General features: G+C 57.4%; 8 protein-coding genes and 2 pseudogenes across 9 annotated transcripts in view; 7 read left to right on the top strand and 3 right to left on the bottom strand.

The window, feature by feature from the left end:
* EPHB4 (EPH receptor B4) overlaps positions 1 to 4137 on the bottom strand; it is a 10747-nt gene extending 6610 nt beyond the window's left edge. The window contains exons 1-3 of the mRNA XM_065417365.1: positions 4086 to 4137; positions 1423 to 1493; positions 1 to 522 (exon numbers count right to left, since the gene is read on the bottom strand). The exon at positions 1 to 522 is cut by the window's left edge and continues 163 nt beyond it. Coding sequence (XP_065273437.1) covers positions 1 to 522; positions 1423 to 1493; positions 4086 to 4137 — 645 coding nt within the window. The remainder of the gene's footprint in view (positions 523 to 1422; positions 1494 to 4085) is intronic.
* A 7798-nt stretch (positions 4138 to 11935) lies between these two features.
* On the top strand, positions 11936 to 13412 carry LOC135889314 (stress-associated endoplasmic reticulum protein 1-like). Its single transcript, XM_065417171.1, has 3 exons — positions 11936 to 12082; positions 12299 to 12374; positions 13012 to 13412. Exons 1-3 carry the CDS (start codon positions 11999 to 12001, stop codon positions 13050 to 13052), a joined length of 201 nt encoding a protein of 66 aa, XP_065273243.1. The 5' UTR covers positions 11936 to 11998; the 3' UTR covers positions 13053 to 13412.
* A 2145-nt stretch (positions 13413 to 15557) lies between these two features.
* SRRT (serrate, RNA effector molecule) lies at positions 15558 to 46935 on the top strand. Of its 2 annotated transcripts, none has more exons than XM_065417080.1 (19): positions 15558 to 15676; positions 24291 to 24419; positions 36270 to 36419; positions 36513 to 36701; positions 39629 to 39798; positions 40125 to 40294; positions 40517 to 40618; positions 40790 to 40898; positions 41625 to 41797; positions 41894 to 41955; positions 42052 to 42130; positions 43448 to 43639; positions 44039 to 44209; positions 44737 to 44890; positions 45295 to 45488; positions 45575 to 45731; positions 46104 to 46211; positions 46421 to 46556; positions 46665 to 46935. In XM_065417080.1, exons 1-19 carry the CDS (start codon positions 15558 to 15560, stop codon positions 46738 to 46740), a joined length of 2640 nt encoding a protein of 879 aa, XP_065273152.1. In that variant the 3' UTR covers positions 46741 to 46935. The 2 variants fall into 2 exon arrangements, with proteins under 2 accessions (XP_065273152.1, XP_065273151.1); XM_065417079.1 differs by having other exon boundaries at positions 46122 to 46211.
* A 1795-nt stretch (positions 46936 to 48730) lies between these two features.
* On the top strand, positions 48731 to 51224 carry LOC135889498 (UDP-GlcNAc:betaGal beta-1,3-N-acetylglucosaminyltransferase 9-like; annotated as a pseudogene).
* Positions 51225 to 60789: 9565 nt separating this feature from the next.
* On the top strand, positions 60790 to 62344 carry LOC135889118 (acetylgalactosaminyl-O-glycosyl-glycoprotein beta-1,3-N-acetylglucosaminyltransferase-like). The gene is made up of 2 exons (XM_065416923.1): positions 60790 to 61336; positions 61881 to 62344. Exons 1-2 carry the CDS (start codon positions 60790 to 60792, stop codon positions 62342 to 62344), a joined length of 1011 nt encoding a protein of 336 aa, XP_065272995.1.
* Positions 62345 to 67830: 5486 nt separating this feature from the next.
* On the top strand, positions 67831 to 69021 carry LOC135889117 (acetylgalactosaminyl-O-glycosyl-glycoprotein beta-1,3-N-acetylglucosaminyltransferase-like; annotated as a pseudogene).
* An 8152-nt stretch (positions 69022 to 77173) lies between these two features.
* Positions 77174 to 78529, top strand: LOC135889500 (acetylgalactosaminyl-O-glycosyl-glycoprotein beta-1,3-N-acetylglucosaminyltransferase-like). The gene is made up of 2 exons (XM_065417366.1): positions 77174 to 77768; positions 78066 to 78529. The coding sequence occupies exons 1-2, from the start codon at positions 77174 to 77176 to the stop codon at positions 78527 to 78529; spliced, it is 1059 nt and encodes a 352-aa protein (XP_065273438.1).
* Positions 78530 to 91351: 12822 nt separating this feature from the next.
* On the top strand, positions 91352 to 95768 carry LOC135889112 (acetylgalactosaminyl-O-glycosyl-glycoprotein beta-1,3-N-acetylglucosaminyltransferase-like). Its single transcript, XM_065416918.1, has 3 exons — positions 91352 to 91952; positions 92120 to 92327; positions 95504 to 95768. The coding sequence occupies exons 1-3, from the start codon at positions 91352 to 91354 to the stop codon at positions 95766 to 95768; spliced, it is 1074 nt and encodes a 357-aa protein (XP_065272990.1).
* An 11476-nt stretch (positions 95769 to 107244) lies between these two features.
* On the bottom strand, positions 107245 to 108885 carry UFSP1 (UFM1 specific peptidase 1 (inactive)). The gene is made up of 2 exons (XM_065416941.1): positions 108872 to 108885; positions 107245 to 107938 (listed from the first exon to the last, which is right to left on the bottom strand). Exons 1-2 carry the CDS (start codon positions 108883 to 108885, stop codon positions 107245 to 107247), a joined length of 708 nt encoding a protein of 235 aa, XP_065273013.1.
* A 1724-nt stretch (positions 108886 to 110609) lies between these two features.
* Positions 110610 to 120143, bottom strand: SLC12A9 (solute carrier family 12 member 9). The gene is made up of 13 exons (XM_065416932.1): positions 119915 to 120143; positions 119390 to 119524; positions 118774 to 118905; positions 118208 to 118498; positions 117416 to 117523; positions 117100 to 117211; positions 116268 to 116425; positions 116072 to 116154; positions 115703 to 115827; positions 113224 to 113416; positions 112220 to 112394; positions 111744 to 111890; positions 110610 to 111433 (listed from the first exon to the last, which is right to left on the bottom strand). Exons 1-13 carry the CDS (start codon positions 120141 to 120143, stop codon positions 110610 to 110612), a joined length of 2712 nt encoding a protein of 903 aa, XP_065273004.1.
* Positions 120144 to 136784: the final 16641 nt, after the last annotated feature.

Raw genomic sequence — 136784 nt, forward strand, 5'->3', positions numbered from 1 at the left:
CAGCTCCCGGGGCACCGTCTCCGGGAAGGCGGCCAGGCGGGCCACGGCCCCCGGGCACTTCTGGAAGTAGAGCCGGACGCCCAGCAGGGCCATGCAGGCGCCCTGGTCCTGGAAGGCCACGTAGAAGCCGGCTTTGGTGAGCGGCCCCAGCCGCAGGGTCTTGACGTTCACCTTCCCCGTGGCCTCGGCCCCCGGGCGCTTGCGGGTCAGGTGCTCGGCCGCCACCGTGTCCACTTTGACCCAGGGGTTCTCCAGCCAGGGCGGGTCGGTGGCCGTGGCCAGGTCCCGCTCGGCCTCGTAGAAGAAGACGTTGAAGGTCTCCTTGCAGGCCCGGGCCGGGCGCGGGAGGGAGAAACACTCCACCACCGTGTAGCGCAGCTCGGCGTAGACGTGGGCCGCCCCCCGGCGCGGCACAAAGCCACTGCGCAGCCAGGCCTCCCGGCCCGGTCCCTCCACCGCGCACACCTCGAACGTGCGCACCGAGTGCTGGCGCTCCTCGTCCAGCCCGCTCAGCTCCTCCCACTGCCGGGGGGCATGGGGAAGGGGGGGGGAGATGGGGAGATGGGGGATGGGGTGCAGGGGAGGAGACAGGGGCAGAGAGCAGGTGATTTGGAGATTGGGTGCAGGGGGAGATAGGGGATGGGGTGCAGGAGGAGGAGACGCGGGCAGAGAGGGGACAGGGGATGGGGGGGCAGGGAAAGGGGGGGTGCAGAGGCATTACAAGGGAGGGAGAAAGGGAGGGGAAAGATGGGGTGCAGGGGGAGATGGGGTGTAGGGGGCAGAGAACAGGGAATTTGGCGATGGGGGATACGGGGAAATGGGGGATGGGGTGCAGGGGGAGGAGACAGGGGCAGAGAGCAGGCGATTCAGAGATGGGGTGCAGGAGGAGACGGGGATGGGGTGCAGGGGGAGATGGGGTGCAGGGGGGAGGGAGAGACGGGGGATGGGGTGCAGGAGGAGGAGACGGGGCAGAGAGGGGCCAGGGGATGGGGGGCCAGGGAAAGAGGGGGTGCAGGAAAAGGGGAGTGCAGAGGCATTACGAGGGTGGGAGAAAGGGAGGGGAAAGACAGGGGGCAGGGGGCAGAGAACAGGGAATTCAGAGATGGGGCAGGGGGTGGGAGAGATGGGGGATGGGGGGCAGAGGGAGGAGACGGGGCAGAGAACAGGGGAGGGAACAGAGTTGAGTCAGTGGGGGGGCCAGACACCCAGCACCCCCTATTCCTCCACAGCCCCCCCAAAAAAATTGCCCCCACACTCCCCCCCACCTCCCCAGAACCCACTGTGCTCCCCCATACCTGGGATCCCCCCATCTCACAGAGCCTGCGACCCGCCCGGCGCCCTCCCACACAATATCTGACCCCTCTCCCCAGCCCCCCTCCCCCCGGCCCCCACCTGCCACCTGCTTCCTGCCAGCCCTCTCACCTGGCCGTCTGTCTGGGGGTACGTCGTCCACTTCAGATCCGACGTCTCCAGCCGGGTGTTCAGCAAGGTCTCTGGGAGACAGAGAAAGAGGGGGGGGAAAGGGTTAGGGTCTGGAGTGAGGGGCGGAGAACCCAGGCGTCCTGGCTCCCAGCCCCCACTCCCCTCCCAGAGCCGGGGAGAGAACCCAGGAGTCCTGGCTCCCAGCCCCCACTGCTCTAACCCACCAGCCCCCACTCCCCTCCAGAGCCAGGGAGAGAACCCAGGAGTCCTGGCTCCCAGCCCCCACTGCTCTAACCCTCCAGCCCCCACTCCCCTCCCAGAGCCAGGGAGCGAACCCCTGAATCCTTTCCCATGCAGACAGAATTCTTTCCCCCCCCCCTCGACCTGTGCACACAGGTGCTGTGGGGTGGTGGGTGATGGGTCATTACAGGGTGAATCTGAGTCTGTTCGGGCCGAGGGTCCAACCCAGGGGAGCCGCATACCCCTGAGGTACACAGAGGCCTTCCCAGGAGCACACGGAGATGCCTGTCTCGCTTTCCTGCAGGCCGCGGCCTCCTTCGCACGGCTCTGGTGCTGCATGCTTACACGGCCGTGCGAGGCTTCTCTTCCACTCGGGGGCCACACGGGGAAACCAGCAACTGTCCGGACTCCAGGGCAGGGACTGGCTGGCTCAGGGGGGGCAGGGGCCTGTTCCCTCTAGGGGGCGCTGGCTCCCCTCCGGCCCCAGCTCCAGCCCCCCCATCCCCAGCTGGGCCTCCCGGCTCCAGCTGCCAGACCGTGACCCCTCCCCCCCAAATCTGTGTTCTCCTCCGTACTGGGCTAAATCCATGCCAGATGTGAACGAACTCCCGGCCGCTGCGCCCGCCCGGCTTCCCAGAACAGGGTGGGTTGTTCCAAGCCGGGGGGGGGCTGGGAGCCAGGACGCCTGGGTTCTCTCCTGATTGGCAGCCTGCTCTGCGCCAGGGCTCCGGGCTGCAAGTTCGAATCCCGCCAGCCCCACAAAGAATTGGGGGCGGGAGAAAGGGGTTAAATTCGTGGGCAAGGACGGGAGAGAACCCAGGAGTCCTGGCTCCCTGCTATAACCCACCAGCCCCTCCTCCCCTTCCAGAGCCAGGGAGAGAACCCAGGAGTCCTGGCTCCCAGCCCCCCCTGCTCTAACCCACCAGTCCCCACTCCCCTCCCAGAGCTGGGGAGAGAACCCAGGAGTCCTGGCTCCCAGCCCCCCCTGCTCTAACCCACCAGTCCCCACTCCCCTCCCAGAGCTGGGGAGAGAACCCAGGAGTCCTGGCTCCCAGCGCCCCTGCTCTAACCCACCAGCCCCCCATCCCCTTTCAGAGCCAGGGAGAGAACCCAGGAGTCCTGGCTCCCAGCCCCCCTGCTCTAACCCACCAGCCCCCACTCCCCTCCCAGAGCCGGGGAGGGAACCCAGGAGCCCTGGGCTGAAAGGATGGGGGAGAAAGAGACGGAGCGAAAGACAGAGGCAAAATCCAGGAGTAAGATACATCTGCACAGGCCTTATGGGGGGCAGGGGAAGAGGGAGCGAGACGCAGCGCTAATGAAGGAGAAAAGTCTTCCGCAGGAGCTGGGCAGCAGGGACACAAAGTTTTCAAAGGCAAAAAAATGTTTGCTTGGCGGAACAAACCCCGAGGAAGAAAGAGCAGGAGGCAGAGAAAGAAAGAATGAAAGACAAGAGTGAAAGAGGGTGGGGGGTGGGTTGTTGTTTTCTTTCTTTTTTCTTGTTTTCCTTCACTTTTCTTTCCAGGCCTGTTTTCTCTTTCAACAAGCCGGCTTTCACGCTCTGCTTCTTGTCTGCAGCTGATCTTGCGCGAAAGCAAGAAAGTACTTTGCCAAACCCACGTTTTGTTAGTGTAAAAAACAGTCAATCAAAACTCAGGCAAGAGCTGGGCAGACGTGGGACGAGAACCCAGGAGTCCTGGCTCCCAGCCCCCCCTGCTCTAACCCACCAGCCCCCACTTCCCTCCCAGAGCCAGGGAGAGAACCCAGGCGTCCTGGCTCCCAGCCCCCCCTGCTCTAACCCACCAGCCCCCACTTCCCTCCCAGAGCCGGGGAGAGAACCCAGGCGTCCTGGCTCCCAGCCCCCCCTGCTGTAACCCACCAGCCCCCACTCCCCTCCCAGCGCTGGGGAGAGAACCCAGGAGTCCTGGCTCCCGCCCCCCCTGCTCTAACCCACCAGCCCCCACTCCCCTCCCAGAGCCGAGAGAGAACCCAGGAGTCCTGGCTCCCAGCCCCCCCTGCTCTAACCCACCAGCCCCCACTCCCCTCCCAGCGCTGGGGAGAGAACCCAGGAGTCCTGGCTCCCGGCCCCCCCTGCTCTGACCCACCAGCCCCCACTCCCCTCCCAGAGCCGGGGAGAGAACCCAGGAGTCCTGGCTCCCGCCCCCCCTGCTCTAACCACCAGCCCCCACTCCCCTCCCAGCGCTGGGGAGAGAACCCAGGAGTCCTGGCTCCCAGCCCCCCTGCTCTAACCTACCAGCCCCCACTCTCCTCCCAAAGCCGGGGAGAGAACCCAGGAGTCCTGGCTCCCAGCCCCCCCTGCTCTAACCCACCAGCCCCCACTCCCCTCCCAGAGCCGAGGAGAGAACCCAGGAGTCCTGGCTCCCAAAGACACAGAAACCTACTAAATCCCCCCAATTTTCACTCACCTTCCACCGCCTGAGTGAGGGGAATCCAGAGACAAAGCAGCCAGACCTCCATGGTTGGGGTCAGTCCCGAATTCCTTGGCAGAGGGAAAGCTGCTGTCGCGAAATCCTGATCAACCAAGGGGGGTGGGGGGTGGGAGAGAGTAAATTCCCAATCGGGGAAACTTTACTCCAGAAAAATAATCTTTTGCCCGGAAAAATGGCACCCCAAACCGCCTTGATCTGGGACAACTGAATCCCCCGGATTTTCCTCTCTCTGGAAGGACTCCGCTACCCCCAGATAGCCTGAAAATTCGACCCACCAGAATATTTACATGCTAATAAATGACCAAGTCTGGAAAAGATTAACATCGGAATAAATTTCTGGCGTGGAAAAATCAACTCCCTCCCTCCACAATTTTTTTCTAATCTAGAGGAAATTCTCCCAAGGCTAACAAGCAAATTAACCCCCCAATATGTCCCTAATCTGGAAAAACCAAGCCCCCAAGTGCCTTTCGTCGAGCACAAAATGGACACCCCATTTTCTCCTAATGTAGAGGGAAACAATCACTTTTTTCCCCAGTCTACAAAAATGGAAACCCCAAAATGTCTCCTAAACTCCAAAACTTTTAATGCTCCATTTTTGCCTGGTCTAGAAAGTTTTAACTCCTCACATTTGTCTGACTCCCCGATTCCCCCAACTCTCGAAAAAGGAAACCCTGCTTTTCCCCGCCCCAATCTAAAAAAAAATTAAATTCAGATTTCACCCCTATCCAGAAAAATAAACCCAGATTTCTCCCCAATCTAGAAACAATTAAATCCTGATTTCATCCCAATCCAGAAAAAAAACAAACCCAGATTTTGCCCCCGACCCAGAAAAAATAAACCCAGAAATCACCCTGATCCAGAAAAATTCAACCTAGATTTCTTCCCAATCTAGAAAAAACATCCAGATTTCTCTACAATCTAGAAAAAATTAAACCCTGATTCCATCCAAATCCAGAAAAAAAACAAACCCAGATTTTGCCCTGATCCAGAAAAAAAATTAAACCCAGAAATCACCCTGATCCAGAAAAATTAAACCCAGATTTCTTCCCAATCTAGAAAAAAAAATTAAACCCAGATTTCGCCCTGATCCAGAAAAATTAAACACGGATTTCTTCCTGATCCAGAAAAAAATAAACTTAGATTTCTCTGCAATCTAGAAAAAATTAAACCCAGATTTCATCCCAATCTAGAAAAAAAATAAAACCAGATTTTGCCCTGACCCAAGAAAATTAAACCCGGATTTCTTCCTGATCCAGAAAAATTAAACTGAGATTTCTTCTCATCTAGAAATATTAAACCCAGTTCTCACCCCAAGGTATAAAAATAACCCAGATTTCTCCCCAGTCAAGGGGGGTGGGAACAAACCCAGATTTGCCTCCCAATCTAGAAAAAATAATCTCAAAAATGAGTTTCTTGTCTGGGGGGGAACCAAGTTTCCCTACAAACGTGGACTCTAGCAAATCAATGGAGCCAAACTCCGTCCGGCTAGAAAAACTGGATTCTCCAAAACTTTCCGGCCCTGGCAAAAAGTTGGTTCTGGAGAAATTCCTGAGCCGGGATCCCCTAAAAAAGTCCGGCGTCTCGGCGCTCCCGAAAAGTCCTGGGTCTGGAGCAGTGGGTCCGGAAACCTCTTGAGTCGGGGATCCCCGGCAAAGGGCCTGTCTCTGGAATAGCTGGTCCCGAAACAATCCCGAAACAATGGGCGAGTCCAGAAAACCGAAGCCGCCCGGCCGGACTAGATGCGCTCCCACGAGCCGGTCCTGAGTGCGGTGAAGGGGCCCGGCCCCGTGGACAAAGGAAGCCCAGGAACTGCAGACATTGGGGGGGAGGGGGACCCCAAGATTTTTGGAGGCAGCTGGAAAAAGAGGGAAAGAAAAAAAAACAACTAGCATCCAGGCAGGGGAAAGGCATCTGTGCTTGGCTCAGGAGCCTGCCCCCCCTTCCAGCTCTTTGCAAGAAGCACCCCCTATTTCCTCCCTGGTCCCCCCAAATCTGCAGCCCCCCCCAAACGTTTGCTCAGGGCCCCGTGCAGCTCAAGCGGGACCCCAATATTTGGGGCCCCCAAAATATATAGGGACCCCCCAAAATGGGCTAGCACTGCCTCTGGCCGGTGAGCCCCCGTTCCCTCACACCTGGCCCACGTGAGGCTTTTGAAGATGTGCCCCCCAAAAGCTTTGCCCAGTCCCCCAAAGTGGCTCCCTCAAAGGGGCCCCCCCAATCTTGCTGAGAAACCCCCCGAAACTCTTGGCCGAGCTGTAGTCCCCCCTCCCCCGGAAATCCCGCCCACCAACGCTGCACCCCTAAGCCTCGGCAAAGATCCCCCAAACTTTGCAGCCCCCCAAAGCCTCCAGGGGGACCCCTGGATCTTTGCGAGAAGCCGCCCCCCCAAAACCACTTTCCGCAAACTCTTTGCAATAAGTTTCACACACCACCCCCAGGACTGCGCACAACTCAGCCCCACCCCCCCAAAATCTTAGGGGCCCCCCAGAATGAGTCTTCGCCCTGCCCGACAGCACCCCGACATCCTGGCTGGGGGGGACCCCAAAGCTTTGCAAACCCGCCCACCAGCCGCGAGTCGCTGCCCCGGGACCCTGCCCTGAGCTCCCGGGTGCAGAGCGGTGGGATGAAAATCCCCCCCAGGCCCCCCACTTTCACTCCCGCCCTGGGGATCCCCCCGCGCAGCCCCTGTGTTCCCCCGCTCACCCCGGGCTGCGGCTCGCAACTTTCTGAGCCCGCTGCGGGAGGGAGGGGAGGGGTCTGCGGGAGGGGCGGGGTGTGGGGGGTGTTTACACAATGGGGGGGAACAAGGGGGGGCGTAGGGCTCGTGTGTGTGTGTGTGTGTGTGTGTGTGTGTGTGTAGAGAGTTGTTGCAGGATGCGCTGTGTGTAGCGGGGCAGCGCGATGTGTTGTGTTGTGTGTGTGTGTGTGTGTGTGTAGAGGGGTTGTTGCAGGCTGTGCTGTGTGTACAAGGGGCAGTGTGAGGTGTTGTGTTGTGATATGTTATGTGTGTCTGTGTGTGTATGTACAGGGGTTGTAGCAGGCTCTGTGTGTGTGTGTGTGTGTGTGTGTGTGTGTGTGTGTGTGTGTAGAGGGATTGTTGCAGGCTGTGCTGTGTGTACAAGGGGCAGCACGAGGTGTTGTGTTGTCTTATCTGTGTCTGTGTGTATGTACTGGGGTTGTTGCAGGCTCTATGTGTGTGTGTGTGTGTGTGTATGTGTGTGTAGAGGGGTTGTTGCAGGCTGCGCTGTGTGGGTGTTGGTCCTGCTTTGAGCAGGGGGTTGGACTAGACACCCCCCGAGGTCCCTTCCACACCGATAGTCTATGGTTCGATGTGCCAGGGAGCAGCACAGCGTGTTATGTTGTGCTCTGGGTGTGCATTAGGGAGGGAGGTGCAGTGAAGTGGGCGTGTCCCCCCTGCTGGCTGCCATGGGAACTGCCCCCTGTGTGTCAAAACCCCTGTACTGCTGACACCCGGGGGTGATGTGGCTGCATCTCAGCGCTGGGCGAGGGGTCCCCGTGTAACCAGCTGCCCCGCCCCAGAGGTGGGCGCATCTCAGCCCTGGGCGAGGGGTCCCACGTCCCCTCGCTACTCAGCACCCAGAACCCACCCTCCCCCCTCACATCTGCCCCCCAACACTTCCCTTCTAGCAACCCAGGGCTGGGCTAGCAGGGGCTGTGGGGGGGGGGGGGGGCTGGGCTGGCAGGGGCTGCGGGTCGGGAGTGAGGGGCACCGGCAGAGCTGGGGGGGGGGGGGGCTGGGCTGGCAGGGGCTGCGGGTCGGGAGTGAGGGGCACCGGCAGAGCTGGGGGGGGGGCAGGGCCGGGCTAGCGGGGGCTGTGGGTCGGGAGTGAGGGACACTGGCAGAGCTGGGGGGGGCAGGGCTGGGCTAGCAGGGGCTGCGGGTCGGGAGTGAGGGACACTGGCAGAGCTGGGGGGCCCAGAGTTGGGGGGGGGCAACTCTTCACATGATTCCCTAGTCAGAGGTGCACGATGAAATGTGGAGGGGGATTGGGAGCCAGGACTCCTGGGTTCTCTCCCCCGTTCTGGGAGGGGAGTGGGGGCTGGTGGGTCAGAGCAGGGGGGGTTGGGAGCCAGGACTCCCGGGTTCTCTCCCCGGCTCTTGGAGGGGAGTGGGGTCTAGTGGTTAGAGCGGGGAGGGGGTTGGGAGCCAATGTGGCCAGATGAGGAACATCTGTCCAGATGTGTCCGACAAATGAAGGAACATCCCTGCCCGCCTACTCCCCCCCCAGCTCTGCTGGTGCCCCTCACTCCCGACCCGCAGCCCTGCCCCCCCCGCTTTAATTGGAAGCAGCCCCGATTTATAGGGCGATTGAAGCAGCCGGGCCCCCCCCCAACCCCCAGCATAGTCTGGAACTAATCTATCTCGGCAGCCTCTGCCCCTCCTTGGGGTGAAGGGGTTGAGCTCCAGCCCCCGCCCCCAAGGGGTCTGTTTCCTGACCCCTCTGGCCTGGCAGGGCCGGCCGGGGAGATAAGGCCGTGGGAGCCGTGGGGGGGGGGGGGGCAGGGTCTATCTGGTGCCTCCCAGGGACCCCGGGGGAGGGGGGAGATTCCATGGGGCTGGGGGCAGGATCCGGGGTAACGAGCTTCTGGGAAATGAGCGTTCATTGGGCTGGCTCCCGGGACCAACAGGTCTCTGTTGGGGGGGGGCAGTGAGGACACGGCCCCCATAACCCGCCCCACAGCCCCCTCCGCGCACGGCCCCTCCCGACCCTCCCCGGCTAGTCACACGGCAATCACGGCCCTCCCAGAGCTCAGTCTGTGCTGAGATGGGTATAAAATCTCCATCCTCTTCCCCCCCACACCCTCCACCTCCATCCCCTCCCCACCCCCGCACTGTGGGGCCCAGGGCCAGCGCCACCCTCACAGCTCCCTGCCCGGTGACCCCAGCTGTTATAACCACCCCTGATCTCAGCCGGGGAGCCCGGCACTGGGAGGGGAGTGGGGGCTGGGAGCCAGGACTTCTGGGTTATCTGCCCAGCTCTGAGAGAGGAGAGGGGCTGGCTCTCCTAGAGGTTAGAGCAAGGAGGGCTGGGAGCCCGGACTCCTGGGTTCTCTCCCCAGCTCTGTGGGTAACATCTGCCTACAGCTGGGGTGCAGAGACCGGATTCCCTCCTAGCTTCTCTGTGGTCTGCCCCCCTTGCCCTGCCACCTCCAGGGCCTGTTTTTCTTGGGCTGGCTGGAGCCAAGCAGGAAACCTGCTCAGAGAAGAGAGAACCACAGCCCCCCCCGCAACCCCCACCCCAGGCCAGTGCCTGGGGGGAAGCCAAGGGGCCTGGACACTCTCTCTCAGCCCCTGGGCACCTCCCAGCTCCGGGGGGGATGGGGGGGAGCTCCTGCTCAGCATGGGCAGTCATGGCAAGGCCCAGAACCCAGGCGTCCGGGCTCCCAGCCCCCCTGCTCAACCCATTGGTCCCTGCTCCTGGTTTCTATTCTCTGGGCAGTCAGGAAACTCGCTTTGTTCTGTCGTTTCCGTGGGAGGGGAGCGGGGTCAGGGCAGGATGTGACACCTCATTTCCCCAGCTCCTCCGGCTCCGCCAGGCCCGTGGCCCCTGCCCTGCCCACGGCTACAGCTACTCCAGCCCTGGCCTCTTCCAGAACAGAGCAGCTGCGCCCCGCCCCAGACGTGGCCGCATCTCAGCGCCGGGCGAGGGGTCCCCGGATAACCAGCCGCCCCGCCCCAGAAGTGGCCGCATCTCAGCGCCGGGCGAGGGGTCCCTGGATAACCAGCCGCCTCACCCCAGAGATGGGCGCATCTCTGCGCCGGGCGAGGAATCACACCTCCCCTCGCTCCTCCAGCCCTGCAGGAACCTAACAATTATCTGGGCAGATGAATGTCTGGCACCAGAGGAGGAATTTCCTGGACAGAGGAAAAAATAAAACATAATAGATTCTGCTGACTGTCAGATTACACCGGGGAAGGGAGGGGCTGGCAGATCTTGGGGGGGGGGGTCTGGAGAGGCGGGGGGCATGTGATCTTCTTGTGGCCCCCGTGAATTTAGGGACAAATAGCCCCAAACAGCCCAAATCTATCTAGAGCAGGGGGGGCAGGGAGCCCGGACTCCTGGGTTCTGTCCCGGGCTCTAGGAGGGGAGTGGGGGCTGGGGGGTTAGAGCAGTTGGGGCTGGGAGCCCGGACTCCTGGGTTCTCTCTCCGGCTCTGGGAGGGGAGTGGGGGCTGGTGGGTTAGAGCGGGGGGGGGGGGGGGCTGGGAGCCAGGACTCCTGGGTTCTCTCCCCGGCGCTGGGAGGGGAGTGAGGGCTGGTGGGTCAGAGCAGGGGGGGCTGGGAGCCAGGACTCCTGGGTTCTCTCCCCGGCTCTGGGAGGGGAGTGGGGGCTGGGGGGTTAGAGCAGGGGGGGCTGGGAGCCAGGACTCCTGGGTTCTCTCCCGGGCTCTGGGAGGGGAGTGGGGGCTGGGGGGTTAGAGCAGGTGGGGCTGGGAGCCCGGACTCCTGGGTTCTCTCCCCAGCTCTGGGAGGGGAGTGGGGGCTGGTGTGTCAGAGCAGGGGAGGCTGGGAGTCAGGACTCCTGGGTTCTCTCTCCGGCTCTGGGAGGGGAGTGGGGGCTCGTGGGTTAGAGCGGGGGGGGGGGGGCGGGGCTGGGAGCCAGGACTCCTGGGTTTTCTCCCCAGCTCTGGGAGGGGAGTGGGGGCTGGTGGGTTAGAGCAGGGGGGGCTGGGAGCCGGGACTCCTGGGTTCTCTCCCCGGCTCTGGGAGGGGAGTGGGGGCTGGGGGGTTAGAGCAGGGGAGTCTGGGAGCCCGGACTCCTGGGTTCTCTCCCGGGCTCTGGGAGGGGAGTGGGGGCTGGGGGGTTAGAGCAGGTGGGGCTGGGAGCCCGGACTCCTGGGTTCTCTCCCCAGCTCTGGGAGGGGAGTGGGGGCTGGTGGGTTAGAGCAGGGGGGGCTGGGAGCCAGGACTCCTGGGTTCTCTCCCCAGCTCTGGGAGGGGAGTGGGGGCTGGTGGGTTAGAGCAGGGGGGGCTGGGAGCCCGGACTCCTGGGTTCTCTCCCCAGCTCTGGGAGGGGAGTGGGGGCTGGTGGGTCAGAGCAGGGGAGGCTGGGAGTCCGGACTCCTGGGTTCTCTCCCCAGCTCTGGGAGGGGAGTGGGGGCTGGTGGGTTAGAGCAGGGGGGGGCTGGGAGCCCGGACTCCTGGGTTCTCTCCCCAGCTCTGGGAGGGGAGTGGGGGCTGGTGGGTCAGAGCAGGGGAGGCTGGGAGTCCGGACTCCTGGGTTCTCTCCCTGGCTCGGGGAGGGGGAGCTGGTGGAGAAGGGAGAACTCCTCGATTCCCACCACCTTATTTTCACAAGGGGCGGGGCTCTTTATTTCCCTTTATCACATGACAACTGGGAGACAATATGGCCTCCCTCAGGTTGGCATCAGTCCCTGAACACGTGACCCATGGAAGCCCCAAAGGCCAAAGAAACAAAGATGGCCGCGCCCATGGGGGCTACAGTGCGAAATGTCTTCGCCTGTCGCCTGTCACGTGATGCCGCAGAACTCGTGTGTGGGGGGACCAATAACTGCGTTCTGCTTGGCGCCAAGCCTGTGCGCGTGCGCATTAGAGGAGATGTTCCAAAATGGCGTCTCCCCTGTCACCTGATCAGTGACGTCATCTGGGATCTGCCGCTACCCGTGCCGCACATGCGCAGTAGTGACGCCCGGCGGATGAGCGAGGGCTAAAGACGTCACGTGTGCGACCAAAGTTCGCCACGTCAGGCACGCGCAAGGGCCGCCCCGTCGCTTCCGCCTCTTGTGGGTGCGGCGCATGCGCCCTGGGGCGCCGCGCGACTTTTTTCGCCCCCCGTCCCCGGCGCATGCGCGGTTAGTGACGCAGAGTCTAGGCCAGTCCGGGGCGGGGGGGGCCCGGCGGGACCATGTCCGGGGTGCAGCGCATGAGGGTGGCGAACGAGAGACACAGCAAGAGCATCACCCAGCGAGGGGGCCTGCACCGCGCCCCGGTACGCGGGGCTGTGTGTCGGGAGTGAGGGGCACCGGCAGAGCTGGGTGGGGGGCAGGGCTGGTCTGGCAGGGGCTGCGGGTCGGGAGTGAGGGGCACCGGCAGAGCTGGGGGGGGGCAGGGCTGGCAGGGGCTGTGGGTCGGGTGTGAGGGGCACTGGCAGAGCTGGGGGGGGGGTGTGAGTTCCCATCTCTAATGCTCTCTCCGTCCCACACAGAAAGCCCCCCCAGAAGAGAAAGCCGCTGTGGGGCCGTGGCTGCTGGCCCTCTTCGTGTTCGTGGTCTGTGGCTCAGGTGAGTCAGGCGGGATGGTCTGTTCACTCTGGATCCTAACGATGGGGCCTAGGGACAGAGATCTGCCTATTAGGGCCTGTTCTTGGGAAGGATTTAGAGTGTTAACCCTGAAGCCTAATGGTAGCAGAGCTGCAGGGGGGTGTTTATGCTGTTTCCTCGTTATGGCATCCTGGTCCGTTGGACCGCGTTTACCCTGAGACCTAACAGTGGGAATCCAAGAGGGTGAGGTTTACCCCGGAACCCAATGATTGGGACTAGAGGCAGGAGCGCCCCCCAGCCGAGAACCTAAGAATGAGGGCAATGGTGGTGTTAACTCTTGAACCTAGTAATGGGGAGCCTGATGCACCACAGGTGTTGTGTTAGTCCCGAAATTTCCTGTTGGGACCTAGAGACAGGCAGATGCTCCATGCCAGTGTGTTGACTCTGAAACCTACTAATGGGATGAGCCCCGAATTAAGGCTTTGGCTCCTTGAGGTTCCTCTGGATCTTGGCCTGCCCCTCACTGCAGTAGGTGCGCAACCCAACTGGCCTTGGGAGGGGGCGGAGCCTGAGAATAAGCCCCTCCCATTACCCCAAGCTGTGCCCCTGAGAGCCCCCCCACACACACACCAGCCTCACTCTGCCCCCTTCTCCCCAGCTATCTTCCAGATAATCCAGAGCATCCGCCTCGGAGGATGATGGGAAACGCCGCTCTCCCTCCCACGCCTCTTCTCAGGGAATTCTGGGATACCTCCTGGACCTCCAGTGACCCTCTGTGATGTGCTGCCGCGCCCCCTCCCCCGCCTGCCAACGCTGTCCCCCTTCTTTTTGCCTCTTTGTATGTTTCCAGCCCTGGGGGGAAGAGGGCGGCTCCCCTTTCGTCTCTTCCCCCCCCATAAGGTGGGGGTGTCCCCCAGAGGTCCTGTGAAGGCAGCCTGGGGTTTGGTCACGGTGTGTGGGGGAAGGATTTTCCCTTAAAATCTGTGATTTCCACCCCCAGGTTTCGCAATGTCTGACTGTTTACTGGAAATACATTAAATGTTGGGATTTTTAATAAAACAGCCGCCTGGGTGCTTTGTCCTCCCCCCCCCCCGGGGCCAGGAAGACGGGGGTGTGGGAGGCCACTGAGCACAAGGAGAGAACCCAGGAGTCCTGGCTCCCAGCCCCCCCTGCTCTAACCCATCAGCCCCCACTCCCCTCCCAGAGCTGGGGAGAGAACCCAGGAGTCCTGGCTCCCGGCCCCCCCTGCTCTGACCCACCAGCCCCCACTCCCCTCCCAGAGCCGGGGAGAGAACCCAGGAGTCCTGACTCCCAGCCCCCCCTGCTCTAACCCATCAGCCCCCACTCCCCTCCCAGAGCCGGGGAGAGAACCCAGGAGTCCTGTCTCCCAGCCCCCCCTGCTCTAACCCATCAGCCCCCACTCCCCTCCCAGAGCCGGGGAGAGAACCCAGGAGTCCTGTCTCCCAGCCCCCCCTGCTCTAACCCATCAGCCCCCACTCCCCTCCCAGAGCCAGGGAGAGAACCCAGGAGTCCTGTCTCCCAGCCCCCCCTGCTCTAACCCCCCAGCCCCCACTCCCCTCCCAGAGCCGGGAGAGAACCCAGGAGTCCTGGCTCCCAGCCCCCCCTGCTCTAACCCATCAGCCCCCACTCCCCTCCCAGAGCTGGGGAGAGAACCCAGGAGTCCTGGCTCCCGGCCCCCCCTGCTCTGACCCACCAGCCCCCACTCCCCTCCCAGAGCCGGGGAGAGAACCCAGGAGTCCTGTCTCCCAGCCCCCCCTGCTCTAACCCACCAGCCCCCACTCCCCTCCCAGAGCCGGGAGAGAACTCAGGAGTATAATAATAATAATTAATGGAGAAACCCTGTCTCCTAGAACTGGAAGGGACCTTGAAAGGTCATCGAGTCCAGCCTCTGCCTTCATTAGCAGAACCAAGTACTGATTTCACCCCAGATCCCTAAGTGGCCTCCTCAAGGATTGAACTCACAACCCTGGGTTTAGCTAATGCTCGAACCACTGAGCGATCCCTCCTCCTCCAGTCGGGGGGGGGGGGGGGGGGCAGGGACATCATAGAGTTTTCCCTCCCTAGAGCGTCCCCTTATGTACCATGGAGTTGGGCTGTGGTTTCGAGCGGCGCTCCTGCCCACACCATAGAGGTCTCCCGACCTAGACTGTCCTTTTCCCGCACCAGCGACACCTCTTCCTAGAACGCCTCTCCCTCCAACGCGGACCCTAGCGTGCAGGCCACGTGCCCGACGGGCTGGGGGCGGGTTAGTCCGGAGCGGTGAGAAGCAGCCGAGGGGCGCGTGGCCCCCGTGGGACTCGCCGGAGCAGTGGGAGCATCAGCTTTCCTGGGAGAGAACCTCGCTGCTTCAGCGGCTGCCACGGGCCCCTCGGCTGCTTCTCCCGCGCCTGCACCCGCACCCCAGAGCGTCTCTCGAGCCGCCTCATTCACCATAGAGTCGCGAATTCCTAGAGCGTCTCTCGAGCCGCCTCATTCACCATAGAGTCCCGAATTCCTAGAGCGTCCCCCTACACCCGCACCCCAGAGCGTCTCTCGAGCCGCCTCATTCACCATAGAGTCGCGAATTCCTAGAGCGTCCCCCTACACCCGCACCCTACAGCGTCTCTCGAGCCGCCTCATTCACCATAGAGTCGCGAATTCCTAGAGCGTCTCTCGAGCCGCCTCATTCACCATAGAGTCCCGAATTCCTAGAGCGTCCCCCTACACCCGCACCCCAGAGCGTCTCTCGAGCCGCCTCATTCACCATAGAGTCCCGAATTCCTAGAGCGTCTCTCGAGCCGCCTCATTCACCATAGAGTCGCGAATTCCTAGAGCGTCTCTCGAGCCGCCTCATTCACCATAGAGTCGCGAATTCCTAGAGCGTCCCCCTACACCCGCACCATAGAGTTCCTTGTGCCCGCCGCGCAGAGTCCTCCCGCCCCTGCCCCACTCAGGCGCCATAGAGGGCGGTTCCGCTCCAGAGCGCCGCGGCGGCGGCCGGGCGGCGGCCGGGCGGCCACTTCCGCTTCCGGCTCCTGCATCCGGGGACCCGGCGGGCGGCAGGAAGCCAGCGGGGCGCGCGCGTGGGGCCGGAGCCGGCAGCGGCAGCAGCAGCGCGGGGCCGAGAGCGAGAACCGCGGCGCCGGGCCCCGTCTCCAGGGACACCGGCCCCGCCCCCTCCCCCCGCGCGGGGCCGCCCCCGCCATGGGCGACAGCGACGACGAGTACGACCGGCGGCGCCGCGACAAGTTCCGGCGCGAGAGGAGCGACTACGACCGGTCCCGGGAGCGCGACGACCGGCGGCGAGACGACTGGAACGACAGGTGGGGGCGGGGCGAGTGCGGCCTCAGTGCGCGGCGGCCCGGCCCCGAGCCGGCGGGCACGTGTCCATCGGGGGGGGGGTGCAGCTGTCCCCGGGCGGAGGGATATATCGGGGGGAGGGGGTGCAGCTGTCCCCGGGCGGAGGGATGTATCGGGGGGGAGGGGGTGCAGCTGTCCCCTGGCGGAGGGATGTATCGGGGGGGAGGGGGTGCAGCTGTCCCCTGGCGGAGGGATATATCGGGGGGGAGGGGGTGCAGCTGTCCCCGGGCGGAGGGATATATCTGGGGGGAGGGGGTGCAGCTGTCCCCTGGCGGAGGGATATATCGGGGGGGAGGGGGTGCAGCTGTCCCCTGGCGGAGGGATATATCGGGGGGGAGGGGGTGCGCTTGTCCCCGGGCGGAGGGATATATCGGGGGGGAGGGGGTGCAGCTGTCCCCGGGCGGAGGGATATATCGGGGGGGAGGGGGTGCAGCTGTCCCCGGGCGGAGGGATATATCGGGGGGGAGGGGGTGCAGCTGTCCCCTGGCGGAGGGATATATCGGGGGGGAGGGGGTGCGCTTGTCCCCTGGCGGAGGGATATATCGGGGGGGAGGGGGTGCAGCTGTCCCCTGGCGGAGGGATATATCGGGGGGAGGGGGTGCAGCTGTCCCCTGGCGGAGGGATATATCGGGGGGAGGGGGTGCAGCTGTCCCCTGGCGGAGGGATGTATCGGGGGGAGGGGGTGCAGCTGTCCCCTGGCGGAGGGATGTATCGGGGGGAGGGGGTGTAGCTTGTCCCCTGGCGGAGGGATGTATCGGGGGGGAGGGGGTGCAGCTGTCCCCTGGCGGAGGGATATATCGGGGGGGGGGGTGCAGCTGTCCCCGGGCGGAGGGATATATCGGGGGGGAGGGGGTGCAGCTGTCCCCGGGCGGAGGGATATATCGGGGGGGAGGGGGTGCAGCTGTCCCCTGGCGGAGGGATATATCGGGGGGGAGGGGGTGTAGCTTGTCCCCTGGCGGAGGGATGTATCGGGGGGAGGGGGTGTAGCTTGTCCCCTGGCGGAGGGATGTATCGGGGGGAGGGGGTGCAGCTGTCCCCTGGCGGTGGGATATATCGGGGGGGAGGGGGTGTAGCTTGTCCCCTGGCGGAGGGATGTATCGGGGGGAGGGGGTGTAGCTTGTCCCCTGGCGGAGGGATGTATCGGCGGGGAGGGGGTGCAGCTGTCCCCGGGCGGAGGGATATATCGGGGGGGAGGGGGTGCAGCTGTCCCCGGGCGGAGGGATATATCGGGGGGGAGGGGGTGCAGCTGTCCCCTGGCGGAGGGATATATCGGGGGGGAGGGGGTGCAGCTGTCCCCTGGCGGAGTGATGTATCGGGGGGGAGGGGGTGCAGCTTGTCCCCTGGCGGAGGGATATATCGGGGGGAGGGGGTGCAGCTGTCCCCTGGCGGAGGGATATATCGGGGGGGGGGGTGCAGCTGTCCCCTGGCGGAGGGATGTATCGGGGGGAGGGGGTGTAGCTTGTCCCCTGGCGGAGGGATGTATCGGGGGGGAGGGGGTGCAGCTGTCCCCTGGCGGAGGGATATATCGGGGGGAGGGGGTGCAGCTGTCCCCTGGCGGAGGGATGTATCGGGGGGAGGGGGTGTAGCTTGTCCCCTGGCGGAGGGATGTATCGGGGGGGAGGGGGTGCAGCTGTCCCCTGGCGGAGGGATATATCGGGGGGGGGGTGCAGCTGTCCCCGGGCGGAGGGATATATCGGGGGGGAGGGGGTGCAGCTGTCCCCGGGCGGAGGGATATATCGGGGGGGAGGGGGTGCAGCTGTCCCCGGGCGGAGGGATATATCGGGGGGGGAGGGGGTGCAGCTGTCCCCGGGCGGAGGGATATATCGGGGGGGAGGGGGTGCAGCTGTCCCCTGGCGGAGGGATATATCGGGGGGGAGGGGGGTGCAGCTGTCCCCTGGCGGAGTGATGTATCGGGGGGGAGGGGGTGCAGCTTGTCCCCTGGCGGAGGGATGTATCGGGGGGGAGGGGGTGCAGCTGTCCCCTGGCGGAGTGATGTATCGGGGGGAGGGGGTGCAGCTTGTCCCCTGGCGGAGGGATGTATCGGGGGGGAGGGGGTGCAGCTGTCCCCTGGCGGAGGGATATATCGGGGGGGAGGGGGTGCAGCTGTCTCCTGGCGGAGGGATATATCGGGAGGAGGGGGTGTCGTCCCCTGGCGGAGTGATGTATCGGGGGGAGGGGGTGTAGCTTGTCCCCTGGCGGAGGGATATATCGGGGGGGAGGGGGTGCAGCTGTCCCTTGGCGGAGGGATGTATCGGGGGGGAGGGGGTGCAGCTGTCCCCTGGCGGAGGGATGTATCGGGGGGAGGGGGTGCGCTTGTCCCCTGGCGGAGGGATGTATCGGGGGGAGGGGGTGTCGTCCCCTGGCGGTGGGATGTATCGGGGGGGAGGGGGTGCAGCTGTCCCCTGGCGGAGGGATATATCGGGGGGAGGGAGTGCAGCTGTCCCCTGGCGGAGGGATATATCGGGGGGGGGTGCAGCTGTCCCCTGGCGGAGGGATATATCGGGGGGGAGGGGGTGCAGCTGTCCCCTGGCGGAGGGATATATCGGCGGGGAGGGGGTGCAGCTGTCCCCTGGCGGAGGGATGTATCGGGGGGAGGGGGTGTCGTTGTCCCCTGGCGGAGGGATGTATCGGGGGGGAGGGGGTGCAGCTGTCCCCTGGCGGAGGGATGTATCGGGGGGAGGGGGTGTCGTTGTCCCCTGGCGGAGGGATGTATCGGGGGGGGAGGGGGTGCAGCTGTCTCCTGGCGGAGGGATGTATCGGGGGGGGAGGGGGTGCAGCTGTCCCCTGGCGGAGGGATATATCGGGGGGAGGGGGTGCAGCTGTCCCCTGGCGGAGGGATATATCGGGGGGGAGGGGGTGCAGCTGTCCCCTGGCGGAGGGATGTATCGGGGGGGAGGGGGTGCAGCTGTCCCCTGGCGGAGGGATGTATCGGGGGGAGGGGGGTGCGCTTGTCCCCTGGCGGAGGGATGTATCGGGGGGAGGGGGTGTCGTTGTCCCCTGGCGGTGGGATGTATCGGGGGGGGAGGGGGTGCAGCTGTCCCCTGGCGGAGGGATATATCGGGGGGAGGGGGTGCAGCTGTCCCCTGGCGGAGGGATGTATCGGGGGGAGGGGGTGCAGCTTGTCCCCTGGCGGAGTGATGTATCGGGGGGGAGGGGGTGCAGCTGTCCCCTGGCGGAGGGATATATCGGGGGGGGAGGGGGTGCAGCTGTCTCCTGGCGGAGGGATATATCGGGAGGAGGGGGTGTCGTCCCCTGGCGGAGTGATGTATCGGGGGGAGGGGGTGTAGCTTGTCCCCTGGCGGAGGGATATATCGGGGGGGAGGGGGTGCAGCTGTCCCTTGGCGGAGGGATGTATCGGGGGGGAGGGGGTGCAGCTGTCCCTTGGCGGAGGGATGTATCGGGGGGGAGGGGGTGCAGCTGTCCCCTGGCGGAGGGATGTATCGGGGGGAGGGGGTGCGCTTGTCCCCTGGCGGAGGGATGTATCGGGGGGAGGGGGGTGTCGTCCCCTGGCGGTGGGATGTATCGGGGGGGAGGGGGGTGCAGCTGTCCCCTGGCGGAGGGATATATCGGGGGGAGGGAGTGCAGCTGTCCCCTGGCGGAGGGATATATCGGGGGGGGGTGCAGCTGTCCCCTGGCGGAGGGATATATCGGGGGGGAGGGGGTGCAGCTGTCCCCTGGCGGAGGGATATATCGGCGGGGAGGGGGTGCAGCTGTCCCCTGGCGGAGGGATGTATCGGGGGGAGGGGGTGTCGTTGTCCCCTGGCGGAGGGATGTATCGGGGGGGAGGGGGTGCAGCTGTCCCCTGGCGGAGGGATGTATCGGGGGGAGGGGGTGTCGTTGTCCCCTGGCGGAGGGATGTATCGGGGGGGAGGGGGTGCAGCTGTCTCCTGGCGGAGGGATGTATCGGGGGGGAGGGGGTGCAGCTGTCCCCTGGCGGAGGGATATATCGGGGGGAGGGGGTGCAGCTGTCCCCTGGCGGAGGGATATATCGGGGGGGAGGGGGTGCAGCTGTCCCCTGGCGGAGGGATGTATCGGGGGGGAGGGGGTGCAGCTGTCCCCTGGCGGAGGGATGTATCGGGGGGAGGGGGTGCGCTTGTCCCCTGGCGGAGGGATGTATCGGGGGGAGGGGGTGTCGTTGTCCCCTGGCGGTGGGATGTATCGGGGGGGAGGGGGTGCAGCTGTCCCCTGGCGGAGGGATATATCGGGGGGAGGGGGTGCAGCTGTCCCCTGGCGGAGTGATGTATCGGGGGGAGGGGGTGCAGCTTGTCCCCTGGCGGAGTGATGTATCGGGGGGGAGGGGGTGCAGCTGTCCCCTGGCGGAGGGATATATCGGGGGGGAGGGGGTGCAGCTGTCTCCTGGCGGAGGGATATATCGGGAGGAGGGGGTGTCGTCCCCTGGCGGAGTGATGTATCGGGGGGAGGGGGTGTAGCTTGTCCCCTGGCGGAGGGATATATCGGGGGGGAGGGGGTGCAGCTGTCCCTTGGCGGAGGGATGTATCGGGGGGGAGGGGGTGCAGCTGTCCCCTGGCGGAGGGATGTATCGGGGGGAGGGGGTGCGCTTGTCCCCTGGCGGAGGGATGTATCGGGGGGAGGGGGTGTCGTTGTCCCCTGGCGGTGGGATGTATCGGGGGGGAGGGGGTGCAGCTGTCCCCCTGGCGGAGGGATATATCGGGGGGGAGGGGAGTGCAGCTGTCCCCTGGCGGAGGGATATATCGGGGGGAGGGAGTGCAGCTGTCCCCTGGCGGAGGGATATATCGGGGGGGAGGGGGTGCAGCTGTCCCCTGGCGGAGGGATGTATCGGCGGGGAGGGGGTGCAGCTGTCCCCTGGCGGAGGCATGTATCGGGGGGAGGGGGTGCGCTTGTCCCCTGGCGGAGGGATGTATCGGGGGGAGGGGGTGTCGTTGTCCCCTGGCGGAGGGATGTATCGGGGGGGAGGGGGTGCAGCTGTCCCCTGGCGGAGGGATATATCGGGGGGGAGGGGGGTGCAGCTGTCCCCTGGCGGAGGGATATATCGGGGGGAGGGGGTGCAGCTGTCCCCTGGCGGAGGGATATATCGGGTGGGAGGGGGTGCACCTGTCCCCTGGCGGAGGGATATATCGGGGGGGAGGGGGTGCAGCTGTCCCCTGGCGGAGGGATATATCGGGGGGGAGGGGGTGCGCTTGTCCCCTGGCGGAGGGATGTATCGGGGGGAGGGGGTGCCGCTGTCCCCTGGCGGAGGGATATATCGGGGGGAGGGGGTGCAGCTGTCCCCTGGCGCAGGGATATATCGGGGGGAGGGGGTGCAGCTGTCCCCTGGCGGAGGGATGTATCGGGGGGAGGGGGTGCAGCTGTCCCCGGGCGGAGGGATGTATCGGGGGGGAGGGGGTGCAGCTTGTCCCCTGGCGGAGGGATATATCGGGGGGGAGGGGGTGCAGCTGTCCCCTGGCGGAGGGATATATCGGGGGGGAGGGGGTGCAGCTGTCCCCGGGCGGAGGGATATATCGGGGGGGAGGGGGTGCAGCTGTCCCCGGGCGGAGGGATATATCGGGGGGGAGGGGGTGCAGCTGTCCCCTGGCGGAGGGATATATCGGGGGGGAGGGGGTGCAGCTGTCCCCTGGCGGAGTGATGTATCGGGGGGGAGGGGGTGCAGCTTGTCCCCTGGCGGAGGGATGTATCGGGGGGGAGGGGGTGCAGATGTCCCCTGGCGGAGGGATGTATCGGGGGGGAGGGGGTGCAGCTGTCCCCTGGCGGAGGGATATATCGGGGGGAGGGGGTGCGCTTGTCTCCTGGCGGAGGGATGTATCGGGGGGAGGGGGTGCAGCTGTCCCCTGGCGGAGGGATGTATCGGGGGGAGGGGGTGCAGCTGTCCCCTGGCGGAGGGATATATCGGGGGGGAGGGGGTGTAGCTTGTCCCCTGGCGGAGGGATATATCGGGGGGGAGGGGGTGCAGCTGTCCCCTGGCGGAGGGATGTATCGGGGGGGAGGGGGTGCAGCTGTCCCCTGGCGGAGGGATGTATCGGGGGGAGGGGGTGCGCTTGTCCCCTGGCGGAGGGATGTATCGGGGGGAGGGGGTGCAGCTGTCCCCTGGCGGAGGGATGTATCGGGGGGAGGGAGTGCAGCTGTCCCCTGGCGGAGGGATGTATCGGGGGGAGGGAGTGCAGCTGTCCCCTGGCGGAGGGATATATCGGGGGGAGGGAGTGCAGCTGTCCCCTGGCGGAGGGATATATCGGGGGGAGGGAGTGCAGCTGTCCCCTGGCGGAGGGATATATCGGGGGGGAGGGGGTGCAGCTGTCCCCTGGCGGAGGGATGTATCGGCGGGGAGGGGGTGCAGCTGTCCCCTGGCGGAGGGATGTATCGGGGGGAGGGGGTGCGCTTGTCCCCTGGCGGAGGGATGTATCGGGGGGAGGGGGTGCAGCTGTCCCCTGGCGGAGGGATGTATCGGGGGGGGAGGGGGTGCAGCTGTCCCCTGGCGGAGGGATATATCGGGGGGGAGGGGGTGCAGCTGTCCCCGGGCGGAGGGATATATCGGGGGGGAGGGGGTGCAGCTGTCCCCGGGCGGAGGGATATATCGGGGGGGAGGGGGTGCAGCTGTCCCCTGGCGGAGGGATATATCGGGGGGGAGGGGGTGTAGCTTGTCCCCTGGCGGAGGGATGTATCGGGGGGAGGGGGTGTAGCTTGTCCCCTGGCGGAGGGATGTATCGGGGGGGAGGGGGTGCAGCTGTCCCCGGGCGGAGGGATATATCGGGGGGGAGGGGGTGCAGCTGTCCCCGGGCGGAGGGATATATCGGGGGGGGAGGGGGTGCAGCTGTCCCCGGGCGGAGGGATATATCGGGGGGGAGGGGGTGCAGCTGTCCCCGGGCGGAGGGATATATCGGGGGGAGGGGGTGCAGCTGTCCCCTGGCGGAGGGATGTATCGGGGGGAGGGGGTGCAGCTGTCCCCTGGCGGAGGGATATATCGGGGGGAGGGGGTGCAGCTGTCCCCTGGCGGAGGGATATATCGGGGGGGAGGGGGTGTAGCTTGTCCCCTGGCGGAGGGATATATCGGGGGGGAGGGGGTGCAGCTGTCCCCTGGCGGAGGGATATATCGGGGGGAGGGGGTGCAGCTGTCCCCTGGCGGGGGGATATATCGGGGGGAGGGGGGTGCGCTTGTCTCCTGGCGGAGTGATGTATCGGGGGGAGGGGGTGCAGCTGTCCCCTGGCGGAGGGATGTATCGGGGGGGAGGGGGTGTAGCTTGTCCCCTGGCGGAGGGATATATCGGGGGGGAGGGGGTGCAGCTGTCCCCTGGCGGAGGGATGTATCGGGGGGAGGGGGTGCAGCTGTCCCCTGGCGGAGGGATATATCGGGGGGAGGGGGTGCAGCTGTCCCCTGGCGGAGGGATATATCGGGGGGGAGGGGGTGTAGCTTGTCCCCTGGCGGAGGGATATATCGGGGGGGAGGGGGTGCAGCTGTCCCCTGGCGGAGGGATATATCGGGGGGAGGGGGTGCAGCTGTCCCCTGGCGGGGGGATATATCGGGGGGAGGGGGTGCGCTTGTCTCCTGGCGGAGTGATGTATCGGGGGGAGGGGGTGCAGCTGTCCCCTGGCGGAGGGATGTATCGGGGGGGGAGGGGGTGTAGCTTGTCCCCTGGCGGAGGGATATATCGGGGGGGAGGGGGTGCAGCTGTCCCCTGGCGGAGGGATATATCGGGGGGAGGGGGTGCAGCTGTCCCCTGGCGGAGGGATATATCGGGGGGTAGGGGGTGCAGCTTGTCCCCTGGCGGAGGGATATATCGGGGGGAGCGGGTGTCGTTGTCCCCTGGCGGAGGGATATATCGGGGGGGGGGGTGCAGCTGTCTCCTGGCGGAGGGATATATCTGGGGGGAGGGGGTGCAGCTGTCCCCTGGCGGAGGGATATATCTGGGGGGAGGGGGTGCAGCTGTCCCCTGGCGGAGGGATATATCGGGGGGGAGGGGGTGCAGCTGTCCCCTGGCGGAGGGATATATCGGCGGGGAGGGGGTGCAGCTGTCTCCTGGCGGAGGGATATATCGGGGGGAGGGGGTGCAGCTGTTTCCTGGCGGAGGGATATATCGGGAGGAGGGGGTGTCGTCCCCTGGCGGAGGGATGTATCGGGGGGAGGGGGTGTAGCTTGTCCCCTGGCGGAGGGATGTATCGGGGGGGAGGGGGTGCAGCTGTCCCCTGGCGGAGGGATGTATCGGGGGGAGGGGGTGCAGCTGTCCCCTGGCGGAGGGATGTATCGGGGGGAGGGGTGGAGCTGTCCCCTGGCGGAGGGATATATCGGGGGGTAGGGGGTGCGCTTGTCCCCTGGCGGAGGGATATATGGGGGGGAGGGGGTGCGCTTGTCCCCTGGCGGAGGGATATATCGGGGGGGAGGGGGTGTCGTTGTCCCCTGGCGGAGGGATATATCGGGGGGGAGGGGGTGCAGCTGTCCCCTGGCGGAGGGATATATCGGGGGGAGGGGGTGCAGCTGTCCCCTGGCGGAGGGATATATCGGGGGGAGGGGGTGCAGCTGTCCCCTGGCGGAGGGGTATATCGGGGCGTGCAGTTGTCCCCTGGCGGAGGGGTATATCGGGGTCTGATCGGCCCGTCTGCCCCCCGTAGGGAATGGGACCGTGGCCGGGAGCGCCGCAGCCGGGGCGAGTACCGGGACTACGACCGCAACCGCCGGGAGCGTTTCTCTCCCCCCCGGCACGAGCTCAGCCCGCCCCAGAAACGCATGCGCCGGGACTGGTGAGTGAGCGACCCCCTGCTGGGCCAGCCCGTGGCGGTCGAGGCTGGTCTAACCCGTCGGGTGCACGTGCCACCCGCACCCCATAGGAAGCTAGACTGTTCCGTGCCCAAGGCAGAGAGTAGGCGGGGCCAGGTGCCCGAGGGAGACTAGTAAAGGAGAGAGACCCAGATAATCCTGTGCCCCGTGCTGCAGACGAAGGTGATCCATTAGCTCCCGAGAGAAGGAAGAAGGAAATCCCTGATGCTTCGGAAGAAGGAAATTTAAAAATAACCTTCCTGAATACATTGAGATTTTATTTTCAAAAAAAACCCTTCCTGACCTCGGACACTGGCTGGCCGCAGCCCTGAAGCATGAGCGTTAGGAACATAAAGGGACCCCCACCACTGCCAAGTCCGGCCCCCCGCTAACACCAGCAGCCCGGTGATAAGTTTGTGCGCTCTCTGAAAACTCCCGTAGCTGGTTGCCCCCACAACTCGCATCGGGAGGCAGAGCCAGAACCGCATCCTTCTGACGGTTAGAAGCCGTCGTATTTCCTGCCTGAATTTGTTCCCAGCCAGTTTATCCAATGCTGGCTTTTTGCTCCAATAGCTCTTCGCCTGTCGTAATGTATTTCTAGAAAGCAAGCAGCTCCCGTTCAGTTTGTGAACCTAAACGAGTCAGATTCATCCAGCCTCCCCTCATAAGACGGGGCCCTCCGTCACCCTCATCGTCCTAGGGGCTCTTCTCTGCAAGTATTCATGTTCGAATTTGTCTTTTTTGAACCTTGGGGGACCAGATTTGCGGCCGGTATTCCAAATGGGGCTTCCCTCTGCCTTGTACAACGGCGTGACTATTTCTCTCGCTGGGTCTCCTGGCAATACCTGGCCCGATGCAGCCTAGATCGCATTTTTGCCATTTCCCTGGCCCTGGCGTGTTGGTGGTTCATTGCCCGTGCGCCCAGGTTGCTCTCCGCCTCGGCTGTTTCCAGCTGACGAGGCCCCAGGTTGTAACAGTAATTGTTGTTATGGACTATTGAATTTCAGCCCGTTTCTGTCACTCCCGCCTTCTAGTTCTTCCTGTGCGCCGATCCAAATTTCATGAGTACCCTCCTACTTGTTGTGCTGAGCTCATTTACAAAACTCCTGAATAAGATCTGTCCCGAGACCGATCCTTGAAGAACTCTTGTGAGTAGCCTCCCCCCCAGTCCGATAATTCCCCTTGCCACACAACCCGTTGCCTTCTCCCCTTCCGCCGGTTCCTTGTCTGCTTTCCAGTTCTTGCACTAATCCCCACCTTCCCTGATTTAACTCGTGTGGCACCGTAGCAAATGCTTACATCCAAGTACATTGATCTATTCCCCTGCCCTTTTCTCAAAGGAAGAAAGCCGGATGATCGACCTTTTGTAAACCTGTGCAGCGTTATATTCCCTTTGCTGTTTCTCTCTCTCAATTCTTTCCTTCCCAGTTTGTTCTAAAGTCTTGCATACTAGTGAAGTTAGAATAAAAAGATCACCCCCCCCCCCATTATAATCATAGAAGTTTAGGGTTGGAAGGACCTCAGGAGGTATCTAGTCCAACCCCTTGCTCAAAGCAGGACCAACACCAACTAAATCATCCCAGCCAGGGCTTCGTCAAGCCGGGCCTTAAAAACCTCTAAGGAAGGAGATTCCACCACCTCCCTCTGTAACACATTCCAGTGCTTCACCACCCTCCTAGTGAAAAAGTTTTTCCTAATATCCAACCTAAATCCCTACTGCAACTTGAGACCATTGCTCCTTGTTCTGTCATCTGCCACCACTGAGAACAGTCTAGATCCATCCTCTTTGGAACCCCCCTTCAGGTAGTTGAAGGCTGCTATCAAATCCCCCCTCATTCTTCTCTTCTGCAGACTAAACAATCCCAGTTCCCTCAGCCTCTCCTCATAAGTCATGTGCTCCAGCCCCCTAATCATTTTTGTTGCCCTCCACTGGACTCTTTCCAATTTTTCCACATCCTTCTTGTAGCGTGGGGCCCAAAACTGGACACAATACTCCAGATGAGGCCTCATCAATGTCAAATAGAGGGGAACGATCACGTTCCTCGATCTGCTGGCAATGCCCCTACTTATACAGCCCAAAATGCCTTTAGCCTTCTTGGCAACAAGGGCGCATTGTTGACTCATATCCATTCTTAAATGTAGGTACAACATTAGCCATTAATACAGTACTATCCTTGAATAGATAAATTTATTAAAAATCTTTGCTACTAACCATCTCACATGCCAGTTCTTTCAGAATTCTGGGCTGGAAACTATCCGCTCCTCCCTGATTTGAGCACGTTAAACTCTTACGTTTTTCTTCCACCTCCGAGAGGGCGACTTCCCTTTCTAGACACACTTTTCCATCAGCCGTACTGCCGTCATGCCCTCGTTCAGGCTCAGAAAGATTAGATTTTCATCTGCACGCGTCCATTTCACGGAGAGGGATGAAAAATCATTTCCATCGCTTATGATAATCGCAATTTACCGCTAGGCAAAGGAAGAAAAACACTACTTGAAAACTAGTTAGTTCGATTAAGGATGTTTAGTTTGTATATTTGGTCACACAGCGTTGATGATTTGTGTTTTAACTAGGGCTGTCAAGCGATTAAAAAAAAATTAACCGCGCAATTAATCGCATTGTTAATAATGTGGAATACCATTTATTTAAATATTTTTTGATGTTTTCTCCATTTTCAAATATATTGATTTCAATTACAACACAAAGTGTACAGTGCTCACTTTATATTTATTTTTGATTACGAGTATTTGCACTTTAAAAAAACAAAAGAAATAGTATTTTTCAATTCACCTCATACAAGTACTATAGTGCAATCTCTTTATCATGAAAGTTGAACTTACACATCTAGAATTATGTACAAAAAATTGCACTGAAAAATAGAACAATGTAAAACTTTGGAGCCTGCAAGTCCTACTTCAGCCAGTCGCTCAGACAAACACATTTGGTTACAATTTGCAGGAGATAATGCTGCCCTCGTCTTGTTTACAATGTCACCTGAGAGAGAGAACAGGCGTTCGCACGGCACTGTTGTAGCCGGCGTCGCAAGGTATTTACCTGCTAGATGCACTAAAGATTCATATGTCCCTTCATGCTTCAACCACTATTCCAGAGGACATGTGTCCATGCTGCTGATGGGTTCTGCTCGATAATGATCCAAAGCAGAGCGGACCGACGCATGTTCATTTTCATCATCTGAGTCAGATGCCACCAGCAGAAGGTTGATTTTCTTTTTTGGTGGTTTGGGTTCTGTAGTTTCTGCATCGGGGTGTTGCTCTTTTAACACTTCTGAAAGCTCCACACCTCGTCCCTCTCAGATTTGGGACGGCACTTCAGATTCTTAAACCTTGGGTCGAGTGCTGTAGCTATTTTTAGAAATCTCACATCAGTACCTTCTTTGTGTTTTGTCAGATCTGCTGTGAAAGTGTTTGTAAATCAAACAACGTGCTGGGTCATCATCCGAGACTGCTATAACATGAAATATACGGCAGAATGTGGGTAAAACAGAGCTGGAGACTTAGAGACTTTAAGGTCAGAAGGGACCAATATGATCGTCTAATCTGACCACCTGCACAACGCAGGCTGCAGAATCTCACCCACCCACTCCCGCAACAAACCCCTAACCTATGTCTGAGCCATTGAAGTCCTCAAATCGTGGTTTAAAGACTTCATGGTGCAGAGAATCCTCCAGCAAGTGACCCATGACCCACGCTGCAGAGGAAGGCGAAAAGCCCCCAGGGCCTCTGCCAATCTTTTCCCCCCCACTGCTCCCCTTGGAAGGCTGTTCCAGAACTTCACTCCTCGGATGGTTAGAAACCTTCGTCTCATTTCAAGTCTAAACTTCCTGATGGCCAGTTTATATCCCTTTGTTCATAGACTCATAGACTTTAAGGTCAGAAGGGACCAATATGGTCATCTAGTCTGACCTCCCGCATGATGCAGGCCACAAAAGCTGACCCACCCACACAGAATCCTCCAGCCTGCGAACCCTGCCCTATGCTGAGGAGAAAGGCGAAAAACCTCCAGGGCCTCTGCCAATCTACCCTGGAGGAAAATTCCTTCCCGACCCCAAATATGGCGATCAGTAGAACCCCGAGCATACAGGCAAGATTCTACAGCCGGACCCTCATTTTAGCAGCGATGGCACGTTAATGCCTAATTGACTAAAATCACGTTATCCCATCAAACCATTCCCTCCATAAACTTATCAAGCCTAATCTTGAAGCCAGAGAGGTCTTTCGCCCCCACCGTTTCCCTCAGAAGGCTGTTCCAAAATTTCACCCCTCTGACGGTTAGAAACCTTCGTCTAATTTCAAGCCTAAACTTCCCCACGGCCAGTTTATATCCATTTGTTCTCGTGTCCACATTAGTACTGAGCTGAAATAATTCCTCTCCCTCCTTGGTATTTATCCCTTTGATATATTTAAAGAGAGCAATCATATCCCCCCTCAGCCTTCTTTTGGTTAGGCTAAACAAACCGAGCTCCTCGAGTCTCCTTTCATAGGAAAGGTTTTCCATTCCTCGGATCATCCTAGTGGCCCTTCTCTGTACCCGTTCCAGTTTGAGTTCATCTTTTTTAAACATAGGAGACCAGAACTGCACACGGTACTCCAAATGAGGTCTCACCAGCGCCTTGTATAACGGAAGCAGCACCTCCTTGTCCCTACTAGAAATACCTTGCCTAATGCATCCCAAGATCGCATTAGCTTTTTTCACAGCCACGTCACATTGCCGACTCATAGTCATCCTGCGATCAACCAGGACTCCAAGGTCCTTCTCCTCCTCCGTCACTTCCAACCTATGCGTCCCCAGTTTATAACTAAAATTCTTGTTAGTCATCCCTAAATGCATCACCTTACACTTCTCACTATTAAATCTCATCCTATTATTATTACTCCAATTTACAAGGTCATCCAAGTCTCCCTGCAGAATATCGCGATCCTTCTCCGAATTGGCAATACCTCCCAACTTTGTGTCATCCGCAAACTTTATCAGCCCACTCCTACATTCGGTTCCGAGGTCAGTAATGAATAGATTAAATAAAATCGGACCCAAAACCGAACCTTGAGGAACCCCACTGGTGACCTCCCTCCAACCTGACAGTTCACCTTTCAGTACTACCCGCTGCAGTCTCCCCTTTAACCAGTTCTTTATCCACCTCTGGATTTTCATATCGATCCCCATCTTTTCTAATTTAACCAATAATTCCTCATGCGGCACAGTATCAAACGCTTTACTAAAATCGAGGTATATTAGATCCACCGCATTTCCTTTATCTAGAAGGTCTGTTACTTTCTCAAAGAAGGAGATCAGGTTGGTTTGGCACGATCTGCCTTTCGTAAACCCATGTTGTAATTTGTCCCAATTGCCATTCACCTCAAGGTCCTTAACTACTTTCTCCTTCAAAAATTTTTCCAAGACCTTGCATACTACAGAAGTTAAACTAGCAGGCCTGTAGTTACCCAGGTCACTTTTTTTCCCCTTCTTGAAAATAGGAACCACATTAGCTATTTTCCAGTCCAACGGTACCACCCCTGAGTTTACAGATTCATTAAAAATTATCGCTAAGGGGCTTGCAATTTCTCGCGCCAGCTCCTTCAATATTCTAGGATGAAGATCATCCGGTCCGCCCAATTTAGTCCCATTTAGCTGGTCAAGTTTGGCTTCCACCTCTGATACTGTAATGTCAATCGCCCCTCCTTTATTCCCCTCTGTCCTGCTCCCTCTATTCCTAAGCCCTTCATTAGCCTTATTAAAGACCGATGCAAAATATTCATTTATATATTGTGCCATGCCTAGATTATCCTTAATCTCCACTCCATCTACATTCTTCAGCGGTCCCACTTCCTCTTTCTTTGTTTTCTTCCTATTTATATGGCTATAAAACCTCTTACTATTGGATTTAATTCCCCTCGCAAGGTCCAACTCTACACGGCTTTTGGCCTTTCTCACCGCATCCCTACATGCTCTGACCTCAATAAGGTAGGTTTCCTTGCTGATCTCTCCCCTCTTCCATTCTTTGTACGCTTTCTGTTTTTTCTTAATCGCCCCTTTGAGACGCCCGCTTATCCAGCTGGGTCTAATTCTCCTGCCTACTAACCGTTTTCCCTTTCTCGGGATACAGGCCTCGGACAGCTCGTGCAACTTCAGCTTGAAATAATCCCAGGCGTCATCTGCCTTTAGATCCCTAAGTATGTTAGCCCAATCCACTTCCCTAAGTAGTTGCCTTAATTTATTAAAGTTGGCCTTTTTGAAATCGTAAACCTTAGTCACAGTTTTATTTGTGTTAATCCTTCCATTTAGTTTAAACTGAATTAACTCATGGTCACTCGAGCCAAGGTTGTCCCCTACAACCATTTCCTCAACGAGGTCCTCACTACTCACCAGCACCAAATCTAAAATGGCATCCCCCCTCGTCGGTTCAGCTACTACTTGATGAAGGAATTCATCTGCTAGCACGTCTAGGAACATCTGAGCCCTATTATTGTTACTAGCATTTGTTCCCCAATCTATGTCTGGGAAGTTAAAGTCCCCCATGATTACACAGCTCTTATTAGTTTTTACTTCCTTAAAAACATTAAATAGTTCTCTGTCTGCATCCAGGCTAGATCCCGGCGGTCTATAGCACACCCCAAGCACTATCTCAGGGGAGGCTCTAGTAGTTCTTTTACCCAGTGTAATCATTGCCCATACAGACTCCGTCTTATCCATTCCATCACTTATTATTTCTTTACATTTTAGCTCATTATTGACATACTACAATGCCACACCCCCAACTTTACCTTTTTTCCGGTCATTCCTAAACAGCACATACCCTTCCATACCTGTTCTCCAGTCATGACTGCCGTTCCACCATGTTTCGGTTATTGCTATGATATCAGGTTTCATTTCTTGGACCAGGAGCTCCAATTCCTCCATTTTGTTACCTAGGCTTCTCGCATTCGTGTATAAACATCTAACTGTATGCTGTCTATCCTTTCTCCCATTAGATATGCAATTTGGTACGGACCCCGTACTGTCCATCCGCCCCCTCTTTCTTATGTCCAATTCCCTACCCCTACCTATATCTGTGCTTATCTCTTCGCCCTCTTTTTCAGTGTTGGAATCTGGCTTGGAGATTAACTGGACATCTCCCAACCGTCTCCCCCAAGTTCCTAGTTTAAAGCCCTTTTGATGAGATGAGCCAGCCTCCCTCCCAGAAGTCTATTTCCTTCCCTACTCAGGTGAAGTCCATCCCGTGAGAACAGCTGTCTGTCCCCGAAAGCCTCCCAGTGGCCATACATCCCAAAGCCCTCCTTATAGCACCACTCCCTTAGCCAGCTATTTATCCTCACAATTCTGTCTGCCCTTTGCTGTCCTTCTCTAGGAACAGGCAGAATCCCACTGAAGATAATCTGAGCCTCTACTTCCTTAAGCGTCTTCCCCAGCCTGGCATAATCTCCCTTGATTCTCTCTAGCGAGAACCTAGCTGTGTCATTCGTTCCTACATGAAGGATGATCAAGGGGTTCTTACCTGCTCCTTTTAGGATCCTTTTCAACCGCAGGTCCACATCCCGTATCTTAGCGCCCGGCAGACAGCACACCCTTCTGTTTTCTGGGTCCGCTCTGGTCACAGGCCTGTCTAATCTCCTCAGTAGGGAGTCTCCAATCACATAAACCTGCCTTTGCCTGTTCTTGTGTCCACGTTGGTACTGAGCTTAAATAATTCCTCTCCCTCCCTGGTATTTATCCCTCTGATATATATATAGAGAGAGAGAGAGCGAGAGAGCAATCAGATCTCCCCTCAGCCTTCTTTTGGTTCGGCTAAGCAAGCCAAGCTCTTTGAGTCTCCTTTCATAAGACGGGTTTTCCGTTCCTCAGATCATCCTAGTAGCCCTTCTCTGTACCCGTTCCAGTTTGAATTCATCCCTCTTAAACATGGGAGACCAGAACTGCACACAGTATTCCAGATGAGGTCTCACCAGTGCCTTGTATAACGGTACTAACACCTCCTTATCTCTACTGGAAATACCTCGCCTGATGCATCCCAAGACCCATTAGCTTTTTTAACGGCCATATCACATTGGCGTCTCATAGTCATCCTGTGATCAACCAATACTCCGAGGTCCTTCTCCTCCTCTGTTACTTCCAACTGATGCCTCCCCAGCTTATAACAATAGTTCTTGTTATTAATCCCTAAATGCATGACCTTGCACTGTTCACTATTAAATGTCATTCTATTACTATTACTCCAGTTTACAAGATCATCCAGATCTTCCTGTAGGATATCCTGATCCTTCTCTGTATTGGCAATACCTCCCAGCTTTGTGTCATCCGCAAACTTTATCAGCACACTCCCACTTTTTGTGCCAAGGTCAGTAATAAAAAGATTAAATAACCGATCCCTGAAGAACTCCACTAGTAACCTCCCTCCAGTCTGACAGTTCACCTTTCAGTATGACCCATCGTAGTCTCCTCTTTAACTAGTTCCTTATCCACCTTTCAATTTTCATATTGATTCCCATCTTCTCCAATTTAACATACAATTCTCCCCCGAGGAGTTTGTCTCAGCGATTGGCTGAACAAGAAGTAGGACTGAGTGGATTTGTAGGCTCTAAAGTTTGACGTTGTTTTGTTTGAGTGCAGTTATGTAACAAACAAACAAAATCTACATTTGTAAGTTGCGCTTTCATGACAGAGATTGCATGACAATACTTGTACGAGGTGAATTGAAAAATACTAGTTCGTTTATCATTTTTACAGTGCAAATATTTGTAATCAAAATAATCATATCAAGTGAGCACTGTAGACTTTATATTCTGTGTTGTAATAGAAATCATTGTGTTCGAAAATGTAGAAAAACATCTGAAAATATTTCATGCATTTCAGTTGGGATTCTCTTGTTTAACAGTGCGATTAATCGCGATTAATTTTTTTGAGTTAACTGCGATTAATCGGCAGCCCTAGTTTTAACAATGATCAAGCTTCCGCTTTTCGAATCTCAGCCCGTCATTTCCTGCCACTGTGAAAATTTAAATGGATAAAACTTAAAATGCTTAAAACTCGTAATTTTGCGCAACTGTGAAAAATTTTAAATGATACAAATTGGAGGGGAATGCTTAAAAAATCCACTATTATCCAGCTGGACTTTTAGCCATTCTTGCTTCAGTCCTAACCGCTTTCTTTGCTGGTCATCCCCTGCTCTCTGCTAACTTCTCCTCACTTCTCGGAGGTCGTTATTCATCCAGCCGGGCCTGGAGCCTTTCCTGACACGTTTTCCCCCCTTGTTTCAGATCGCTTTTGTGTTCCGAGCCTCCTGGCGCTCTTTCGGCCCAGCCGACTTCTTCGACTAGTTCCTTTCATCTCCCCGAATGTGCCCGTTCAAAGTCAAAAACCGTCGTTGGCCGGGTTTTTGATGTAATGAAACCGAAGTCGCTCATGATTGCTCTGTCCAATCTGGCTGGCTTCTTTTATCTTGTGATTCTCACTGCACCTACACTCTGCATGTGAAAGCGTTGACATTTTTTCCTTCTTTGTATTGTCCCCCAAGAATATTGGGGTACCCCATTTTTCATAGGGTTATGGTTTCTTTGAGTCTCATTAGCATTTACACACATTGGTCAGGGCAGGCGTTAGGAAAAAAATGGGCATCTTGTAATCCAAAATTAACCTGACGGTCAATTTTTCACAGTGCACCTTTACCCCGATATAACGCGACCCGATATGACACGCATTTGGATATAACGCGGTAAAGCAGCGCTCCGGGGGGGGGGGGGGCTGCGCACTCCGGTGGATCAAAGCAAGTTCACTATAACGCAGTTTCACTTATAACGCGGTAAGATTCTTTTGGCTCCTGAGGACTGTGTTATATTGGGGTAGAGGTGTACATCTTTTCCCTGTAATCTTGTGGCATAGGGTCATTCGTTGGTCACTTACTTATATCTGTGGCTCGCAACCTTTCCAGACTACCGTCCCCCTTTCAGGAGTCTGATTTCTCTTGTGTCCCCCCAAGTTACACCTCACTTTAAAATGACGTGCTTACAAAATCAGACCTCAAACCACAAAAGTGTCCCCGCCACACTAGTACTGAAAAGCTGCTGACTTTCTCATTGTTACCATCTAGTTCTAAAAGAAATCAATTGGAATAGAAATACTGCACTTACGGTATGGAGCAGTATAAACAAGCCCGTGTCTGTAGGAAATTTTAGTTTGTCCTGGCTTTGCTAGTGCTTTTTATGTAGCCTGTTGTAACACTAGGCAAATATCTAGAGCAGGGGTCGGCAGCCTTTGAGAAGTGGTGTTGCCAAATCTTTGTTGTTTTAAGGTTTCGCGTGCCAGAGCGGCAGCGCGTGCGGCAGATGGAACCCCAGACCGGTTAGCCCCTGCCAGCCGCGGTCCCGGCCTCCGGCCCCGCTCAGCCCGCTGCCGGCCCGGGTACCGTCCATCCAGGCCGGCAGCGGGCTGAGCGGGGCTGGCGGCCAGGACCCTGGCTGGCAGCAGCGTGCCACTAAAAATCAGCCCCCGTGCCGCCTTTGGCACGCTTGCCGCAGGTTTCCGACCCCTGTGGATGTACCCCCGGAAGACCTCTGCGTACCCCCCTGGGGTATGCATACCCCTGGTTGAGAACCACTGACTTATGTCAAGTATTTTCTAACTCTAAGGCCTAGTATGACTAAGCTAAAATCTGACAGGCCTTGCGTTTCAGCCCTATTTACTTAGATACCTAATAGATAATTAACCAACGTAAGAATGGCCGTACTCGGTCAGACCAAAGGTCCATCTAGCCCAGTATCCAATGCCAGGTGCCCCAGATGAACAGGAAATCATCCAGTGACCCATCCCCTGTCGCCCATTCCCAGCTTCTGGCAAACAGAGGCGAGGGACACCATCCTTGCCCAGCCTGGCTAATAGCAATTGATGGACCCGTCCTCCATGAGCTTCTCTAGTTCTTTTTTGAACCCTGTTCTAGTCTTTGGCCTTCGCAACTGTCACGGAGTGTGGGGGGACTCAGGGCCCTGCACCCCCGGCTTCCTGCGATTCACCATGACTCTCAGCCAGCCAGTAAAGCAGAAGGTTTATTCAGACGACAGGAACACAGTCCAAGACAGGTCTTGCAGGCACAGACAACAGGACCCCTCCCCCAGTTAGGTCCATCTTGGGGTCCCAGGGGCACCACAGCCCCATTGGGGGGGGGCAGAGCCCCATCTGGGCTCCCTCCATTACCAGCCAGCTCCTGAAACTCTCTCCCCAGCCTTTGTTCAGTTTCCTGGGCAAAGGTGTCACCTGGCCTCTAACCCCTTCCTGGGTTCTCATGTTACATGCTCAGGTATTCTCCCTCAAGGCCAGTCTCCCATCCCCCCATGCAGACCATCCTAGCCACACTCCCCTGCCTTCCCAGCCAACACTCCCCATTCAGCATTCAAAGGCCACATTAAGAACAGTCCCAGTTCGTCACAGCAACATCCTCTGGCGAGGAGTTCCACAGGTTGACTGTGCATTGTGTGAAGAAATACGTCCTTCTGTTTGTTTTCAACCTGCTGCCTCTTCATTTCATTGGGTGACCCCTAGTTCGTGTGTTAGGAGAAGGAATAAATAACACGTCCTTGTTTGCTTTCTCCACGTCGGTCACGATTTTATCGACCTCCGTCATATCCCTTCCAATTACTAATCAGTCTTATTCGTCTGAAATCCTGCAACTTAACTGTAGTCAACATATGATGATTGTACATGACGCGTTAGTGAATCACGACATCACCCCATAAATGAACAGTAAAATGAACTGGTTACGCCCTGGGGCTTTCTAGCAGACCCCAGCCTCGCCCAAAGTGATTTTGACCCCTCACCTATCCCCCCACAGGGATGAGCACAGCGCCGACCCTTACCACAGCGGGTACGAGATGCCGTACAGCGGGGCGACTGCCGGCCCCACCTACGGGCCCCCCCAGCCCTGGGCGCACCCCGATATGCACGTGATGCAGCAGCACCATCTCCTGCCCATCCAAGCCAGGTAAATCGCCCACTTCCTGCTCCTCCCAACCTGCCTCCCCCACCTCGGCCTTCCCCTGCGCACACTGACGGTCTCGCCCCCCACCCCAAGCAGACTAGGCAACATCGCGGAGGTGGACGTGGGCATTGCCCCGCCCGTCATGAAGAGCTTCAAGGAATTCCTGCTGTCCCTGGACGACTCGGTGGACGAGACGGAGGCCGTCAAGCGCTACAACGACTACAAGCTGGATTTCCGGCGCCAGCAGATGCAGGACTTCTTCTTGGCGCACAAGGACGAGGAGTGGTACGTCCGCCTCAGGGCGCGGCCCCGGCTTCCCGTGTGCGTGTGCGTGTGCGTGCGTGCGTGTGCGAGATCCGGGCCGGAGACAGAACCAGACGGACCCAGCGGGGCCGGAGTTTTGGGGCGCGGGCGGGAGGTTGAAATTCACAGTTCCGATCCGACGCAAGGAGGTGGGGGGGGGGTGCTGCCGGTCTGATCCGGTTGGACGGGGTTCGGGGAGTCTGCCAGGTGGTTCTGATCCAGCGGAGGGGAGCTGGGAAGGCTGCCATGCACAGGCCAGCGGTTCTGATCTCAGGCCGGGGCGGGGGGTTGCCACGAATGGCCCGGTGGTTCCGATCCCTGCCGTAGAACGAAGGCCAACTGGGTGTGGCTAACCCCGGGCAGCTGGCCCCATGTCAGCCTTCCTTGCCTCTTCTGTCACCAGCTTCTTAGCTATTTCCCCGATCCCAGCTCTGGGACCGCGCCAGTTCCCGAGAGGTTGTGGGGTCCGATCTCTCCTGTGGTTTCCCCACGGAAAAGGGGGGGGGTCGTTTAAAGCCCTTTTTGTTCAGTTTTGACGCCTCGAAACCTGGCTCTTTGCAGACCGCCTCGTTCATTCGAGCGAAGAGACGCCCCCCACCCCGTCTCCCCAGCCCAGATGCTCCCCGTGAGCTGATCCTGGCCCCCATCTCCCCGGCCCTGCACGCGCCTGAAGGGGCGTTGGCGTTGCGGGCTCGCGAGCCGGGGTTCTGATTGGGATCGGCCCAGAGCGGGCAAGCGCTGAGAGAACGTGGGGGTCGGAGCCAGCCCTCCCGATTCTGACGAGTGGCTCCCCCGCCTCGGTTTCCCCCTGTGTAAAACAGGCGTGGTTTGTTGGACATGTTACAATAGTGGCTAGAAGCCCCAGAGCAAGGAGATTGGGGGTCCCATTGTGCTGGCCGCATCAGAGAATGACCAGTGACCAGGCTCCACTGAGATTGGGGGGGGGGCTTGTGCCAGACACCAGCAAGCAAGAGTCCCTGTCCCAAAGTTTCCAGTCCAGATAGGCAACAGGGCAGGAGGGGAAACTGAGGCAGGATGAGACATGATTTGCCCAGAGCCATGTATCTGAGCTGGGTATAGATCCCAGGCATCCTAACTCCTTGCCACTAGACAACACCACCTCCCAGCCCCCCTGCTCTAACCCACCAGCCCCCACTTCCCTCCCAGATCTGGGGAGAGAACCCAGGAGTCCTGGCTCCCAGCCCCCCCTGTTCTATCCCACCAGCCCCCACTCCCCTCCTAGAGCGAGGGCATAATGCACCATGCCTCAGTTTCCCCTGCTGACAAATCCGGTGTACCAACCCCCCCCCGCAGTGAATGTAGGAGCGTTGTCTGTGTGGCTACTTCTGCGTGTGGTTCTTGGACACTAGCCTACAGGCGTCTCGTAATTTCTTTTTCTTTTTTTTTTTTCTTTTTTTTTTTTTGGGGGTGTGTGTGGCTGATAACTGTTAACTGACCCTTTTCTCCCCTCCTCCCAAGTGCCAGAATCAAGAGAATTCAAAATCAGAAGTCACTTTTGCCGTCAGCCTGGAGAATCTAAATCTCTTGATTTTTTTTTGGTTTTTTCTTCCGGCTTCTCTCTCTCGCCCGTGATTTTTTTTCTTTTTTTTAGCTAGATAGCCAGGGCCGAGCACTGAGCACAATGCAGTGCCTAGCTGAATGTACAATGGTCAGGAATCAGACAGCCAGAGCCGCGGAAAAAAAACATAAACCCACCCGAGCCGGGATTTTTTTGTTTTGTTTTCGGTTAACTAAACCGCCCGGCGAGAGAGAGCGAGTGCCCGCCACTCCGTAGCCAAAACAAAGCGCCCAGTGGTTAAAAACCCACCGAAGGAATCTCTCAGGCTCCCATCGGAAAAAGCTGGAGTTGATCCTGAGTGTATGTATGACACACGTTCTGTCTTATTCGATCGGACCTCAACTCTTTTTAAAAAAAGACAAAAAACAAATACAGTACGAGAAAACAATCGGCTCCCCCGAGGTGGTAATGGGGGGTCTTGATTCCCCCCTGCCCTTTGAAAACCAGCGCGAAAACAACCCTTAAATTCCGGCCCTGAATCTTGGTTTCTTTCAAGGAATTTAGGCGTCTTGATTCCCATGGAGACCCAGGGGAGTTAGGCACCTAAATAGCGGTAAAACTCCGGTGTTACGGTTGGCCTTAGAGCTTCTCCCCGCCCCCCCGACCGAGATCTGAGCCCCCGGTTTGGACCGGACACTGAATCTACAGGTGGGAAGTGTTAGGGACCAGCCAGGGGTCACCTAGATTCGCTGGCCCAAAGACCATGTCCTCCAGCTAGCCAAAGGCTAGGGGAAGCGATTGGCGTGAGATTAGAAGTGGAGCGAAGAACAGGTTCCGGGTCCCAGGGCTTCCGGCGGGGATCTGGCCTCCCATTCTGCCCCGCAGAGCGATGGGTAATCGATCCCAACTGGGATCCGGTATTGTTGACACAAAGAGCTCCCTGTCTAAACAGCAGGGGGGAGAACCCAGGAGTCCCGGCTCCCAGCTCCCCTCCCAGAGCTGGGGAGCGAACCCAGGCATCCGAACCCTCAATCCGCCACCCCCCTCCCCCCCGACCCGCTCTCGGCTTGATTGCAGTCCGAGCGAGGAACCAATTTGAACGTCATCCGCCAGGCACTTGGCCATCAAACGTGCCCGGGAGCAAACTTAGAGTGTAGCTACAAAAAAACCCCGATGTGGCGAAATCTCATTTTTTCCTCACCAGTGTCCGGCGCGAATCGTCAATAAATAAGATCCGGGGCGGGGGCTTGTCCCTGCTTCCCCCCTGTCCTCCCGCCCCGAATTTTTTGCAATGCAACCTGCATGTGCAGCTCCTTTACAGGCGTCTTCTCTCCACTGCGCCCCGTTCTGATCTTTCCTCATCTGCCTTTTCCCCCCGCCCTTCCCGAAGGTTTCGCTCCAAGTACCACCCGGACGAAGCGGGGAAGAGGAAGCAGGAGGCCCATGGCGCCCTGCAGAACCGGCTCAGCGTCTTCCTCTACCTCATGGACAACGGCTGGTTCGAGAGCTTGCAGCTGGATATCGACAAGGCCAACGCGATCGTCAAGATGCTGGACGCCGGTAAGGGGGGCCTGGAATGGGCGGGCTTTGGTTCCGAAGATATCGGAGGGGGGCGCCCCGAAACCCACGTTGTTCAGATCCAAAGACCCCGTCCGTCTAGGGATCCAAAACGCCCGACCGTGGAGTCTGAAGACGGGCGCCTCTACCACTGGAGCTGAAGGGAGATCCTCCCCTGGCGGCAGCAGTAGTAGCTCTTTTATCCACCGTTTCTTTTCTCTTATTGGGAAGGAACTTGGCCGTGGCGGGCAGGGGGTCCCCTCTGAGCCGCGCCGACGACCCCAGACTGACCCACGCCAATTTTTTTTTTTCTTCTTTTTCTTCTCCAGCCGTTATCAAGATGGAGGGAGGCACGGAGAACGACTTGAAGATCCTGGATCAGGAGGAAGAGGAGGAGAGGCAGGACAAGGCTGAGCCGGGGAAGAAGGACGAGGCCCGACTGTCCGACGCCGACCGCAAGGGCTCGGACAAAGAGGACAAGAAGGAGGAAGGCAAAAAGGTCAGGGGAGCCGACACATCCCGGCTCTGCCCGTGCCTCAGTTTCCCCGCCGGGCCCGCTCGCCCAGGCGCTGGGGTGATGGGTGCTATCCAAAGGAGCCGGGTAGAGAGCCGTTATCCTGTCACCTTGGGGGGGCGGGGAGGCAGGTGGGTTCCCTCGGGGCGGAGGGCCGGCTTGTTGGGGGCGTGCAGAGTCTCTGACGGGTGCCCCCCGCTCCCCCAGGCTGACGGCGACGAGCCGGTGGAGGAGAAAGCCAAGAAGTCCTCCGAGGAGGAAGAGGAGAAGCCGGAGAAGGAGGAAGAAGCAGAGAAAGAGGCCAAAAAGGTGGGTCCTAAGCCCCACCCCATCCCGGTCCCCTTTGCTCCTCCCCCTCCTGACTGGCCCCGCCCATTTATCCTCAGTCCCGTGCCCTTCATGCCAGTCCCTGCCTGCCCTGTGCGCCCCCCTTTCTGCAGGCTCTGCCCCTTTCCTGCTCACCGGGCCTTCTCCTTTCAGGCCAGCAAGAAGCGCAAGCGGAAGCGCAGTGGGGACGACAGCTACGACGAGGGGAGCGTCTCCGAGTCTGAGACCGAGTCCGAGAGCGGCCGCGCCGAGGACAAGGAGGGTGAGAGACACGGGGGCCTGTCCCCAATATGGGGGCGCTGGCTCCTCCCCAGGGCGGGGACTGGCTGGCTCAGGGGGGCGGGGAATGGGGCAGGGGCCTGTCCCCTCTAGGGGGCGCCGGCTCCTCCCTGCGGCGGGGACTGGCCGCCTCAGGGGGGCGGGGAATAGGGCAGGGGCCTGTCCCTTCTAGGGGGTGCCGACTCCCACCCGGCCCCAGGGCGGGGACTGGCTGGCTCAGTGGGACTGGGAACGGGATATGGGGCAGGGCCTGGCTGGCTCGGGGGGGTGGGGGAATGGGATATGGGGCGGGGACTGGCTCGCTCAGGGAGGCGGGGATCGGGATATGGGGCGGGGACTGGCTCGCTCAGGGAGGCGGGGATCGGGATGTGGGGTGGGGACTGGCTCACTCAGGGAGGCGGGGATCGGGATGTGGGGTAGGGGCTGGCTGGCTCAGGGGGGCGGGGAACGGGATGTGGGGCAGGGACTGGCTGGCTCGGGGGCGGGGAACGGGATGTGGGGCAGGGACTGGCTGGCTCAGGGGGGCAGGGAACGGGATATGGGGCAGGGACTGGCTGGCTCGGGGGGGCTGGCAATGGGATATGGGGCAGGGACTGGTTGGCTCAGGGGGGTGGAGAACGGGATATGAGGCAGGGACTGGCTGGTTCGGGGGGGGGGCAGGGAACAGGACACGGGCCGGCCCCCCCTAACTCTGTGGCGCGGGGTGCAGAGGAGAAGCCCAAGGAGGAGAACAAGGCGAAGGAGGAAGAGGACGAGGCGGCGGCGACGACGAAGGCCAAGGAGAAGGACGGCTTGGAGTGCAAACCCCGCCCCCTCCACAAGACTTGCTCCTTGTTCATGCGCAACATCGCCCCCAACATCTCCCAGGCCGAGATCGTGGCGGTGAGCGGGGGGGGCTGATATTCTGGAGGGGCGCCGGCGGGGAGAGCATAGATCCAGTCCCCTTCCTAACACCCCCCGATCTCTCTGTCCCCCCAGCTCTGCAAGCGGTACCCCGGCTTCATGCGCGTGGCCCTGTCCGACCCCCAGCCCGAGAGGAGGTAAGTGGCATCCGCCGGGGGGGGGGAACCGGGCAGAGGCGGGCGCTGCGGGGGGGTCCCGTGTGCCCGGGCGCTAACGCCGGGCGTGTGCGTCAGGTTTTTCCGCAGGGGCTGGGTGACTTTCAACCGGAGCGTGAACATCAAGGAGATCTGCTGGACCCTGCAGAACATCCGGGTAAGGCCGCGGCGCGGGGGGGCAGGTGGGGGGTGTTGGAAGCTGCGCCCCTGAGTGGAGATTTGGGGGGCGCATCTCAGCGCCGGGCGAGGGGTCCCTGGGTAACCAGCCGCCTCGCCCCAGAGGTGGGCGCATCTCAGCACCGGGCAAGGGGTCCCCGGGTAACCAGCCGCCCCGCCCCAGAGGTGGGCGCATCTCAGTGCCGGGCGAGGGGTCCCTGGGTAACCGGCCGCCCCAGAGGTGGCTGCATCTCAGCACCGGGCGAGGGGTCCCTCGGTAACCGGCCGCCCCGCCCCAGGGGTGGCTGCATCTCAGCGCCGGGCGAGGGGTCCCTCGGTAACCGGCCGCCCCGCCCCAGAGGTGGCTGCATCTCAGCGCTGGGCGAGGGGTTCCTGTGTAACCAGCCGCCCCAGAGGTGGGCGCATCTCAGCGCCGGGCGAGGGGTCCCTGGGTAACCGGCCGCCTCGCCCCAGAGGTGGGCGCATCTCAGCACCGGGCGAGGGGTCCCTGGGTAACCAGCCACCTCGCCCCAGAGGTGGGCGCATCTCAGCACCGGGCGAGGGGTCCCTGGGTAACCGGCCGCCTCGCCCCAGAGGTGGCTGCATCTCAGCGCCGGGCGAGGGGTCCCTGGGTAACCAGCCACCTCGCCCCAGAGGTGGGCGCATCTCAGCACCGGGCGAGGGGTCCCTGGGTAACCGGCCGCCCCGCCCCAGAGGTGGCCGCATCTCAGCGCTGGGCGAGGGGTCCCTGGGTAACCGGCCGCCTCGCCCCAGAGGTGGCTGCATCTCAGCGCCGGGCGAGGGGTCCCTGGATAACCGGCCGCCTCGCCCCAGAGGTGGCTGCATCTCAGCACCGGGCGAGGGGTCCCTGGGTAACCGGCCGCCTCGCCCCAGAGGTGGCCGCATCTCAGCGCCGGGCAAGGGGTCCCTGGGTAACCGGCCGCCTCGCCCCAGAGGTGGCTGCATCTCAGCGCCGGGCGAGGGGTCCCTGGGTAACCGGCTGCCCCGCCCCAGAGGTGGGCGCATCTCAGCGCTGGGTGAGGGGTCCCTGGGTAACCGGCCGCCTCGCCCCAGAGGTGGCTGCATCTCAGCACCGGGCAAGGGGTCCCTGGGTAACCGGCCGCCTCGCCCCAGAGGTGGCTGCATCTCAGCGCTGGGCGAGGGGTTCCTGTGTAACCAGCCGCCCCAGAGGTGGCTGCCTTTCAGCGCCGGGCGAGGGGTCCCTGGATAACCGGCTGCCCCGCCCCAGAGGTGGCCGCGTCTCAGCTCAGTCTGCGTCTTTCCTCTCTCCCTCCCCCCCCCCCCCACCCCCTCCCAGCTGCGGGAGTGCGAGCTGAGCCCCGGCGTGAACCGCGACCTGACCCGCCGCGTCCGCAACATCAACGGCATCACGCAGCACAAGCAGATCGTCCGCAACGACATCAAGCTGGCGGCCAAACTCATCCACACCCTGGATGACCGCACCCAGCTGTGGGGGGCGGGGGAGCCCCGCGAGGCCCCCCAGGTCTCGGTCAGTATCCGGGGGGGGGGGGGGGGGAGGTGTCACGCCTCTGCCCCACGGCTTCCCACCAGCCTTCCCCCTCACACCGCAGCATCCCATGGAGACCCTGCAAAGGGTTCTGGGGGCGTGATCTAGGGCCATGGGGACTGTCTGTTCCCCCCCCCCCCCCCCGCCTTCCCGGATGGCCCCACAGGCTTCTGGGAGGCGGCTGAAGAGGGAGCCCCGCCCCAAAGGTTTCTGGGAGGTGGCTAAACAGGAAGCTCCACCCCAAAGGTTTCTGGGAGGTGGCTAAACAGGGAGCTCCGCCCCACAGGCTTCTGGGAGGCGGCTAAAGAGGGAGCAGTGCCCCATGAGCTCCTGGGAGGTCCCCCCTTTGCTCACCTGTCCCGTGTCCCCCCCGCCCCCCAGAGCCTGCCCTCCCAGAACCCCATCCTGAAGAACATCACGGACTACCTGATCGAGGAGGTGAGCGCCGAGGAGGAGGAGCTGCTGGGCAAGACGGGGGAGGCGGCCGACGAGCCCCCCAAGGAGGGGAACCCAGCCGAGATCAATGTGGAGAGGGACGAGAAGCTCATCAAGGTGAGGGGGGCGGGGAATGGGGCAGGGGCCTGTCCCCTCTGGGGGGCGCCGGCTCCCACCCGGCCCCAGGGCAGGGACTGGCTGGCTCAGGGGGGCGGGGAATGGGGCAGGGGCCTGTCCCCTCTAGGGGGCGCTGGCTGGCTCAGGGGGGCGGGAAATGGGGCAGGGGCCTGTCCCCTCTAGGGGGCGCCGGCTCCCACTCGGCCCCAGGGCGGGGGTCTGTCCCCTCTGGGGGGCGCCGGCTCCCACCTGGCCCCAGGGCGGGGACTGGCTGGCTCAGGGGGGCGGGGAATGGGGCAGGGGCCTGTCCCCTCTAGCGGGCGCCGGCCGGCCCCAGGGCGGGGACTGGCTGGCTCAGGGGGGCGGGGAATGGGGCAGGGGCCTGTCCCCTCTAGGGGGCGCCGGCTCCCACCCGGCCCCAGGGCGGGCACTGGCTGGCTCAGGGGGGTGGGGAATGGGGCGGGGCCTGTCCCCTCTAGGGGGCGCGGGCCCTGCTCCGCACCTGACCCCTCCCCCGGTGCCCCCAGGTGCTGGACAAGCTGCTGCTCTACCTGCGGATCGTGCACTCGGTGGATTATTACAACACCTCGGAGTATCTCAATGAGGACGAGATGCCGAACCGCTGCGGGATCGTCCACGTGCGCGGGCCCATGCCCCCCAACCGTGTCAGCCACGGGGAAGGTACCGCCAGACGCCTGGGTTCCCCCCAACCGGGGAGGGGAGTGGGGGCTGCTGGGTCAGAGCAGCAGGGCATGGGAGCCCGGACTCCTGGGTTCTCTCCCCAGCTCTGAGAGGGGAGTGGGGGCTGGTGGGTTAGAGCGGGGGGGCTGGGAGCCAGGACTCCTGGGTTCTCTCCCTGGCTCTGGGAGAGATGGGGGGGGCTGGTGGGTTAGAGCAGGGGGGGCTGGGAGCCAGGACTCCTGGATTCTCTCCCCAGATCTGGGAGGGGAGTGGAGGCTGGTGGGTTAGAGCAGGGGGGGCTGGGAGCCAGGACTCCTGGGTTCCCCCTGGCTCTGGGAGGGCAACGGGGGCTAGCAGTTTGAGCCGGGGGGCCGGCGCTCAGGACTCCTGGGTCCCCTCCGCAGTGGCCGAGTGGCAGAAGACCTTCGAGGAGAAGCTGGCCCCGCTCTCCACTGTGCGGGAGTCGCTGTCGGACGAGGAGGCCCAGAAGATGGGCAAGAAGGACCCCGAGCAGGAGGTGGAGAAGTTCGTCACAGCCAACACCCAGGAGCTGGGCAAGGACAAGTGGCTGTGCCCACTCAGCGGCAAGAAATTCAAGGTGTGTGTGGGGGAACCGGGGGGGTGAGGGACTCCCCCTTCCTCAGTTTCCCCAACTCACCCCTGTCTCCGCCCCCTCCCCGGCAGGGCCCCGAGTTCGTGCGCAAACACATCTTCAACAAGCACGCCGAGAAGATCGAGGAGGTGAAGAAGGAGGTGTCGTTCTTCAACAGCTTCCTCATGGACGCCAAGCGCCCGGCGCTGCCCGAGATTAAACCCAACCAGCCCCCCGCACCCGGGCAGGGTACGCGGCCCCCCCCCCGGGAGATGGCGGGTGGGGGGGTGTCGTGCCCCTGGGGTTCGGGCCCATCTGCCCTCCTGGGTCTCACACGGGAACCCTGGGCTTCGCTGTATGGAGGAGTGAAAGCAAGGGGGCTGGGAGCCAGGACTCCTGGGTTCTCTCCCCGGCTCTGGGAGGGGAGTGGGGCCTGGTGGGTTAGAGCAGGGGGGGCTGGGAGCCAGGACTCCTGGGTTCTCTCCCCGGCTCTGGGAGGGGAGTGGGGCTGGTGGGTTAGAGCAGGGATGCTGGGAGCCAGGACGCCTGGGTTCTCTCCCCAGCTCTGGGAGGGGAGCGGGGGCTGGGACCCCCCCAGTGTCTTATATCTCTGCCCTTCCTTTCTTCCCCTCCTTCCAGGTCTCACCCCTGGGCTGCCCTACCCACACCAGACACCCCAGGGGCTGATGCCGTACGGACAGCCCCGCCCGCCTATTATGGGATACGGTGGTAAGTTGGGATGCGGAGTTCAGTAGGGGATGCCCCTTCCTGCTGGGAGCGGGGTGGGGATTGAGTGTTGGGCAAGGGGTTCCCCACCCCAGAGGTGGCCTCATCTCAGCGCCGGGCAAGGGGTCCCCTGGTAACCAGCCGCCCCGCCCCAGAGGTGGCCGCATCTCAGCGCCGGGCGAGGGGTCCCTGGGTAAGAAGATTGTGCTGAGTTTTCTCTGCTGACACATGTCCGTCTGTCCCTCCCACAGGCGGCCCCCCCTACCCTCACGCCCCCTACGCCGCCGGCCGTGGTAATTATGACACCTTCCGGGGGCAGGGCGGCTACCTCAACAAACCGCGCAACAGGTAGGTGGGGACCGGTGAACCCATCGGAGAGCGGCGTGTGTGGGGGGTGGATATGGGGCAGAACAGGCCCGTGGCTCTCACCCACTCCGTCTCTTCCCCCCCTCCCAGGATGGTCCGGGGCGACCCCCGCGCGATTGTCGAGTACAGAGACCTGGACGCCCCCGAAGACGTGGATTTCTTCTGAGTGAGACGGCCCCACCCCTTGTTTTAAGCCCCGCCCTGTTCCCCACAAACTGCCCCTCTCACTCCTCCACCCCCCCGGGTTTTTTATACGAGTCTCCGCTACCGAATTCCCCACCTCACCCCCACCGCCGACTGTTTGTACATTTCACCTTGTCGGTCCCAACTCGATTTCAATAAATACCTGGATGTAACCGCCAGCTGGATAGAATGTGTCGCTTAGCAACGGGGTCATGGGCGGGGCGGGGGGGGAGGTAGCTTTGTTCTGTATGGAGGGGGTGGATTTTATACCTCAAATTCCTTATCTGCCCTGACACTTCAAATCAGCCATCATTAGGGACTAGAGTGAACAGTGCCATGTTTCTACCTTGACTCCGCTTCCCTTTGCCACAGCTGCGCAGCATTTGGGGGCTTTGCAATGGAGCCCTCCTCGGCTCCCCCCCTCCCCGTTTCCAGTAGGCAGCGCCACCTACTGGCATTGCCTTTGTGCACCGAGGCACAGAGCTCTAGTCACGCTGACCACACACACGGATGAGTCTGTTAGTTTGGGAGTGTTAACTCTGAAACCTAATGATGGCTGCTGTTAAAATCTTTCTTGACAGCAGTGGGATGACCCAGGGGAGTGGGGGATACGGGGGCCCTGTGCTTAATTCCCAGAATTGTCAAAAGTAGGGCACAAGTAATCAAATTTAATCCAGATAGTTGGCAAAAACCCCCATGCCCCATTCCCCGCCCCCCTGAGCCAGCCAGTCCCTGCCCTGGGGCCGGATGGGAGCCGGTGCCCCCTAGAGGGGACAGGCCCCTGCCCCATTCCCTGCACCCCTAAGAGGGGAGAGGCCCCGTCACGTTGCACCGTCGCTCCTTGTACAACCCTCTCCTCACCTCCTCCACCCTGCCCAGCGACACCCCGTGCACCACGAAGGCCTCCGCGTACAGACACAGCTCGTCCCCCACGCCGTACACCCGGAATCGCTCGTCGTGCCGGTACCGCAGCCAGCACCAGGAAGCCGAAGTAGACGTCGTCCAGCGGGAAGACGGGGATGTGCTCGGAGGCCGCGACCAGGGCCGGGACACTGGCCCTGGGCATGAGGAACCCGCCCCCGGAGGGGAAGTCGGGGTACGTGTCCTGGGGGAACAGGGTGGAGGAGACGCGATATTTCGTGCTTCTCATCACGGCCGAATGGTTGCGAATGTAGCTGTGGATGACGTGGGAGGCGTTGGGCGTCTGGCTCAGGTAGGCCACCATAGCGGGGGGGTTCACAAACTCGTCGTCGTCCCCTGGAGCAGGGAAAATACGCTGAGGAGAGTGCAGATGGCTCAGAACCCAGGAGTCCTGGCTCCCAGCCCTCCCCCCCGCTCTAACCAGCAGCCCCCACTCCCCTCCCAGAGCTGGGGAGAGAACCCAGGAGTCCTGGCTCCCAGCCCCCCATACTGTAACCCACCAGCCCCCACTCCTCTCCCAGAGCCGGGGAGAGAACCCAGGTGTCCTGTGGTTCCTTCAAAGACAGTAACTCCGATCAATGTGCCCGACATTTCGCCCTGTTACATGAGGCTCCGGCGTCCCCTGGCAAACGCACGCGGGAAAAGGTTGAAAAAACGGTTTTCAGTGAACTTCTGGCAAGCGATGGAGACGCTGTATCTGGACAGGGTCTGGTCCGGCGTTGATTTTCCCCCGCGCCCCAACACGCGGCGTTCTCAGACCCCAAAGCGGGGGTCACGTCACTGCTTCCCTCCCGGCCAAGTGCGGAAGAAATCAGTGGGAACACAACCCCTCCAGCTGGGGAGAGATTGATCCAAGCGACCGTGCTCTTGTCTGAACCCACAATGGATGAGATTCAAACAATGGGGCCAGAACGTCCAAAATCCTTACCTTGAGTCTGAGACGGTATCGAGTGTTAAGCAGCCGATCCGCGACGCCTGGTCTGTTCCCCGTCAGGGTGTCTGGGGTCGGGAAAAAGTCCCCACACAATATAGTTGCAATTCACTTGATCGAAATGGAGGTGACACGCACACCTCTCGGGTCCGGGACAACGGCCGCTGGCTCCCTTCAGCGACCGGACATTAGAGACATCCTGCGGGCAGATGTGGCCGCCCCGTCTCCAAAAAGATCGATTGGGATTGGGAAAGGCTCAGAAAAGGGCAACAAAACTGATTCGGGGTCTGGAACGGCTGTCGTGTGAGGAGAGATTAATCAGACGGACTTTTCAGCTTGGAAAAGAGACGACTAAGGGGGGATGGGCTAGAGATCTATAAAATCATGACGGGTGTGGAGAAAGTAAATAAGGACCCGGGCGGGGTCCTGGGGGAGCCAGAGGGCCCTGCCCCCCAACTCCGCAGTCAGACATGACTCTCAGCCAGCCGGGAGAACAAAAGGTTTATTAGTCGACAGGATCACGGCGTAGGGCAGAGCTCGTTAGCACAGAAATCAGTGACTTTCAGCCAAGTCCATCTTGGGGAGTCCTGGCTCAGACGCCCCGGATTCCCCCTTCCAGTCCCCCCACGCAGACTGCCAGCCTCCAGCCACCCCACCTCTGCCACCCCCCTTCGCTCCTCTTCCTTGTCTCGCTTCTGGGCAAAAGGTGTCACCTGGTCGCACCCCCCTCCTGTGTCTCAGGTTACACCAGTGCAAACAGCTGGGCAGCCTCACCTGCCCCAGGGCCTCAGCAAAATCACACCCCCAATTCCCATCCCCGAAGTGTTGGTGCAGCACACAGGGAAACTGAGGCACGCCCCGTATTCGTCTAGGACAGTCAGACTCACAAGCAACATAAGATGAATAAAAACCGACTGCGTCACAGGTGGGGCCGGGGAGGGGGAGTTTGGGGTGCAGACAAGCTGCCCCCGGCTGCGGCTAGAGAGGAGGACCCCCCCAGTCCTCTGCCCCCCAGCAGCAGTGAGCTCCAGGGGAGGGGCCCCTCCTTCCCCCCCTGGGCAGCACACGTGGCCTCCTCCCCTGCTGTGCCCCTCACCGTAGCCTCTTGCCGTTCACATTGGCGTCTGCCGCGCATCGCTCAAGGTTTGTCTGGGTGGGTTTGGCTAACGTGGCCGACCTGGTGGGTGAGACCAGGGGGGCTGGGAGCCAGGACTCCTGGGTTCTCTCCCCGGCTCTGGGAAGGGATTGGGGGCTGGTGGGGTTAGAGCAAGGGGGGCTGGGAGCCAGGACTCCTGGGTTCTCTCCCAGCTCTGGGAGGGGAGTGGGAGCTGGTGGGTTAGAGCAGGGGGGGCTGGGAGCCAGGACTCCTGGGTTCTCTCCCCGGCTCTGGGAGGCAAGTGGGGGCTAGTGGGTGAGAGCAGGGGGGCTGGGAGCCAGGACTCCTGGGTCCTACATTTAGTCTTGACCTGCCCATAAATGGTGTGAACTTGTTTCTTTATGACACCACAGCCTGTTTTGTGTCTGCATTTCTTTCCCTTGGGCGCCTGGATGCTGCTGCTGATGATGATCGGGGGGGGCGGGGGGGTTCGCTCTTTCACACCGTGAGGATCCAATTGAGGCAGACCCCACAGGCCGGTCCAGGCCCGGCCCTGTGGAGCTGAGCGACGGGACCTTCACCTTCCGCTTGGATTACGCCGCCTTCCGGGCCGAGTTCCCCCAGCTGCAGCGCTACCCGTGCCGGGAGCTGATCCCAGGGGACGGGGTTTGCATCGGGCCCCCAGGGCCGCCCCTGCTGCTCCTGGACGTGAAATCCCACCCAGCGTCCAGCGCCAGACGGGCCACCGCCCGCCGCACGTGGGCCCTGCTGGGCCGGGAGAGCGGGGAGTTTGGGGACGTGGTGCTGTGGGATTTCAGCGAGAGCCACCCCAATCTGTCGCTCAAGGAGCGCTGCTTCCTGCGCTGGGTGGGGGCGCACTGCGGGCAGGCGGATTTCATCTTCAAAGGTGAGCCCAGACGCCTGGGTCCTCCCCCCAGCTCTAGGAGAGGAGTGGGGGCTGGTGGTTAGAGCAGGGGGGCTGGGAGCCAGGACTCCTGGGTTCTCTCCCTGGCTCTGGCGAGGACATCCAGCCCCCAGCTGCACCCTCCTCAGCATCTTTTCCCTCCTCCAGGGGACGACGAGGCGTTTGTGAACCCCCCCGCTATGGTGGCCTACCTGGGCCTAACCCTAACCCTAACGCCTCCCACGGCACCATGCAGGGCCAAGCAGTCGTGTTCAGAGTGGGGAAATATCACGTCTCCTCTGCCCTGTTCCCCCAGGACACGTACCCTGATTTCCCCTCCGGGGGTGGGTTCATCATGCCCAGGGCCAGTGTTCCGGCCCTGGCCTCGGTCTCCAAGCGCATCCCCGTCTTCCCGCTGGACGACGTCTACTTCGGCTTCCTGGTGCTGGCCGCCAGGCTGCGGTACCGGCACGACGACCGATTCCAGGTGTACGGCTGTGTCTGTATGGGGAGGCTTTCGTGGTGCACGGGGTGTCGCTGGACAGGGTGGAGGAGGTGTGGAGGGGGTTGTACGAGGAGCGATGGTGCAAAGTGACGTGGCCCCTCCCCTCTTAGAGATGCAGGGAATGGGACACGGGGCCTGTCCCCTCTAGGGGGCGCCGGCTCCCACCCGGCCCCAGGACAAGGACTGGCTGGCTCAGGGGGGCGGGGAATGGGGATTGGGGCCTTTCTCCTCTAGGGGGCACCAGCCACAGGGGACTGGCTGGGTCAGTGTGATGCTCTATACGACGGGGGAACCCCCAGCACCCTCATTTTCATCCTTATCTTAGAATATCAGGGTTGGAAGGGACCTCAGGAGGTATCTAGTCCAACCCCCTGCTCAAAGCAGGACCAATCCCCAACTAAATCATCCCAGCCAGGGCTTCGTCAAGCCGGGCCTTAAAAACCTCCAAGGAAGGAGACTCCACCACCTCCCTAGGTAACGCATTCCAGTGCTTCACCACCCTCCTGGTGACATAATGTTTCCTAATATCCAACTGAGACCTCCCCCACTTGAGACTATTACTCCTTGTTCTGTCATCTGCCACCACTGAGAACAGCCGAGCTCCATCCTCTTTGGAACCCCCCCTTCAGGTAGTTGAAAGCTTCTATCGAATCCCTCCTGATTCTTCTCTTCTGCAGACTAAATAACCCCAGTTCCCTTGTGACAGATTACAGGATCTTTTTTGGGGAGGAGATGACGGGGCACACCAAGGGTCTACATTTTAAAGCGTTCTTGATAAAATAGTAGACTCACAGCGGAGAGTGCTGGGAATGCTCCCACGTCGCTCAGGGGAAGAAGGAAAGCGGTAGTGCCCCCGGGCCCTAACTCACGTTCATACTCACACACGCACGACCCAGACTGGCCAAGTCTGGGGGTAGCGTCAGGAGAAGAGCGGACGGGAGTGTTGTCCTGGGCCCAGGTCGTCCAGCTCTGCTGTTGCTCTCCAAATTGCTCCAGCGCTCAGGAGGCTTTTCAGTCCTCGGGGGGGGGGGGTGCTCCGTTCGGGGACCTCTGCTCCAGGTGCCCCCTGTGCCAGTCCAAACCAGCTTTCTGTGGCCTCTTCAACGTTCCCGAAACAGCCCAGTCCCAGGGACATGAGGCTCGGCTCCCCCTTTCGCTGTCCCGTCGGTGTTTTCCATCCCTGCAGCCCCTAGACTTTGTTTTCCTTCCTGCTGGCAGCTGGATTTCTCTTTCTCACAGCCTCTTGGGCACATTCAAGCCCGTCTTTCTTGGCTGTCAGCCAAGTCTCAATTGGGCGCAGTGTCCTTGGGCGGGGGCCAGAGTTTTATCTTTGCACTGAGTTTGGTAGCTGCAGTGTTGAGTTAACCCGTTCCCTGCTCTTTTCTTCTTCTTCCCCCCCTTCTCACCCTTGTGTAACCTACAAAGGAAACTTCCCCTCTCCATTCACACACCTTTAACCCTCCCCAAAATGCTTTGCGATGCTTGCAACAGCGTTAGCAATATACGATGCTGCTCTACCTTCCCAGGGGACTCCCTGGGGGGGGGGGGGGCATTGGGTTGTGACACCCTTATAAAATGATTGGGGGGTATCCAATGCAAAGTTTGTCATGTCGCGTGTCTTCGGGACCAGATGGCATTCACCCAAGAGTTCTGAAAGAACTCAAATGTGAAGTTGCGGAACTATTAACTAAGGTTTGTAACCTGTCCTTTAAATCGGCTTCGGTACCCAATGACTGGAAGTTAGCTAATGTAACGCCAATATTTAAAAAGGGCTCTAGGGGTGATCCCGGCAATTACAGACCGGTAAGTCTAACGTCGGTACCGGGCAAATTAGTTGAAACAATAGTAAAGAACAAAATTGTCAGACACATAGAAAAACATAAACTCTTGAGCAATAGTCAACATGGTTTCTGTAAAGGGAAATCGTGTCTTACTAATCTATTAGAGTTCTTTGAAGGGGTCAACAAACATGTGGACAAGGGGGATCCGGTGGACATAGTGTACTTAGATTTCCAGAAAGCCTTTGACAAGGTCCCTCACCAAAGGCTCTTACGTAAATTAAGCTGTCATGGGATAAAAGGGAAGGTCCTTTCATGGATTGAGAACTGGTTAAAGGACAGGGAACAAAGGGTAGGAATTAATGGTAAATTCTCAGAATGGAGAGGGGTAACTAGTGGTGTTCCCCAAGGGTCAGTCCTAGGACCAATCCTATTCAATTTATTCATAAATGATCTGGAGAAAGGGGTAAACAGTGAGGTGGCAAAGTTTGCAGATGATACTAAACTACTTAAGATAGTTAAGACCAAAGCAGATTGTGAAGAACTTCAAAAAGATTTCACAAAACTAAGTGATTGGGCAGCAAAATGGCAAATGAAATTTAATGTGGATAAATGTAAAGTAATGCACATTGGAAAAAATAACCCCAACTATACATACAACATGATGGGGGCTAATTTAGCTACAACGAGTCAGGAAAAAGATCTTGGCGTCATCGTAGATAGTTCTCTAAAGATGTCCACGCAGTGTGCAGAGGCGGTCAAAAAAGCAAACAGGATGTTAGGAATCATTAAAAAGGGGATAGAGAATAAGACTGAGAATATATTATTGCCCTTATATAAATCCATGGTACGCCCACATCTCGAATACTGTGTACAGATGTGGTCTCCTCACCTCAAAAAAGTTATTCTAGCACTAGAAAAGGTTCAGAAAAGAGCAACTAAAATGATTAAGGGTTTAGAGAGGGTCCCATATGAGGAAAGATTAAAGAGGCTAGGACTCTTCAGTTTGGAAAAGAGAAGACTAAGGGGGGACATGATAGAGGTATATAAAATCATGAGTGATGTTGAGAAAGTGGATAAGGAAATGTTATTTACTTATTCCCATAATACAAGAACTAGGGGTCACCAAATGAAATTAATAGGCAGCAGGTTTAAAACAAATAAAAGGAAGTTCTTCTTCACGCAGCGCACAGTCAACTTGTGGAACTCCTTACCTGAGGAGGTTGTGAAGGCTAGGACTATAACAATGTTTAAAAGGGGACTGGATAAATTCATGGTGGCTAAGTCCATAAATGGCTATTAGCCAGGATGGGTAAGAATGGTGTCCCTAGCCTCTGTTCGTCAGAGGATGGAGATGGATGGCAGGAGAGAGATCACTTGATCATTGCCTGTTAGGTTCACTCCCTCCGGGGCACCTGGCATTGGCCACTGTCGGTAGACAGATACTGGGCTAGATGGACCTTTGGTCTGACCCAGTGCGGCCTTTCTTATGTTCTTATGTTCGGCAGGCTCATGCTGCACTGAACATCGTTGTTATCGTTATGTTGTGGGTTATAAGTTCATGTAGACAGTTATGAGGCTGAACATGAGTCCTCATGGCTTAAAGTCCTCATGACTGGAAAAAGGCTAATGTAGTGCCCATCTTTAAAAAAGGGAAGAAGGAGGATCCGGGGAACTACAGGCCAGTCAGCCTCACCTCAGTCCCTGGAAAAATCATGGAGCAGGTCCTCAAGGAATCAATTCTGAAGCACTTAGAGGAGAGGAAAGTGATCAGGAACAGTCAGCATGGATTCACCAAGGGGAAGTCGTGCCCGACTAACCTAATTGCCTTCTATGAGGAGATAACTGACTCTGTGGATGAGGGGAAAGCAGTGGATGTGTTATTCCTTGACTTTAGCAAAGCTTTTGATACGGTCTCCCGCAGTATTCTTGCCAACAAGTTAAAGAAGTATGGGCTGGATGAATGGACTGTAAGGTGGATAGAAAGCTGGTTAGATTGTCGGGCTCAACGGGTAGTGATCAACGGCTCCATGTCTAGTTGGCAGCCAGTTTCAAGCGGAGTGCCCCAAGGGTCGGTCCTGGGGCCGGTTTTGTTCAATATCTTCATTAATGATCTGGAGGATGGTGTGGATTGCATCCTCAGCAAGTTTGCAGATGACACTAAACTGGGAGGAGTGGTAGATACGCTGGAGGGTAGGGATAGGATACAGAGGGACCTAGGCAAATTAGAGGATTGGGCCAAAAGAAACCTGATGAGGTTCAACAAGGACAAGTGCAGAGTCCTGCACTTAGGATGGAAGAATCCCATGCACTGCTACAGACTAGGGACCGAATGGCTAGGTAGCAGTTCTGCAGAAAAGGACCTAGGGGTCACAGTGGACGAGAAGCTGGATATGAGTCAACAGTGTGCTCTTGTTGCCAAGAAGGCTAACGGCATTTTGGGCTGTATAAGTAGGGGCATTGCCAGCAGATCGAGGGACGTGATCGTTCCCCTTTATTCGACATTGGTGAGGCCTCATCTGGAGTACTGTGTCCAGTTTTGGGCCCCACACTACAAGAAGGATGTGGAGAAATTGGAGAGAGTCCAGCGGAGGGCAACAAAAATGATTAGGGGTCTGGAGCGCATGACTTATGAGGAGAGGCTGAGGGAACTGGGATTGTTTAGTCTGCAGAAGAGAAGAATGAGGGGAGATTTGATAGCTGCTTTCAACTACCTGAAAGGGGGTTCCAAAGAGGATGGATCTAGACTGTTCTCAGTGGTACCAGATGACAGAACAAGGAGTAATGGTCTCAAGTTGCAGTGGGGGAGGTCTAGGGTGGATATTAGGAAACACTGTTTCACTAGGAGGGTGGTGAAGCACTGGAATGCGTTACCTAGGGAGGTGGTGGAATCTCCTTCCTTGGAGGTTTTTAAGGCCTGGCTTGACAAAGCCCTGGCTGGGATGATTCAGTTGGGAATTGGTCCTGCTTTGAGCAGGGGGTTGGACTATATGACCTCCTGAGGTCCCTTCCAACCCTGATATTTGATTCTATGATTTGTCAAGCCTGACCTTAAAAACCTCCAAGGAAGGAGATTCCACCACCTCCCTAGGTAACGCATCCCAGTGCTTCACCACCCTCCTAGTGAAATAGTGTTTCCTAATATCCAACCTAGACCTCCCCCACTTGAGACCATTGCTCCTTGTTCTGTCATCTGCCACCACTGAGAACAGCCGAGTTCCATCCTCTTTGGAACCCCCCTTCAGGTAGTTGTAGGCTGCTATCAAATCCCCCCTCATTCTTCTTTTCTGCAGACTAAACAATCCCAGTTCCCTCAGCCTCTCCTCATAAGTCATGTGCTCCAGACCCCTAATCATTTTTGTTGCCCTCCGCTGGACTCTTTCCAATTTTTCCACATCCTTCTTGTAGTGTGGGGCCCAAAACTGGACACAGTACTCCAGATGAGGCCTCACCAATGTCGAATAGAGGGGAACGATCACATCCCTCGATCTGCTGGCAATGCCCCTACTTATAGAGCCCAAAATGCCGTTAGCCTTCTTGGCAACAAGAGCACACTGTTGACTCATATCCAGCTTCTCGTCCACTGTGACCCCTAGGTCCTTTTCTGCAGAACTGCTACCATGGTCACCTCCTCCCCATGCTGTGCTCCCAGTCTGGGAGCTGACCTTGTTCGTGAAGACAGAGGCAAAAAAATCATTGAGTACATTAGCTTTTTCCACATCCTCTGTCACTAGGTTGCCTCCCTCATTCAGTAAGGGGCCCACACTTTCCTTGACTTTCTTCTTGTTGCTAACATACCTGAAGAAACCCTTCTTGTTACTCTTAACATCTCTTGCTAGCTGCAACTCCAAGTGTGATTTGGCCTTCCTGATTTCACTCCTGCATGCCTGAGCAATATTTTTATACTCCTCCCTGGTCATTTGTCCAATCTTCCACTTCTTGTAAGCTTCTTTTTTGCATTTAAGGTCAGCAAGGATTTCACTGTTAAGCCAAGCTGGTCGCCTGCCATATTTACTATTCTTTCTACACATCGGGATGCTTTGTTCCTGCAACCGCAATAAGGATTCTTTAAAATACAGCCAGCTCTCCTGGACCCCTTTCCCCCTCATGTTATTCTCCCAGGGGATCCTGCCCATCTGTTCCCTGAGGGAGTCAAAGTCTGCTTTTCTGAAGTCCAGGGTCCGTATTCTGCTGCTCTCCTTTCTTCCTTGTGTCAGGATCCTGAACTCGACCATCTCATGGTCACTGCCTCCCAGGTTCCCATCCACTTTTGCTTCCCCTACTAATTCTTCCCGGTTTGTGAGCAGCAGGTCAAGAAAAGCTCTGCCCCTAGTTGGTTCCTCCAGCACTTGCACCAGGAAATTGTCCCCGACACTTTCCAAAAACTTCCTGGATTGTCTGTGTACCGCTGTATTGCTCTCCCAGCAGATATCAGGGTGATTAAAGTCTCCCATGAGAACCAAGGCCTGCGATCTAGCAACTTCTGCTAGTTGCCAGAAGAAAGCCTCGTCCACCTCATCCCCCTGGTCTGGTGGTCTATAGCAGACTCCCACGACAACATCACCCTTGTTGCTCACACTTCTCAACTTTATCCAGAGACTCTCAGGTTTTCCTGCAGTTTCATACCGGAGCTCTGAGCAGTCATACTCCTCTCTTACATACAGCGCAACTCCCCCACCTTTTCTGCCCTGCCTGTCCTTCCTGAACAGTTTATATCCATCCATGACAGTACTCCAGTCATGTGAGTTATCCCACCAAGTCTCTGTTATTCCAATCGCATCATAGTTCCCTGACTGTGCCAGGACTTCCAGTTCTCCCTGCTTGTTTCCCAGGCTTCTTGCATTTGTGTATAGGCACATAAGATAACTCATCGATCGTCCCTCTTTCTCAGTATGAGACAGGAGTCCTCCCCTCTTGCGCTCTCCTGCTTGTGCTTCCCTGGCTGGGATGATTTAGTTGGGGATTGGTCCTGCTTTGAGCAGGGGGTTGGACTAGATACCTCCTGAGGTCCCTTCCAACCCTGATATTCTATGATTCTAAAGCAAACCCAGACAAAAACTCTCCAAGAACAGAGGGGCAGTTTGTGACGGGTTGGGTCACAGAAACCCCCCGGAGGGCTGCCACCTGATGTGCCAAGTCTACCTCTATTCCTGCTTTCCCTGCCAGCTCAGGACTCCAGCACCCTGTCTTGCTGAGCCAGACACTCCCGTCTGCTCCAACACAGATCCAGGGTCTGAATCACTTGTCCCAAAGCTGCAGGTTCACCTGAAAACAGCTCACAGAAGTGTGCTTGTCTTTAGCACTCAGATGCCCAACTCCCAATGGGGTGTAAACCCAAATAAATCTGTTTTACCCTGTATCTGTATAAAGCTTATGCAGGGTAAACTCATCAATTGTTCGCCCTCTATAACACTGATAGAGAGATATGCACGGCTGTTTGCTCCCCCAGGTATTAATACATACTCTGAGTAAATTAATAAGGAAAACAGTGATTTTATTAAATACAGACCGTAGGATTTAAGTGGTTCCAAGTAGTAACAGACAGAACAAAGTGAGTCACCAAGCAAAATAAAATAAAATGCGCAAATCTATGTCTAATCAAACTGAATACAGATAATCTCACCCTCAGAGATGCTTCAGTAAGCTTTTTCTCAGACTGAACACCTTCCAGGCCTGGGCACAATTCTTTCCCCTGGTACAGCTCTTGTTCCAGCTCAGGTGATAGCTAGGGGATTCCCCATGATGGCTCCTCCCCCTTTGTTCTGTTCCACCCCTTTATATCTCTTTTGCATAAGGCGGGAACCCTTTGTCCCTCTGGGTTTCCACCCCCCCCCCTCACTGGAAAAGCACCAGGTTAAAGATGGATTCCAGTTCAGGTGACATGATCACATGTCACTGCAAGACTTCATTACCCACTTGCCAGCGCACACGTATACAGGAAGACTCACAGGTAAAACACAGCCATCTGCAGACAATGGTCCTCGTTAATGGGAGTCATCAAGTTTCCAAACCACCATAAATGGCCCACACTTTGCATAATTACAATAGGCCCTCAGAGTTGTATTTCATATTCCTAGTTTCAGATACAAGAGTGGTACATTTATACAAATAGGATGATCACACTCAGTAGATTATAAGCTTTGTAATGATACTTTACAAGAGATCTTTTGCAGGAAGCATATCCCAGTTACATTATATTCACTTATTATTAAATTTTTATAAAACCATATAGACTGCACAACGTCACACAGTTCACACCTCGTCAGGGCGTGGATGGGACAAACCCAGCCCAGCCTCACAGCAACAAAAGACGTTGGCCTAGGCAACAACAAAAGAATCTGTTAGACTCTCGAGGGCGTCACCCCACTCATAGAATCATAGAATATCAGGGCTGGAAGGGACCTCAGGAGGTATCTAGTCCAACCCCCTGCTCAAAGCAGGACCAATCCCCAACTAAATCATCCCAGCCAGGGCTTTGTCAAGCCTGACCTTAAAAACCTCTAAGGAAGGAGATTCCACCACCTCCCTAGGGAACCCATTCCAGTGCTTCACCACCCTCCTAGTGAAATAGTGTTTCCTAATGTCCAACCTAGACCTCCCCCACTGCAACTTGAGACCATTGCTCCTTGTTCTGTCATCTGCCACCACCGAGAACGGCCGAGCTCCATCCTCTTTGGAACTCCCTTTCAGGTAGCTGAAGGCTGCTATCAAATCCCCCCTCACTCTTCTCTTCTGCAGACTAAATAATCCCAGTTCCCTCAGCCTCTCCTCATAAGTCATGTGGGTCATAGTTGCTTGCTTAGGTCCTTAGGAAGGTTTGCTCAGAAGGGGTTGATTGCCCTTAGGACCGGTGCTGACCCCGGAGGCTGCGTGGTTTGTAAAAGTCGGTTGTAAAAAGGTGAGTTAAGAGTGAAGTTTGGAGCAGCTCTCTGAAGCTGAGACTTTTCCCGACCCCAGACGCCCCAGCGGGAAACAGACCAGGCGTCGCGGATCGGCAGCTAATTACACGATACCATCTCAGACTTGAGGTAACAATATTGGACGTTCTGGCCCCGTTGCTGAAATCTCATCCTTTGTTGGTTCAGACAAGAGCACGCTCGCTTGGATCAATCTCTCCCCAGCCAGAAGTGTTGTGTTCCCACTGATTTCTTCCGCACACGGCCGGGAGGGAAGCAATGACGTGACCCCGGCTTTGGGTTCTGAGAACGCCGCATGTCGAGGCGCGGGGAAAATCAACGCCGGACCAGACCCTGTCCAGATACGGTGTCTCCATTGCTTGCCAGAAGTTCACTGAAAACCGTTTTTTCAACCTTTTCCCGCGTGTGTTTGCCAGGGGCCGCGGGAGCCCTGACCCCGGAGCCTCGTGTAACACAGCGGAATATCAGACACATTTGAAGGAACTGCAGGACACCTGGGTTCTCCCCCCGGCTGGCGGAGGGGAGTGGGGTCTAGTAGTTAGTGCTGGGGGCTGGGAGCCAGGACTCCTGGGTTCTCTCCCTGGCTCTGGGAGGGGAGTGGGGGCTGGTGGGTTAGAATAGGGGGGGCTGGGAGCCAGGACTCCTGGGTTCTCTCCCTGGCTCTGGGAGGGGAGTGGGGGCTGGTGGGTTAGAGCAGGGGGGGCTGGGAGCCAGGACTCCTGGGTTCTCTCCCCGGTGCTGGGAGGGGAGTGGGGGCTGGTGGGTTAGAGCACCGGGGGCTGGGAGACAGGACTCCTGGGTTCTCTTTCCAGCTCTGGGCGGGGAGTGCAGTCTGGTGGGTTAGAGCATGGGCAGGGAGACTGGGTGCCAGGTCTCCTGAGTTACACATTCAGTCCTGCCCAGTGTTTGTTCAACACACCCCGGGCTAGTTTCCACCTGCCTATGTTTTGCTTTCAGCCAAGCCCCGGGGGGGAGCGGAGATGAAGTGCTCGGGTCCCCGGGTCCTGCTGATTGCGGGGGTCTTTTGGCTATCGTACACTGTGTGGATCAAACTGAGGCAGCCCCCGCAGGGCACCCCTGGCCCCAGGCCCGGCTCGGTGGAGCTGCCCGACGGGACCTTCACCTTCCGCTTGGATTACGCCGCCTTCCGGGCCGAGTTCCCTCAGCTGCAGCGCTACCGGTGCCGGGAGCTGATCCCAGGGGACGGGGTTTGCACCAGGTCCCCAGGGCCGCCCCTGCTGCTCCTGGCTCTGAAATCCCACCCAGCGTCCAGCGCCAGACGGGCCACCGCCCGCCGCACGTGGGCCCGGCCCAGGGTCCTCGGGTGCTACCGGGTCCGAGCCGTCTTCCTCGTGGGGGTGTCCCCCGACCCCCGGGACATGGCCCTGCTGGGCCGGGAGAGTGAGGAGTTTGGGGACGTGGTGCAGTGGGATTTCGCCGAGAGCCACCAAAACCTGTCGCTCAAGGAGCGCTGCTTCCTGCGCTGGGTGGGGGCGCACTGCGGGCAGGCGGATTTCATCTTCAAAGGTGAGTCCGGACGCCTGGGTTCTCTCCTGGGCTCTGGGAGGAGAGTGAGGGCTGGTGGGTTAGAGCAGGGGGGGCTGGGAGCCAGGACTCCTGGGTTCTCTGCCCGGCTCTGGGAGGGGAGTGGGGGCTGGTGGGTTAGAGTAGGGGGGGCTGGGAGCCAGGACTCCTGGGTTCTCTCCCCAGCTCGGGACGGGAGTGGGGTCTGCTGGGTTAGAGCAGGGGGGGGCTGGGAGCCAGGACTCCTGGGTTCTCTCCCCAGCTCTGGGAGGGGAGTGGGGGCTGGTAAGTTAGAGCAGGGGGGGCTGGGAGCCAGGACTCCTGGGTTCTCTCCCCGGCGCTGGGAGGGGAGTGGGGGCTGGTCGGTTAGAGCGGGAGGGCTGGGAGCCAGGACTCCTGGATTCTCTCCCCGGATCTGGGAGGGCAGAGTGGCTGGTGGGTTAGAGCGGGGGGGCTGGGAGCCAGGACTCCTGGGTTCTCTCCCTGGCTCTGGCGAGGCCATCCGGCCCCCAGCTGCACCCTCCCCAGCGTCTTTTCCCTCCTCCAGGGGACGACGATGAGTTTGTGAACCCCCCCGCCCTGGTGGCCTACCTGGGCCAGATGCCCAACGCCCCCCACGTCATCCATGGCTACATCCGCAACCATTCGGCCGTGATGAGAAGCACAAAATATCGCGTCTCCTCCACCCTGTTCCCCCAGGACACGTACCCCGATTTCCCCTCCGGGGGCGGGTTCATCATGCCCAGGGCCAGTGTCCCGGCCCTGGTCGCGGCCTCCGAGCACATCCCCGTCTTCCCGCTGGATGACGTCTACTTCGGCTTCCTGGTGCTGGCCGCCGGGCTGCGGTACCGGCACAATGAGCAATTCCGGGTGTACGGCATGCAAGACGAGCTGTGTCTGTACGCGGAGGCCTTCGTGGTGCACGGGGTGTCGCTGGGCAGGGTGGAGGAGGTGTGGAGAGGGTTGTATGAGGAGCGACGGTGCAACGTGACAGGGCCCCTCCCGTCTTAGGGGCGCAGGAAATGGGGCATGGGGCCTGTCCCCTCTCGGGCGTGTCTGGGATGTATCGTGATATCCTTTGTTTTTTATCAGCCCGATACCCCGAGCTGTCCTGAGCTGGTGGGCCTAAGCGTGGGACCCACCTGACACCCCATCTATGATGGGAGACTTTCTCCTCCCTGGCCCTGGGGCCTTTTCCTTCCCAGTGGATTTCACAGCTTCCCTGATCCGTACGGTTAGACGGGACCGCACATCTCAGCTAGACATACCTGCTGCCGACATGCAGGACTGGTTTTTGCTAAACCATCCCAGACAGATGGTTCCAGCCTCCTCTCGGAAACCTCCAGTGAAGGAGTCTCCCCAACCCCCCGAGGCGTCTGGTCCCTTGTCCTATCGCCTCTTGTCCTCCCCTCTGCGGCCAGAGAGAAGAATTGTTCTCCATCTTTTTATGGCAGCCTTTCAAGTGTTTGAAGACCCCTATCCCATCCCCCTTCCGCTTAATTTTCTCTTTTCCAAACTAAATATACCCCGTTCCTCCAGCCTTTGCTCCTATCGCTGTTGGATCAGCTTTGTCACTTGCCTCTGGATCCTTTCCAGGTTCTCTCCATCCTTTTCCACTTGCTTTTTTTTTTTCTTTTTTGCACCAGCGTCGCATTGCTGACTCATGTCGAGGTTGTGGCACGAGCCCCAGATCCTTCTCGGCCGCGCTGCTGCCCCGCTAGTTCGCCCCCTGTCTGTAGTCGTTACTCCTGGGGGATTCTGCGCTACCGTGCACGTGCGTAATTAATGAGTCGTGCATACTTTCAATTTTTTGCGCAGAAAAACGCTTCTGCCGAAATGTTGTTGCGGTTCTGTGTTTTGCCCACCAGAGGGTACTGTGGCGATAAAACAGAGCAGCAGCTCCCGACCAGCTAGGGAAGAGAACGAGCCTGCAGCGCCTTCTTTGCAGCAGGCCAGGTCAGGAGACGGGGGCTATGGGGAGACAGACAGTGTGGGGTTCTGGGGGGCGGGGTCAGCTCATAAGGGCTAGTGGGAGATGATTGTTCTTGCTAAACCATTGCTAGTGGGGCAGAGGCTGAATGGGAGGGGAGGTGCAGGGCCACAGGGACAGGGGGTGGCTGGGTGGGGGGCACAGAGACACATGGGGAGGGGGAGGGGTACAGGGACACAGGGACAGGGGTGGCTGGGTGGGGGGCACAGAGACACATGGGGAGGGGGAGGGGTACAGGGACACAGGGACAGAGGGTGGCTGGGTGGGGGCACAGAAATGGGGGGAAGGGGAGGGGTACAGGGCCACAGGGACAGAGGGTGGCTGGGTGGGGGGCACAGAGACACATGGGGAGGGGTACAGGGCCACAGGGACAGGGGGTGGCTGGGTGGGGGCAGAGAGACACATGGGGAGGGGGAGGGGTACAGGAACACAGGGACAGAGGGTGGCTGGGTTGGGGGCACAGAGACACATGGGGAGGGGGAGGGGTACAGGGCCACAGGGACAGGGGGTGGCTGGGTGGGGGGCACAGAGACACATGGGGAGGGGTACAGGGCCACAGGGACAGGGGGTGGCTGGGTGGGGGCAGAGAGACACATGGGGAGGGGGAGGGGTACAGGAACACAGGGACAGAGGGTGGCTGGGTTGGGGGCACAGAGACACATGGGGAGGGGGAGGGGTACAGGGCCACAGGGACAGGGGGTGGCTGGGTGGGGGCAGAGAGACACATGGGGAGGGGGAGGGGTACAGGGACACTTGTGTGTGGCAAATGGAAGGAGAACGCGTCTAACCTTTTATCCAGTGAGTCTATGGGTTTGCCTGAAAGGGGATTGTGTAGGAATCCGCCTGATGGGCCAAAGGTGATCATGAATGTGAGTAAGACCCAGAAAGAGTCTGTTGTTGCTCAGGGAAGTGTTTCTTTAGAGCAAGCCCTAGGTGAAGTGGGTAAGGGCAGAATTTCTGTGAAGGGTGAACTGTTGCTTTGAAAAGCTTCTGGGGAAAGGAACCCTTGGGGTAGTCTTTTTTTTTTTTTTTTAATTAAATGGAGATATCCTATCTCCTAGAGCTGGAAGGGACCTTGAAAGCTCATAAAGTCCAGGCCCCTGCCTTCACTAGCAGGTCCAAGTACTGATTTTGCCCCAGATCCCTAAGTGGCCCCCTCAAGGATTGGACTCACAACCCTGGGTTTAGCAGGCCAATGCTCAAACCACTGAGCGATCCCTCCCTCCCCCTGGGTGTGAAAGTGATTTGATCAAGAAAGTTGCAGTCCGTAACAGCCAGACATTTTCTGTGGTGAATGGATCCACTGACTTTCCTTTTGAAAGAATAACTCTGAGAAGGTCTGGAGTAAAAGCTGTTGAGGAATTTAAACAGCCCTATGACCAAGTGGCTGTGTGTGGCCAACTTGTTGGGAAGACAATGGTGTTGGGACAGGAAGGTCTCCATGCTAATTCTGTGCATCAGGGTCGGCAGTTGGTAACACACCTAAGCAGCAAAGGAATTCCTGTGAGCAGGAAGTTTCCATTTTCAACCTTCTAGGCAAAAGGTGTGGGGGGGGGAAAGACCCCCATTCTGCTGAAGGGAAGAAGGAGTGTCCAGCCTTGAAATGGGTAGCAGCTGAGAATCTAAAAGCTAGTGTCTGTGGTAATGCAAATGACCTGACTGACTAGCAGAAGAAAGACTTGCTACTAGCCGGTAGCAAGGAGAGCCCACCCAATCAGCTAATGAATTCTGTTAAGCAAGAGAAATCAGGGTTTGATCCTCCAGGACAAGGAGGAAAGAAAGACCTTCATTTTGCAAAGGGAAGCCACAGGGGAACCCTAAAATGCCCAAACCCCAATGGTGTTGAGCCAAAGGTGGGGCATGACAAACATGACTGTAAATGGACACTTGCAATGGATTTGTTGTTATTGCTGATGGTAATTTTTGTAACGAATGTGTTGCTATTACCAAAAACTGTAAAAATGTACAATGTGCCTAATCTTTTGGAAAATCCCTTGAACATGTTAAAAGGACTACATGAGAGAACACTTTATGTTAAAAGGCCTTGTACTGCTGATGTTTCACAGTTAATGCCTGTAAACAGTCTTGGAACTTTTCACAGGGGAAAAGACATTCCAGACCCTGATGTGCTGTATGAAAAGGGAAACTGAGGCACACTACTATATTGCTTTCACGGCTAAATGCCAAGATTCCTGTATTATGAACAACGTTAATATCTACATTAATTTGATGTTAATTGGGTTCCAAACATTTCCCAGAGCTTGTATGGATAAAGTAGCTGTTTGCTTTAGCTCTTGGCAAGATCACATGAAACATACAGGAATCCTGCTGCAAGAGCAGATCCAATCCACTATTGTTCTAACCAAGTTTTACCTTGAGTTTGTAAAGAGATTCAATCATGTTATTGAACATGACTTTGATAAAACCGTTTCTGTTATACACTAATATGGCTTCTAACCCAATACCAGCTGTAGTGAGACAGACCCAAGGATGGGGGGCTCTTGGGATGCAGTCAGTGATGTTGGTGTCATCCCTTCCTGCATCAATTTTGCGTTGGGGGTGTCACATTATTAACTTGAACTGGGACCATATAGAACATGGTGGCAACCAAAGTCCTGTAGTGGCACCAAATCTTGTATAAAGGGGGTCAAATAAGGTGTCTAAGACAAGGTTATGGTTGGCTGGTTATGATTATGCTGTCTGTACGTGTGTATCAATTTTGTATTTAAAGTTATCAGTATTGGCTCTATACTGTCTGTATTTCACACTTGGGCTCTGCTTCTGGGTGACACCCCAGACAAGTTGGTGTCAGCTCTGCCTAGCCTGCTTGATGGCCCATTAAGGCCCATCAGCTACACAACTGACCCATTGAGAGAAGGCAGATACGCCTTGTGACTCAGCAAAGTACACAGGGACTGGCCCATGTGACTCCAGACTCCATTTTGCTGTAATTTTCCACAGTAAGAACAAAGAGGTGTTCTTACACCTGGAAGAGACTATAAAAGGCTGATGCCTCATCTCCATTTTGTCTTCAATCCTGCTTCATACCCAGTGATGAGCTGCCAAAATCTTAGGAACCGGTTCCCTACTGGGTCTTGGGCGGCACAGCTCCAGCGGGTGAAGGACCCGCCGCCGAAGACCCGGTAGGGAACCGCCCGGTGAGTGCATCCCCCCACCCATGTCCTGCCCCCGACTGCCCCCCTCAGAAACCGCAACCCATCAACCCCCCCGCTTCTTGTCCCCTGACCACTCCTTCCCAAGACCCCCCACCCTAACTGCCCCCCAGAACCCCACCCCCTACCCAACTCGCCCCGTTCCCTGTCCCCTGACTGCCCCGACCCCATCCACCACCACCCCGACAGACCCCCGGAACTCCCACGCCTACCCAATGCCCCATTCCCCATCCCCTGACCGCCCCCCCAAACCTCTGCCCGATCCACCCCCCCCCACACACCCGCTCCCTGCCCCTGCCTTATCCAACCCACCCCCGGCCGCTTACCATGCCGCTTACGGAGGGAGCCGCTCGGCTGGAGCCAGACTGGGCCGCGCCGCGCCTCCCTGGAGCCCTCCTCGCGCGCCCCCTCCCTCGCCCCAGCTTACCTGCCACTGCTTGTTTCCAGGCTTCCCGCGCAAACAGCTGATTCACGGGAAGCAGGGGAGGGGGAGGAGAAGGGGGGCGGAGCGTTCAGGGGAGGAGGGGGAGGTGAGCTGGGGCCGGGGGCAGGGCGGGGAGCTGCCGGAGCTTTACTAGCTGTTAAATTTAAAAGCCCTTTTAGAACCAGATGTCCCATGCGGGATAACCGGTTCTAAAAGGGCTTCTAAATTTAACAACCAGTTCCTGCGAACCGGTTCCAGCTCACCTCTGTTCATACCTCTGGAGGGACTTTGCTACAAACGGAAGCTCTGAACAAAGGACTGAGGACCCATCCCAGCGGGGGATGTATTCCAGAGACTTGATTTGAACCTGCAGTTTATTCTATCGCTGCTACAAGCCTGAACCAAGAACTTTGCCATTACTGTATGTAATTGATTCCATTTATAGAATCATAGACTATCAGGGTTGGAAGGGACCTCAGGAGGTATCTAGTCCAACCCCCTGCTCAAAGCAGGACCAATCCCCAACTAACTCATCCCAGCCAGGGCTTTGTCAAACCTGACCTTAAAAACCTCTAAGGAAGGAGATTCCACCACCTCCCTAGGGAACCCATTGCAGTGCTTCACCACCCTCCTAGTGAAATAGTTTTTCCTAATATCCAACCTAGACCTTCCTGTACTGCGACTTGAGACCATTGCTCCTTGTTCTGTCATCTGCCACCACTGGCATTTAACCAACTCTAGCTCTCATCTCTACCTTTTTCCTTTTATGAATAAACCTTTTGATTTTAGATTCTAAAGGATTGCCAACAGCGTGATTTGTGGGTAAGATCTGACTTGTATATTGACCTGGGTCTGGGGCTTGGGTCCTTTGGGATCAGGAGAACCTTGCCGAGCCCTGGGGGGAGCGGAGATGAAGCGCTCGGGTGCCCGGATCCTGCTGATTGTGGGGTTTATTTGGCTATCCTACACCGTGAGGCTGAAGCAGAGAGAGACCCCGCAGGCCGGCCTCAGCCCCAGCCCCAACTCCAGCCGCGGCTCGGTGGAGCTGAGCGACGGGACCTTCACCTTCCGCTTGGATTACGCCGCCTTCCGGGCCGAGTTCCCCCAGCTGCAGCGCTACCGGTGCCAGGAGCTGATCCCAGGGGACGGGGTTTGCACCGGGCCCCCAGGGCCGCCCCTGCTGCTCCTGGCCGTGAAATCCCACCCAGCGTCCAGCGCCAGACGGGCCACCGCCCGCCGCACGTGGGCCCGGCCCAGGGTCCTGGGGGGCTACCGGGTCCAACCCATCTTCCTCGTGGGAGTGTCCCCCGACCCCCGGGACATGGCCCTGCTGGAGTGGGAGAGCCAGGAGTTTGGGGACGTGGTGCTGTGGGATTTCGCCGAGAGCCACCCCAATCTGTCGCTTAAGGAGCGCTGCTTCCTGCGCTGGGTGGGGGCGCACTGCGGGCAGGCGGATTTCATCTTCAAAGGTGAGCCCGGATGCCTGGGTTCTCGCCCCGGCTCTGGAAAGGGAGTGGGGGCTGGTGGGTCAGAGCAGGGGGGGCTGGGAGCCAGGACTCCTGGGTTCTCTCCCGGGCTCTGGCGAGGCCATCTGGCCCCCAGCTGCACCCTCCCCAGCGTCTTTTCCCTCTTCCAGGGGACGATGATGAGTTTGTGAACCCCCCCACTATGGTGACCTACCTGGGCCAGACGCCCAACGCCTCCCACGTCATCCACGGCAACATCCAGCGCCATGCAGTCGTGATGAGAGGGGGGGAAATATCGCGTCTCCTCTGCCCTGTTCCCCCGGGACAAATACCCCTTCTTCCCCTCCGGGGGTGGGTTCATCATGCCCAGGGCCAGCGTCCCAGCCCTGGCCGCGGCCTCCGAGCGCATCCCCGTCTTCCCGCTGGACGACGTCTACTTCGGCTTCCTGGTGCTGGCCTCCGGGCTGCGGTACCGGCACAATGAGCAATTCCGGGTCTTTGGCATGAAGGACGAGCTGTGTCTGTACGGGGAGGCCATGTTGGTGCACGGGGTGTCGCTGGACAGGGTGGAGGAGGTGTGGAGGGGGTTGTACGAGAAGCGACAGTGCAACGGGATGGGGCCCCTCCTGTCTTAGGGGCGGCAGCTCCCATCAGGCCCCAGGGCAGGGACTGGCTGGCTCAGGGGGGTGGGGAATGGGGCAGGGGCCTCTAGGGGGCGCTGGCTCCCATCCGGCCCCAGGGCGGGGACTGGCTGGCTCGGTGGAGGGGGGGGAGAATGGGGCACAGGTCCTTTCTCCTCTAGGAGGCACCGGTCACATGGGAGTGGCTGGGTGGGGGCACAGAGACACATGGGGACAGGGGGAGGGGGTTCAGGGCCATATGGGGAGTGGGTGTCTGAGTGGGGGTGGAAGGACACATGCGGACAGGGGGTGGAAGGACACATGGGGGTGCAGGAACACATGGGGACAGGGGCAGATGTGCCTGACTGATTGGGAGAGGCTCGGGGCAGCCCGGGTCTGCATGGGGGAGGCTCCCTAACAATTCCTCCCCGCCCCCCCAAGAAACCTGTTCCAGACTGTCCCCCACCCATACCCCCAAACCCTCCAAGTTCACACCCAGGCTCCTTCCCAGCAATTTACTGCCCCCCCAACCCCTCTGTGACCCTGACTCCCCCTAGCCTTTGCCCTGTTTCTGTGGGGGGCGGGGACCACGGGTATGTATTGTAGTTTAAATGGATTCTTACTCCGAGCTCTGTATGAATACGCCCCGTAAGGAATTGATTTGTCAAAAAAGCATTTCCTCCAGCTTTTCTCTTGGCTGTATTGTTACAGACACACCTGCTGACGGGTATTTTGCAATAAATGACCACAAATAATTGAAATGGGTGCGATTAGATTGTGTTTTTTGACACATAAAAGATGCAGAATTTGAAACTAGAGTGCGCAGAATTGTTACGTTTTTGGGCGCAAAATTCCCCTGGGAGTAATTGGGGCATTTGGGTATTCTTCCCTAAATATAGCACCATCCATTGGAATTTGTCCAATTTCAGTTTGGCAGCTACACCCCAGTTCTATCCAGACCCCCCTGCATTTTAGCTCCGTTCTCCAAAAAGTGTTGGCAACACCCCTGGGACGGGTTGGGTCACAGAAACCCACTTGGGAACTGCCGCCTGATGTGCTGGGGCTACCTCTGAGCCTGTTTTCCCTGCCAGCCTGGGTCTTCAGTACCCTGCCTGGTTTGAACAAGACACACCGGCCTGCTACAACCCAGCCCCAGTTCTGACCCACGCGCCCCACAAGCTGCAGGCTTTGTTATACCAATAGAATAAAAACCAGCAGGATCTTATTAAGAGGGATAAGGCAAAGATGCCACATTTATTGTAAATATAATAATACTATAAAAGATAACAGTAAACAACGTTGTTTGGCTACTTATTCCTATTACTACTTATTTCTTATACACACACATTATACCTAATACCTATACACACACACACACACACACACACACACATCCATCAGATGTTCTGCAGCTGCTGCATAGTTACCAGTCCTGCTTGAGTTTGCAGCTTGAGTTTGCAGCTTGGGTTCGTAGCTTGTGGCGGCTAACTGGCCAGGAAAACCGGGCACAAGCACGAGCTGGGTCTCTGTTGGGAATGCACCGATACCCTTCCATGTTGGCAGCAGAATGTTACCCTTCTCCCAAAGTTTTCCATCTCACCCATCCTTTTTGTAGGCTTTAGTTTGAATCCAGAGTCTATAGGTCTTGCTGTGTCATGCTGCCTCTGGGTTTGGTGATTGATCACCCGTCAATTGCAGACATGACTTTCAGCCTGGGACCGGGCTTTGATCTTCCTTCTATTGTACCTTTTCTTTTTAGGGTGGATTCTTCTTACTTTGTTAGGGCTCTTGTCTGCATCTTCAGCCGTTGGTGTTTGAACTCTATTTAATCAGGACAGGCTGGGGCTGGAGGTTGATTCCATCATTCATACATACCTCATTCACACATCTAAACTAAACTAATAAGATTACAGCAGGGTTTGCAAAAATGAAGGCTGCAGCAAGCCCTTACAAAATGGAGTAAGCGTTTTAAAATGGGGTTTGAATTACAATATGGCAAATAGTGAACAGAAGTTACAATATAGACAAATATAGTAAATGGTGAACAGAAGTTACACTACTGAAACAGTGCAAGTCTCAGTGATTTAAGCAGGAATTGGATTGATAGTGAAACTTACAGAGGCAGCTGACTGAACAGCTATGGCTCTTAACAGGCATCTGAATTGTTATTTAGCCAGTTATTGGGGTAACCGGTTTTATGAATGAATATTGTTTCATTCATAAAACTTTACTTATGAAGTTGCATTAATAAAGTGAACAATTAAAAACAATTTCATTCATCAGTCCTACATTGTCCCCCTTTTGACCCTTCAATCCAGGGGTATTGAATGGGTCACACTTTATGTAATTGTTTTAAGGCAGAACCATCATAACAGTTAGGATTACTAATAGGACAATGATGGGATGAAAAATTATATTTAGAACTGCTGACCAGGTGGGCTGCTCCTACAACACTCTGCAGTTGTTGTTATTGTAGGGCACAGGTGATCTGTTGCAAACAAACCAAACAATTATAACCAGGTGAATATAACTAAAACCATTACAATAGAACCTAAACACAAATGCGAACAATTATAATTATAATAATTGGGAATATAATAAAACCATTATGATTACAATAATTGGGTACATTGACAAACAAGATGAGGCCCAAGTTTGATGCTGCAATAGCCATCAAACAATAAAAGTCACTGAGCTCAGGACCTGCCCAAGCACACACAACAAATAAGATTTTGTAGGAGTACCACAGTTGTTATGCAAAGTTAAGCTGATTTGGACTTAAACTAACATTTAGTTGCTAAAATGTTGCAGAATCCCTATTTTTAACAGTTGTTCTCAAGAGGTTTCTGGGGACCTGAAAGATGGAGCCCTACAATTATGGGCCAAGGTCTTACAGGTTATGGGGGCCCAAAAACTACCCTTCAGGGCTTGGGGAAGTAGAACCAGAGTGCATAGAGGAAAGTGTGGAATTAATAATAATACAAGCAAATGTAACTAACAATACAAATGTATCAATAACAAAGATCAACAACAAAATGATTATTAGAGAACCTAAAAAAAACAAAAAACAAAAATAAACCTGATGCACTGGGGACCAAAGTCCTTTGGACACAAGTGGTGATTGATAAATTGGATGGACATGGGGGAAGTAGAGAGAGGAAAAGAGATTTGCCCTGTCTAGTGTAGTATCCCCTCTCTCTCTGGACCCAATGCTAGCACAGGACACCACTAGAGACAGACACAGAACATGCAACACAGAACACTGAACACAGACTTTGTCATGACACTATAACCATGGTATTTTATAACTCTTCAGCTGGTACCAGCTCTCCTGATGTTCTGGTTTAGAGCCTGAAAGATAAAAGCTTGGAAACAAATTAGCACAGTGCTTTCACCATGGCAGAACCTGCTTAGTTTTTGCCACAGTGTGTTTGGTACTTGGGGCTGCACAAATGCTAATTAAGTGGTGCATTTTTTGTGAGTGTAAATCCTCCCTTTCTCTCAGTAAAAGGGCGTTAACACTTCATCTAGAAAAAAAATTCTGTTTTAAAATCGCCAGCCATTTTGCCATGGCCTGGAGATCGGAGGCAGAAGCAGGCACTGTTGTTAACTGTTTCAATGGCATTTTGGCCCTGGGAGGAGGAATTTACCCAAATATCCCAAATATCCCCCTTCCCAATCTCCAGAGGGGTCCCAAAGGTCTGCCCCCTTCTGGGGTCTCAAATGTTTCTTCTCCTGATGTTACTGCTGCTGTAAGATTTGAGAGTGCTGTTTTAACTCTCTGTACCCAACCTGTTTTCCAGTTTGTCTATCTGTTGCTTGCCTGGGCCCGATCCTGCTTTTTCCAATAAACAGTTCCTTTCCATGGGCACAAACCTTGTTCCACTACCAATTTAGCAAGGAGGGTGGGCTTTCCAACTAGCCCCCACCCTTCCTGGTCCCGTTCCTTAAACATTTTCTTCAAAATTGTGAAATTACCACAATATTACTTACAAAAAAAAAAAAAAAAAAAAAAAAAAAAAAAACATAAACCACACTACACTGCCCAAACTCCTATATCCTTCAGAGTTTGGTTTAACAGAACAAGATCTGTATCTTATGTTTTTAACCCACTCTGGGCCAGAGGGAGAGACGCTAAGCTTCCCTCTGTATTGCTCGGCCTTCTACCACCGAGGGTTCATACACCAAAAATAAAAACCCCTCCCAGGGGCAGAGCGAGAAACCCTAAGTTCTCCCCTTATGCTCAGTCATGCTACGACTGAGGGTGTATGCACCTTTTCTTGCTGCCCAAACTCCTATGTCCTTCAGAGTTTGGTTTAACAGAACTTGTTCAGCGAGCAGCACTGTCTGGTCCCTGGGACCCTCTTGCTGCCCTTGATTTTTCTTTCTTTTCCTGCTACCTACCCGGAGGCCAGTAGTTTTGTTAATAATGTTCCTGCTACCTACCCGGAGGCCAGCAGTTTTATTAACTAACAATGTTCCTGCTACCTACCCGGAGGCCAGCAGTTTTGTTAACAGTGTTCCTGCTACCTACCCGGAGGCCAGCAGTTTTGTTAACAGTGTTCCTGCTACCTACCCGGAGGCCAGCAGTTTTGTTAACAATTTTACTTTTCCTACTACCTTCACGGAGGCCAGCAGGTTTTTTGTTAAAAATATTATGAGCTCTTTATTTTCCTGCTACCCACACGGGGGCCAGCAGTTTTGGTTAACCAAGAATAGAACCGTGCTCTGTAGAGCCGGTTGTGTGCACACAAATTGGTTTACAATAAGTGAGGCAAAAATACCAATAATCCCCCTTTCGCTATTCTCCACCAAAATGTTATACCAATAGAATAAAAACCAGCAGGATCTTATTAAGAGGGATAAGGCAAAGATGCCACATTTATTGTAAATATAATAATACTATAAAAGATAACAGTAAACAACGTTGTTTGGCTACTTATTCCTATTACTACTTATTTCTTATACACACACATTATACCTAATACCTATACACACACACACACACACACACACACATCCATCAGATGTTCTGCAGCTGCTGCATAGTTACCAGTCCTGCTTGGGTTCGTAGCTTGTGGCGGCTAACTGGCCAGGAGAGCCAGGCACAAGGACGAGCTGGGTCTCTGTTGGGAATGCACCGATACCCTTCCATATTGGCAGCAGAATGTTACCCTTCTCCCAAAGTTTTCCATCTCACCCATCCTTTTTGTAGGCTTTAGTTTGAATCCAGAGTCTATAGGTCTTGCTGTGTCACGCTGCCTCTGGGTTTGGTGATTGATCACCCGTCAATTGCAGACATGACTTTCAGCCTGGGACCGGGCTTTGATCTTCCTTCTATTGTACCTTTTCTTTTTAGGGTGGATTCTTCTTACTTCGTTAGGGCTCTTGTCTGCATCTTCAGCCCTTGGTGTTTGAACTCTATTTAATCAGGACAGGCTGGGGCTGGAGGTTGATTCCATCATTCATACATACCTCATTCACACATCTAAACTAAACTAATAAGATTACACCAGGGTTTGCAAAAATGAAGGTTGCAGCAAGCCCTTACAAAATGGAGTGAGCATTTTAAAATGGGGTTTGAATTACAATATGGCAAATAGTGAACAGAAGTTACAATATAGACAAATATAGTAAATGGTGAACAGAAGTTACACTACTGAAACAGTGCAAGTCTCAGTGATTTAAGCAGGAATTGGATTGATAGTGAAACTTACAGAGGCAGCTGACTGAACAGCTATGGCTCTTAACAGGCATCTGAATTGTTATTTAGCCAGTTATTGGGGTAACCGGTTTTATGAATGAATATTGTTTCATTCATAAAACTTTACTTATGAAGTTGCATTAATAAAGTGAACAATTAAAAACAATTTCATTCATCAGTCCTACAGCTTAACTGGAAACAGCTTAAGAAATTCTCCTGTCTCCAGCACCCAGATACCCAGCTCCCAATGGGATCCAAACCCCAAATAAATCTATTTTATTCTGTATAAAGCTTACACAGGCAGATGCGACCAGGTGACTCTTGGCCCCAGGAAGCGAGACAAAGGCCCCACCCCAGAGCCCACACCTCCAGCCAGAGCCCTCACTCCCCCCCACACCCCAAATCTCTGCCCTAGCCCTGAGCCCGCTCCTGCACTATGAACCCCTCATCCCTGGCCCCACCTCACAGCCCTCACCCCCACACCTAACCTTCTGCCCCAGCCCTGAACCCCCTTATGCACCCCAACCCCCTGCCCAAGCCCAGACCCCGCACCCCAACTCCTTCCCAGAGCCCATCCCCCACACCCCCTCCTCCTGCCCCAGCCCAGACCCCACACCCCAACTCCCTCCCAGAGCCTGTCCCCCTCACCCTCTCCTCCTTCCCCAGCCCAGACCCTGCACCCCAACTGCCTCCCACAGCCTGCCCCCCAGGAGTCCTGCAGACTGTGTGGTTTGTAAAAGTCAGTTGTACAAAGGTGAGATAAGAGTGAAGTTTGGAGCAGCTCTCTGAAGCTGAGACTTTTTCCCGACCCCAGATGCCCTGGCGGGGAACAGACCAGGCGTCGCGGATCGGCCTCTTATTACTCGATACCGTCTCAGACTCGAGGTAACGATTTGGGACGTTCTGGCCCTATTGCTTGAATCTCATCCATTGTGGGTTCAGACAAGAGCACGCTCGCCTGGATCAATCTCTCTCCAGCCAGAGGGGTTGTGTTCCCACTGATTTCTTCCGCACACGGCCAGGTGGGAAGCAGTGACATTGTTGGGGTCCACTAGGCATAGCTACCAGATAACTCGGGAGAGCGGAAGGCCAAAAGTGCCGATGAAACTCTTTTGCTCTGGGCCTACCTGAACCCCCAAACTCCATCTTGTGAACTCTCACCTACTGCTATGCTAACTGCTTACATGCTCTGAAGCAGGCTGAAGCAGAAATGTATTGGTCAGCGTTTCTAGCAGATGGCTGCAGTTTCACTCACACTAGCAGAAATAATAGAGATAAGGAGGAGGGAAAGGAGGGGTAGTTAGTTTGCAGGCGTCTGACCCAAGGTCGCAGAGACTGGGAAAGTTTTCTCACAAGCTTATGTAGAGCTTATTGTAACAGTTGTCTGGAAGGGAGGGGTGAGGGGGAACAGCCAGACAAAGAGATGTATGCAAACAGCTTGGGGTATAAAAGGTAAAATTTGTTTGTATTTGTTGCACTGGATTTGAGACATGCTGGTCTCCTAGTGCCATTTCAGAGCTCTGAAATAAACTTGGCTTGCTTTCTCCCCTCGGTGTCTTTATTGGTGCCAAGCACATCGGGCGATGAACCCTGTTTGCCATCTCGGGGCCCAGTTCTGGGCAGGCAACAACATGACCCCCACTTTGGGGTCTGAGAACGCCGCGTGTCGGGACACGTGGAAAATCAACACCGGACCAGACCCTGTCCAGATACGGCGTCTCCGTCGGTTGCCAGAAGTTCACTGAAAACCATTTTTTCAACCTTTTCCTGCGTGCGTGTGCCAGGGGACGCCGGAGCCCCGACCCCGGAGCCTCGTGTAACAGGACAAAATGTCGGGCACATTGAGGGGAGTTACCGTCTTTGAAGGAACCACAGGACGCCTGGGTTCTCGCCTCAGCTGGGGGAAGGGAGTGGGGTCTAGTAGTTAGAGCAGGGGGGCTGGGAGTCAGGACTCCTGGGTTCCCTCACACTGAGAGGGGAGTGGGGTCTAGCGTATTAGAGAAGGGATGGCTGGGAACCAGACATCCTGGGTTCTCTCCCCGGCTCTGGGAGGGGAGTGGGGGCTGGTGGTTAGAGCAGGGGGGCTGGGAGCCAGGACTCCTGGGTTCTCTCCCCGGCTCTGGGAGGGAAGTGGGAGCTGGTGGGTTAGAGCAGGGGGGGCTGGGAGCCAGGATGCCTGGGTTCCCTCCTCACACTGAGAGGGGAGTGGGGTCTAGCGTATTAGAGCAGGGATGGCTGGGAACCAGAACTCCTGGGTTCTCTCCCCGGCTCTGGAAAGGGAGTGGGGGCTGGTGGTTAGAGCAGGGGGGGCTGGGAGCCAGGACTCCTGGGTTCTCTCCCCGGCTCTGGGAGGGGAGTGGGGGCTGGTGGGTTGAAGCAGGGGGGCTGGGAGCCAGGATGCCTGGGTTCCCTCCTCACACTGAGAGGGGAGTGGGGTCTAGCGTATTAGAGCAGGGAGCGGAGATGAAGACCTGGGCCGCCAGGATCCTGATTCGGATCCTGGTCCTGGTCCTGATCCTGGGCCTGCTGATTGGCAGGGGTTTATGGCTGCTTCACACTGTGAGGATCCAACTGAGACAGACCCCGCAGGGCACTCCCAGCCCTGGCCCCAGGCCCGGCCGCGGCTCGGTGGAGCTGAGCGACGGGACCTTCACCTTCCGCTTGGATTACGCCGCCTTCTGGGCCGAGTTCCCCCAGCTGCAGCGCTACCGGTGCCGGGAGCTGATCCCAGGGGACGGGGTTTGCATCGGGCCCCCAGGGCCGCCCCTGCTGCTCCTGGCTCTGAAATCCCACCCAGCGTCCAGCGCCAGACGGGCCACCGCCCGCCGCACGTGGGCCCGACCCAGGGTCCTGGGGGGCTACCGGGTCCAACCCATCTTCCTCGTGGGAGTGTCCCCCGACCCCCGGGACATGGCCCTGCTGGGCCGGGAGAGCGAGGAGTTTGGGGACGTGGTGCTGTGGGATTTCGCCGAGAGCCACCCCAATCTGTCGCTCAAGGAGCGCTGCTTCCTGCGCTGGGTGGGGGCGCACTGCGGGCAGGCGGATTTCATCTTCAAAGGTGAGCCAGGACTCCTGGGTTCTCGCCCGGGCTCTGGGAGGGGAATGGGGGCTGGTGGGTTAGAGAAGTGGGGGCTGGGAGCCAGGACTCCTGTGTTCTCTCCCCAGCTCTGGGAGGGGAGTGGGGGCTGGTGGGTTAGAGCGGGGGGGGGGGGGCTGGGAGCCAGGACTCCTGGGTTCTCTCCCCGGTGCTGGGAGGGGAGTGGGGGCTGGTGGGTCAGAGCAGGGGGGGCTGGGAGCCAGGACTCCTGGGTTTTGAGCCATCTGCACTCTCCTCAGCATCTTTTCCCTCGCCCAGGGGACGACGACGTGTTTGTGAACCCCCCCGCCCTGGTGGCCTACCTGGGCCAGACTCCCAACGCCCCCCACATCATCTACGGCAACATCCAGCGCCATTCGGTCGTGATGAGAGGGGGGAAATATCGCGTCTCCTCCACCCTGTTCCCCCAGGACACGTACCCCGACTTCCCCTCCGGGGGCGGGTTCATCATGCCCAGGGCCAGTGTCCCAGCCCTGGCCGCTGCCTCTGAGCACATCCCCATCTTCCCGCTGGATGACGTCTACTTCGGCTTCCTGGTGCTGGCCGCCGGGCTGCGGTACCGGCACGATGAGCGATTCCAGGTCTTCGGCATGAAGGACGAGCTGTGTCTGTACGGGGAGGCCATGTTGGTGCACGGGGTGTCACTGGACAGGGTGGAGGAGGTGTGGAAGGGGTTGTACGAGGAGCGACGGTGCAACGTGACGGGGTCTCTCCCTTCTTAGGGGCGCAGGGAATGGGGCAGGGGCCTGTCCCCTCTAGGGGGCTCTGGCTCCCCCCAGGGCAGGGACTGCCTGTCTCAGGGGGACGGGGAATGGGGCAGGGGCCTGTCCCCTCTAGGGGTCGCCGCCTCCCACCCGGCCCCAGGGCGGGGACTGGCTGGCTCAGGGGAGCGGGGAATGGGACACGGGGCCTGTCCCCTCTAGGAGGCACCGGCCACAGGGGAGTGGCTGGGTGAGTGTGATGCTCTGTACCTCGGGGGAACACCCCGGGCCCCCATGTTCATGGTGGTAAAATGATTGGGTGGTATCCAATGCAAAGTTTGTAATGTCGGGTGTCTTCGGCAGGCTCATGCTGCTCTGAGCATGGTTGTTACAGTGACGTTATAATTGTTACAGTAATGTTATAGGTTATAATTTCATGTATATAGTTATGAGCCTGAAAATGTGTCCTCATGGCTTGAAGCAAGTTCAGGCAAAAACTGTCCAAGAGCAGAGGGGCAGTTCACACCTCATCAGGGCGTGGACGGGACAAACCCAGCCCAGCCTCACAGCAACAAAAGATGCTGGCCAAGGCAGCAACAAAATTATCTGTTACACTCTAAAGGGAATCACCCCACCGTGATGCTGTGCTCCATCCGCTTTATGAAAATATGCTAATGAGTGTGAATATGATGTAACTGGAATATGCTTTATGCAAAAGGTCTCTTGTAAGGTATTCTTACAAAGCATATGATCTATTGAGTGTGATCATCCTATTTGTATGAATGTATCATTCTTGTATCTGAAGCTAGAAATATGAAGTATTACTCTGAGGTCCTATTGTAACTATGCAAAGTGTGGGCCATTAATGGTGGCTGAGGATCTTGATGGCTCCCATGGACCAGGACAATTGGTTGTAAATGGCTCTGTTTACTCGCAAACCTTCCTGTGAGTCAGGCTGGGAAGAATGGAGGCTGGGGGGGTCTCACAGGACATGTGACCATGTCACCTGGTACTGGAATCCATCTTAAACCTGGGGCTTTTCCATTGAGAAGGAGGACTGGGGACCCAGAGAGACAAAAGATTCCCGCCTTGGGTTGGGCCAAAGCTATAAAAGGGGGGAACAGAACAAAGGGGGCTGCAGTCATGAGAAATCCCCAAGTTACCACCTGAGCTGGAACAAGGACGGCACCAGGGGAAAGGATGGGCCCAGACTAGGAAGGAGTCTTGTCTGTGAAAGAAGCTGATTGGACCATCTCTGAGGGTGAGATTTACCTGTAATCAGTTTCTTAATGTATTAGCCTTAGACTTGCGTGTTTTGTTTTATTTTGCTTGGTGACTTACTTTGTTCTGTCTGTTGTTACTTGAAACCGCTTAAATCCTATTTTTTATACTTAATAAAATCACTTTTGTTTATTAATTATCCCAGAGTAAGTGATTAATTCCTGGGGGAGGGGCAAACAGCTGGGCATCTCTCTCTATCAGTGTTATAGAGGGTGGACAATTTATGAGTTTACCCTGTATACACTTTATACAGAGTGTAGCGGGGCAGTCACCCTGCTCCAGCTCAGAAAGGGTTAAAAGCCAGCTCTTGGAGAGGGCTGGGGCTGAGAGCCAATCAGGAAAAGGCTGGGAGGCAGCCAATCAGGGCCAGGCTGGGCCCTATAAATGGGCTGCAGGGCCAGAAGGCAGTCAGTCTCTCTCCAGCCTTGGCGAGAGATGGACCTGGCTGTCTGAAGGAGAAAAGGGAACCTTGCCTGGCGCGGTGCTGGGGAAGGGCAGGAGGAGCTGCGGGCCTTGCTTTCAGGGCTGGGGGGAAGCAGCCAGGGGAGGAAGAGGCAGCAGGTCCAACCCCTTTGCCAATGATGAATGGCCACTTCAGACTGCAGTTTGCCCCTGAGGGAAGGAGCTAGATCAGGGGTGGCCGACCTGAGCCTGAGAAGGAGCCAGAATTTACCAATGTACATTGCCAAAGAGCCACAGTAATACGTCAGCAGCCCCCACATCAGCTCCCCCACCCTGCTCCCAGCACCTCCCACCCACCGGCAGCCCCGCGATCAGCACCTCTCCCTCCCTCCCCACACCTCCCGATCAGGTGTTTCGCGGCGTGCAGGAGGCTCTGGTGGGGGGAGGACCGAGGGCACGGCAGGCTGAGGGGAGGGGGCGGGAAGGGGGGAGTGGGGGCAGGGCCTGGGGCAGAGCCAGGGGTTGAGCAGTGAGCAGCCCCCAGCACATTGGAAAGTTGGCACCTGTAGCTCCAGCCCCGGAGTCAGTGCCTGTACAAGGAGCCACATATTAACTTCTGAAGAGCCGCATGCGGCTCCGGAGCCACAGGTTGGCCACCCCATGGCTAGATGAAGACTGGCAGTGGGTCACTGAGGCGAGGTGGGCTTAGGGGAGAACCCCAAGTGTGGGAGTACTGCTGTGGGCAGTACCCAGGAGAAGGGGCCCCGCGGGCCGGGAGGGACGCGGGGCCTGAAGTCCAGTGGTGGAGACCAGGAAGCAGGTACCGGTAGAGAGACATTGGACAGCAGGAGGCGCTCCGCAGCTGGAATGAGCTAATTCCTGAGGTAACCAGCAGGAGGCACCGCGGTGGTGAGCGTTCACCGTGTTACAGAGTAAAATGGATTTATTGGGGGGTTGGATCCCATTGGGAGCTGGGGGTCTGGGTGCTGGAGACAGGTGACTTGCTGAGCAGTTTTTGGTTAAAGTTTGCAGTTTTGTGGGCATGGACCAGACCTGGGTCTGTGTTGCAGCAGGCTGGCGTGTCTGGCTCAATGAGGCAGGGTTGTGGAGACCCAGGCTGGCAGGGAAAACGGGCTCAGAGGTAATTTCAACACGTCAGGTGACAGTCCCAAGGGGATCCCTGTGACCGAACCCACCACAGCCTCTTCCTTTGGACAGTTTGGGACTGCGATGGGGTAATGCTCACCTGACTCTGAAGGGTGGGGGGCAAAGCCAAGAGGGAGGAAAGGACATGATAAAAGGGAGAGACGTTTGCCATGCCCTCTCTCTCTTCCACCTCCATCTACAGACAACGCCACCAAGTGACTGAAGCGCTGATCAAAGGGGAGAGCCTGGCTGAAGGGCAACCAGCCAGCCTGTGGTGAGACGCATCTAGGTTTGTAAGGGCATCGGAAGTGTTAAGATCAGCTTTGAATGCGTTTTGCTTTTATTTCATTTGCCCAAATCCAACTTGTGGTGCTTTGACTTATAATTACTTAAAATCTATCTTTCATAGTTAATAACTCTGTCTGTTTATTCTACCTGAAGCAGTGCGTTTGGTTTGAGGGGTGTCAAAGACTCCCCTTGGGAGAACAAGCCAGGAACATATCAATTTCTTTGTTAAACTGACAAACTCATATAAGCTTCCAGCATCCAGCGGGCAAAACTGGGCACTGCAAGACGGAGGTTCCCAGGGTCGTGTCTGGGACCGGAGATATTCTCCAGTGTCATTTGGTTGCACGATCCAAGGAGCAGCTTGTCGTCAGGCGTCACCGGTGTGGTGCTCTGCTCTGGTCGATGTTGATATCAGTCAGCGGCATGCGTGTGTTCCCTCTGTGTGCTGCCCCGGCTCTGCACAGATCTCTGGTACAGCAGATCTCGAGTGAACCGCCCAATGACCACAGACACTGATAAGGAACAAAGGTGCCCGGCCAGGTTTATTGTCAAACGAAACACAGGAATAGTTCCCCGCGGATTCTACAGGACATACTACGAATATGTGCCCCCTGACAATGGACCGGCTCAGTCAGTGGCTGGATTTGCCACCTCCCCCTAGGCCGGACAAAGACGTCCACTCAGGGATGCGTTCTTATACATCGGTACAATCAGGTTATGCATCATTCAACGCATTGAGGTACAGCCCCTCTACGCATTAGGGTGCTGCCTTTCTCCTGGTACCGGTTGGTTCGAACAAACAAGTCTATCCCTTGTGTTGTCTATCCCTTGTATTGTCTATCCATCGTATTGTCTGTCTATCCATTGTGTTGTCTATCCATCGTATTGTCCTTTTGACCCTATCTTTAGGCTGTGTCTGCCTGTTCCTTGTTATCTCCGTGGGATGTGTTCGTACCAGGCTGTTCTGGTGCTGTCCCGGCACATGTTCATTTAGCAGCCTTCCTCTTGCCTACTTCTGCGAGCCGGGCTGGCCTCTGGCTCACAGCCTAACTTGGCTTTAGGTTAGCAACATCTTGACCGTTACTTCAGTTCAGGCCTCGTGCCTCGTACTGGACCTCTGATCCCAAGGGTTTATGTCTCAGGGCCTCATCTTACTACATCCCCCCATTTTTTGTCTTTTTAGGGGGAGGATGTTTACCCACCGTCCCGGAAAAGCATAATGCATGGACTGAAGATAACCCAGTGAGCTAAACACTGTTATGTGGTCACCACATCTCACCATCCATACACTCATGCCCCATCTGTCCTTAGTCTGCACATTCCCTCGGATGGCTGGTAGACAGATTTTATTAGCCAATTATTTTTTAGTCCCTTATGGTGGCCTGGGAGTGTTAGGCCCGGGATCATGACTGAGGAATGTAGTATTATGATTGAGCCTTAGAGGCACTCCCAAATAATAGATATGAATAATATGGATATGGCGTATATATTTGTAGCGTGTATGGGTGTGACGAACTGGGACTGCTCTTAATGTTTCCTCTGAATACCGTGTGGGTGCCTCAGTTTCCCCTATGCAGTTCTTAAGTCGCTAGGGGGAGGGATAAGGGGGTGTGATTGTTGCAGAGTGAAGGGCCAGGGTACATAAATGGCTGACACTCTGTCTCCTGGCAACTGATGGCCGGGGCCCTTCCCCCCTGCAAGGGGATAGCTAAAGGTATTGGAGAACAAAGGGATCGGGTGACCTCCTGGCCTGGGAAAGGGACAAAGCCCAGAGGAGGAGGGGCTGGAGGGGGTTTCAGTTGGGAGCTGGCTGGGGATGGGAAGTGAGGGCACACGGGGGTGTCTGGCTCGCTGCCCCCCAAAATGGACCCGGCTGAGGGGTCCCGTTCTCTGTACCTACAAGCTCTGTTTTAGACCGTGTGACAGTCAGCAGCGACCCCCCGCTCCCCCCACAACAGCTAGCAGCCGTTATGGCAGCCAGCGGCCATTAGGGGGAAGCAGACATCTCAAGTACACAGTAGCCTGAACTTTTCAACTGTCTTCCCTTTCGAGGCCTTGAGGTAGTTGGAGCTGGCCCCACACTGGGTTCACTGAGCAGATAGCAGAAGGACAGGGTCTGTTAACCACCAATCAAACGTTAACACGACCAGGGCCTGTGTTTGAGTGTATAAAAGATCTTTGGCTTTTGTATGAGTTGGAGTTTTTGTACCAAGGTGCAAAGCTCTCCTTTCTTCTGCAGAATAAAGCAGCCTTTTCCTTATCCCTGTCTGGCTGTTACTGGCTCTCAGCTAGGTGGACCCGACATTTCGGTGACAACCGTGTTCCTGTCATCTAATAAACCTCTGTTTTACTGGCTGGCTGAGAGTCACGTCTGACAGTGGAATTGGGGTGCAGGACCTTCTGGCTCCCCCAGGACCCCGCCTGGGCGGACTCGCTGTGGGAAGCGCACCGAGGGGCAGAGGATGCTGGCTGCTCCGAGGTCAGACCCAGGAAGGTGGAAGCCGTGTGAGCTTCTTGCCCTGGAGACAGTCTGCTCACAGAGAGGAGACTTCACCAGAGTCCTGCCCGGCTTTGTAGGGAGCAGCTCCAGAGCATCGCCCGGGGACTCTGTGACAACTGGTGGCAGCGGTGGGATGTACTGCACCAAGTGGATGGCGCTTCCTGCAGTAAGTGACTGGGGAGCAGTAAAACAAAGGGGGGATAACGAGGACCAGGTGTGCTGAAGGCTCAGAGAGGGACGGTTTCAGGGGACGATTAACCCATGGGAGTGTGCGACCAGTGAGAAGGACTTTTGCAGTAACAGGGTCCCCCTGGGGAGTGCAGCGAGCAGTCCCAGTTCGTCACAATGGGTATATATGTGTGGTATGTTTGTGTACATATGACACCACCTTATGTCCAAGCATAATCATGTTTTTTTCCAGTCTGGTGTTGTACTCTGACCCTTTTACTTTGGTGCCACAGATAGAAACACTCTCCTGTTAGGGCAATTGTAGTTAACACCTGTATCATGTAGGCCGAGTGTTGTGAAATACGGGGATAGGCGTTGTTATAGTGTGTCCCACAGTATTATGGATATGAGAAGTAAAACAGAAATGTGGAGTAGTCACACTCCAAAGGAGGCATTTATATATATAAATGTCTTGTAATTAGTTACTACCCAGTACTGTGCATTCATGTTACAGGTCACCCTTACTGTTGGTTGTCACCCTCTGGTAAGCTTCGCTGGGCAGGAAACAGGAGCGGCTAGCTTCTCCGTCCCATGGATTGCATTGCCCCGTGATACACCACTAGTCGATGTAGATCCAGCTGTTTTTATGGATGTTGTTTTCCAGATAACGTCCGGAACGGACAGTAACCAATTTCTCAAATATTGCTGTGTCGGGATGTAGTATTGGCATCCAGACGCTGAGCAAGATTGTTTTGTGTCTTAGTTAGGAGGCAGTGTTGGTAACCCAAATTATGACGGGTACTAACACGGAATTTGGTTCCCCAATTTGTAGTTACGGTGTAACTTACTTTCTTTACCAATTTGTTTTTTTTTCCTCACCTTCGTGTTATTTGCTGCCATTCGTTTGTTGATTTTTCCCTGTACGTTGGTTAAACAGTTTAGCAAAGTTATGCACATTGTAAATGTTGTACAGCAATAATACAATACAGCAATAGTACAACGATAATACAGCAAGAATCCAGTTGTTTTTACCCAGTAACCAAGTTGAAATTACATGGCGGTTTATCCTGGTCCAGCTAGTGGTTTTTAGCTGATTGTTAACTTAATTGTCCATATATGGTAGATAGAGGTGTGTTTCACCAGTCTCTTATTTATACAGCCCTTCATTTTTCTTGTCTTGATGCTTGGAGGTTTCGTCACTGCATACAGATATCTTCTGGTGTCTTTGCAGTGTGATATCTTCTGGTGTCTTTGTTCTTAAGTTAGTTAATATAATAAAGTTTTTGTTTGTGTGTTTTTACATTTCTCTTGTTTTTAGTAACCCAAATTTAATACGCAGATGAATTTAGTGTTTACAGTGTAACAGGGACCAAGTCGTTTATACACAAGCTATACTTTTGCAATTGTTGTATAGACATTCATTTTCACTTGAGGTGCATTACTAATATTTTATACTAAATGTAAATGCTTAATGGCTAAAATAGATGCTCACAATCTTCCACAAGAAGGTGTATTGCTTTCCCTTGCCGAGCACTTTGTTTCAGCAAAAGAGTCAGTAACCGAATTTTAACAAGCTTTTTAGAGTTACTTTGCTTGTGATACCAACTTCACTCTTGTAAACTGTTTAGAAGCACAGATTTTAACAACCACTGCTTCCCATTAACACAACATAACAAAAGTGTATAAAAATTAAACCAACTATAAAATTAAACCAAAATAAAATGTGAAATACAGGCCCATGCAAATACTTTGAGGGTGTTAAACTTTCATGATGCTTTGTTGTGTTTGGGAGCCAAAGGTGGAAACATGTTGAAATTGTTTGGTTAGTGTTATGCATAAATTGTTATTTTTAAACATTTTTGCTATCACATTCTTCTAACTATATTTAAAAGTGCAAACAAGTTAAAAAAGAAAAAAAACCAAACAAGTTTATAAAAACCCAAACAAGAAATTGACATTTTGTTAATATTATCTTTACCTTAATGTTGAGGTTTTCCCTTGCATTTTTTCTTTGAATAAAAAAATAAAAAATAAAAAACAAACAAAAAACTGTGATTAATAAAAGAGAATAATTTTTGTTTGTAATTTCATTATTTGTTGAGGCAGAAATATATGTACATATATTTGTAACTGAAATCCTTTTGAACTTTGCACAAAAAAATTGGTGCTAATAATACTATGATTTAGGGTTACCATTCGTCTGGATTCCCACCGGACATGTTTGGCTTTTTGAGCTAAAAATAGCGTCCGGGGGGAATTTGGAAATGTCCGGACTCCCCCCCCCCCCCGCCATGCAGAGCGCGCGCGGCTAACAGGGCAGCCGGCCGGATGGTGCCACTTACATGAGGCTCCGACAGCCAGAGAGAGCCCCTCCTCCTCTCCCCTGCAGCAGAGTTCCCTCCCTCCCTCCCTCCCTGCATTCGCAGATCGCCTCGGGCAGTCTGGAGCTCCTCCCCCGCTGCCCAGCGTGCTGGGACGAACGGCTCAGGCCGTTCCTGAGCAAGTTCACAGAGACATTAGGCGAAGGCCAACAACAAGGGGGCCAGGGGGTCGGAGAAGGGGCAGGGAGGTTCTGGAGGGGGCAGTCAAGAGATGGGGGGGGGGTCGGGAGTTCGGTGGGGGCTTTCTGGGGGGGGTGGATAAGGTTTTGGGCAGTCAGGGTACAGGTAGGGGGTAGGGTCCTGGGGGGCAGTTAGGGTGGGGGGGTCTTAGGAGGGGGCAGTTAGGGGACAAGGAACAGGGAGGCTTAGGTAGGGGGTGGGGTTCTGGAGGGCAGTTAGGAGCAGGGGTCCCAGGAGGGGGCAGTCAGGGGACAAGGAGCGGGGGGGGGTTGGGAGTTCTGAGGGGGGTGGGAAGTGGGAGGGGCTAGGGCAGGACGGGGGCGGGGCTAGGGCGGGGCTCTTCCCGTCCTCTTTTTTGCTTGCTGAAATATGGTAACCCTAACTATGATTATACCCCAACCATGATCTTCAAATAGTGTGGTACCACATATACATATATTTTTAAAAGGGTATAAAATTGACTTTTGTTGCAACAAAATAAAAATAATAAAAAATAGTCACGTGACACACACAACATACAACACTGGACAATGCACACGACATACAGGACAAACTTACAATTAAAAACAAATGGTGCCAGAATTCTATTCATAACTATACAAAATAAGGCAAACAAAAACAAAAAAATTAAAAAGGGTTAAACATTTGAAGAAACAAGTTATTACCTTATTTAAAACTTTTAACAAAAATTGATAACAAATATATTAATCTTTGCCAAATGTATTGTATTAATTTTGGTAACAAGGAATTTTGCATTACTTTATATTTAACATTATTTTAAAACTCTGCTATATGGAAAAAAGAAATGCCCATGTTTCAAATATTAGTGAGTGGTTAGGATTAGAAGCAGAGTGTGCATTTCGGATGCTTGGCAACCCTATCTTCAAGAAAGTTAGGAATAATTCCAGCTGTTGCATTCCTGAAGGGTTAAAATAATTCATTTACTGGATTTATTTAAAGTAAAGTTTTGACCTTGTTTTCTTTTTGTGTCTTGTTTTGTTCTGTTTTCAATTGCTTTATCTTTTGGAGGTTTCTGTAAAAACTATAACTTTTAACACAGAGAAAGAGTTGAAGTCAGAGGCGGGGAAAAAGAGGTGTGGGGGGGGGGGTGAAGAGCAACCTAGGAAGGTATCTGACGAAGTGGGTATTCACCCACGAAAGCTCATGCTCCAATACGTCTGTTAGTCTATAAGGTGCCACAGGACTCTTTGTCGCTTTTTACAGCTCCAGACTAACACGGCTCCCCCCTGAGACTAGGAAGGTAGCTAGACCTGAGCCAAGAGAGATTAACTCTATCAAGGTATTTGAAAGTACAGGCAGTCACAGCGAGTTTAGCAAACTGAGAAAGTGTATGAAGGACAAAACTTAACCGGTTTTTTCTCAAGTACAAATACTTGAGAAAAAAGGTTCTATTTTTAGATATGAGTGTGGGTCAAATCATAGAAGATCAGGCTTGGAAGGGACCTCAGGAGGTCATCTAGTCTAACCTCCTGCTCAAAGCAGGATCAATCCCCAGATTTTTGCCCCAGATGCCCCCCCTCAAGGATTGAACTCACAACCCTGGGTTTAGCTAATGCTCAAACCACTGAGCTATCCTTCCCCACCCAAAGAAGTAACACAGGGTTACTGCCGTCTCTGGGTGGGCTTGACCCACCATCCTTTCAGTTACCAGCCAAAGCAGTTGGGAACCTGCACCCCTGGTTTTTATCCTGGCTCTGAGAGGAGAGTGGGGGTAGTTACCTGCTCTTGTAAAACCTGAATTTGTTCCCCCAGTGTCCGTTGCTTTTGTGTGCAGGCCCCATGGACGGCGGGCGTGCCCTTTTCTGCTGCAGCTACCTGGTTTGGGGGAAGCGCCGTGTGTTAACGTATTCATTCTAGGTGTTAACCTGCTTAGTTTGGGGTTTTTACTTCGAAATTCCTTCTTTTGAACCTTTTCACTCTTTCTTGGTTCCTGTTACCTGCCCCGCCAATTCTGTGTCGGGCTGTTTTAACCACTTAACAGCCATGGTTATACTTTGAAATATTTTACATTTTAAGACTACAGTCTCTGCCCTCGCCTTACAAATGACATTCCATGTTTCTTCCCCATTATATTTTTTTAACTCCGTGGGGATTTGCAGGGAGGGGCTAAGGGGGTTCCCTAGCTCGTGGTTTTCTGCCATGTTAGATGGCGGTTCCTACAGCGGACAGTTCACTTACTCACCAGATCAGTGGTCGGGATCACCAATGTCGTCAGACAGCACTGGTGTGGTGCTCTGCTCTGGTCAATGTTGATACCAGTCGGCGGCGTGCATGTGTTCCCGCCGGGCGCTGCCCCAGCTCTGCGCAGATCGCTGGCACAGCAGATCTTGAGCAAACTGCCCAATGACCACAGACTCCGATAAGGAACGAAGGCGCCCGGCCAGGTTTATTGTCAAACGAAGCACAGGAATAGTTCCACGCGGACTCTACGGGACATACTACGAATATGTGCCCCCTGACAATGGGGCGGGATTTGCCACTGCTCCCTAGGCTGGACAAAGACGTCCACTCAGGGATGCGTTCTTATACACCAGTACAATCAGGTTTCACATCATTCAACGCATTGAGGTACAGCCCCTCTACGCGTTAGGGTGTTGCCTTTCTCCTGGTACAGGTTGGTTCGAACAAACAAGTCTATCCATCATACTGTCTATCCACCGTATTGTCCTTTCATATTGTCTATCCATCATATTGTCCTTTTGACCCTGTCTTGAGGCTGGGTCTGCCTGTTCCTTGTTATCTCCGTGGGATGTGTTCGTACCAGGCTGTTCTGGTGCCGTCATTTAGCAGCCTTCCTCTTGCCAACTTCTGCGAGCCTGGCCGGCCTCTGGCTCACAGCCTAACTTGGCTTTACGTTAACAACGTCTTGACCGTTACTTCAGTTCAGGCCTCAGGCCTCGTACGGGGCCTCTGATCCCAAGGGTTTATGTCTCAGTGAGGGCACAGGTGGTGGAGTCTCCTTCCTTGGAGGTTTTTAAGGCCCGGCTTGACAAAGCCCTGGCTGGGATGATTTAGTTGGGAATTGGTCCTGCTTTGAGCAGGGGGTTAGACTAGATACCTCCTCAGGTCCCTTCCAACCCTGATATTCTATGATTCTATGATTCTATGGGGACAGGGTCCAGGGCCACATGGGGATGGGAGGCATGGGGGTCTGAGTGGGGGTGCAGGGCCACAGTGGGAGAGGGGGTGGAGGGACATGTGGACAGGGGTGCAAGGACACATGGGGGTGCAGGAACACACGGGGACAGGGGCAGATGTGCCTGCCTGAATGGGAGAGCCTTGGGGCAGCCAGGGTCTGCCTGGGGGAGGCTCCCTCGTAATCCCTCCCCGCCCCCCCAAAAAACCCGTTCCAGACTTTTCCCACCCAAACCCTCGAAGTTCACACCCAGGCTCCTTCCCAGCAATTTACTGCCCTCCCCCTCAGCTCCTCCCTTACCCCTGACTCCCCCCAGCCTTTGCGGGGCACCTAATGTTTCCTAATATCCAACCTAGACCTCCCCCACTGCAACTTGAGACCATTGCTCCTTGTTCTGTCATCTGGTACCACTGAGAACAGTCTAGATCCATCTCTTTGGAACCCCCCCCCCTCAGGTAGTTGAAGGCTGCTATCAAATCCCCCCTCACTCTTCTCTTCTGCAGACTAAACAATCCCAGTTCCCTCAGCCTCTCCTCGTAAGTCACGTGCCCCAGTCCCCTAATCATCTTCGTTGCCCTCCGCTGGACTCTCTCCAATTTGTCCACATCCTTCTTGTAGTGTGGGGCCCAAAACTGGACGCAATACTCCAGATCTGGCCTCACCAGTGCCTGAGTTGGGAATATCAGACCCCAGCCCTGGGGCTCCCTCCGTTTCCCCAGCCAGCTCCAAACTGAAACTCTCACACAACCTCCCCCCGGCTCCTCCCCCAGCCTTTGTCCAGTTTCCCAGAAGAAGGTGTCACCTGGCCCCAACCCCCCTCCTGGGCTCAGGTTACAGGCTCAGGTATTGTCCCTCCAGTGAAGTCACACCCTGATATCCCATCACCCATGCAGACAGTCCCAGGTTACCCCCCCCCCCCCCCCGCAACACTCCCCGGTCAATCCGCATCCACTCCCTGCTCCATCACAGTGTAGGGGCTGGTTACTCAGAGGAGGGGGGGGCCAGGAGCCAGGACTCCTGGGTTCTCTCCCCGACTCTGGGAGGGGAGTGGGGGCTAGTGGTTAGAGCGGGGGGGGGGGGCTGGGAGCCAGGACTCCTGGGTTCTCTCCCCGACTCTGGGAGGGGAGTGGGGGCTAGTGGTTAGAGCAGGGGGGGGGCTGGGAGCCAGGACTCCTGGATTCTCTCCCCGGCTCTGGGAGGGGAGTGGGGGCTGGTCGGTTAGAACAGGGGGGGCTGGGAGCCAGGACGCCTAGGTTCTATATTCAGCCCTCCCCCAGCGTTTGTACCGTGGGCTAGTTTTTTTTGGTGTCACTTTCAGTCGAGCCCTGAGGGGAGTGGAGATGATGCCCTGCAACGCTGGGATCCTGATTCGGATTGGGATTTGGATCCTGGCCTTGATTCGGATCCTGCTCCTGGTCCTGCTGATCGGCGGAGGTTTTTGGCTGCTTCACACCATGAGGATCCAACTGAGACAGACCCCGCAGGGCACCCCTGACCCCAGGCCCGGCTCGGTGGAGCTGCCTGACGGGACCTTCACCTTCCGCTTGGATTACGCCACCTTCCGGGCCGAGTTCCCCCAGCTGCAGAGCTACCGGTGCCGGGAGCTGATCCCAGGGGACGGGGTTTGCACCGGGCCCATGGGGCCGCCCCTGCTGCTCCTGGCCGTGAAATCCCACCCAGCGTCCAGCGCCAGACGGGCCACCGCCCGCCGCACGTGGGCCCGGCCCAGGGTCCTCGGGGGCTACCGGGTCCGAGCCGTCTTCCTCGTGGGGGTGTCCCCCGACTCCCGGCACCTAGCCCTGCTGGGCCGGGAGAGCCAGGAGTTTGGGGACGTGGTGCTGTGGGATTTCGCCGAGAGCCACGAAAACCTGTCGTTCAAGGAGCGCTGCTTCCTGTGCTGGGTGGGGGCGCGCTGCAGGCAGGCGGATTTCATCTTCAAAGGTGAGTCCGGACGCCTGGGTTCTCCCCCCAGCTCTAGGAGGGAAGTGGGGGCTGGTGGGTTAGATCAGGTGGGGCTGGGAGCCAGGACTCCTGGGTTCTCTCCCCGGCTCTGGGAAGGACATCCAGCCCCCAGCTGCACGCTCCTCAGCATCTTTTCCCTCCTCCAGGGGACGATGACGAGTTTGTGAACCCCACCGCACTGGTGGCCTACCTGGGCCAGACGCCCAACGCCTCCCACGTCATCCACGGCAACATCCAGCGCCATGCAGTTGTGTTCAGAGGGGGGAAATATCGTGTCTCCTCTGCCCTGTTCCCCCAGGACACGTACCCCTTCTTCCCCTCCGGGGGTGGGTTCATCATGCCCAGGGTCGAATCGTGGAAGTCAATGAATGGCTACGCAGGTGGTGTCGGAGAGAAGGCTTTGGATTCTTCGACCATGGGATGGTGTTCCAAGAAGGAGGAGTGCTGGGCAGAGACGGGCTCCACCTAACGAAGAGAGGGAAGAGCATCTTCGCCAGCAGGCTGGCTAACCTAGTGAGGAGGGCTTTAAACTAGGTTCACCGGGGGAAGGAGACCAAAGCCCTGAGGTAAGTGGGGAAATGGGATCCTGGGAGGAAGCACAAGCAGGAGAGCGCAAGAGGGGAGGACTCCTGTCTCATGCTGAGAAAGAGGGACGATCGATGAGTTATCTTAAGTGCCTATACACAAATGCAAGAAGCCTGGGAAACAAGCAGGGAGAACTGGAAGTCCTGGCACAATCAGGGAACTATGATGCGATTGGAATAACAGAGACTTGGTGGGATAACTCACATGACTGGAGTACTGTCATGGATGGATATAAACTGTTCAGGAAGGACAGGCAGGGCAGAAAAGGTGGGGGAGTTGCGTTGTATGTAAGAGAGGAGTATGACTGCTCAGAGCTCCGGTATGAAACTACAGAAAAACCTGAGAGTCTCTGGATAAAGTTGAGAAGTGTGAGCAACAAGGGTGATGTCGTGGTTGGAGTCTGCTATAGACCACCAGACCAGGGGGGATGAGGTGGACGAGGCTTTCTTCTGGCAACTAGCAGAAGTTGCTAGATCGCAGGCCCTGGTTCTCATGGGAGACTTTAATCACCCTGATATCTGCTGGGAGAGCAATACAGCGGTGCACAGACAATCCAGGAAGTTTTTGGAAAGTGTAGGGGACAATTTCCTGGTGCAAGTCCTGGAGGAACCAACTAGGGGCAGAGCTTTTCTTGACCTGCTGCTCACAAACAGGGAAGAATTAGTAGGGGAAGCAAAAGTGGATGGGAACCTGGGAGGCAGTGACCATGAGATGGTCGAGTTCAGGATCCTGACACAAGGAAGAAAGGAGAGCAGCAGAATACGGACCCTGGACTTCAGAAAAGCAGACTTTGACTCCCTCAGGGAACAGATGGGCAGGATCCCCTGGGAGAATAACATGAAGGGCAAAGGGGTCCAGGAGAGCTGGCTGTATTTTAAAGAATCCTTATTGCGGTTGCAGGAAAAAAACATCCCGATGTGTAGAAAGAATAGTAAATATGGCAGGCGACCAGCTTGGCTAAACAGTGAAATCCTTGCTGACCTTAAACGCAAAAAAGAAGCTTACAAGAAGTGGAAGATTGGACAAATGACCAGGGAGGAGTATAAAACTATTGCTCAGGCATGCAGGAATGAAATCAGGAAGGCCAAATCACACTTGGAGTTGCAGCTAGCAAGAGATGTTAAGAGTAACAAGAAAGGTTTCTTCAGGTATGTTAGCAACAAGAAGAAAGTCAAGGAAAGTGTGGGCCCCTTACTGAATGTGGGAGGCAACCTAGTGACCGAGGATGTGGAAAAAGCTAATGTACTCAATGATTTTTTTGCCTCTGTCTTCACAAACAAGGTCAGCTCCCAGACTGCTGCACTGGGCAGCACAATATGGGGAGAAGGTGACCAGCCCTATGTGGAGAAAGAAGTGGTTCGGGACTATTTAGAAAAACTGGATGTGCACAAGTCCATGGGGCCGGATGCGCTGCATCCGAGGGTGCTAAAGGAGTTGGCGGATGAGATTGCAGAGCCATTAGCCATTATTTTTGAAAACTCATGGCGATCGGGGGAGGTCCCGGATGACTGGAAAAAGGCTAATGTAGTGCCCATCTTTAAAAAAGGGAAGAAGGAGGATCCGGGGAACTACAGGCCAGTCAGCCTCACCTCAGTCCCTGGAAAAATCATGGAACAGGTCCTCAAGGAATCAATTATGAAACACTTAGAGGAGAGGAAAGTGATCAGGAACAGTCAGCATGGATTCACCAAAGGGAAGTCGTGCCTGACTAACCTAATTGCCTTCTATGATGAGATAACTGGCTCTGTGGATGAGGGGAAAGCAGTGGATGTGTTATTCCTTGACTTTAGCAAAGCTTTTGACACAGTCTCCCACAGTATTCTTGCCGCCAAGTTAAAGAAATATGGGCTGGATGAATGGACTGTAAGGTGGATAGAAAGCTGGCTAGATCGTCGGGCTCAACGGGTAGTGATCAATGGCTCCATGTCTAGTTGGCAGCCGGTTTCAAGCGGAGTGCCCCAAGGGTCGGTCCTGGGGCCGGTTTTGTTTAATATCTTCATTAATGATCTGGAGGATGGCGTGGACTGCACTCTCAGCAAGTTTGCAGATGACACTAAACTAGGAGGCGTGGTAGATACACTAGAGGGTAGGGATCGGATACAGAGGGACCTAGACAAATTAGAGGATTGGGCCAAAAAAAACCTGATGAGGTTCAACAAGGATAAGTGCAGAGTCCTGCACTTAGGACGGAAGAATCCCATGCACTGCTACAGACTAGGGACCGAATGGCTAGGTAGCAGTTCTGCAGAAAAGGACCTAGGGGTCACAGTGGACGAGAAGCTGGATATGAGTCAACAGTGTGCTCTTGTTGCCAAGAAGGCTAACGGCATTTTGGGCTGTATAAGTAGGGGCATTGCCAGCAGATCGAGGGATGTGATCGTTCCCCTTTATTCGACATTGGTGAGGCCTCATCTGGAATACTGTGTCCAATTTTGGGCCCCACACTACAAGAAGGATGTGGAAAAATTGGAAAGAGTCCAGCGGAGGGCAACAAAAATGATTAGGGGTCTGGAGCACATGATTTATGAGGAGAGGCTGAGGGAACTGGGATTGTTTAGTCTGCAGAAGAGAAGAATGAGGGGGGATTTGATAGCTGCTTTCAACTACCTGAAGGGAGGTTCCAAAGAGGATGGAGTTCGGCTGTTCTCAGTGGTGGCAGATGACAGAACAAGGAGCAATGGTCTCAAGTTGCAGTGGGGGAGGTCCAGGTTGGATATTAGGAAACACTATTTCACTAGGAGGGTGGTGAAGCACTGGAATGCGTTACCTAGGGAGGTGGTGGAGTCTCCTTCCTTGGAGGTTTTTAAGGCCCAGCTTGACAAAGCCCTGGCTGGGATGATTTAGTTGGGAATTGGTCCTGCTTTGAGCAGGGGGTTGGACTAGATGACCTCTTGAGGTCCCTTCCAACCCTGATATTCTATGATTCTATGATTCTATGATTCTAGGGCCAGCGTTCCGGTCCTAGCCGCGGCCTCCGAGCGCATCCCCGTCTTCCCTCTGGACGACGTCTACTTTGGCTTCCTGGTGCTGGCCGCTGGGCTGCGGTACCGGCACGATGAGCGATTCCAGGTCTTCGGCATGAAGGACGAGCCGTGTCTGTACGTGGAGGCTGTGGTGGTGCACGGAGTGTCGCTGGACAGGGTGGAGGAGGTGTGGAGGGGGTTGTACGAGGAGCGACGGTGCAATGGGATGGGGCCCCTCCCCTCTTAGGGGCGCAGGGAATGGGGCATGTGACCTGTCCCCTGTAGGGGGCGCCGGCTCCCACCTGGCCCCGGGGCGGGGACTGGCTGGCTCAGGGGGGCGGGGAATGGGGCCATAGGGGAGTGGCTGGGTGAGTGTGATGCTCTGTACCTCGGGGGAACACCCAGGACCCCCATGTTCATGGTTGTAAAATGATTGTGTGGTATCCAACCCTAACCCACCACCTATCCAGCCCCCCTGCTCCTTGTCCCCTAAATGCCCCCCCCGGGACTCCAGCACCTATCCAACCCCTCTGCTCCTTCTCCCCTGACCGCCCCGACCCCTATCCACACCCGTGCCCCCTGACAGGCCCCCGGGACTCCGACGCCTATCCAACCCCCCCCTTCCCTGTCCCCTGACTGCCCCCTCCCAGGACCCCCACCCCAAACCGCCCCCCCTGGACCCCACTCCCTATCCAATTCCCTACTCCCTGTCCCCTGACTCCCCCCTGACCCCTATCCACATCCCCACCCCCTGACAGGCCCCTTGGGACCCCACCCCCAATCCAACCCCCCCTTCTCCCTGTCCCCAGACTGCCCCGACCCCTATCCACTCCGCCGCCCCCTGACAGGCCCCCTGGGACTCCCATGCCCTATCTAACCCCCCCCCCCCCGTTCCCCACCCGAGAACCTCTGCCCCATCCAAACATTCCCTGTCCCCTGACTGTCCCCCGGGACCCCCTACCCAACCCCCCTCGCCGCCGCACGCACACCACCGCTGCCCCCTTACTATGCCGCTTAGAGCGGCAGGAGGTCGCTGCCCGCGCGGCGGCGTGCCTACAGGGGAGGGGGGACAGCAGGGGAGGGGCCGGGGACGAGCCTCCCCAGCCAGGAGCTCAAGGGCTGGAAAGGACGGTCCTGCAGGCTGGATGTGGCCCGTGGGCTGTAGTTTGCCCACCTCTGCTCTCGAGGAAATCACCCCACTGTGACGCTGCGCTCCATACGCTTTATGAAAATAGGCGAATGAGTGTGAATATGATGTAACTGGAAGATGCTTTATGCAAAAGGTCCCTTGTAAGGTACCCTTACAAATCTTGTGATCTACTGAGTGTGGTCATCCCATTTGTATGTGTGACGAGTCCATGACAGTATGCATGTATCAGTCTTGTATCTGAAGCTAGGAATATGAAATATAACTCTGAGGCCCTATTGTAACTATGCAAAGTGTGGGCCATTAATGGTGGCTGAGGATTTTGATGGCTCCCATGGACCAGGACAATTGGTTGTAAATGGCTCTGTTTGCTTGTAAGCCTTCCTGTGTTCTTGTGGGTCAGGCTGGGAAGAATGGAGGCCGGGGGGGGGGGGGCGGTCTCACAGGACATGTGACCATGTCACCTGGTACTGGAATCCATCTTAAACCTGGGGCTTTTCCATTTAGAAGGAGGGGGGATCAAAGAGAAAAAAGATTCACGCCTTGTGCCAAAGCTGTATAAGAGGGAAACAGAACAAAGGGGGCTGCAGTCATGAGAAATCCCCAAGTTACCACCTGAGCTGGAACAAGGACGGCACCAGGGGAAAGGATGGGCCCAGACTAGGAAGGAGTCTAGTCTGTGAAAGAAGCTGATTGGACCATCTCTGAGGGTGAGATTTACCTGTATTCAGTTTCTTAATGTATTAGCCTTAGACTTGCGTGTTTTGTTTTATTCTGCTTGGTAACTTACTTTGTCACGTCTGTTGTTACTTGAAACCGCTTAAATCCTCCTTTTTATACTTAATAAAATCACTTTTGTTTATTAATAAACCCAAAGTGATGAATGCCTGGGGGAGCAAACAGCTGCGCATCTCGATCATAGATTCATAGATTCTAGGACTGGAAGGGACCTCGAGAGGTCATCGAGTCCAGTCCCCTGCCCGCATGGCAGGACCAAATACTGTCTAGACCAGCCCTGATAGACATTTATCTAACCTACTCTTAAATATCTCCAGAGATGGAGATTCCACAACCTCCCTGGGCAATTTTTTCCAGTGTTTAACCACCCTGACAGTTAGGAACTTTTTCCTAATGTCCAACCTAAACCTCCCTTGCTGCAGTTTAAGCCCATTGCTTCTTGTTCTATCCTTAGAGGCTAAGGTGAACAAGTTTTCTCCCTCCTCCTTATGACACCCTTTTAGATACCTGAAAACTGCTATCATGTCCTCTCTCAGTCTTCTCTTTTCCAAACTAAACAAACCCAATTCTTTCAGCCTTCCTTCATAGGTCATGTTCTCAAGATCTTTAATCATTCTTGTTGCTCTTCTCTGGACCCTCTCTAATTTCTCCACATCTTTCTTGAAATGCGGTGCCCAGAACTGGACACAATACTCCAGTTGAGGCCTAACCAGCGCAGAGTAGAACGGAAGAATGACTTCTCGTGTCTTGCTCACAACACACCTGTTAATACATCCCAGAATCATGTTTGCTTTTTTTGCAACAGCATCACACAGTTGACTCATATTTAGCTTGTGGTCCACTATAACCCCTAGATCCCTTTCTGCCGTACTCCTTCCTAAGTGGAGCACATTGCATTTGTCTTTATTAAACTTCATCCTGTTTACCTCAGACCATTTCTCCAATTTGTCCAGATCATTTTGAATTATGACCCTGTCCTCCAAAGCAGTTGCAATCCCTCCCAGTTTGGTATCATCCGCAAACTTAATAAGCGTACTTTCTATGCCAATATCTAAGTCATTAATGAAGATATTGAACAGAGCTGGTCCCAAAACAGACCCCTGCGGAACCCCACTTGTTATACCTTTCCAGCAGGATTGGGAACCATTAACAACAACTCTCTGAGTACGGTTATCCAGCCACCTTATAGTAGCCACCTTATAGTAGCCCCATCTAAATTGTATTTGCCTAGTTTATTGATAAGAATATCATGCGAGACCGTATCAAATGCCTTACTAAAGTCTAGGTATACCACATCCACCGCTTCTCCCTTATCCACAAGGCTCGTTATCCTATCAAAGAAAGCTATCAGATTGGTTTGACACGATTTGTTCTTTACAAATCCATGCTGGCTATTCCCTATCACCTTACCACCTTCCAAGTGTTTGCAGATGATTTCCTTAATTACTTGCTCCATTATCTTCCCTGGCACAGAAGTTAAACTAACTGGTCTGTAGTTTCCAGGGTTGTTTTTATTTCCCTTTTTATAGATGGGCACTATGTTTGCCCTTTTCCAGTCTTCTGGAATCTCTCCCGTCTCCCATGATTTTCCAAAGATAATAGCTAGAGGCTCAGATACCTCCTCTATTAGCTCCTTGAGTATTCTAGGATGCATTTCATCAGGCCCTGGTGACTTGCAGGCATCTAATTTTTCTAAGTGATTTTTAACTTGTTCTTTTTTTATTTTATCTGCTAAACCTACCCCCTTCCCATTAGCATTCACTATGTTAGGCATTCCTTCAGACTTCTCGGTGAAGATCGAAACAAAGAAGTCATTAAGCATCTCTGCCATTTCCAAGTTTCCTGTTTCTCCCTCTTCACTGAGCAGTGGGCCTACCCTGTCTTTGGTCTTCCTCTTGCTTCTAATGTATTGATAAAAAGTCTTCTTGTTCCCCTTTATTCCCGTAGCTAGTTTGAGCTCATTTTGTGCCTTTGCCTTTCTAATCTTGCCCCTGCATTCCTGTGTTGTTTGCCTATATTCATCCTTTGTAATCTGTCCTAGTTTCCATTTTTTATATGACTCCTTTTTATTTTTTAGATCATGCAAGATCTCGTGGTTAAGCCAAGGCGGTCTTTTGCCACATTTTCTATCTTTCCTAACCAGCGGAATAGCTTGCTTTTGGGCCCTTAATAGTGTCCCTTTGAAAAACTGCCAACTCTCCTCAGTTGTTTTTCCCCTCAGTCTTGATTCCCATGGGACCTTACCTATCAGCTCTCTGAGCTTACCAAAATCCGCCTTCCTGAAATCCGTTGTCTCTATTTTGCTGTTCTCCCTTCTACCCTTCCTTAGAATTGCAAACTCTATGATTTCATGATCACTTTCACCCAAGCTGCCTTCTACTTTCAAATTCTCAACGAGTTCCTCCCTATTTGTTAAAATCAAGTCTAGAACAGCTTCCCCCCAGTAGCTTTTTCAACCTTCTGAAATAAAAAGTTGTCTGCAATGCAGTCCAAGAATTTATAGTGTTATAGAGAGCGGACAATTTATGAGTTTACCCTGTATAAGCTTTATACAGCGTCAAACGGATTGATTTGGGGTTTGGATCCCATTGGGAACTGGGTGTCTGGGTCCTGGAGATAGGTGACCCGCTGAGCAGTTTTTGGTTAAAGTCTGCAGCTTTGTGGGTATGGATTAGAAAGACCTTGGTCTGGGTGCAGCAGGCTGGCGTATCTGGCTCAATAGGGCAGGGTTCTCTCGTTGCTGTTTGAACTCGCCCGGGTCGGAGACGCTGAAGGAAAGCGGAGATCCCACCCTGCACCGTGGCTGCCCTGAAGGATGTGGTCGAGGGTCCATCGCTAGAAATCTGCCCCACACCGGATTTCGGCGGTGACTGGAAATCACTTGTTCGTCAGCCTGCGGCGAGTTTAGTCTGGGGCTGGCTCCGGGCGGCAACGTCTTTGGTGTGAGCTCCAGGGGACCAGCGGAGCCAGGGGAAGGGAGGGCGCTCTCGGGCTGGGAAGCAGCCTGAAGAGGGCGCAAGGCTTTTTTTGGGGTGCCCTCGAGCGCTGAGCCCCGGCGAGATCGGCTGGCGAGCCCGGGAGCCATGAGTTCACGGTGGTGATGGGGTTGTGTGGGGGGTATGTCAGGGTTAAGTAAAGACTTGGGTAACCACTAACATGGTAATAGGGACTAAAGGCAAAGGCAGGCACCGCTTGATAAAGTTGCCACCTTTTCCCCTCCCCTTCTGCGTGTTAAGGATAGATAAGCGTTGCAGCTGCATGAGGAATGTGGTTGTCCAACGGATCCCCTTTGTGTGAAGGCGGGGGAAGACCCCCGCTTCCTTTCCCAGCTCCATAAACGTGCTCAGGGGTCATGGCCCCTTCCTCCATCCCCTGGGAACTGCCAATTAAGGAAACTCGTGGCTACAATTACTGCAAAGAAATGTATCGTCAAAGGAAAAACGTCCACAGAAGATGCTTAATGCTGTAAACGGGGCGGGTTTAATTAGATTCAGTAGATAGCTATTCATATTCATTATATGGGCCTTCATATTATCAAAGGCGAGTTTGGGGGGCGTTGTATGTGGGTATTTACATATTCACTTTAGATAAAAGGAGTGTGATGTAATTAACTCCGGGCTTATTCGACAATCGGGTCGAGGGGAATAAGCACTGTCCACTCAACTCCGCCTCTGGGGCCGCCCGGTTGTCTTCCAATATCTGGCACCACGAAGAGGATCCCAGGGGAGAGCCGTGCCTGATTTCGTTGGGGATTGGTCCTGCTTTGAGCAGGGGGTGGGATTAGATACCTCCTGAGGTTCCTTCCAACCCTGATCTTCTGTGATTCTGCTCACCATGGATTCGATGAGTAAGTTGAACGGGCCCATTACTGCAACCCCGGTTAAGGAGTTTATTAATAAACTGGTGGGGAAATGGGGGGGTCCTTATACGGCCTCCCCCAGGGATTGGCAGGGTTGGCCAGCCATCCAGGGGCGGGTGGTAGCTTCCCCGGCATCCCAGGATAAGAAAAAGTCTCTTTCGTCGGAGGCTGTGTGGGCAGGTCTGTTGGGTTTAGGGGAGGAGGTTACCGGTCTTCAAAGCAACGTAGAAACTCCACAGCAAATTGCCGAGGAATGTGCTAAATCATTCACGGCGCGCCGGGAGTCAGCACGGCTGAAAATTGCATGGAATGGCCCCCCCGCAGAGCAACAAGGACGTGCCGGCCTGGGGCATTCAGGCCCCTGGGACAATACCTGAAATGGTGTCAAGTATTGAGGGGTAGCCATGGTCATGCGTATCCACAAACACAAGGAATCTGGTGGCACCTTAAAGACCAACAGATTTATTTGGGCATAAGCTTTCATGGGTAAAAAAAACCTCACTTCTTCAGAGGCATGGAGTGAAAATTACAGCTGCAGGCATTCTATACTGACACATGGAGAGCAGGGAGTTACTTCGCAGGTGGAGAACCAGGGTTGACAGGGCCAATTCAATCAGGGTGGATGTCGTCCACTCCCAGTAATAGATGAGGAGGTGTCAATTCCAGGAGAGGAAAAGCTGCTTCTGTAATGAGCCAGCCACTCCCAGGCCCTAGTCCAGCCCAGATTAATGGTGTTCAATTTGCAAATGAATTTGAGTTCTGCTGTTTCTGACTTTTTTTTGTTCAGTGATAGTGACTTTTAAATCGGTTATCGACTGTCCAGGGAGATTGAAGTGTTCACCTACTGGGTTTCGTACGTTACCATTCCTGATGTCGGATTTGTGTCCATTTATTCTTTTACGGAGGGACTGTCCGGTTTGGCCAGAGGGGCATTGCTGGCACATGATGGCATATATCACATTAGTAGACGTGCAGGTGAAAGAGCCCTTGATGGCGTGGCTGATGTGGTTGGGTCCTCTGATGGTGTCGCCAGAGTAGATATGGGGACAGAGAAGGCAACGAGGCTTGCTACAGGGATTGGTTCCTGGGTTGGTGTTTCTGTGGTGTGGTGTGTAGTTGCTGGTGAGTATTTGCTTCGGGTTGGGGGGCTGTCTGTAAGCGAGGACTGGCCTGGCCCCCAAGGTCTGTGAGAGTGAGGGAGGAAATGGTGATAGCTGAGCTGACGGAGGTGTCATTTTGGGAAATAAGCAAGTGGTTTAAGGAAAGAGACCAACGGGCGTCCTTGTGGCACCTTAGAGACGAACGCGTTTATTTGGGCGTAAGCTTTCGGGAGCTAAAACCCCCTTCAGAGGCTGCACGGAGTGGAAAATCCAGGAAGCAGAATATATATTCTAGCACGTGAAAAGATGGGAGTTGTCTTACCAAGTCAGGGGTCAGTGCTAACGAGCCAGTTCAATTAAGGTGGAAGTGGGCTGTTCTCAACAGTCGACAAGCAGGGGAGGAAATCACCTTTGTAGTGCTACCGAGGCCAATGCAATCAAGGTGACCCATTCCCAACAGTTGACAAGAAGGGGTGAGTATCAGCAGAGGGGAAATTACTTTTTGTAGCGATCCAGCCACTCCCGGTCTTTCTTCAGGCCTAATTTGATGGTGTCCAGTTTGCAAATCAAGTCCAGGTCTGCAGTTTCTCATTGGAGTCTGTTTTTGACATTTTTTGGGTTGAAGAATGGCCACTTTTAGGTCTGTTATTGAGTGTCCAGGGAGGTTGATGTGTTCTCCGACTGGTTTTTGAACGCTACAATTCCTGATGTCCGATTTGTGTCCGTTTATTCTTTTACATAGGAACTGTCCGGTTTGACCAATGCCCATGGCAGAGGGGCATTGCTGGCACATGATGGCTCTGACGAAGTGGGACTGCTCTTAACGTTTTCTCTGAATACCGTGTGGGTGCCTCAGTTTCCCCTATGCATTTCTTAAGTATCTGGGGGGGGGGGAAGAGATCAGGGTGTGCGATTGTTGCAGAGCCTTAGAGGGCCAGGGTGTGCAAGGGTCTGTACAGAGAATGGCCGACACCCTGTCTCATGGCAACTGATGGCCTGGGCCCCTCCTCTGCAAAGGTGCCAACTGAAGGTGTTGGAGAACAAAGAGATCAGGTGGCCTCCTGGCCCGGGAAAGAGACAAAGGCCACAGGAGGGGCTGGAGAGTTTCAGTTTGGAGCTGGCTGGGAAAATGGAGGGGAGCCCAGACAGACTTCCTCGCCTCCCCTGGCCCCTCAAGACGGACCTGACTGAGGGGGTCGTGTTGTCTGTACCTGCAAGACCTGTCTTGGATCATCTAAATAAACCTTCTGTTTTAGTGGCTGGCTGAGAGTCACGGTGAATCGCAGGAAGCCGGGGGTGCAGGGCCCTGTCTCCCCAAACTCCGTGACAATGGCACAGATCGCACCCGTAGATGTGCAGGTGAACGCGCCCCGGATGGTGGGGCTGATGGGGTTAGGTCCAATGATGGTGTCCCTCGAATGAATATGTGGACAGCGTTGGCACCGGGGCTTGTCACGAAGGATGGAGAGTGAGATGTGAATTCTGCCGAGGCTGGAGGGGATTGAGCAGGCGACCCTTGTGAAAATGTAAAAGAGGAAAAGCGTTATGGGAAGAGAATTCGTGGTTGCTTCGCAGCCGATTTGAAGGGGAAATGGGCCCTTTTCCAAAGGAATATCTGTAAATCAGCCATAAATCATTTGACTATGAACAAGTTAGTCGCATTGGCTAAAAGAACACCAGGGGTTTCTACTGGAACTTAACTGCCCCGAAACGTAGAGAAATGCAATCTGTGTAAACGTTTAAAGCCATGCAAGAGATGCTAAGAAAAAAGAATGTGTGTGTATAAATATGTTGTGTAAATATGTGTAGGGTGACCATGTGTAGGGGTGAAAAAACGGGACGGGGGTGGGGGGTCATAGGCGCCTATAAAAGAAAAAGTCCCCCAAAATGGGACGGATGGTCACCCTAAATACGTGGCGTGTTTAGGACCTAAGCCAACACTGCTGGCTTGTAAAACTCTGGTTTGTAGGTTTAAAATAAACGGGTTTTGTTTTTAAATAAACGCCCCTAAAAAGCCGTTTGGATCTTTCATTCCAAGTTGCAAAGCCGACCGACAACTTTTTACCAGACACGTGGGGTTTGGCTTTGGGATTTAAGGTACCTCAATGCTCTATAACGTTCAATATCTTTTTAAAGACCAAAGCCGTGGCCGCTACAGGGCCGTCAAGCCCGGGAGAATGGGGAAGAGATTCTGGATCCTTTTTTTGGGGGGTAACAAAATAGCAGATAAGAGCTGCAGTAAGTTAAACGAGGGAAGGCATGTGCCTTTTCCCCAGGACGCGTGCAGCGTATGTTGTAGACAGGATAAAAGAAATGCAAATAAAACCTCCTACTTCAGTCAAACCCGATTCGGGCTCCGCGGTTGTGGTTTCTTCGGCAGATCACCGGAAGCAGGCATTGAAAGTGGAAAGAAACCCAAACTCTCTTTTAAGACAGAGTCGCTGAGCTCGGCTGCTGGCTCTGGAGCCAAAAGCAGGCCAGAAAGCGGCTGGGTCGGGGCAAACTACCGAATTGATAGAGGAAGGCGAGAACTGCCCACAAAGGAGCTGCTGATAACGAACAGACCTGGCCAGCAAACGAACTACCTGAAACCAAAAGGGTCAAATTATGACCCTGCAGAGGAAGGGTCGCCCCCACTCACTGCTCCCCAGAGACAGCCCCCCCACCCCCTTCCCCCAGATCCCCCCGTGTCTCCCCAAAGACCCCCTCCATAAACTGATCTCCCAACATCCCCCACCCACTGCTCCCCACAGCCCCTGCCCCCCCAGAGACAGCCCCCCATATCTCATCTCCCCTCCCCCAGATCCCCCAGTGTCTCCCCAAAGACCCCCTCCATAAACTGATCTCCCAACATCCCCCACCCACTGCTCCCCACAGCCCCTGCCCCCCCAGAGACAGCCCCCCATATCTCATCTCCCCTCCCCCAGATCCCCCAGTGTCTCCCCAAAGACCCCCTCCATAAACTGATCTCCCAACATCCTCCACCCACTGCCCCCTCAAGCCCCTGCCCCCCCAGAGACAGCCCCCCCATATCTCATCTCCCCTCCCCCAGATCCCCCAGTGTCTCCCCAAAGACCCCCTCCATAAACTGATCTCCCAACATCCTCCACCCACTGCCCCCTCAAGCCCCTGCCCCCCCAGAGACAGCCCCCCCATATCTCATCTCCCCTTCCCCAGATCCCCCAGTGTCTCCCCAAAGACCCCCTCCATAAACAGATCTCCCAACATCCCCCACCCACTGCTCCCCACAGCCCCTGCCCCCCGAGACAGCCCCCCCATATCTCATCTCCCCTCCCCCAGATCCCCCAGTGTCTCCCCAAAGACCCCCTCCATAAACTGATCTCCCAACATCCCCCACCCACTGCTCCCCACAGCCCCTGCCCCCAGAGACAGGTGCGCGCACCGTGCTGAAATCTGAAGACAGGTACAAAAGGCGTCTGCTAACATGCATGATACCCCTAGCTTTTCATTCAACCAAACCCCAAGGATATAATGAAATTCAAATGCCTACGCAAAGATTTCAAGAGCACAGTGAACACGCTGGCCTCAAAAACAAAATTGTCCAAAGAAAGGGCCTGGTAGAACAAGACACGTTTAATAGCTGCGATGTTAATGTTAGTAACATTCAGTGTAGCCCAATGCCAAGTACCCCGGTAACAATGGATCGTGTCGTGTGTATAAGTTTTGGAAAAATCCTTTAAAGCCAGATGGTGAAGCTGCTCACCTATTACCTGTGAATAAACTTAACGCTTCGCACAACAGAGAAAACCATGACATACCTGCTCTGCGGTATAAAAAGGGAAACTGAGGCACATTGCCTCATGAATGTAATGACTGAGCAGTGGGATCATGTCCCCTAAACTCTTAAAGGCTAACAACCTGGCCTGCCTGTAGAACGAAAACACAGGAAAATATGGGGGTAATTCCTCTGTTTTGCCTGCAATCAGCCAGAGCATTTGTAAAAGAAAGGGCTATTTTAAGCAATCACCTGCCCCCCCAAAAGGGGTAGAAACCAGTTCTTTTGGTCTTTCAGAAAATCAGGAAAAGCCGACGAGAAACCCAGAATGCCTCTCATCTACTGTCACGACGAAGATTGTGTTTTGTCCTAGGTCGTTTGTCTCGTCGTTAGCATTGTTATGGATTGCGTTACCAACAAAAGAAAATACTGCATCAGGCGGAAAGGGATGAATGAGCATTTGAACTGGATTTACAGAACCCAATGTCACAGACGAGCGGAGGTCAAGGAACGCCCGTCTGTTAACAGGCTGGTAAAGGCACATTTAAAGGAAAAATATGCATGAGACACAAGGTTTATCTGGGGGCGCACCCAGATCCAGCCATGGCCTTTCAGTTTGCTCCCCCAAGCTTCCCCGGCCTCCGGCTTTTAACAGCCCCTCTTTGGGGCAGCCTCGGGGATCCGGGCTCGGAGTGGGCACCCCGGCCGAGACCACGTTCACCCCGGCGTCTCCGCAGTTATGCAAACCCCTTGGCGGCCAGCCGCGTGACTCTCACTTGTGCAAACCAATGTTCACGAGTCCCCGTGCCATCTTCCTTGTGCAAAGCGATTGACAGCCATCCTGGTGACTCTCGCTTGTGCAAACCAAGTTCACGTGGCCCATTTGTGCACATTCCTTGGCGGCCAGCCGGGTGACTCTCACTCATGCAAAGCAATGTTCACAAGTCCCACTGACATCTTCCTTGTGCAAAGCGCTGGGCAGCTGGCCGGGCAACCCTTACTCGTGCAAATCAATGTTCACGGGTCCCAGTGACATCTCCCTTGTGCAAAGCTCTTAGCGGCCCTCTGGGCGACTCTCACTCGTGAAATCCAAGGTTCACGTGGCCCAGTGGCGGCCGTCCGGGCGACGCTCGCTCGTGTGAATCAGTTTTCACCAGCGCCGTCCCCCTCGCCCGCGGCCCGCCAGAACTGCGGCAGGCAGAGATTGTAGAAGGAGGCGGGGTCGAAGGAGGCCAGGCCCTGCCAGCGCACCCACCCCGCCGCCTGCATCCCCTCCCGCCCAAGGCCCCCAGCCCCCCAGTAATAGTGGGGATCCAGGACAAGGAGATGGTGGCCGGCGGGCACGGAGCAGACCCCCAGCAGCCCCTTGGAGGAGCTGTCGGCATCACCCCCCAGCATCACCGGCCCCCCACCCCCCTGGAAATGGGCGTACAAGGCCCCCACCTGCCTACCCAGCCCCCTCCCCCAGGGGCTGTGCAAGATTTTGCACGGCACCCCGAAAAAGTGATCCACGCACAAGGCGGCTTCCACCGTGCCGATCCAGTCCCGGGAGCCAGCGAAGGCCGTCGGCTTGTCTCCCATCTCCACCAGGGCCTGCTGGATGGCCGGCAGGGAGGGGACCGGCCCGTGGCAGCCCCCCGGCCCTGCTCCGGCCCCCGCCAGCCAGGAGCAGAGGGTCTGGAGGGTCCGGTAGCCGCAGCCCCACCCCCGGTCGTCCACCCCGTCGCAGCCGTAGTGGTAATAGAGGTAGGAGCCGGAGACCAGGGCGGCCCGCGTTGGGGAGCCCGGGAAGGGGAGGCCCTGGTGAACATCGGGGAGCAGAGACCTCGGGACGTCCCTGCAGGGAGAGAGAAATTGTATTAGAGCTGGGCGCTGAGATGCGGCCACCTCTGGGGCGGGGCGGCTGGTTACACAAGGACCCCTCGCCCAGTGCTGAGACGCGGCCACCTCTGGGGCGCAGTGGCTGGTTACCCGGGGACCCCTCGCCCAGCGCTGAGATGCGGCCACCTCTGGGGCGGGGCGGCCAGTTACCCGGGGACCCCTCGCCCGGCACTGAAATGCACCCACCTCTGGGGCAGAGTGGGTGTAACAGGTGGGTAACAATCTAAGCCATTGAAATTGCAGGGCTGTTTGAGTGAGGAAGACTCAGGATTTGGCCCAGACCCAAAGGGGGAGGGCGGGACAGGAAATCACACCTCAACTCTTCTGTGAGCAAGGGACACCAATGCCAGGACTCCTGGGTTCTCTCCCCGGCTCTGGGAGGGGGGTGGGGGCTGGTGGGTTAGAGCAAGGGGAGGGGGACTGGGAGCCAGGACTCCTGGGTTCTATATGTGGCAGGGTTGTGGGGGCTGGTGGGTTGAGGCGGGTGAGAATGGCGGGGAGGAGGGGGAAGACAGCCCAACCCAACCCAAGGGGTTAACAGCAGGGAAATGCTCCTGGGTTACAGCATAGCCCCAGAGCTGGCCCCTCCCCTTCCGGCATGGGGGGGGGGGGGGAAGAGAACCCAGGCGTCCTGGCTCCCAGCGCCCCCCTCTCCACCACTCTAACCCACCAGCCCCCACTCCCCTCCCAGAGCCGGGGAGAGAACCCAGGAGTCCTGGCTCCCAGCCCCCCCTGCTCTAACCCACCAGCCCCCACTCCCCTCCCAGAGCCGGGGAGAGAACCCAGGAGTCCTGGCTCCCAGCCCCCCTGCTGTGACCCACCAGCCCCCACTCCCCTCCCAGAGCCAGGGAGGGAACCCAGGAGTCCGGGCTCCCTGCTGAAATCTCACCCGGCACTCTCCATGTGGCTGGTTTTCCAGGGAGCTGGAGTCTGCCTACAATTCCCAGCATGCACCGTGCGCCCACCACCGGGATTAACTTTTTAATGACCAGCGGCTTGTGCACAGCCAGCCCCATATCCCAAATCCCAGCCCCGCCCCTTGCTCTAACCCACCAGCTCCCACTCCCCTCCCAGAGCCGGGGAGAGAACCCAGGAGTCCTGGCTCCCAGCCCCCCTGCTCTAACCCACCAGCCCCCACTCCCCTCCCAGAGCCGGGGAGAGAACCCAGGAGTCCTGGGTCCCAGCCCCCCCTTGCTCTAACCCACCAGCCCCCACTCTCCTCCCAGAGCCAGGGAAAGAACCCAGGAGTCCTGGCTCCCAGCCCCCCTGCTCTAACCCACCAGCCCCCACTCCCCTCCCAGAGCCGGGGAGGGAACCCAGGAGTCCGGGCTCCCACACCCCCTGCTCTAACCCACCAGCCCCCACTCCCCTCCCAGAGCCGGGGAGAGAACCTGGCTCCCACACCCCCTGCTCTAACCCACCAGCCCCCACTCCCCTCCCAGAGCCGGGGAGAGAACCCAGGAGTCCTGGCTCCCAGCCCCCAAAAAACTCACTCAATAACCACACCGTCACTGGCCCCTGTCCTTTTTTGCGTTGTCCGTTTATTGAGTGCGCTCGTTAAAATACATGTCTAAATGCCCCGCCCCCCCTTAGCTTGCTGTGTTATTACCCCCTCCTCCGGGGGGCGCTGGTCAGTCGTGTTACATGAGGTATCCGCGAGAGAACATTAACCAAAAATCTAGTCCTAGTAGCATAAATAAGCCGCCTGGAGGGGGGGCTGGTTTTTAGGGTTCCCCCTGCTTCTATCCCCCCCTCCGGGGGTTAATCCCAGCTGGGTTATTTAAGGGCACCACTTTGTGCCCGGCTGGAGTAGGACACCCAATATTGAGGGTGCTAGGACCCCACCCCCGCACACAAGGTGGGCTGTTGCGGGAGGGGGACCCCAGAGCTGTAAGGTTGGGGGGGGCACAGAGCTAAGGCAACAGGCGTTGGGGGATCTGGGGCCTCCTCAGAAGAGAGACCAGGAAGTGCAGAAGAGGCAAAACCCCAGAAGGATTTTTTTGGGGGTGTAGGAGCAGCTTGGGACCCCACCCGCACTGGGGTGGTGGAGATGGAGAATTCAGGTTGCAATGATCTGGGGGTGCCTGGAAAAAATGGGGAACCCCCCTACTGAGCCCTGAATGAGGTGCAGACGAAGAATAGGAGATACAGTGATTTGGGGCCCCATGGGCAAACAAGGGGGACCCCTTCCCAAGCAGTGATGGGAGGAGATTGAGAAGGTGGAGGCAGTGATTTGGGGGTACCTGGGAAAAATGGGGACCCCCTACTAAGCAGTGAAGGAATGTGGGGGTGCAGAGATAATGGGGTACAGCGCAAGCTGAATGAGCGGGAAAGGGGCCAATTGTGGGGTTGAGCCCCCCCATATTGCATCCTCAGTTTGGGGGCATCTCTCCTCCCCTGCTCATTACAGGCACCAGGTTTCAGGGGCTCTAAGGCCAGGCCCCTTCAGCTAATCCCACGGGGGTGTGCGTCCCCCAGATCCTGGCTGCGCGCCCCACCCCCGGAGGCGGGACGTCCCGGCCCAGCGCGGTCTCCAGGAGTTCCCCAGGCCCTCGCCAGGAGCTGAAGAACATCTCCAAGGTCCTGCCCCACTGTCCTCCTCTGGCACGGCCGGGGGGGGCCCCCCCTCACAGCTCGGTGCAGGTGACGGGGGTGAGGCCGTGCACCAGCAGGGTGGGCCCCAAGTCCCGGGTGAGGATCTCCAGCTGCTCCAGGTACCGCTCATACATGGAGGTGTCGGCCGGCGGCCGGGGCAAGTAGAGGAACCTCACGGCCACCTGGCCCCCTTGCTGCAGCACCAAGGCGTTGACGGCCGCCAGGTACTCGTCCGTCACCCGGTGGGCGGCCGGGTTGAGGAAGGGCTCGCCGGCCGCCGGCCGCTGGCCGTGCAGGGCCACCACGTGGTCCCAGGTGACCGCCCGGATGGTGGCCTTGATACGCAGCTTGCTGAGGAGCTCTTTGAGTTTTTCCTCCTTGGCCACCCAGCCCCGGTCGCCCGACTCCACGCAGAGGAAGAGGCGGAGGCAGGCGGCCCGCCAGGAGCTGACCATGGTGAGGATGCAGGCCAGCTGCAGCAGGAAAAGGCTACAGACGTCCACGTACGCCGGGGTGTCGGGGCGCAGCAGGTTGAGGGGCCACACGTCCACGAAGCAGCCCTCGGCCTTGGAGGAGAAGAGCCGCTCCTTGTCCAGCAGCGGGAAGTAGCGGGCCAGGCAGACGTTCTTGTGCATCTTGACAGCGTCCGAGAGGATGGAGACGTACTCGGCGGACGGCAGGGCTTTGGGGACGCCGTCCCCACGCACGGCGGGGAAGTGGGCCTGGAGGGCCGGCAGGTCCACCCCAAAGTGGTCGTTCTCCCGGGCCTGGCTGAAGGCCGGGTCGTGGAGGAAGTAGTCGTCGGGGACGCAGGCGTCGTAAAAACCCAGCACCAGCGTGTTGGGCTTCATGCCGCCTGGGGCGGGGGGGGTGGGGGGGGGGGAGGAGGGGAGAGGGAGAGGGAGAGGGAGAGAGAGAGACAGAGACAGTCAGCGGGGCTGAGATGGAGCCACCTCTGGGGCGGGGCGGCTGGTTACACGGGGACCCCTCGCACGGTGCTGAGATGCAGCCACCTCTGGGGCGGGGCGGCTGGTTACCCAGGGACCCCTCGCCTGGCGCTGAGATGCGGCCACCTCTGGGGCGGGGCGGCTGGTGACCCGGGGACCCCTCGCCCAGTGTGGAGAAGCGCCCACCTCTGGGGCGGGGTGGCTGACTATAACACTCACCGAGCCCCGTGATGCGCAGCAGGTGCTGGGTTCCCTGTCGGACCGAAGGTGAGAGGGTCAGATCCACGAACGCCTTGACGTTGAGTTTATCCACCAGGCTGAGCCAGAAATTGTAGTGAGCTTGGATGGGGTCGGAGGGCATCGTGTCTGGGGGGGCAGAAATAGAAGGTAGCCAGGACTCCTATGTTCTCTCCCCGGCTCAGGGAGAGGAGTGGTGACTGGTGGTTAGAGCAGGGGGGCTGGGAACCAGGGGTCCTGGGTTCTCTCCCCGGCTCTGGGAAGGGAGGAGGGCTGGTGGGTTAGAGCTGGGGTGGCTGGGAGCCAGGACTCCTGGGTTCTCTTCCCGGCGCTGGGAGGGGAGTGGGGGCTGGTGGGTTAGAGCAGGGGGGCTGGTGGTTAGAGCAGGGGGGGCTGGGAGCCAGGACTCTTGGGTTCCTTCGGGGGGTGGCGAGCGCCCGGACGCCTGGGTCCCTCACCCAGCTCGCCGATCTCCACGTGGCCCAGCACGAAGAGCCCCCCCTTCTTGAGGTCATTGACGAAGTGGATGAGCTGGGCCCCGCTCCGGGGGTTCGCCACCATCAGCAGCATCTGGGGGCGCCAGAACTTCACGTGCTCCTTGCGCACATCCAGGAGCAGCAGGTACTTCCGCACCTGGGGGGGGGGGGAAGATGGGGACACCCCAGATGCTGGGTGCAGGCCCCCCCCAAAAAGTCCCACCCCATCGCCCCCCATGGCACCAAGCCGGGCACCACCCCACAGTGGCCCCCATCCCGTCCCCAGCTCTCAGGGGCCACCCCACAGCCCCCCTCCCATCAATCCCCCCACAGCTGAAGGGGGCCCAGCTGACAGATCCCCCCCCAGTACTAGGTGTGTCAGAGGGGGCGGGGTCAGAAATAGAAGGTAGGACGGACAGAAGGGAGCCCGGATTCCTGGGTTCTCTCCCCGGCTCTGGGAGGGGAGTGGGGGCTGGGAGTCCGGACTCCTGGGTTCTCTCCCCGGCTCTGGGAGGGGAGCGGGGGCTGGGAGCCCGGACTCCTGGGTTCTCTCCCCGGCTCTGGGAGGGGAGCGGGGGCTGGGAGCCCGGACTCCTGGGTTCTCTCCCCGGCTCTGGGAGGGGAGTGGGGGCTGGGAGTCCGGACTCCGGGGTTCTCTGCCCGGCTCTGGGAGGGGAGCGGGGGCTGGGAGCCCGGACTCCTGGGTTCTCTCCCCGGCTCTGGGAGGGGAGCGGGGGCTGGGAGCCCGGACTCCGGGGTTCTCTGCCCGGCTCTGGGAGGGGAGTGGGGGCTGGGAGCCCGGACTCCGGGGTTCTCTCCCCGGCTCTGGGAGGGGAGCGGGGGCTGGGAGCCCGGACTCCGGGGTTCTCTCCCCGGCTCTGGGAGGGGAGCGGGGGGCTGGGAGCCCGGACTCCGGGGTTCTCTCCCCGGCGCTGGGAGGGGAGCGGGGGCTGGGAGCCCGGACTCCGGGGTTCTCTCCCTGGTACCTGGTGGAAGATGAGGGCCTGGCTGATGTAGCCCCAGGAGCTGGCGGGCGCCCGCAGGTGGATGAAGCCGAGCAGTGCCAGCATCAGCACCAGGCTGCCCGAGGCGCCCGCGGGGCTGATGAGGAACATCATGAGCAGGCAGCTGGCGATGCCGAGCAGGCAGCTGTGCCAACTGAACAGCTGGAAGGTGGGGCTGGGGGGCGGGGAGAGGAGATGGGGGGTTACAGACAGGACCCCCCTGCCCCAAAGACACCCCTGGGCCCCCCCACCAGGAACCCCCCAAATCCCAGCCCCCCTGCCCCACAGACACCCCTGGGCCCCCCCACCAGGAACCCCCAAATCCCAGCCCCCCTGCCCCACAGACACCCCTGGGCCCCCCCACCAGGAACCCCCCAAATCCCAGCTCCCCTGCCCCCCCACTCCACAGATGCCCCTGCCCCCCCCCCCACCAGGAACCCCCCAAATCCCAGCTCCCCTGCCCCCCCACTCCACAGACACCCCAGGGGCCCCCCTCCACCAGGAACCCCCCAAATCCCAGCTCCCCTGCCCCCCCACTCCACAGACACCCCAGGGGCCCCCCTCCACCAGGAACCCCCCAAATCCCAGCTCCCCTGCCCCCCCACTCCACAGACACCCCTGGGCCCCCCCCACCAGGAACCCCCCAAATCCCAGCTCCCCTGCCCCCCCACTCCACAGACGCCCCTGGGCCCCCCCCACCAGGAACCCCCCAAATCCCAGCTCCCCTGCCCCCCCACTCCACAGACACCCCAGGGCCCCCCCTCCACCAGGAACCCCCCAAATCCCAGCTCCCCTGCCCCCCCACTCCACAGACACCCCAGGGCCCCCCCTCCACCAGGAACCCCCCAAATCCCAGCTCCCCTGCCCCCCCACTCCACAGACACCCCAGGGGCCCCCCTCCACCAGGAACCCCCCAAATCCCAGCTCCCCTGCCCCCCCACTCCACAGACACCCCTGGGGCCCCCCTCCACCAGGAACCCCCCAAATCCCAGCTCCCCTGCCCCCCCTGCCCCACAGACACCCCAGGGCCCCCCCCCACCAGGAACCCCCCAAATCCCAGCTCCCCTGCCCCCCCCACTCCACAGACACCCCAGGGGCCCCCCTCCACCAGGAACCCCCCAAATCCCAGCTCCCCTGCCCCCCCACTCCACAGACACCCCAGGCCCCCCCCCCACCAGGAACCCCCAAATCCCAGCTCCCCTGCCCCCCCACTCCACAGACACCCCTGGGGCCCCCCTCCACCAGGAACCCCCCAAATCCCAGCTCCCCTGCCCCCCCTGCCCCACAGACACCCCAGGGCCCCCCCCCACCAGGAACCCCCCAAATCCCAGCTCCCCTGCCCCCCCACTCCACAGACACCCCAGGGCCCCCCCTCCACCAGGAACCCCCCAAATCCCAGCTCCCCTGCCCCCCCACTCCAGACACCCCAGGGGCCCCCCTCCACCAGGAACCCCCCAAATCCCAGCTCCCCTGCCCCCCCACTCCACAGACACCCCAGGGGCCCCCCTCCACCAGGAACCCCCCAAATCCCAGCTCCCCTGCCCCCCCACTCCACAGACACCCCAGGGCCCCCCCCACCAGGAACCCCCCAAATCCCAGCTCCCCTGCCCCCCCACTCCACAGACGCCCCTGGGCCCCCCCCCACCAGGAACCCCCCAAATCCCAGCTCCCCTGCCCCCCCACTCCACAGACACCCCAGGGCCCCCCCCAGGAACCCCCCAAATCCCAGCTCCCCTGCCCCCCCACTCCACAGACACCCCAGGGACCCCCCTCCACCAGGAACCCCCCAAATCCCAGCTCCCCTGCCCCCCCACTCCACAGATGCCCCTGGGCCCCCCCCACCAGGAACCCCCCAAATCCCAGCTCCCCTGCCCCCCCACTCCACCGATGCCCCTGGGCCCCCCCCCACCAGGAACCCCCCAAATCCCAGCTCCCCTGCCCCCCCACTCCACAGACACCCCAGGGCCCCCCCCACCAGGAACCCCCCAAATCCCAGCTCCCCTGCCCCCCCACTCCACAGACACCCCAGGGGCCCCCCTCCACCAGGAACCCCCCAAATCCCAGCTTCCCTGCCCCCCCACTCCACAGATGCCCCTGCCCCCCCCCCACCAGGAACCCCCCAAATCCCAGCTCCCCTGCCCCCCCACTCCACAGATGCCCCTGCCCCCCCCCACCAGGAACCCCCCAAATCCCAGATCCCCTGCCCCCCCACTCCACAGATGCCCCTGGGGCCCCCCTCCACCAGGGACCCCCAAATCCCAGCTCCCCTGCCCCCCAGAGGATCATGGATCCTGCCCCCATGCCCATCCCCCTCTTCCTCACCCCCCCTGCCAGTTCCCCATGAACCCCCCCTCCGCCTTCCCCAGCCCTGGACACAGCCCCCACCCCAAAATCCACCCCCTTTCCCCCAAGCCGCCCCCCCGACCCCAGTCATGGCCCCCCCCCCACGCCCACCCCTCACCGGAAGTTAGGGGCCGAGGCCCACTCCAGCGCCAGGCAGGCCAGGTCCACGGCCGCGTAGGCCACCAGGTAAAACACCGTGACGATCCCGGCGATGGTGTTCAGCTTCCCCGCGAACAGCACCAGCTGGGGGGGGACCGAGAAGCGGGGGTCAGGGCTCCTGGGTTCTCTCCCTGGCGCTGGGAGGGGAGTGGGGGCTGGTGGGTTAGAGCAAGGGGTGTGGGAGCCAGGACTCCTGGGTTCTCTCCCCAGCTCTGGGAGGGGAGTGGGGGCTGGGGGTTAGAGCGGGGGGGGGGCCGGGAGCCAGGACTCCTGGGTTCTCTCCCCAGCTCTGGGAGGGGGGGATCAGGTGGTGGGGGGGGACGCTTACCTGCACCAGGGCCCAGGTGTACAGAACAGCCACCCAGGGATTCCCCCCCTTGGAGACGATTTTGGCTGGAGCCAGGACGATGCCTGTGGGGGGAGAAAAGCGCGTCAGAGCAAGGAAGCGACCTGGGTCGGGAGGCGGGGGGGGCCCATGGGACAGGCCGGGGGGACCCAGGCCGGGGGAGGGGGGGGGGACTCACCGAACAGGTCGTCCTTGGCCAGCGCGTGCAGGATGCGGGAGGCCCCGATGAGGGAGCTCATGGAGGCTGAGAGGGACGCGGCGTAAACCCCAACCAGGACCAGGGGCGGCCACAGGTTGATGGAACGGAAGAAGCCGTAGTCTTCCTTCAGCAGTGTCCTGGAAAGGGGGGCGGAGCCAGGCCTTGAGCCCCTCCCACCCCACCCCACCCACCACACCCCAGCTCCCCTACGCACGCCTTGTCCCTGCCCCATGCCCCATTTCCCACCTTTTAGTCTGACCCTGCAAGCCACGCCCCATCCCTGAAAACCACGCCCATTTCAACTTGCTCTGTGGCTTAACCCCACCTCTTACTCTGGCCCTGAAAGCCACGCCCCTCCCTGAAAGCCACGCCCCTTTTACTAGCTGTGCCTGAACCCCACCTCAGCCCCCTAGCCCCACCCATCCATAGCCCCGCCCCCACCCATCTTCTGCACACGAACTCCACCCTAAGCCCTGCCCCCTACCCCAACTCTTAGCCCGACCCCATTTCATTAGCCACGCCCCCTGGCCATTCCCCCCCTCTGCCCCACCCCCGATAGCCCCGCCTCCACCTTCCCTCCCACCCCCGCCCTCACCGCATCCCCGTGCCCTGAAGCTCCGCCCAACCCCACCCCTCAGCCCACCCTCTGCTCTCCTAGCCCCGCCCCCGATCCCTTAGCTCCACCCATTCGCCAGCTCCTCCTTAAGCCCCACCTCTAGCCCCGCCTCTATTCTTTTAGCCCCTCCCCTTGGTGCCAACAGCAGTGTGTTCAACTCCCCCCCCCCCCCCATCCATCCCTGTCCCCCCTCACCTCTCACAGGTGAAGCTGGTCATGAGGAAAAGGAGGAAGTAGATGATGAAGGTGTAAACCACAGCGATGATGGTGCCCTTGGGGATGGAGCTGCTGGCGTTCCTCAGCTCCCCTGCAACGGCAGCCCAGCACCGGGATGGGACCCAGGAGTCCTGGCTCCCAGCCCCCCTCCCTGCTCTACCTCACCAGCCCCAACTCCCCTCCCAGAGCCGGGGAGAGAACCCAGGAGTCCTGGCTCCCAGGTCCCCCTGCTCTCACCCACCAGCCCCCACTCCCCTCCCTTAGCCGGGGACAGGACCCAGGCGTCCGGGCTCACCCGACATGTTGGACCCGGCCATGATCCCGGTGCAGCCGTTGAACATGACGGCGAAGACGGTGGCGAACGTCATGACGTTGTTGGTGGTGTAATCGCGGGAGTACATGGCTGGGGGGGGGAGACACGACAAGTAAGTGGGGGGTCATTCCCCTTTCCCCACAAACTCCTCCCCTCTGTCTGCTCGCCCCCCCCCGACACGCCCCCCTCCTGGGCCTCGGCTCCCCACCCCTGGGCAGTGGCGCCCCCCCTCAGATCCCGTCATCTCCCCACAACCCCCTCCACCCCCCAGGGTTTGCTCCCCCACCCTCTGCTGACCATGTGCCCCCCAGTGTGCCTCCAATCACCCCAGCCGGTGCCCCCCCAACACTCCCACTGCCCCCTTTCTCCCTCTGCCCCCCATCTCCAGTCCCCCCACCCTCCACCTCTGCCGCCTCCACATCCCCGACCCCCCTGCCACCCCTCACAACCCCCCTGCCCCTAACGCCCCCTCCCTGCTCGACGCCCCCACCCCTTCCTTTCTCCCTCTGGGCCCCCCCCACATCCACGACCCCCCTGCCCCTAACGCCCCCTCCCCGCTCAACACCCCCCATCCCCTGCTTTGCCCCCCACCCCTCCCTTTCTCCCTCTGCCCCCATCTCCAGTCCCCCACCACATCTCTAGCCCCCCCCACCCCTCAGGACCCCCCCGTACCCCTAATGTCCCCTCCATCCTTGACACAGCCCCCATCCCCTGCTTTGCCCCCCCACCCTTCCCTTTCTCCCTCTGCCCCCCCCAGCCCCCACCCCCGCTGACCGGGCAGGTTGGCCCGCAGGGTGGCCAGGCGGAAGCCGGTGAAGCTGGCGTTGAAGGTGTGGTTGGCGTCCCGGGCGACGGACACCTGGCGGGGCCCCACGGCCACGAAGCTGACGAAAATGGCCACCAGCACCAGGTTGACCACCAGGAAGATGAGGAAGGCGGCCCGGGCATAGATCCGGGCCCCCACCAGGCAGACCACCAGGCAGACCAGCAGCACCACCGACCCGTAGAGGAAGCTGTAGAAATAACCCTGGGGCAGGGCGCGGGCGCCGGGGGGGTCTGTTCCATCTGCGGGGGGGGGGGGGGGCACTATCAGGACTGCGGCGAACCCAGGCATCCGGGCTCCAACCCCCCCAGAGGCCCTACTCCCCGCTCAGAGTCGGGGAGAGAACCCAGGAGTCCTAGCTCCCAGCCCCCCCCCCGCTCTAACCACCAGCCCCCACTCCCCTCCCAGAGCCAGGGAGAGAACCCAGGCGTCCGGGCTCCCAGCCCTCCCTGCTCTAACCCACCAGCCCCCACTCCCCTCCCAGAGCCGAGGAGAGAACCCAGGCATCCGGGCCCACCTGCCCCGAAGACGTCCAGCACGGCCTCCACCAGCCCCAGGATGTAGACCCCGCAGGCGCAGACGTTGGCCAGGTAGAACATAAGCCCGATGCTGCCCCCGAACTCAGGGCCCAGCGTCCGCGAGATCATGACTGGGGGGCGGGGGGGTCGTTAAGGAAACGCCATGGTATCCTGGGGGGGAGGGGGGGGGGAAGACGCCACCCCCCCCCCCACAGAGCCTATTCCCCCGCCACACTCCACTGAGACAACTCCTACACTGCCCCCCATGCACCCCTATATCCCCTCCCCCAGAGTCTCCCCCAAAGACCCCCTCCATAAACAGATCTCCCAACACCCCCCACCACTGCTCCCCACAGCCCCTGCCCCCCCAGAGACAACTCCCCCATATCCCATCTCCCCTCCCCCAGATCCCCAGTGTCTCCCCCAAAGACCCCCTCCATAAACAGCTCTCCCCTCACCCACTGCTCCTCACAGCCCCTGCCCCCAGAGACAGCCCCCCCATATCCCATCTCCCCTCCCCCCAAGAGTCTCCCCAAAGACCCCCTCCATAAGCAGCTCTCCCGACACCCCTCACCCGCCCCCTGTATCCCCCAATCCCCATTGGCTGAAGGATACAGTAGGCCCCGCCCCCCTGGATGGCACCGTTGGTGCAGATGGCGCAGACGGACAGGACGGTCAGCAGGATGATGACGTAGGCCACCACCAGCATGAGCAGCGACTGCAGGAACCCGGCGTGCCCCACCACGAACCCTAGGGGGCGACAGAGAGGGGCTGCGGGTCGGGCATGAGGGGCACCATGGTGGAGCTAGGGTGGTATGTTCCCGGACTGGGCCCATCCCCACGGCCTCGGGGCGCGCCTCCCGGTCACCTGTTAGCCTCCTCCGATGACCGTTGGGCCACCTTTCATTCATCCACTGGGTTGGAGGAGGAGAGGGGGGGTAAGTATGGGCCACCCCACCCCCCGTTAGCTGGTGGAACTCCCTGCTCCATGGTTTTTGCTGGAAATAGCCAGTGGAACTCCCTGCTCCAAGATTTTGGCTGGAAATCAATCACGCAACCGTGGGGGGATGGAGGTTTGTTGGTATTCCTAGGGGTGGCGATTTCCCTAGGGGGAGAATCCCGAACGCGGGGGTCACTCACCCACACGCATGAAGACGACGATGCTAAACATCGACAGGACGGTGGGCACCACAACGCCGAAGAAGGTGGAGAGCCGGCGGGCCGGGTCGGGATGCGGGGGACCCGCGGCGCCCCCCATATCCCCCCCCACCAGGGGGGCCTCCTCCTGGGCCCGGCTCCCCGGCATCTCCCCGTCGTCCACCACGCTGAAGAGCCGGTAGCTCAGGAGGGGGGAGCTCTCAGTGGACATGGCAGGGGGGCCCAGTCACCCTGGGGGGGGGGAAGGAGGGGATCAGCCAGGAACCCCTGTTATCCCCTGCCCCTCCTCCCACAGAGCCCGCCTCCAGCCCCCCACCCCAAATTCCCTCCCCCAGCCCCTGCACCCCAAATTCCCTCCCCCAGCCCAAATTCCCCCTCTCCCCCATGCCCACTCACCTGCTCTCCACTCCAAGTTCCCAGCTCTTCCCCCACCTTTGCCCCAGCCCTCCCAACTCCCCTCCAATCCCTCAGCCCCTCCCCATCAGCTCCCCTCCCCCCAAATTCCTTCCCCCAGCCTCACCTGCAACCCCCCCAGCTCCCACACACACACCCCCCAACCATGAACCGAGCCAATAGAAGACCCCCCGATCTTGTTGAAAGGAAGTAACAATCATTAGCCCGATGTGGGCACATCGCAGTGGGGGAACCGGATTAAAATAGAGATCAGAGACACCCCCTCCCCCCAAAAAACTAGAAAAACAGGGGTCAAGCCCTTTAAAAAAAAAATCTGCTCAGAGTCTTACAACAGAACCGGAGAGCAATGTATTTCCAGGGTGCATGCCAAACCGCGCTCCGAGACAGCCCCAAAACCTGGCTTCCGGCCCCCCCCGAAAAGAAACCCTAGCCAGCGAGTCTCCCTCCGGCCTTAAATTCTCCGAACGCCAGCCCCAAAATGACAGCGGTACAATGGAAAGTCAAGGGGCCGGCCACGCCCAGCTTCGAACTTGCCTGCAGATGCCTCCAAACCAGCAAAAGAAAACGGGGGGGTGGGGGCGAACCCTAAAAACCCACCCAGGTTCTTTGAGTTAACGGGAGGGAAAAGGATCCGGGGTTTTGATGCACGAAGCGGGTTGAAATCCAGCTGGGAAATGGAAGGGGGGGAAAATACGTGGACAGGTTCAAAACCCACCTGAGAAACAGCTCAAAAAAACGAGGTGTGAACCCTAAAAACAGACGGGGGGGAAATGAATCCAATTATGAAACAGGAAGAGAAATCAAACGTGGGTCAGGAATAGCCAAATTAGTGGGACAGGACCCTCGAAATCCAGCCTTCCCTCCCATCGCAGAGATGGGGGTACAGGGGGGCACCCCTGTTCTCGGTCCCTCTTCTGGAAAAAGAGGGGGGCGGGTGAAGAGAGTTTAAAAGTCAAATTGAGGGGAGTACAGGATGCCATAGATTCAAGGCCAGGGGGGTTGCTTAAGGGGTGCAAAGAGGAGCTGGAACATATATTGGGGGGCACATCTGGACCCCCAAAAGAACCCCCCAGGAGAATGACTGGTAGGGCAAAGCCAGAGCTGAGAGATACTTGCTCTCAGACTAACAGAGTAGGGTAGATGGGGGGGGGTCAGCCCCCCACTCTCCACCAAGGGGATCCCCAAGTCCGGGAGAATGAAGCTCAGCAGACACAGGCTACGGCAGCAGGTCAGGCTCCCCCCAGAGCCCAAGAAAGGGGGGGAAAGGGAGGCTGGAGGAGTTTATAGAGGGGAGAAGGTTAGTTATAGACAGGTGTGGGGGGGGGCGGGACTTAGCCACCAGGTGCGAATCAGGTGAGAGGAGGAGCTTAAATAGATTTCCTGCCCCGCCCCCAATTCAGCAGACCCCACCCCCTTCCCAAAGCGGGGAGAGAACCCAGGAGTCCTGGCTCCCAGCCCCCCTGCTCTAACCCACCAGCCCCCACTTCCCTCCCAGAGCCGGGGAGAGAACCCAGGAGTCCTGGCTCCCAGCCCCCCCTGCTCTAACCCACCAGCCCCCGCTCCCCTCCCAGAGCCGGGGAGAGACCCCAGGAGTCCTGGCTCCCAGCCCCCCTTCCTCTAACCCACCAGCCCCCACTCCCCTCCCAGAGCCGGGGAGAGAACCCAGGAGTCCTGGCTTCCAGCCCCCCCTGCTCTAACCCCACCAGCCCCCGCTCCCCTCCCAGAGCTGGGGAGAGAACCCAGGAGTCCTGGCTCCCAGCCCCCCCTGCTCTAACCCACCAGCCCCCGCTCCCCTCCCAGAGCCGGGGAGAGACCCCAGGAGTCCTGGCTCCCAGCCCCCCTTCCTCTAACCCACCAGCCCCCACTCCCCTCCCAGAGCCGGGGAGAGAACCCAGGAGTCCTGGCTTCCAGCCCCCCCTGCTCTAACCCACCAGCCCCCGCTCCCCCTCCCAGAGCCGGGGAGAGAACCCAGGAGTCCCGGCTCCCCGCCCAGAGATGCACGAACCTTTAGCGAGGGATGCTGCGGGGTGGGTGGGGCCGATCGGGGGGGGGGGGGGGGCAGGGTCTCTCCCCCAGCTCCATGCAGTGCTCCCCGGAACCGGCTGCCGGGTCACAGGCGGCTCATGTGACCAGCCCCCTTCCCCCCCCCCTCGGGTGTGACTTAATGGGCCGCTGTGAGCTCAGATCCTGCCTCCTCCCGCAGCCCTTCCCCATCCTCCTCCGGCCTCCGCTTCCTGCCGCCTCCACATGCAGCCTGCGCTACACACACAGCCCCTGTGCACACACACACTGCTCTGTGCTCACACACACACACACACACACACACAGAGCCCCTGTGCGCACACACACACTGCTCTGTGCTCACACACACACACAGAGCCCCTGTGCACACACACACACTGCTCTGTGCTCACACACACACACAGAGCCCCTGTGCACACACACACTGCTGTGCTCACACACACACAGCCCCTGTGCACACACACACACTGCTCTGTGCTCACACACACACACAGAGCCCCTGTGCACACACACACACTGCTCTGTGCTCACACACACACACACAGCCCCTGTGCACACACACACACACTGCTCTGTGCTCACACACACACACACAGAGCCCCTGTGCGCACACACACTGCTCTGTGCTCACACACACACACAGCCCCTGTGCACACACACACACTGCTCTGTGCTCACACACACACACAGAGCCCCTGTGCACACACACACACTGCTCTGTGCTCACACACACACACAGAGCCCCTGTGCACACACACACTGCTCTGTGCTCACACACACACACAGAGCCCCTGTGCGCACACACACTGCTCTTTGCTCACACACACACACAGAGCCCCTGCACGCACACACACACTGCTCTGTGCTCACACACACACACAGCCCCTGTGCACACACACACACTGCTCTGTGCTCACACACACACACACAGAGCCCGTGTGCGCACACTGTCACGGAGTAAGGGGGAACACAGGGCCCTGCACCCCCGGCTTCCTGAGATCGACTGTGACTCTCAGCCAGCCAGTAAAGCAGAAGGTTTATTTAGACGACGGGAATACAGTCCGAGACAGGTCTTGCAGGCACAGACAACAGGATACCCCTCAGTTAGGTCCATCTTGGGGTCCTCGGGCACCCCAGGCCCCCTCCAGAGGTCAGAGCCCTCCCTGCCTCCAGCCACCTCACCAGCCAGCTTCCCCCGACCCCCCTTCAGCGACCCCTCCCTCAGCCTTTGTTCAGTTTCCCGGGCAAAGGTGTCACCTGGCCCCAGCCCCCTCCTGGGTTCTCATGTTACAGGCTCAGGTATTTCCCTTCAGTCATTCTCCCATCCCCCAACGCAGACCATCCCAGCCACACTCCCCTGTCAGCACTTACAGATCACAGTAAGAACAGTCCCAGTTCGTCACACACACACACACTGCTCTGTGCTCACACACACACACACACAGCCCCTGTGCACACACACACATACAGAGCCCCTGCGCGCACACACACACTGCTCTGTGCTCACACACACACACAGAGCCCCTGTGCGCACACACACACTGCTCTGTGCTCACACACAGACACACACAGCCCCTGTGCACACACACACACACAGAGCCCCTGTGCACACACACACACTGCTCTGTGCTTACACACACACACACACACACACACACACACTGCTCTGTGCTCACACACACACAGCCCCTGTACACACACACTGCTCTGTGCTCACACACACACACAGCCCCTGTGCGCACACACACACACTACTCTGTGCTCACACACACACACACACAGAGCCCCTGTGCGCACACACACACTGCTCTGTGCTCACACACACACAAACACACAGCCCCTGTGCACACACACACACTGCTCTGTGCTTACACACACACACACACACTGCTCTGTGCTCACACACACAGCCCCTGTACACACACACACTGCTCTGTGCTCACACACACACACACAGCCCCTGTGCGCACACACACACTGCTCTGTGCTCACACACACACACACACACAGCCCCTGTGCGCACGCACACACACTGCTCTGTGCTCACACACACACACTGCTCTGTGCTCACACACACACAGCCCCTGTACACACACACACTGCTCTGTGCTCACACACACACCCTGCTCTGTGCTCACACACACACACACAGCCCCTGTGCGCACACACACTGCTCTGTGCTCACACACACACACACACACACACACAGAGCCCCTGTGCGCGCACACACTGCTCTGTGCTCACACACACACACTGCTCTGTGCTCCCACACATAGAGCTCTGTGCGCACACACACACACACACAGCCCCTGTGCGCGCACACACACACAGCCCCTGTGCACACACACACTGCTCTGTGCTCACACACACACACAGCCCCTGTGCACACACACACACTGCTCTGTGCTCACACACACACACAGAGCCCCTGTGCGCACACACACACTGCTCTGTGCTCACACACACACACAGAGCCCCTGTGCGCACACACACACTGCTCTGTGCTCACACACACACACAGCCCCTGTGCACACACACACACACAGAGCCCCTGCGCGCACACACACTGCTCTGTGCTCACACACACACACAGAGCCCCTGTGCGCACACACACACTGCTCTGTGCTCACACACAGACACACACAGCCCCTGTGCACACACACACACAGAGCCCCTGTGCACACACACACACTGCTCTGTGCTTACACACACACACACACACACTGCTCTGTGCTCACACACACACACACAGAGCCCCTGTGCGCACACACACACTGCTCTGTGCTCACACACACACAAACACACAGCCCCTGTGCACACACACACACTGCTCTGTGCTTACACACACACACACACACACTGCTCTGTGCTCACACACACACACTGCTCTGTGCTCACACACACACACTGCTCTGTGCTCACACACACACAGCCCCTGTACACACACACACTGCTCTGTGCTCACACACACACACACAGCCCCTGTGCGCACACACACTGCTCTGTGCTCACACACACACACACACACAGAGCCCCTGTGTGCGCACACACACACTGCTCTGTGCTCACACACACACACTGCTCTGTGCTCCCACACATAGAGCTCTGTGCGCACACACACACACACACAGCACCTGTGCGCGCACACACACACAGCCCCTGTGCACACACACACACAGAGCTCTGTGCAAACACACACACAGCCCCTGCGCGCACACACACACTGCTCTGTGCTCACACACATGCACAGCCCCTGTGCACACACACACTGCTCTGTGCTCACACACACACAAACACACAGCCCCTGTGCACACACACACACAGCTCTGTGCTTACACACACACACACTGCTCTGTGCTTACACACACACACACACACTGCTCTGTGCACACACTGCTCTGTGCACACACACACACACACACACACACTGCTCTGTGCACACACTGCTCTGTGCACACACACACACACTGCTCTGTGCTCACACACACACACAGCCCCTGTGCACACACACACACTGCTCTGTGCTCACACACACACACACTGCTCTGTGCTCACACACACACAGCCCCTGTGCGCGCACACACACTGCTCTGTGCTCACACACACACACAGCCCCTGAGCGCGCACACACACTGCTCTGTGCTCACACACACACACACACAGCCCCTGTGTGCACACACACACTGCTCTGTGCTCACACACACACACACACACAGCCCCTGTGCGCACACACACACTGCTCTGTGCTCACACACACACACACAGCCCCTGTGCGCACACACACACTGCTCTGTGCTCACACACAAACACACACAGCCCCTGTGCACACAGACACACTGCTCTGTGCTCACACACACACACACACAGCCCCTGTGCGCACACACACACACTGCTCTGTGCACACACACAGCTCCTGTGCGCGTGCACACACACACACACACACACACTGCTCTGTGCACACACACACACTGCTCTGTGCACACACACGCTGTCACGGAGTATGGGGGGACTCAGGGCCCTGCACCCCCGGCTTCCTGCGATTCACCATGACTCTCAGCCAGCCAGTAAAGCAGAAGGTTTATTTAGACGACGGGAATACAGTCCGAGACAGGTCTTGCAGGCACAGACAACAGGATACCCCTCAGTTAGGTCCATCTTGGGGTCCCCGGGTACCCCAGGCCCCCTCCAGAGGTCAGAGCCCTCCCTGCCTCCAGCCACCAGCTTCCCAGAGTCTGCCTTCAGCGACCCCTCCCACAGCCTTTGTTCCGTTTCCCGGGCAAAGGTGTCACCTTGCCCCAGCCCCCTCCTGGGTTCTCATGGTACAGGCTCAGGTATTTCCCTTCAGTCATTCTCCCATCCCCCAACGCAGACCATCCCAGCCACACTCCCCTGTCAGCACTTACAGATCACAGTAAGAACAGTCCCAGTTCCTCACATCTCCCCCCTTCGAGACCGAACTGAGCGGGGTCACTTCAGCCAGTGACCCGGGGAAGTTCGAACCTACCCCCGTTCCCATGGATGCCCCAGCATCCCTCCCATTCCTGGGTGAGAATTACACCAGGCCCCTCCAGTTTCACGCCCCCCCTTAGGTCGGGGGTGCTCGAGGGCATTTGCAGTTCGCATGGGGGAAGGGTTATGCGGCCTGTGCCCTTTTCCCACCCCAATACCCCTGGGGTTCCAACTGGGCTGCGGTCTTCTCCCAGCGCTCCCGTCTGGAGGTCTGTGCTTCGGGCTCTCTTGGTTCAGAACCCCCCTTTTAACCTTGGCCACCCTCTGGAAAGGCTCCTCTATGCTGGGCAAGGGTCCTAAAGCCGTTTTCCCCTTGTCCCGGGCCTTCCTCCCCCTCTGACAGGGGTCACAGGATCGGCAGTACTGCCGGACAGTAACAAAGACCCCAGGCCAGTAAAAGCTCCGTAGCAGCCTCTGCTGGGTACGCCAGGTTTCCTGGTGCCCTGAGAGGGGGGGTGTCATGGGCCCGGTACAGCAGCTGGCGGCGATACTTCTGGGGTACCACCAGCTGCCTCCTGATCCCCCCTGACTCCATTTTCCCTGGGGGAGCCCACTCTCGGTACAGGAACCCCTTCTCCCACAGGAACCTTTTCCGGCCACCTCTCCCCATGGTCTGTACCGCACCGAGGTCGGCCAGGTCCCTTATCTTCCGCAAGGAGGGATCTTTTTGCACCTCGGCCTGGAACTCAGCAGCTGGGACAGGGATGGCCACCTGTTCTCTCTCACCGGCTGGGTCTGAAGCCGCAGCCTCTCTGAGCCGTGTCCCTGGGTGTTCCCTCCCCACCAGGTTAGGGTCCTGCGCCTCGGGCAAGGCACCCTCCCCAAGGCCAAGGCGCAGTGCCCCTCGCCGGCTCTGACTGCGGGTCACAACCAGTGCACTTGGTGGGTTGCTTGACCAGTCCTCCAGGTCCCCCCCCATCAACACCTCAGTGGGCAAATACGGGTGTACCCCCACATCCTTGGGGCCCTCCTTGGCCCCCCACTTCAGGTGTACCCTTGCCACGGGCACTTTGACTGGTGTCCCGCCCACCCCCGTCAGGGTCAGGTAGGTGTTGGGCACCACCTGATCTGGGGGCACCACCTCGGGCCGGGCCAGCGTCACCTCTGCGCCCGTATCCCAGTATCCATCGACCTTCCTCCCATCCACCTCCAGGGGAACGAGGTACTCTTTCCGGAGGGACCGCCCCGCGCCCACCGTATAAACTAAAAACCCTGAGTCTGGAGCATCCCGCCCCGCAGAGGAGCAGGCCTGGAGCTCTCCTCCCTCCTTAGCAGGTGGTACTCTGCCAGCCCCCCTTCCCTGGGAGTGCTGCCTCTCGCCCGGCTGGGTCTCTACCCAGTCAACCCTCTGTGGGTTTGGTCTGCTCAGTCTGTCCCTGAGCCTGGGGCACTGGGCCCGTATGTGGCCTCTCTGGCCACAGTGATAGCAGCCCATGTCCCATGTGTCCCCTCGAGCCGGTCGGTTGTCCCTGACGCTGGGCATTCCTTTTGGGAGGGGATTCCCCATATTCCCCCTTTGGGAGGTACCCGGGTGACTCTCTCTCTGCATCGCGGCGGGCCTGCTCCTTTGGGACTCCTCCATGCCAGCCCCTGACCGGCTCTTTACAAACTCATCGGCCAGCCGGCCTGCATGTCGCAGGTTTTCTGGTTTTTTGTCCCTCAACCACAGCCTCAGGTCAGATGGGCACCGCTCATACAGTTGCTCCAGTACCAGCAGTTTAACCAGGTCCTCCTTTGTCTGGGCCCCAGCAGCCCACTTGCTGGCGTATCCTTCCATGCGGACGGCTAGTTGCAGATATGAGATCTCCGGGGTTTTATCCTGACTCCGGAACCTTTCCCGGTACATCTCAGAAGTCAGCCCAAACTCACGTAGCAGGGCCTTTTTGAATAGTTCATAGTCCCCTTTTTCCGCCTCTTCCAGTTGGCGGTACAAGGCCAAGGCTTTGGGGTCCAGTAAGGGGGTGAGAACCCGGAGTTTGTCTGCAGGATGAACCTGGTGCAGCTCGCAGGCCGTCTCAAAGGCATCCAGGAAGTCATCCATGTCCTCCCCCTCCTTGCGTGGGGCCAGGATGCACTTATTAAAGCTTCGTGCAGTCCTGGGTCCCCCCTCACTCACCGCAGCCGGGGGCTCGCGGCCCTTCAGCCTCGCCAGCTCCAGTTCATGATGCCTCAGCCTCTCTCTCTCTTCATGCTGCCTTTGTCTCTCATTCTCCTTCCGTTCATGCTGCCTCAGTTTCTCTTTCTCCTCCTGTTCATGCTGCCTCAGTTTCTCTTCATGCTGTCTCTGGTGTTCACGATCCTCCAGCTCTCTCAGTTTTAGCTCTATCTCCCATTCCAGCCCATTCCGCTCCACGGATGCTGCGCGTGGCCGGGAGGATCCCCTGCTGGCCGGCGAGCGTTGCCGGGAGGATCCCCTGCTGGCCGGGGGGGTCACGGCGCCCTCGGTATTTGCTGCGCTCCTCCCCACCCTTCCCCTAGGCGTAGGAAGGAGGGGTCTTGGGAAGCCCTCAGCAGCCGGCTGACCACTCCCAGATGGGACAGACACTGGGGCCTGCGCTGCATCTGCCAGGCTGCTTCCCTCAGAGACAGGGATCAGTTCATTCGCACGATCTCCCTTCTCCAGCTGGGCAATGAGCTGTTCTTTGGTGAGCTTCCCAATGCACACCCCCCTCTGCTTGCACAGCTCCACCAGGTCGCTCTTAAGCCGCTTGGCATACATCTTCCTGCTGGCCACTCACAGGCCTGTGTGCTCACCGCTCCCCACAGTTTCCAGGGAGACCCCTAGTGTGCCAGCCCTTCTCGAGGTCACCACCTCTCTGCCAGGGTCGAGCTGCAGACTCCTCCGCCCCTGGGACCGCTCGCTGCGATCCCCCGGGGGACCCTGTTACTGCAAAAGTCCTTCTCGCTGGTCACACACTCCCAGGGGTGATAACCGTCTCTCTCTGACTCCTCAGCACGCCTGGTCCCCATCAATCCCCCTTCGTTTTACTGCTCCCCAGTCACTTACTGCAGGAAGCGCCGTCCACGGGGTGCAGTAGATCCCGCCGCTGCCACCAGTTGTCACGGAGTAAGGGGGGACTCAGGGCCCTGCACCCCCGGCTTCCTGCGATTCACCATGACTCTCAGCCAGCCAGTAAAGCAGAAGGTTTATTTAGACGACGGGAATACAGTCCGAGACAGGTCTTGCAGGCACAGACAACAGGATACCCCTCAGTTAGGTCCATCTTGGGGTCCTCGGGCACCCCAGGCCCCCTCCAGAGGTCAGAGCCCTCCCTGCCTCCAGCCACCTCACCAGCCAGCTTCCCCGACTCTGCCTTCAGCGACCCCTCCCACAGCCTTTGTTCAGTTTCCCAGGCAAAGGTGTCACCTGGCCCCAGCCCCCTCCTGGGTTCTCATGTTACAGGCTCAGGTATTTTCAGTCAGCCTCCCATCCCCCAAGGCAGACTATCCCAGCCACACTCCCCTGTCAGCATTCACAGACCACAGTAAGAACAGTCCCAGTTCGTCACATCACACACACACTGCTCTGTGCACACACACGCACATACACTGCTCTGTGCACACACCCACACAGTGCTCTGTGCACACACACATAGAGCCCCTGTGCGCGCACACACACTGATCTGTGCTCACACACGCACACACACAGCCCCTGTGCACACACACACAGCCTCTGTGCGCGTGGACACACACAGGCACACACACAGCCCCTGTGCACACACATACACTGCTCTGTGCACACACACAGCTCCTGTGCGCGCACACACACACACACACTGCTCTGTGCACACACACACACACTGCTCTGTGCACACACACAGCCTCTGTGCACACACACACACATGCACACACACAGCCCCTGTGCACACACACACACTGCTCTGTGCTTACACACACACACACACTGCTCTGTGATCACACACACACACTACTCTGTGCTCACACACACACAGCCCCTGTGCGCGCGCGCACACACACACACACACACTGCTCTGTGCGCACACACACACACACAGCTCTGTGCACACACACACACAGCCCCTGTGTGCGTGCACACACACACACACTGCTCTGTGCACACACACTGCTCTGTGCACACACTGTTCTGTGCACACACACGCACACTGCTCTGTGCTCACACACACACACAGCCCCTGTGCACACACACACACTGCTCTGTGCTCACACACACACACACTGCTCTGTGCTCACACACACACAGCCCCTGTACACACACACACTGCTCTGTGCTCACACACACACACAGCCCCTGTGCGCGCACACACACTGCTCTGTGCTCACACACACACACAGCCCCTGAGCGCGCACACACACTGCTCTGTGCTCACACACACACACACAGAGCCCCTGTGCGCACACACACACTGCTCTGTGCTCACACGCACACACAGCCCCTGTGCGCACACACACACTGCTCTGTGCTCACACACACACAGCCCCTGTACACACACACACTGCTCTGTGCTCACACACACACACACAGCCCCTGTGCGCACACACACTGCTCTGTGCTCACACACACACACACACACACACAGAGCCCCTGTGCGCGCACACACACACTGCTCTGTGCTCACACACACACACTGCTCTGTGCTCCCACACATAGAGCTCTGTGCGCACACACACACAGCCCCTGTGCACACACACACACAGAGCTCTGTGCAAACACACACACAGCCCCTGCGCGCACACACACACTGCTCTGTGCTCACACACATGCACAGCCCCTGTGCACACACACACTGCTCTGTGCTCACACACACACAAACACACAGCCCCTGTGCACACACACACACACTGCTCTGTGCTTACACACACACACACACACTGCTCTGTGCACACACACACACTGCTCTGTGCACACACTGCTCTGTGCACACACACACACACACACACACTGCTCTGTGCTCACACACACACACTGCTCTGTGCTCACACACACACACACAGAGCCCCTGTGCGCACACACACACTGCTCTGTGCTCACACACACACAGCCCCTGTACACACACACACTGCTCTGTGCTCACACACACACAGCCCCTGTGCGCGCACACACACTGCTCTGTGCTCACACACACACACAGCCCCTGAGCGCGCACACACACTGCTCTGTGCTCACACACACACACACACAGCCCCTGTGCGCACACACACACTGCTCTGTGCTCACACACACACACACACACACAGCCCCTGTGCGCACACACACACTGCTCTGTGCTCACACACACACGCACACACACAGCCCCTGTGCACACACATACACTGCTCTGTGCACACACCCACACAGTGCTCTGTGCACACACACATAGAGCCCCTGTGCGCGCACACACACACTGATCTGTGCTCACACACGCACACACACAGCCTCTGTGCGCGTGGACACACACAGGCACACACACAGCCCCTGTGCACACACATACACTGCTCTGTGCACACACACAGCTCCTGTGCGCGCACACACACACACACACTGCTCTGTGCACACACACACACTGCTCTGTGCACACACACGCAGCCTCTGTGCACACACACACACATGCACACACACAGCCCCTGTGCACACACACACACTGCTCTGTGCTTACACACACACACACACACTGCTCTGTGATCACACACACACACTACTCTGTGCTCACACACACACAGCCCCTGTGCGCGCGCGCACACACACACACACACACACACACACTGCTCTGTGCGCACACACACACACACACCTCTGTGCACACACACACACAGCCCCTGTGTGCGTGCACACACACACACACTGCTCTGTGCACACACACTGCTCTGTGCACACACTGCTCTGTGCACACACACGCACACACACTGCTCTGTGCACACACTGCTCTGTGCACACACACAGCCCCTGTGCGCACACACACACTGCTCTGTGCACACACACACACAGTGCTCTGTGCACACAGAGTGCTCTGTGCACACACACAGAGCTCTGTACACACACACACACAGTGCTCTGCGCGCTCACCCCCCCACACACACACACCGGGCTCTGCACACACACGCTGCTCTGTGCACACACATGTACACACAACTATGTGCACACACACACACACACACAGCCCCTGTGCGCACACACACACTGCTCTGTGCACACACACACACACAGTGCTCTGTGCACAGAGTGCTCTGTACACACACACAGAGAGCTCTGTGTACACACACACACAGCCCCATGCGCACACACACACACACACACTGCTCTGTGCACACACACACACACACAGACTGCTCTGTGCACACACACACTGCTCTGTGCACACTGCTCTGTGCGCACACACACACACACACACTGCTCTGTGCACACACACACACACACAGCCCCTGTGCGCACACACACACTGCTCTGTGCACACACACACACAGTGCCCTGTGCACACAGAGTGCTCTGTACACACACACACAGTGCTCTGCGCGCGCGCACACACACACACACACACGCTGCTCTGTGCACACACGTACACACAACTATGTGCACACACACACACACACGTACTTGCCAGGTACACACACACAGCCCCTGTGTGCACACACACACTGCTCTGTGCACACACACACACACAGTGCTCTGTGCACAGAGTGCTCTGTACACACACACAGAGAGCTCTGTGTACACACACACACAGCCCCATGCGCACACACACACACACACACACTGCTCTGTGCACACACACACACACACAGACTGCTCTGTGCACACACACACTGCTCTGTGCACACTGCTCTGTGCGCACACACACACACACACACTGCTCTGTGCACACACACACACACACAGCCCCTGTGCGCACACACACACTGCTCTGTGCACACACACACACAGTGCCCTGTGCACACAGAGTGCTCTGTACACACACACACAGTGCTCTGCGCGCGCGCGCACACACACACACACACGCTGCTCTGTGCACACACGTACACACAACTATGTGCACACACACACACACACGTACTTGCCAGGTACACACACACAGCCCCTGTACACACACAGTGCTCTGTACACACACACACATACTGCTCTGTGCACGCATACACACAGCTATGTGCGCACACACACACAGAGGTCTGTACACACAGACGGCCCATGTGCACACACAGATCTCTGTACACACACACACAGACTGCCCATGTGCACACACACACACAGAGCTCTGTACACACACACAGTGGTCTACACACACACACAGTGCTCTGTACACACACACACATACACACAGTTATGGGCACAAACACACACATACTTGCCAGGTACACACATACAGAGTGCTCTGTTTACACACACAGCCCATGTACACACACACACACACTGCTCTGTGCACACACATGTACACACAACTATGGGCACACACACACACACACGTACTTGCCAGGTACACACACATAGAGCTCTGTATGCACACACACACACACAGGGCCTGGTCCCTGTCCCAGCGCCAGCCCCGGGGACCCGTGGGGGTGGGGGGTATTTGTGGCGCCCGGGAGGCCGTGTCGTGACCCCGTTAATGGGACTCTGGCCTGACCGCGGCACGTCTCAGATCCACCCAACCGAAGGACCCGAGCCAGCAATACCACGTCGCCGCCCGCTCCACCCCCCAGCCCTGCCCCACTGCCCCCACCGGGCCCCCAGACACCCATGCCTCTGTGTCTGCTGCTTCTTAACCATCCTCCCGCCCCAGAGGCCCTGGAGGGGTGTGTATGGGGATGGACGGACAGACGGAGGGGTGTGTATGGGGCTGGATGGACGGACAGACGGAGGGGTGTGTATGGGGATGGACAGACACACGGAGGGGTGTGTATGGGGATGGATGGACAGACACACGGAGGGGTGTGTATGGGGCTGGATGGACGGACAGACGGAGGGGTGTGTATGGGGATGGACAGACACACGGAGGGGTGTGTATGGGGATGGATGGACAGACACACGGAGGGGTGTGTATGGGGCTGGATGGACGGACAGACGGAGGGGTGTGTATGGGGATGGACAGACACACGGAGGGGTGTGTATGGGGATGGATGGACAGACACACGGAGGGGTGTGTATGGGGATGGACAGACACACGGAGGGGTGTGTATGGGGATGGATGGATGGACAGACGGAGGGGTGTGGTTGGGGATGGATGGATGGACAGATAGAGGGGTGTGTATGGGGATGGATGGACGGACAGAGGGGTGTGTATGGGGATGGATGGATAGACTGAATGACGTGCATGGGGATAGACAGACGTTTCATGGGGATAGACAGTCGTGCATGGGGATAGACAGACGTGCACGGGGACACACAGACGTGCGTCCGTGGGGACGGATAGATTTCTCCTTATTTGAACATCTGCCAAAACCCAAAATGTTCCCACTGAAAATTGAGACAAACGTCTCTTTGCTTGTTTGGTTTTGTCAACCTTTTCCATGGGGACCAACCCCCATTTCCCGGCCGTCTGTACTTGTGATCCTGTAGGAGGCCCTCCAGTCACGTTTTCACACTGTTCTCTCTTCATCATCTATCCCAAGGGCAGCGGGGACCAATGTCTAGGATCGCCTAGTGCCAGAGCACCGCCCTACTCCAGTGCCTCCCAACGGTGCCTGGAGATGCAGCAGGGCGTGCCTCGGGGAATTGGTGATGCTAGGGGACGCCTGTAGTTATGGTCGCCTGGCCTTTCCCGCCGCGAGACCCTGTTTTCGGTTTCCTGTAGCTTTGCCAAAATGTAATCGTTTGGGATGACATTTTCCAGGCCTGCAGCTGAAATTTTGCGGGGGACGTTCCAGCTAAAATGGATCAGTCGGAAGCATAGAGACCGCCCTCCTACTCCGCCACGTGCTGCTAGAGCGCCCCTCATGGAACCATAGAGTCCTCTCTCTCACACCCATTCAGGCCTTGGAGGACTGTGGGATATGGGGGTGCTCAGGGCCTAAGGGATTGTGGGATGCAGGGGCAGTTGGGGCCCAGGGGACTGTGGGATAAGGAGGTGCTTGGGGGGATTATGGGATACGGGGGGAGGGAATTATGGGATATGGAGGTGCTCAGGGGGATTGTGGGATACGAAGGTGCTCGGGCCCAGGGGATTGTGGGATACGGGCGGACCCAGAGGGATTTTGGGATACGGGGGTGCTTGGGCCCAGGGGATTGTGGGATACGGAGGTGCTTGGGGGTTATGGGATATGGGGGGGCCCAGAGGGATTGTGGGATATGGGGGTGCTCAGGGACCAGGGGATTATGGGATATGGGGGAGTGGCTCGGGCCCCTTTTTCCCCATATCCCATAATCCCCCTCGTGCAGGGGTGGGGAGATTCGAACCCGTGACCTCAGGGTGCCCGGGGGGGAGGGGACTGTGTACCAACTGTCATTTTTGATTGACATTGCGGCGAAGCCAATCAGGAGAGAGGGGGAGAACGGAAGGGGCGGGCCTCGGCCGGTGATTGGCAGGCATGGGCGTGGCCTAGGCGTCGGGCGTTTCCCGCTCTCGGTCTCGGACGGGCAGAGGCAAGCGGCTGGGGGGAGGGAGAGGGCTTGCGCCCCAAAGTTGGTTGGAAGAGAGAGGCGCCTCCTGATTGGTCAACGGGAGTAGAAGGCGGCCTCATGATTGGTTGGAATTGCGAAGGGGCGGGGCAAGGCTCACAGGGGAGTCGCTGAGACGGGGCGGGGCATCGCCCTCGGATTGGAGGGCCCGGCGCTTGCGTATCGATCCCGCCGCCGCCATTGGCTCCCCCCCTCCTCGTGCTCCCACCGACGCCTCCGGATGGGCCGCCGGGTCGCGCGCGCGGCGTCTGAGCAACGCAACGCCGTCCCCGATTGGCCCCCCTAACCCTTCCTCCGCTTCCCATTGGCCACCTCCCGCGGGGCCCCGTCCTCCGATTGGCC

Source organism: Emys orbicularis, chromosome 15 (assembly GCF_028017835.1).
Source record: "Emys orbicularis isolate rEmyOrb1 chromosome 15, rEmyOrb1.hap1, whole genome shotgun sequence".
Classification (NCBI taxonomy): domain Eukaryota; kingdom Metazoa; phylum Chordata; order Testudines; family Emydidae; genus Emys; species Emys orbicularis.

Coding starts and splice junctions, on each gene's coding strand:
- LOC135889314 (XM_065417171.1), top strand. CDS start 11,999: ATGTCCGGGGTGCAGCGCATGAGGGTGGCGAACGAGAGACACAGCAAG. Junction 12,083..12,298: donor GGGGCCTGCACCGCGCCCCG/GTACGCGGGGCT, acceptor CGTCCCACACAG/AAAGCCCCCCCAGAAGAGAA. Junction 12,375..13,011: donor GTTCGTGGTCTGTGGCTCAG/GTGAGTCAGGCG, acceptor CCTTCTCCCCAG/CTATCTTCCAGATAATCCAG.
- SRRT (XM_065417080.1), top strand. CDS start 15,558: ATGGGCGACAGCGACGACGAGTACGACCGGCGGCGCCGCGACAAGTTC. Junction 24,420..36,269: donor AAACGCATGCGCCGGGACTG/GTGAGTGAGCGA, acceptor ATCCCCCCACAG/GGATGAGCACAGCGCCGACC. Junction 39,799..40,124: donor CGTCAAGATGCTGGACGCCG/GTAAGGGGGGCC, acceptor TTTCTTCTCCAG/CCGTTATCAAGATGGAGGGA.
- LOC135889118 (XM_065416923.1), top strand. CDS start 60,790: ATGAAGTGCTCGGGTCCCCGGGTCCTGCTGATTGCGGGGGTCTTTTGG. Junction 61,337..61,880: donor GGCGGATTTCATCTTCAAAG/GTGAGTCCGGAC, acceptor TCCCTCCTCCAG/GGGACGACGATGAGTTTGTG.
- LOC135889500 (XM_065417366.1), top strand. CDS start 77,174: ATGAAGACCTGGGCCGCCAGGATCCTGATTCGGATCCTGGTCCTGGTC. Junction 77,769..78,065: donor GGCGGATTTCATCTTCAAAG/GTGAGCCAGGAC, acceptor TCCCTCGCCCAG/GGGACGACGACGTGTTTGTG.
- LOC135889112 (XM_065416918.1), top strand. CDS start 91,352: ATGATGCCCTGCAACGCTGGGATCCTGATTCGGATTGGGATTTGGATC. Junction 91,953..92,119: donor GGCGGATTTCATCTTCAAAG/GTGAGTCCGGAC, acceptor TCCCTCCTCCAG/GGGACGATGACGAGTTTGTG. Junction 92,328..95,503: donor ATCATGCCCAGGGTCGAATC/GTGGAAGTCAAT, acceptor CTATGATTCTAG/GGCCAGCGTTCCGGTCCTAG.
- SLC12A9 (XM_065416932.1), bottom strand. CDS start 120,143: ATGTCCACTGAGAGCTCCCCCCTCCTGAGCTACCGGCTCTTCAGCGTG. Junction 117,524..118,207: donor CCTGCGGGCCAACCTGCCCG/GTCAGCGGGGGT, acceptor TCCCCCCCCCAG/CCATGTACTCCCGCGATTAC. Junction 113,417..115,702: donor GCCTCGGCCCCTAACTTCCG/GTGAGGGGTGGG, acceptor CCCGCCCCCCAG/CCCCACCTTCCAGCTGTTCA.